This window comes from Culex pipiens, chromosome 1, assembly GCF_016801865.2.
Source record: "Culex pipiens pallens isolate TS chromosome 1, TS_CPP_V2, whole genome shotgun sequence".
Taxonomy (NCBI): domain Eukaryota; kingdom Metazoa; phylum Arthropoda; class Insecta; order Diptera; family Culicidae; genus Culex; species Culex pipiens.
Window position 1 is genome coordinate 20911940 of NC_068937.1, and position 144179 is coordinate 21056118.

A 144179-nucleotide genomic window follows, 5' to 3' on the forward strand; every position below is an offset into this window, starting at 1 on the left:
AAATGCGGTCGAATAAAAAATTTGCAATTTGTTGGTTAAATGCACCGGTTTGGTGTTATAGTCACATTCAGGTTATAATTTTTGGATTTATTTTTGGATTTTAACTCTATGAAGAAAAACCATCCCGGCAAAAAAAATATTTTTTGAGAGCTGAGAAAATTTCCTGCAATATTCTCTCTGAGACTTTGAAAATTCGACAGTCAGTTTCTGAGCCCTTAGCCTGTAATTTACAACTGACGATTTCTCGAAAACTATTGGTTCGATTTTAAATGTTTTTTTTTAAATAAAATTTTCTAATCTTTTCTTTCAATAAAAAAAAAACGATTTTAAATGTTTTTTTTTAAATAAAATTTTCTAATCTTTTCTTTCAATAAAAAAAAAAACCAATATTTTGAAATTTGGTCTAAAATATGAAATGAGGAAATTAATTAGTTTGTAGACCTTATCTAAAAATTTTAAATTATTTTTATTCAAAAGATCAGAAAATGTCACAATTTTTTTTATTTTTTACGTTGAAAGATGAACCAATAGTTTCCGAGAATCGTCAGCATAAAAAATGTATTTTTCCGAGGTGCTTTTCTTTCAAGAAGTATTTTTAATATGCATAATAAAACAAAAAAAATCAAAAATAAATACCCAGATGTGGCTATAGTTGCAAATATTTTTCAAAACTCGAAAATTTCAATAGAAATAGAGTTGTAATCAACTCAAAACAATCTAAAATGCCTTTTTCTGCATTGATAATCATATTTAGCCTGGGCTTGTTTAAAAATATTTTGAACTTTTATGTTATTCAAATGTTAAGCACCGCTAAAACTTTTTTTCTCGCACAAAAAAAAATCGTCAATACTGAGAAATGTTTAAACCGTGGCCTGTAATTTATTTTTTTAAACTTTTTTTATTTTTCTGACGAATTCCCGGGATGTTTTATACGTTTTGTCCCGGTTTTCCCGAAATTGAAAAAAAAAAAAACAAAATTTTACGAATGGTCGAATTCCGATTTGGTTTTGAAAAAAGATGAACAGTTGAATGCTTAGTATTCGATAGTTTGATAGGGGCAAGGGGAGCAGAATGGTCCGCCTAAGTAAAATGTACCGAAACCCTTACAAAAACTTACAAATTTATGAATCCAGTGTAGTAGGCTTATGCTTTGGGATGTTCCCTTCAATGTTGTATACTTGGTTGATAAAAATTTTCAGCTTAAAACTATTTTTGATGCAATTTAAAAAAATGTGTTTTTCGACTACTTTTTCCAGGGTGCGGGGCAGAATGGGCCACCTTAGAAAACAAGCCATTTCGTCTAATACAACGTCTAAGGGTGATAAGAAATGACTTAAGTAACCTTTCCAACATAGTTTCCATAAAGTTTGATAACTTTTAAAAAAATAGTCACTTAACAAAACAAACATTTTTGAAAATAGTGTAAATATGTCGAAATAAGACACTATTTTTACAAATAAGCGTCATAACACTTAAAAAATCAACTAATGTTGCATTAAACGTGATTTGTGAAGCTACCAGGAGTGAAATAATCCATTTAGCTCAAATTTCGCAATTTTTGACTGTTTTTATAAGGCAGGAAAAGGGTGGTCCATTCTGCCCCCGAGTGGATTTTAATTTAACACTTCCACCACCAAGTCTCTAAATGATTTTAAGGTTCCGTTGTTGTTTGTATACCTTGGTAGTAACATCTAGTAACGTTATAAACATTGAACAAACTTTTTCAAACAATCTAACTTTCGAGAAAGCTTATTTAAGAACCTCGAAATAAACAACATTTGCGTGGTTTTTCAATAAAATTACATTTTTGCTCACAATTCGAAATATATAATGAATTTAAACGTCGTTTTCGGTATGGTGATGTTATTTGACGTCCTTTATAAGACCCTTGCTATACGGTTGGTCTAAATTCATTCTAAAGCCCAAAACCAAGGGTGGCCCATTCTGCCCCCATAGTCCATTCTGCCCCCACTGCCCCTATAACATTAAATTTGTCACTCGGCATATGTCTGCATTAGAGTAAGACAGAAGTCCTGAGTTTCAAGTTCTAAACTTATAAAAAAAATAACATTGACTAAATGTCATTTTTTAATGCCGTTTCTTTTTTTTTTTTCATCAACACTCAAAAATGAACTTTGGAAATGTTTTCAATAAACATATTAAAAAAAATAAAGTTGGGTTATTATTTTTTATTTTTAAGCAATGGTTATTGACACCCTTTATCAAAATTGTGTTATGTTATGCCTTTAATGTAAGACATAATTAAAAAAAAAATCAAAAAAATTTAGAAGAAAAAAACGCAATACAGTCCACACACAAAAATATATTTCCGAGTGATACATCATTTATGATGTAACATTTTTGCACGTCATGAAATATTTAAATTTAAATGCAATTTGATGTAAATTTGCAACAAATTAAACGTAAAAACACGATTTTACTAGTGATTCAACCTCTTACGTCGAATCTCAAGTTTACATCAACTGAGTTTTCATTCGATTCATTATTTCCGTGTCGAGTAAATTCACATTTTTATCTGTGCAGTCTCGATTATCCGAAGTCTCGGTTATTCGAAATTTCGATTATCCGAAGTTCGATTATCCTATGGTTTGTATGGGACTTCGAATACTCGAATCATGAACAAAAACATTTATTTTTTATTATTTTATTTTCTCACTTTTAAGCTCAAATTTGAGTTCTGCGACCCAATTTGAGTCAATTTTGAATGTCTGATTGCCCATTTTTAAATATGGCATTTTTTCAATATTTCATCGCCGCCATTTTGGCCGCCATCTTTAATTTAAAAATTCTTAATTACTTTAGAGTAGTTTAGGTCATACTTAAGATCGACAATCAAACATGAGACTACAAAAAAAATTGTCGTGATTCGATTATCCGAAGTGAAATTTTGTCAAGGCCTTCAAAAAATCGAGTCTTGACTGTAGTTTCATTTTGGGTTTAAAAAATCTTCAAGAGACTACATCTAAGCATCGAGTTCCCCGATCAACCGAGAATTTTTTTCAGCCTTTCGAAAATATTAACAGTTTTCCGAATTCTTTTTTCTTAATTATTACGCTAGCTAAAAAACAGCCATTACAGTTTGCAAATTTGTTTTTCATCTTAAAAAAGGATTTAAAATCATAGCTCAGCTCAGTATTGTTCCATCTGGTATCAGATTTTGCACCATCCTTAAACTAGCTTTAAATATGATTTTTCGGTCCTGTAGAACGCATATGAAAATTTAGTGTATCCCGCTTACTCCAATGGACATTGACATTAAGTGTGAGGGGGATACACTCAAGGTTTACATTTCTTGAGTTTTTTTTAAGAGGTCCAATAAACCAAATTTTCAGTTTTTGCTTTTTGGGTGTTTATTAATACCCCTGACTCAAGGCGGTTTCAAAAACACCCAAACAGCAAAAATTGGAAATTTGGTTTATTGGACCTTTTCAAAAAAAATAATCCAGATTTGTTTGTGGGTCTTCATCAAAAATAGTCTAGAAATGACCGAAACAAACCTAAACTTGGATATTGGTAAGAATAATTGGGTACTAAAGCACGATTAAAAACTATTTCTGATCACTTTTTTTCATTTTAATGCAAACAATTTTTTTTGACAAGACAAAATTTTTTTCGATGGATCAACTATGGTCCCCTTGGAACGAGCTGTCAAGTAGGAGCTTTTCTGTCAAGAAGGACCGCGAGGTTAATTTTTCAAAATTGATTTAAAAATCCATTTTAAACTCTTTGTGGTCGTACAAAGGGTCATCGTACTCAGAAAAATAAACTTTATCGCTGTAAACAATAATATCAGCAATCTAAGCTTCATTTTAGGACCCAATTACTTGAAAAAGAACTAAGTTGAAACTATTAAGGGATATCGAGGTATGGAACATCGACTATAACATAAACTCTCGAAATAAAATTGGAAAAAACTATTTTAGAGTTTTTTTTTAACAAACATTATGTTTAGCAAATTCGATATCATTCACACCTGATATCCCTCACCTTGTCCCATCCAAAACATTGCCCTGGGCTTTTTGTTATCTATTTATCGTCACAGTTTTAGCTCTGCAGTTTTCCCCAACCCCCCCGAAATTGACTGTTTTTCTGCTTCGCAGTATCACTTTGTCGGTGGTCGGGACAGCAAGCCACACTCTCACCAGTGGAAACTTTTGTACTACGTAGTTTTTGCCTATTATTTTCAACTTACAAAGTAGGACTCTTTGTTTCGGCGCTTCTCTGGAGGAAAATTAGATTGAGAATAGTGGAAAAGTTGTTGAAAATCATATTTAAATAGTGAAATAGGTGTAAATTGGGAAGCGGTTTTGATTAGCCCCTGAAGGTAGGCTTTTTGCTATTTTTCATCATATTTTTTAAGAAACAAAGCAAAACTGTACTGTGTTTATTGTAATTTTAGATATTTTTATTTGTTTTCTGCAGTTTTGTTAGGAAAATTGCTCGTTTTCAAGCAGTTTTAAGGGGATAGTTACATAATTGAGACAACAATTGCTAGATGTGTTGATGACGTTGTCTAATTGCGCCTTAGTTGAAAAACCTTCTTATAAACTTTTTAATTCAAAATGGAATTAATCAGCGTTAATTTGAGATCAAAGATACCATTCTTTTCAAAAAAAAACAAATAAATTTGTCATCAAAATCAGCTGATTTTACCATCAAAATAACCAAATCATAATAAACATCGCTTGCATCGCAGAAGGCGGCTGGAAAAATCAATCTATCGATTTTCCCGACCCCGCCGTCAGCCGACGTTGCCGCCACCGCCGTCTTTGTTATTTTCCTCTCTGTTTTGGTTTTTCTGTTTTGTTGTGCTGTGCTCTTTCTGGCGGGCGGCGTTGACGTCATCGCTGGCGAGCTGCTCTCTCTAAAGTGGGAGAGGAGAGAAAAATGCTGCTCGCTCTCCAAGTTTCGTTATCGTGGGTTGCTTTGTTTTGCTCGCCAAATTCTTTGTTGGTGGGGTCGGCCAGGGTTGACACCTGTTGAATTTGATTGATGATCTTTTTTGTTTGTTTTTTCTTATTTGTTTCTAAATTTGAATTAATTTTGTAAATTCTTTGCGATGTCATGAATCATGAATTGCTGTCGTTTTTTTGTATTTTCTTACGACTTCCATGAATATTATCATTCAAACAAAACAAAAATTTACCAATTCCCAAAATCAAACAGCCACCATGATGGTCACCGGCGCCATCCTGGACGATCCGGACGGTTCCGGTTCGCCCTCGCCAGCACCCTCATCTTGCGGCTCCACCTCGTCCACTCCCAAGCGCGAGCATCCATCGCCAACGGAACAGGAAAGCTCCGTTGGGAAGCCTCCCGCCAAACCAACCCCGAACGAACCCGGCCTGGACCCGCAGAATCCGCGCCTCCTGTCCTCGCTGTACAACTTCCTCGTTATCGTGAGCATCTTCCTCGTGGGATTCGCCGCCTTCCGGAACACGTTGACATGGTAGGTGACTTTAGAAACTTTTGTAGGGTTCCGATAATTGGGATTTGGGATTCGTTTTTAGGCACTTGCAACGCTTCTGGGGCGCTTCCGGCGACTTTTGGCAGGCCCACTGGGATAGGTTCATCGATTTTACCGGTAAGTTTGAGGGTTTCTAAAGTTTCAAGCTACTTAAAGTAAATTTCTCCATTTTAGGAGAAGACCCCGCGACCCTGTGGGTCCTCAGCACCACCATCTTCACCATATTCGTGTACTGGTTCTTCGGCGGAATCTACACCGTGTTCGACCTGACCTGCAAGCCGGCCTGCATCCGGCGCTACAAGATGCAGCCGGGAACGAACGAACCCGTCGATCGGACCCGGCTCGCCAAGGTGATCGCGCAGGTCCTGATGAACCAGACCGTAATCGGCATCCCGATGGCTGTCTTTATGTACCAAGCGATGCGGTTCCGCGGGTTGAACGACCTGCGCGAGCTGCCCACCTTCCACTGGGTGTTGGCCGAGTTGGCGTTCTGCATTTTCATCGAGGAGATTGGGTTTTACTACGCCCACAGGTTGCTCCACAACCGGCACATCTACAAGTACATCCACAAGCAGCACCACGAGTGGACGGCGCCGATCGCCATCACGGCCATTTACTGTCATCCGGTGGAGCACGTGTTTAGCAATCTGGTGCCGCCGTTTTTGGGGATCTTTATGCTGGGAAGTCACGTGGCGGTCGCTTGGTTGTGGTTCACGCTGGTAATACTGTCTACGTTGAATGCCCACTCGGGGTACCATTTGCCGTTTTTCCCGAGTCCGGAGGCGCACGATTTTCATCATTTGAAGTGAGTATTGTTAGCAAACCTAAAATTTACTTAACTGTTTTTACTTAAATATTTAGAAAATCTATTTGCAAAGTTCTTTGTCATAGTCTTCCCGAGCAGCCAGAAATAACTTTGCAATATTTTTTTTTATATTTCAAAATGCTGGGCCAATAACATTTTACGTTATTTATAACAAGTTTTGTTATTCGCCGCTATATTTTTTTTTGTGTTGGATTGTTCTTGTAATAACAGACCAATAACATTTTCAGTTATTCTTCGAACAAATGTTTGTTATTATTTTTTGTTATTTTAACATTTATCCGATCATCATTGGGATGACATTTGGAGACATTCTTCCATAACAAAAAATGTTATTTCCAAGTTGTTTTTGCTTTCAATCAATATCAGACCAATAACACATTCTGTTATGATAACATAAACTGTTATTCAACTCTTATGAGCAATTCTCTACGAAATCGGTCTTTTTTCTTCAATTTTAATATTTGTATTTTTTAATCCGACTGAAACTTTTTTGATGCCTTCGGTATGCCCAAAGAAGCCATTTTGCATCATTAGTTTGTCCATATAATTTTCCATACAAATTTGGCAGCTGTCCATACAAAAATGATGTATGAAAATTCAAAAATCTGTATCTTTTGAAGGAATTTTTTGATCGATTTGGTGTCTTCGGCAAAGTTGTAGGTATGGATACGGACTACACTGAAAAAAATAATACACGGTAAAAAAAATTTGGTGATTTTTTAAATTAACTTTTTAACACTAAAACTTGATTTGCAAAAAAACACTATTTTTAACTTTTTTTATTTTTTTATATGTTTTATAGGACATAAAATGCCAACTTTTCAGAAATTTCCAGGTTGTGCAAAAAATCATTGACCGAGTTATGAATTTTTGAATCAATACTGATTTTTTCAAAAAATCGAAATTTTGGTCGCAAAAATTTTTCAACGGCGGGTTCGATTCCCGCCTTATCCACTGAGCTTCTATCGGATGGTGAAGTAAAACGTCGGTCCCGGTTTCTCCTGTCTCGTCAGAGGCGCTGGAGCAGAAATCCCACGTTAGAGGAAGGCCATGCCCCGGGGGGCGTAGTGCCAATAGTTTCGTTTCGTTTTTTTCATTTTTCAACTTCATTTTTCGATGTAAAATTGAATTTGCAATCAAAAAGTACATTAGTGAAATTTTGATAAAGTGCACCGTTTTCAAGTTATAGCCATTTTTATGTAACTTTTTTCGAAATAGTCGCAGTTTTTCATTTTTTAAAATTAGTGCACATGTTTGTCCACTTTTGAAAAAAATATTTTTGAAAAGCTAAGAAAATTCTCTATATTTTGCTTCATCGGACTTTGTTGATACGACCTTTAGTTGCTGAGATATTGCCATGCAAAGGTTTAAAAACAGGAAAATTGATGTTTTCTAAGTCTCACCCAAACAGCCCACCATTTTTTAATGTCGATATCTCAGCAACTAATGGTCCGATATTCAATGTTAAAATATGAAACATTTGTAAAATTTTCCGATCTTTTCAAAAAAAATATTTTCGAAATTTTCAAATCAAGACTAACATTTTAAAAGAACGTAATATTGAATGTTTGGCCTTTTTGAAATGTTAGTCTTGATTTGAAATTTTTGAATATATTGTTTTTGAAAAGATCGGAAAATTTCACAAATGTTTCATATTTTAACATTGAAAATCGGACCATTAGTTGCTGAGATATCGACATTGAAAAATGGTGGGCTGTTTGGGTGAGACTTAGAAAACATCAATTTTCCTGTTTTTAAACCTTTGCATGGCAATATCTCAGCAACTAAAGGTCGTATCAACAAAGTCCGATGAAGCAAAATATAGAGAATTTTCTCAGCTTTTCAAAAATATTTTTTTCAAAAGTGGGCAAACATGTGCACTAATTTAAAAAAATGAAAAACTGCGACTATTTTGAAAAAAGATACATAAAAATGGCTATAACTTGAAAACGGTGCACTTTATCAAAATTTCACTAATGTACTTTTTGATTGCAAATTCAATTTTACATTTAAAAATGAAGTTGAAAAATTTTTGCGACCAAAATTTCGATTTTTTGAAAAAACCAGTATTGATTAAAAAATTCATAACTCGGTCAATGATTTTTTGCACAACCTGTAAATTTCTGAAAAGTTGGCATTTTATGTCCTCTAAAACATATCAAAAAATAAAAAAAATTAAAAATAGTGTTTTTTTGCAAATCAAGTTTTAGTGTTAAAAAGTTAAATAAAAAAAATCACCAAATTTTTTTACCGTGTATTATTTTTTTCCAGTGTAGTCCGTATCAATACCTACAACTTTGCCGAAGACACCAAATCGATCAAAAAATTCCTTCAAAAGATACAGATTTTTGAATTTTCATACATCATTTTTGTATGGACAGCTGCCAAATTTGTATGGAAAATTATATGGACAAACTAATGATGCAAAATGGCTTCTTTGGGCATACCGAAGGCACCAACAAAGTTTCAGTCGGATTAAAAAATACAAAAAAAATCGAATGACCGAAATCCTAGAGAACTGCTCTTATACAAAAATTGGGTTTTCAAGAAGAATCCATAACACTTTTTGTTATTTTAACAGTATTTGTTATTAAAAGGTATGAATTTTGTTATTGTTTTGCATCCTGTTGATTTACAAATACACGCCCTTTTGAAATATTGATACTTGCAATATGAAGTTAAGTTTTTTGAGCCTATCACTATGCTGTAAATTAAAAATTTATCGAAAATATCATTTTCTTGCATTATTGAATTATTATTGGTTAATTTTACCGATTTTCATTTAAAAACATATTTTTTGGAAAGGTGGAAAATTTCCTTCAAGAATATAATATAAACTCATATACATTAGGATGCCAGAAAACATGAACCCCTGTTCCACTAGCGGAAAAGATTTGTTGGGTTATTTTAAGCATCTGTGCCAATTTTTAGCTAAATTGGTTGAGATTAACCCAGGCTCGGGTATCGGGTGAAAAACATGTTTTTCATGCAAAAATTACTTTTTAAAATCGCTAATGACTTTTTAGGATTTAGGTTTTACTGCTTTGGTATGTTCTACAAAGTTGTAGAGCATTAAATTTTTAAATTTTCCCATGCAAACTTCACCCCCAAGTATCAATGGAAAAATGTTGACCGATTTTGCTCATATTTGGCCCACAGTCCTAAAATATCTCTAGGAACAATAATCAGCTTGTAAAGCAAGGTTTTGGAAAAAGTCCTATATTCTGTGCACCCTAATCCAAATCGACCTTAAAAAAAAAAAAAAAAGAGAATCGATATGTTTTTAGGAATTGGCTTTTTGCATCCCCTGGCCCCTCGTTATTGTTTTGGACGTTTATTTGAATTTAGATTTTTTTTTGCAAAACAGTTTCTTCTTAAAGCTTTCTCAAAGTTGTAACTCTCCACCTTTTTGCAAATCGACTTTTTTTTTGTATATTTTGATTTTATTGAAAATAAGCCATTTTGCATCATCAGGCTGGTCAAACAAAATAGACGTATTGAGAAGATTGAGAAGGGATTTTCTGATCGATTTGGTGTCTTCGTCAAAGTTGTAGGTTATGATTAGGACTTTTCAGAATAAAATAGGTCAAAGGAAAAAAAAAGTTCCAAATTCTCTTGATTTGACTTTTTGTCACTAAAAATTGATTCCCGAAAATACGTATTTTATAACTTTCGATTCTTTTATATGTTTTCAATAATCTAAAATAGGCATTTTTATTTAAAAAAATGTAATTTGTGGGAAAAAAAATCTTTAAAAATATTGTCAAACAAAATATCAAAACATATTTTTGGATGCAAAATTGAAGTTGCAATCGAAAATTACTATTGACATTTTAAAATAATGTGCACCGTTTTGAGTTTATACGTATCCTAAGTTGATTTTTTTTTAAATTCAGTTTATGCAATTTAAAAATACTTTATGAAGAAAAAGCACTCATATCATTTTCGAAACTATTGATAAGATTTTCAATGTTAAAAATTTAACTTAGTGACATTCTCTGCAATTTTCTTTAAAAAATAATTCTCATTTTTAAAGAAATAAGAATAACGTATTGCAAGGGCTTAAAACACATATTTTAGACATTTTCAAATGTTGTGCTAGATTTTTAAGTTTAGACATTATTTTTGATAGAAAAGAGCAGAAAATATCACAAAAGTTTAGTTTATTTACATTGAAAATCGAACCAATAATTTCCGAGGTATCGCGAGTTAAAAAATGAGGGCTAAAAAGATGACACTGAGAAACAACACATTGCCACAAAATTTAAACATTAAGAAAAATAAAAAAAAACTTGTTTTGAAGAAAATTACAAAAAATGCCTATAACTTGGAAACGATGTATGAACAGTAGGCTGACTCGTCGTTATATGGAAAATTAAAAAAAAATCAAATCAATCCACTTTTTTTTTCAAACCAACACTCAATAGTGTTAAAATTGAGAAAATTCTCTAAAACTTTCCCGAAGAAAGTATGGTGCTATCTTGCTCTTGTCTAAAGATACAGCGTCCTCAAAACTGGTCTAAAACGTGCTTTTGCTCGAAAATCACGTTTTAGACCAGGTTTGAGCACTCTGTATTTTTTGACAGGAGCAAAATAGCACAATACATTCTTGCTAAAAGTTTTAGAAAATTTTCTCAATTTTAACGCTATTGTGTTGGTTTGAAAAATTTAGTGGAAAATAAAAATGATGAAAATAAAAATGTAAAAAGACGGGTTTTCCATACTAATTCCCATATAAAATTGAAATGCAATGCACAAAGTGTTGACGCAACCAATCGCTCCCAAATTTCGGGGAGTTGTTTAGGGGCCTTAAAGCAATCGTAAAAAACATGTTCTGATAACTCGACCATCTCGAGCCATTCTGATGTACAGTACTTGCTCGGTAACTGGGTGTTGCTTTTTAACTGGGCGCTCGATAACTGGGCTGTAGCCCAGATAAAAAGCAGTAAAACGTCAACAAACAATAACAAGGCAAAATGATCGAGTGATGCAAAAATTTATGTCAATAAACAGAAAATATTTGTTTTATGTTTCAATGAAAATTCATGTCATATTCAAAAAATATTTGCTCTGTACATATTTTTCAGTCACTTTTGTTTTTATCTTCTGTTAAGGGGTTATATACATGTAAAACATTTCTAAATTTCATGTTACAGAAAAAAATAAATAAATGCACTCAAAAGATGATTTCTAATCCCTCTTGAAAGTTTCATGAAGATATTTCATGGTTAAAGTAAGTAACAGGTGAATTTTGCTATGCGCAGGGCGAATTGCCAAACTTTCTGAGCGAAACACCGAGTTGAAATTTATTTTCCGTGTACCTACAACTTTGCCGAAGGCACCAAATCAATCAGAAAATCCATTCTCTATATAGGTACAGGCTTTGCAAATGGCTTCTTTTTCCTTTGGCATGGACAAAGTTTCATTCAATTCTTATAACAAAAACTGTATTTTTTTCAAATTGTAAACCCTTCGATTAGAATAAATTATTATTTTTTTCTATTTGATGAATTTGAAAAGTGTTTTGGACAAACAGCCTAATGATTTTGAATTTTTTAAATGAGTAATTCTCCGCCAACTCACACAGCAGTTGCCCCGACCCCTCTTCGATTTGCGTGAAACTTTGTCCTAAGGGGTAACTTTTGTCCCTGATCACGAATCCGAGGTCCGTTTTTTGATATCTCGTGACGGAGGGGCAATACGACCCCTTCCATTTTTGAACATGCGAAAAAAGAGGTGTTTTTCAATAATTTGCAGCCGGAAACGGTGATGAGATAGAAATTTGGTGTCAAAGGGACTTTAATGTAAAATTAGACGCCCGATTTGATGGCGTACTCAGAATTCCGAAAAAAACGTATTTTTCATCGAAAAAAACACTAAAAAAGTTTTAAAAATTCTCCCATTTTTCGTTACTCGACTGTAAAAAATTTTGGAACATGTCATTTTATGGGAAATTTAATGTACTTTTCGAATCTACATTGACCCAGAAGGGTCATTTTTTCATTTAGAACAAAATATTTCATTTTAAAATTTCGTGTTTTTTTCTAACTTTTGCAGGGTTATTTTTTAGAGTGTAACAATGTTCTACAAAGTTGTAGAGCAGACAATTACAAAAAAAATCATATAAAGACATAAGGGGTTTGCTCATAAACATTACGAGTTATCGCGATTTTACGAAAAAAAGTTTTGAAAAAGTTACTTTTTGCGTTTCTCTTTGTTTCGTCGTCCGTGTCTGTCGCGGGTGACCATGAACGGCCATGATCGATGACGACCAACTTTTTCAAAACTTTTTTTTCGTAAAATCGCGATAACTCGTGATGTTTATGAGCAAACCCCTTATGTCTATATATCAAAAATTTTGTAATTGTCTGCTCTATAACTTTGTAGAACATTATTACACTTCAAAAAATAACCCTGCAAAGTTAGAAAAAACACGAAATTTTAAAATGAAAAAAATTGTTCTAAATGAAAAAATAACCCTTCTGGGTCAATGTAGATTCGAAAAGTACATTAAATTTCCCATAAAATGACATGTTCCAAAAAATTTTACAGTCAAGTAATTGACTCAAAGCACTGACTCAGAGCAAGGGTGAGATGTAGGTGTAAGGGCAGTGCGTGTTCGGCGGGAACCTGGTGCATAAGATCGGTCAAGGCCCGTTCTTACACTGAAAATTGCGAATTGCGAATTGCGAATCACCGTTTCAGGCTGCAAATTATTGAAAAACACCTCTTTTTTCGCATGTTCAAAAATGGAAGGGGTCGTACCGCCCCACCGTCACGAGATATCAAAAAACGGACCTCGGATTCGTGATCAGGGACAAAAGTTACCCTTTTGGACAAAGTTTCACACAAATCGAAGAGGGGTCGGGGCAACTTTTCCCGATTTCGTGTGAGTTGGTAGAGAATTACCCAAATATAAATTTTAAGCTTGCAAGAAATACTTACGCTGTTTTATAGTTTCAAGACATGGAATTAAAAATCATGTCTAGTATATTTATTTTAATTTTGACCAACTATTTACAAAATGTTTGCCCACTGTGCTATAATATCCAGCTTTTGAAGCGAAAATGGCGTTCGAATGGTGAACGCCCGAAATGTCAAAATCACGCAATGGTACCAACATTACGAAAAAAGTGTGCCATGGTTTGACAGCCGCATTTTTTTTTTCTAATGTTGGTGCTACTGCGCGATTTTGACATTTCGGACGTTCAACATTCGAACGCCATCTTCGCTTAAAACCTGGATACATTCGAGCGGCCATTGTCGCGCTTTAATCCGCGATGACTTCGCCGCCATCACTAATTAGAGTGAATTTGTCTTCCCGCCTACTTTTTTTTGTTGTACGCCAAACCTGCCTACTGTCTGCACTGTTATCTCTATCGCAGTAAAACGACGCACAAATACAGACTCATGCAGATTTACATATGTTTCAGTTGATATGAAAAGTGGGTTTTGATAATGAAAAGTTTTTTTTTTAATTTCCGAAATTTCTTATTGAATTTGCGTCTCCATGAAATAATTGCCACAAAACAAATCCCATGGAGACGCCTGGTCATTGTTATCAATACCTCCCCCTTCCAGATTCAACCAGTGCTTCGGCGTGCTGGGCGTCCTCGATCGGGTCCACGGAACGGACACGCTGTTCCGCAACACCAAGGCGTACGCCCGCCACATCATGATGCTGAGCTTCATGCCGGCGCGGGAGGCCTTCCCGGAGCCGGCCAAGAAGGCGTTCTAAAATGCTCTTATTGAAAGAGGTTGAATTGAAAGAAAAATCGAAGAGTGGCTCGTGATTACGGTTTTCATGGAAAACTTTAAAAGTGAAATGTTTAAAATTAAAAAAAAAACTTAAATGTACTGTGAAAGGAAGAAGAAGAAGAACTAGTTTTAGTGAAATCATTCAGCAAACCGCTACTGCAATATGTGTTTTGCACCGAAAATAGAAGTCAACCAGCAGACATTGATTGTACCTTTGGAACACTCACACAAACTGAGAGAGCATCTCCTCTAGCTATCAAACTATCTTCAAAAAAGTACAGAAAAATAGAAAGAAAAAAAAACCTATTAGAAAAAAAAACTGAATGTAGTTATGAGATTATACACCAACAAAAAAACGAAGCATGAACTAAAACTTAACTCGATTTTAGCACTGTCATCAACATTCTTAGAAGACTGGATTCTGATCGTAAAAGAAGAAAAAGAAAAGAAAGCGCCTAACTCTTATGAGACAGAGAAAAGAGCACAGAGTTTGAACTGGTTTTCATGTAATCTTAAACTACTCCTTAAGAAGACAACTATTATGGCATCACGTGGATTATGAAATCTAGTCATACCAAACACATACACACACACACAGATACAGACATACTACTATGCATATATTTATATATTTCCACGCAAGTTAGAGTGTAGCATTATGTAACTAAACTACAGAAAAAAGGTGAAATAAAGTGAACATCATTCTAAGTGTAAAAATCGGCTTTTATTTTTCGGTTAATGTACCAATCAGTTTGATCAAATTAAACGGTAAATTTGAAGGATTCGATACATTGTACGTTTTCATAACTTGGGAACTGAAATTTTTCGTCGTAAGGAGATTCGTCGAATGAACAATTTGCTTTGTTTACTGCCATTTTGTCACGTACCACGTCATTGACTTTTCAAGAGACACAGTATTGCTTTAAAAGTTAAAGCCAATTGTTTCATTATTCTCGTGCTAAAAATACTAAAGATACTAAAAATACTAAAAATACTTGAAAAAACTTAAAATGCATAAAATTCATAAAGTACTTAAAGTACATTTCAAACTTGTAATACTTTAAGTATTCACATAAAATACTTAAAATACTGCAAAAAGAGGAATCGTTTTCGCCACTTCTGAAACATTACTAGCAGGTATTCTGCCCATAATTGAAGATTCGGCTATTATGCCAAATCAAGTATTCCGAGAAAAACGCGTTTTTGTGTTTGTCATCAAATCTTCGCCACGGCAATTTCAAAGGGGATTGGGATATTAGCCGTTTGGTTTTTCGTATCGGCAGCAAAAACTAAACACTATTTTAGTGAAATTCAAGCTTCAGAAGATGTGTTAGAACATCCTCTACAACAGGGGTGCTCAAAGTTTTTGGAGGCCGGGCTAAATTTAAAGCTCAAATGAGCTTGCGGGCCAAATTTACAAAAAAAGGTTGTTAAAAAAATAAATTACGTTGTTTTAATGTAAAAGATTACATTTCTGTTATTTAAAACAAATGTCTATTCTAAATAATTGAAACCACAAAATAACGGGTTTCTATCGGTATTGTTGATTTTGTTGTTTCTGGTATTTGAAAAAAAAGTTTTTAGCTGAATGTACCTGTACTTTAAAAAAAAAATATTTGTTTTTATATTTCGAAAATTTCAATGAATAAAAAACTTTTTAAAGTGATATAAGCTCCCGTATAGTGAACCTGCAATTAATATTTTCAAAAAAAAAATCGAATCAACATTTATTTATTTCATCGAAAATTCACTAAAATTCTAATAATTTTTAATAAACCCAAACATGCTCAAATGATTTTAAATGCAAAGGAATGCATATTAAATTAATTTCAGCTAAATGCACTTAAATTTAATTTTTTTTTATGTTTTTTAAAAATATATTTTTGCTCCTGGTTTTTCAAGCCAATTTTTTAATAATGGTGGAGGGGTGGATTGATCGACGAAAGCTTTGCTGCACAGAAAAAAAAAATCATGGTAATATTACATCTGGGAAGGGGTACATCTTTTATGTCAGAAAAAAGGTGTAATTTTACCTCTGGAAATGTGTAATTTTACCACTTTTCTGGTGTAATGTCACTTTTTCAGTCTAAATTGAGGTAAAATTACATCATAAAAGAGGTAATATTCAACCTTCCAAAATTACACCTTCCAAATTTACATTATTTTTTTCTGTGTGCAAACTTGATTCTCCGATTTCCACATTTTGTCTGCCTGAATCAGTTGATAGTCAATCAGATTCGTTATCTAACTGTAATGAGTTCGAATCCCTAAGGAAGTGCAATGTAAGTTTCAAGGTCAGTTCATAAAAGGGTCAATATGATTTGCAAATTAATAAAGAAAACTTTTATTTTTGCAACTATTACAGAATTCTACCAAGGGACCATCCATAAACCACGTGGTCACTTTAGGGGGGGGGGGGGTATGGCGATTGTCCACGCTCCATACAAAAAAGATTTTTTTTTGTATGGACAATTGTCCACGAAGGGGGGGGGGTTGAGATTCCCAAAAAAGTGTCCACGTGGTTTATGGATGGTCCCCAACTTGAACGTTGATATTTGAGCAATTCTCTACCAAAACCGGAAATTGATTTTATTTGTATTTTTTGATTTGGCTCAAACTTTGTGGGGGCCTTTCCTATGACCAAATAAGCTATTTTGTGTGATTGGTTCATCCATACAAGTCTCCATACAATTTTGGCAGCTGTCCATACAAAAATGATATGTAAATATTCAAACAGCTGTAACATTTGAGTGAATTTTCTGATCAATTTGGTGTCTTCGGCAAAGTTGTAGGTATTGTTGAGGACTTTTGAGAAAAAAATAGGTACACGGAAAAAAAATTGCAGATTTTTTAGTCAACTTTTTTTTAACTAAAACTTAATTTCCCAAAATACGTATTTTTTGATATGTTTTAGGGGACAAAAATCCGCAACTTTTGAGCCATAGAGAAACATGGTCAAAAAATCTATGGATATTTGAAAAAAAAGGGTTCCGTTTTCAAGATATAGCCACCGAAAGTTTGATTTTAGCGAAATATTTGCAGTTTTTCAATTTTTAAAAATAGTGACCATGAGTGACCATTTCTAAAAATATTTTTTTTGAAAAGTTCAGAAAATTTGCTATAAAATTATCTAAGAGACATTGAAGATTGGACCTCGGGTTGCTGAGATAGAGCCGCTTTAAGAAAAAGAAACACGAAAATTGAAGTTTTCTTAATCTCACCAAAACAACCCACCATTTTCCAATGACCATATCTCAGCCAACTAATGGTCCAATTTTCAATGTTAATACATGAAAAATTCGTGAAATTTTCCGATCCTTTCGAAAAAAATATTTTGTAATTTTTTAAATCAAGACCAGCATTTTAAATGGGCGTAATATTCAATGTTTGTTTTTTGGTGGTTTTTTTGCAATTTCTATATGCCAGACTTGATTTTTCAGTCTCGTAAATATTTTTACCGAAAAGCTCGTCTAATTTCCCATAAGTTTGCCTTTGACAGCTTTTTAATTGGATGTATGGGCTTACAGATATAAGTTTAATTACAATGCTCATAACTGAAAATACAATATTTTTTCAGTGTGGTAGACACCTGAATACTAAATAAGCTTACACAAATATTGAAACGAGTCAAATTAAAAAACTGTTAAAGGCAAACTTATGGGAAATTAGACGAGCTTTTCGGTAAAAATATTTACGAGACTGAAAAATCAAGTCTGTCATATAGAAATTGCAAAAAACCACCAAAAACCCATTTTTTCGAAATTTTTATTTTTTAAACCGCTGTATCTTCCCAAGTATTGGACATAGGACAATGGTCAATATGGAGACTTTTATATAGAATTGTCTGAGAAATCGATTCCCACTATCGGTTTTTGAAAATTTTGACGTTTAGAGCACTTTTCAAAAAAACAGTTTTAGTAAGTGATTTTTGTATTTTGTTAAGAAGAGACATACCATCCTGCATTTTGCGTGAGTTTTTTTGTAACATTTTAGGCTATTTCCTCAAAAATTTTGAATGAAAAAAAATCGACTTCACCTTAAAATTTAACTTTTAAACATAAAAATTGAAAAATCCCATAGAAGTAGCTTGTATTTTTCTTTCAGTGTATTTTTTTTTCAGAAAGCCCGTCCAATTTCCTACAAGTTTGTCTTTGACCACTTTTTGGAACGATGCAACGCCTTCTAGATACAGTAATTTTTAAATTATAAAATACAAAAATATCTAATTAACTTACGCCCTTCTCAAGCGTCATTTTTCAGTACAATAATGGCTTATATCCAGCTTTTTAAGCTAAAATGGCGTTCGAATGGTGAACGCCCGAAATGTCAAAATCACGCAGTGGTACCAACATTACGAAAAAAGTGTGCCATGGCATGACAGCCGCATTTTTTTTCTTATGTTGGTGCTCTTGTGCGATTTTGACATTTCGGACGTTCAACATTCGAACGTCATCTTCGCTTAAAAACCTGGATAGGCCTAGGATAACATGTCTAAAAAGTTTCATTGAAATCGGAGAGGGTCGGGTACAAAAGTTCCAGAAAAAATCCTGATTTGAGGTGGAATTGCTCTATAAAATTGTATAGTTAGGATGATTTTTTATAAAAACATAGCCCATGTCTCCCATATAGCCAAAATCCCATAAGCCCTGTACCTCGCATATGCGTGCTTCGCATAAGAAACCCCCATATGAGTTGCATATGCGAGGTTTAACTGTATATAAAAAAAATATTAATCTAAATAGCTCAAAGTTAAGCCATATCACTCGAAGCCGACCCCAATATCTGATGGAGCCAATTTTTGAAATAAACAAAAAAAAACTAATGCACACATTTTTTGGATAACCTTAATTCAGATAAGACCACCACAAAAAAAAAACAGTTTATTTCCAGCAAAATTTATCACTCAAAGAGATTTTTAAAATCCGCCAAACTATCCGCGTAATAATCCGGAACACACGCCCCGTCCGCCTCCTTCATCATATCCTCCCGGGACGCCCCACCAGACAGGACCAACAGCCGCTGAAATCCACACCTGCTCCCAAAGGCCACATCCTGCTCCATCATGTCCCCGACCATCAAAACCCTCCCCGGATCACGAATCCCGTACTCCTTCACGACCTGCCTGGCCAGCACTTCTCCGGGCTTTCCCAGCACGATCGCCTTCCTCCCGGTGCTCCGCTCCAGAATGTCCAAAAAGCGCCCCGGTCCAATCAAGTTGAAGCCCCGTCCGGTGTTCAAAACCCGATCGGTGGCCCCGGCCACCAGCAAACACGTTGGATCCGTCTTCAAATAAAACTCCGCCCGCAGCAGCTTCGGATAGTTGACGTTAAAGTCCACGTCCACGACGACCGCCCGAACCGGGGCCCGATCGTCCACCGTCCCAATAATCTCCCGGAAGTTCTCCTGCAGTGGCTCGTTTGGACCGTCCACCACTTCGAAGCCAGCCTCGCGCAGTACGTCCTTGAACGAGTCCGTCCCCAGGCAGTAGATCAACCCCCGGAAGTTGATCGACCTCAAATGTCCGACGATGGACTTGGCCGGATGGATGAGGTCGGCTGGATCGAGCGTGACGCCGAGGGTTCGCAGCTGAGCGGAGTAGCTGGCCAGCGAGCGGACGCTGTTGTTGGTGATGTAACGGATCGTTTTGCCGGCGGCGAGGAGTCCGGTGAGGCCGGCGCCCACTCCGGGGATGGGTTCGAAGACGGTCCAGAGGACGCCTGGAGGAAAATGAATAAATGCGTTTACAAAGATTTGTAGAATTTTATTTAATGAAAAGAAAAGTACTACTTAAATTTCGATAATTTGGTGTAGATGCATGGTTACTAACAATTTCTACAGAATCCATTGAAATCACCAAGTAGGTACCAGGCGTCTACATCAAACTTTTAACATTCCGTCGTTGTCGTGCTATCTTGTCGCACGTGCATTTTGGGTCAAAATGAGTTTTAGTACAACAAAATCTTTTTTTTTTTCAAGATTTTGATGAATGTTGCTTTTAATGTAAAAATATGTCTCACATTAATAGATCTGCTTATTTTTATAGGGGAGAGTGGGAGATTTGATACTCTTATCAATCATACGCATTTGACGTTAAATTTATCATCATACTATTTTTACAATCAATTGTTTAAAAACGTGCTTTTAGGGAGTCTTGATCCCTACATTTTCACAGTCACTGGAATCAGCCTCAAGCTTGTTTTATTGGGCTTGGTTTCGTGCATAATTTTGTAAACATGCTCAACTTTGGTCTAAAAAGAATATTTTAAGTTTTTAGATATTTTACATACTAAACTTGTTATATTTTAAACACAAACGTACAGGTTTTATGTGAATTGCTGTAACTTATAGTTTATCACAAGTTTGGATGAATAAGAAACATTTTGCTTAAGATTTCTTCAAAATGTTGAACGGGGGATCAAGTTACCCCTAACATTTTGAAAAGGCCGATTTAAAACATTTTTTTCAAAACATTTGGCATGCTTCGAAGAATTCCTCTGATTAAATGACCGATTCTTAGCACTTGTTTACCAAGCAGTCATTTTTTCAAGTTGAACTTTGGATGATTCTGATAATTTTCCACATTTCCACACCAAAGTTCTTATTCTAAACATATCTGTGAACAGAAGTTGTAAAATGTATAAACGCTGGAAATTTTTAATTTTCCCAACTTTTTTAAATAATTGCCCAAATTAATGGATGGGATGCAGATACTTAACCCTCTACTGCCCAAATTTTTTTTCGAAATTTTTTATTTTTCCCGTGTTCAGAAGGTCATTTTGAGCAACTTTTGTTCTACGAAAAACTTTACTTCTCTTGTTTTATGTTTTTCTTGTTTCATTTTTAGTATTTTAATTTGCATTTATATTGATAAGTTTATGTTTGTTTTTGGTAGTATTTGGCCTACTCTACCACCTCCTATCATTACATTTTGCCTTTCTAAGTTTTTCATGTTTTTACAGTAACTTTTTCAATTTTGTGCATGTTTTCACATTTTCTGCTATAAAATGGAACCATTATCATTTAAATTGTAAATAAATGCGTAGAGGCATAGTCTGTGGCACTAGAAAAATTACTGCATACTTCTTTTTACTTAAAATATAGGAAATGTTAGTAAAAAACACAGCCAAAGTTGACCCCTAAAAAAATTACATTTTTTAAAACATTGGCAAAGTCACATAAAACAAGTCAAACTTCCAACCCTAAAATTTTCCAAAATTTTAAAAGTTCTTCTTTCCAATGCTTCTTGAAAATCAAAAATTGGTTCAAAAATGGATTTTTGGCGATTTTTTAAATCGAAGCCCGTCTAGAGGCGGGGTTGGGTTGTAGAGGGTTAATAATTCTAAACGGAACTTTTTAGTAAAATGACTCTTTTATCAGCCCTCTTATTGACAAAAGCAGATTCTGTAGGTATAACATTATAGAGGACATTTATAAAGGGGGTATATGGAAGCGTTGTCCCACCATGAAAAATTACAATTGTTTAGTTTGCAATGGTTCGTGAAATCGAATTTGCATCATATTTTGGATTCTCTTCATACTTGAAAACCACTTTAAAATGCTTACTAGAAATCAAAAATTATTCAAAAGGAACCAGAGTTACGACTGACGCAAGTTTGCGTTGTCCCGTCACTCCAATTTTTTGGTCAAGGCACGAATTCAAAAAAAGGTGCTCATTTCTCGTGTCTAAATGCAAAAGGCCAGTTTTTGATCGATCTAGACTAATTCGACCGTCTTGAATCCAAATTTGCCTATTGATTTTCCCTGAGTCTCAAAGGAAAGCGTGATATTCAAGATGGCGTCTAATATGGCGGCTGAATGGAAAAATCACCATAAAAGGATTTTTAAGTTCAATCAACTAGTCTAATTTATCTAATTTGGGATAGCCGAACTCGGATACGACCTTTTGAATACTTCAAAGTATTCGGGAAATGTGAAGTTCAAGATGGCGGCCAAAATGGCGAACCTAGAATATTGGAAATTTTTATACAGAAATGTAACAGGCAGTAAACAGGTCAAATTTAATTAATTTGGGGATGCTGAACTCGAATATAATCCTTAGAGTATTCTAAAGTCCTTAGAACAGTCTGTGCGGCATAATGCCAAATACGGTGACAAATAAATAAATAAGTACTCAGGAAATGCAATTCAATTCTCTAGCTTCGCCATATTGGCCGCCATCTTGAATTGCACATTCGCTGAATACTTTGGAGTATTTTAGGAGTCATATTCGAGCTCAGTTGACTAGTCAGTTGAGATTTTCGCAATTGCTTCATTTGGTGACGGGATAACGCGAGCAAAACCCTCTTTTGCAACATATCTGCGTTGTCCCGTAACGAAAAGAAGTACCTGTCAAATCAACAAAATTTGACGAAATTGGGTGATCCAGGAAGCAAAATCTTCGTTTTTCATTGTAGAAACAACTGTAGAAAAAGGTTTTCTCAAAAACTTACTTCATTTCGTTCTTCATTTTTGTGTATAAAAATCAAAATGATCCAATTGTACGATGTTGTCCCGTCACGCTACATTTGTATCTAACTTGACTCAAACTTTGTGTTTTTAAATGTTTGCTAGAGTGAATCTTATCGGAAATTTAATGTACTTTCCAAGTTTGTATAAATATTGGTACCTTTTACCACAGATTTCAAAGTTATCAGTAAAAAACTATGCGTACAATCGTTGTCCCGTCACGAAAGAATCGGACAAATACCCTTATCAGTCAAACATAGTTGAATGTTTAAGCTTTCAATTCATGCAAAAAGTTCATAGTTTTGTGAGAAATTGACAGAGTTATGTGCGATCCAAAAAAAAGGGGATCAAGTCTCCCCACTCTTTCCTAAATAAAAAAGCAATTTCATCAAAATCTCGCAAAAAAAAAGATTTTGTTGTACTAAAAGCGGTTTTTTTTAAAATGCATTTCTTCGTAATGGCGCTTACGTGACATTGTCAAATAAAAACTATGGTTTTCGCCTGTAAATTGCTGTTATAAAACAATGCAAAAGGTTTGGAAACATATAAAATGCTGGCAGTAGCGGAAACAGTAGTGTAATTGGCAAAATTGAGTTTTCATATAGAATTTTGAAAAATCACCATTTTTATTACACTAATATGGCTGTATCATGGCACTGAATAAACATAAACTAAATGTTAAAAAAGTTTTTTTATGGATTTGAGAGAAACTCGTTAAAAAATCATACAAAAAAAAATCCTTTTTTCAACTTAAGCATGCGCAATGAAAAATGACGACTTTCTGGATCAATATGAATACAGAACGTTATTGGTTCGACTCCCAACTATGATTTTTTAAATGTAAAATACGAGGTAGAGGAAATCTACCCTTTCCAATCAAACACCTATCTTCGTCATATGGAGAGTTTGATGCTCGATTAAAGCTCCAAAAATACTATTTGGGCTATAAACTTACCAGCAACAGCACCGCCTCGAGTAAGCACGCAAATGTATGCCACTTACTGGCCAAAAAGATCACATTTAATGCACTTTTGATCATATTTTGTATTTTGCGAGACCACTTCTCATCATTTTGTTGGCACACACAGTGACACACACGAGAATCCCTCAAACGCTTAATGAATATCGCCAAAATTAACTTTTCACTTTCGCTTACTTTTTCACGGCGCTTAAGATATGAAATTGCTTCCAACTACCGGCAACATGTTCTTTTGATCATTAGTAAGGCACTCACTTGAAGAATAATCCCCAAAAATGTAATAAATTAGCAAGCGCCATCAAAAAAACAAACGCGCCAAGTCGTTTGACGTTTCAATTTTCACTTTGCATTCAAATCGAAGGCTGAAGAAAACCGAGCGAGAGACGAAGGCAAAAAAGAACAAAGGCTGGCCGTCAACACCACCAGCAGCACAGCCAGCGATGCCAGGAAACTTTCCCTATAAATGCCACTTTTCGTGAGTGTTCGTTTGAACTGTCAGCGCAAATGGCAACACTCGACAGAGTGTTGGAAGAAAAAAGAACTAAGCCGATATTAGAACAATAGGCGTGGCCCAATGCATTCGCCTCGATTAGAATACCCTTGGGATTTTTTTTGTTAAATGCTTGGTAAAGAAATAGAATAACTTTTAGTGAAAGTGAAAATAAACAGAAATGTTCACAAAAACTTGCTCTACTCGTTGGTGTACTTGGTTTTAGTAAATTTTAAGATACACTCCAGATTATCCAGCATCATTCAAACACGATCGCTTATTAGGCTTAAAATGGGTAGATTTCCCCTAAAACACGCATTTTTCAAGGTTTTTGAAAAAAAGGAAAACAGACCATCTTTCAATAAATCGCAAATCGCGTGTTCCTGAGGTAAAAACCTATCGAAATCCGGGTGAGCCCCGCATCGCCATTTTTTTGGGACACACTAGTGCACAGTGGTCCAGATCGCACAATTATGTGGAAAATAGATTTTCCGGAAAAATGGTAAAGTTTTGGAGCTGCAAATGGAAAGGGTTTGGTTGAAAATTAGGTTGGTGCACGATTAGGGTGATTTGGAACATCTAACTTATTCAGGAATATTTTTGGGATTTTTTTTTCGTCTTGTAGAAAATTGTTTGGCTTGCCAATCTAAGCCACTTTTTCGAAGACACCAAAATTTTATCTCGCAATCTACGCCTTCGACGACCAAATGTAGAGAGTAGAGCTTTTAAAAATCAGTTTTTGAACGTAACAATTCAGGGTTAAGTTTTAGAGAAAAGTGATGTTCGATTCACTTTAAAGCTCTTAAAAACACACATTTTTATTATTTGAAAAGTTGAAAAGCTAAAAAAAAAATTCACTTAAAATTTGTTGCTTATTCATTGAAAATTGCTTATAAGGATGGTACAAATCTATTTGAAGTATTTGTCCCTCGGCTCTGGTGGTGTGTGAGGGGGGCAAACAATAAAATAAAAAACTAAATGTCAAATTTAATAATGGTTAAAAAAGTCAAAAGCATTTTGTAACATTTTTATTTGGAGAATAACATTGTTAATGGTCTTATCGTGGAAACAGTAGAAAGAATTCAATTTGTAAGCACTTTTAAATATTGGTTTTTTATTCGTACAACACAAATCAAAAGCAACTTGACTCGAAATTTTATTCTCATGAAAAAGAGCGATTATGTCCGGAATAAAAAAATTGTATAAATGAGAGATTCCCCACAAATGTTTATTGAAGATGTTCTAACTAAAAAAAAAATATTAGAGTCATGAAAATAAAAGTGATTGAACCTTCAATTTTTTTTTTTAAATTTAAGTGCTTAAAGTTTAGAAAATTTAAAGATTTGTAAATTTAAAGAATTTTACATTGGATTAAAAAGAAGGGAGAGTCACAACCCTGCAAAAAATATTCTGTAAATTGGGAAAATTTCCTACAGATTATAAAACATTCCTTTTTTTATTAAAATTCTTCAAAATTGAATAGAGACTTGTACGGAAAACTAATGATGCAAAATGGCTTCTTTTGACAAAGGGTCAATGCAAAAAGTTCAACAAAAAAAAAACAAAATTTAAAATCTCGATAAAAATGCAAAATTTCAGAAAAATCTAGATTTTAATGTAAAGATTTTATGGAGATTAAGAAAATCAACACAAAAGAGAACTGATAAGAAATCTTGAACTATTAAGCTAATTACAGTCCAGACTCGACTATCCGAAGGGCTTTGCCAAATTTCACTTCGGATAATCGAATCAAGTAGAAAAATTGATTTTTCATTCTCATATTTTTGATTGTTGAGCTCTAGTATGACCCTTTAACTACTCTAAAATGATTTAGAATTTTTAAATCCGAGGTGGTGAACAAAATGGTGGGGATGAAATATCTAAAAAAATAATATGCAATCAACAATTATTCAAATTTGACTAAAATGGGGTCGCAAAACTCGAAATTGATGTTAAATGCTAAAAAATAATAAAATAAGAACTTCGGATAATCGGGACTTCGGATAATCGAATAATACAAAAAAAATGTTTTTACTTTTAACATCAAATTCAAGTTCTGCGACCCCATTTCAGTCAAATTTGAATGGTTGATTGCCCATTAAATAAAAAAAGCATTTTCAATAATTCATCACTGCCATTTTGGCCGCCATCTTGGATTTAAAAATTCTAAATTACTTTAGCGTAGTTTGGGAGTCATCCTTAAGCTTAACAATCAAAAATAAGACAACGAAAAAAAATCCCAGTACCAAAAAGGAAACAATAAAAATAATTTTATGAAAAAAATGTTTTTTTTTTCGACATTTGATTATCCGAAGTGATTTTTTTCCAAACCCTTCAGATAATTGAGTCTGGTCAGGGTAACCACTCAAATCCAATTTTCAAATTCCGGACTTTTTCCCGACGATTCCAGAAACTCAAATAATAGACTTTTTTATTTTAAAGAATGATTCAAACTAAAAACAAAAAAATAATATCAACCATCGAAAAAAAAAAATCGAAATGAACTTAAAAAAATCAAACTAATGTCATTTTTTGTAAAAACAGAAAAAAAAACAAATTCTGAGTAGAAACATAAACACTGATTGTATCTATCAAAAATAACCAAAGCATAAAATTACTTATAATTTCAATGTTTATTTTTGCACATTGAAATAGTAAAATGAACCCTTAAATTTAAAGGAAATGACCAAAGAAGAATTGAGTGAATTTAATTTAAAAAATTGTACAAAATATTACAAAATTATTCAAGAGTTAAAACATAATTTTCAAGCAAGTATGCGTGAGATTCCCGACTTTTTGACAAAAAATCAAAAATTCCCGACGGTCTGGGTAATAGAGTTTGAGTCTGGACTGTACCTAACATTTTGTGTAGATTGTTTTTTGGTAAATCGTTTCACAAAAAATTGTCTTTTGTAATTGCTTGAGTCATTGCCATGATTTTTGATCGAAGACTTTTCATCAAATACAATATTTTTACAAAAATATAGAATCTGTATCGTGAGAAAGAAATTTCAGATCAATACAATGATTTCTTCGGCAAAGTTGATACAACTCGTATAAAATATGACTCATTTTGACATAAACAAAAATTTTGAAGATTTTGGAGACAGAAAAAAAAAGATTTTTTTCAGAAACTTAAAAAAATGAGACAGAAATAAATAGGTTTGTATATTGATGATCAACTTAATCGCACTCAAAAATGAAACGCTTAATGCTTCAGCAAAAGATCAATTTGTTTTTAAACTGAAGACTAACATTTGAAAAAGGCAAAAATTTGCATTTTAAGCCCTTTTCATTTATTTTGAAATATTTTAAATTAGGTTTAAATTTGATTTTATTTTTTAACCATCTTCAACATAGATGAGAGTAAAGCAACAAATAAATTAAACATTTTATAATGTTTTTTTTTTAATGTGTTTCCAAAACAGATTTTTGGTTTTTTTTCAATTTTCTGTCCCCACCATCACTCACCATCACAATCCGTCAGCACGCAGTCGAACGAGCCGAGAAACTCCTTCCGCTCCTGCTGGGACAGCTCCAGAATGTGCCGAATGCGCCGGGAGGACATCGCCAAAGAACACGTCAAACCACACCAACCGCTCTCGAGCAACTGATCAGCCGGATCAGCTTTTGATCAGCGCGTTTGCGATTCTCGATTGATCGAATTACGCCGATATTGGGTTTCCAATTTCGAAGGCCACCCCGGCACGTGACTGTTTCTTCTCTTTCTAGATTGAAACACGGAAAAGTTTGATTTGTAGGTTTGTAAAGTTTTATTTTTTTTAAATTTATTTGTTCAATTTTTTTTGTTTGTTTTGTCTTGATTTAGTTTGTTCCATTCTTTGATCTATCATATATTAGCAATAAATAGGTGTATTTGTTTTCGGTGTGAATGAAATTTCTGCTTCTCTTTTGTGTGTGCTTGTTTTTTTTTGTGTAAAGTGTGTAACAATGCTTGATGGTTTTTGTCTAGTTGTTCTTCATGCTTAAAAAAGAGTCGTTTGTTGGCATTTTTCTTGTTCTTAACCTCCACGTTAAACGTTAATAAATATGATTTCTTTTCGGTTGTTGCGTTGATTCTTTTTCGAGTGAGAGTGAACATCTTTTAAACCTAACACTGAAAGTAGAAAGTAACTCTAACACCTCTTAACAACAGAGTGAAAAAAACATAAAAATGTAGAAAGAAGGCATATCAGTACGGTTTTGGTTTCGTTCTTTTTGTCGAGCTCCTCCTCAAACCCTCGACGTGACAATTTCGCACTCTTTAAAGCGCTCGTTAATGTCCGCCGTCGTCTGTCCTCCCCCGGCATTCCTCCTCCTCGGTGGCGCCCCAAACTTTTCCTCCTCCACCCGAATCGTCGCCTCCTCCTCCTCCAGCAAGCTCGCCGTCCCGTAATCGTCCAAACTGCTCTGCTGCCGCGTCAGCGTCCCGTTTCGCCCCACCCCGCCTCCACCCCCCTTCCGCCGATCCGTCAGCCGCTTCTCCTGCTTGATGATGTACTCGTTCATCAAGTACTGCTCGCGCTTGATCTGGTCCTGCAGCCGGCCCGGCACGTCCGGAATGGCCCACGCCACCACAATCTGCACGAAGCTGACCACGTTCTGGTAAATCACCACGAAGGCCAACCGAAGCGCCAACATGTGCCAGTAGAAGAGGGGACGTTTGTAGGGGCGGTCCGGATGGTCCGGAGGATTACGGTACTCCTGGTAGCGGCACTGGGTGACGTTCGTAAACTTGGAGAAGCGCGGTGCGGCGCCCTCTTCAAAGTCGCTCACGTTGAAGATGGCCAGCGTGTGCTGCACGAAGCCGGCCTCGGTGCGGTCCTCGTTGAGCAGGTACTTGTAGTACAGCCGCGGGATAAAGTCCGACGAGAAGGCGATGATGAAGGCCTGCGGGAAAAGGAGACAAGAATGTTATTAATCACAGAAATCAGCTGCAACAACACAGTCCAACAAGATTTTGTCTCTGAGACGAGTTTATGTGTTCCTAGTAGAATTTTGCCTGCTGAATCCGAATCCGGGTCCCGAATTGCTCCAAATGGTCCCAATTTTGAGATACACCCGTTTGAAATGTTAGTTCAGGTCAAAATTAGCTACTTTGTCGACTATTTTACAAAAGAACTATTGAATAAACAAATAAACCAATACATGTATCTTAAAGTTCACGTTTTCCCCTTTCTGAAACATCCCTGGTTTTTAAAATTTGATTATTTCTACGCATATTTATAGCCATTTTTAAATTATATTTTCAGTTGGTTATCATTCAAGTTTTCCAACTTGCATGCAAGTCAAATTCTAATTTTAAAATGGCTATAAATATGCGAAGAAACAATCAAATTTTAAAAACCAAGGGTGTTACAGAAAGGGGAGAACGTGAACTTTAAGATACATGTATTGGTTTATTTGTTTTTTCAATAGTTCTTTTGTAAAATAGTCGACAAAGTAGCTAATTTTGACCTGAACTAACATTTCAAACGGGTGTATCTCAAAATTGGGATCATTTGGAGCAATTCTGGACCCGGATTCGGATTCAGCAGGCAAAAATCTACTAGGAACACATATTCTCGTCTCAGAGACAAGAAAAATTTGATTTTTTGTTGAACTGTGCAATCTTTCAAAAAAATCTTAAACCCAAACCTAACTCTAAAATCGAGCCAGTTTCCAATACCCGCCTACCTGAGCATGAGCATGGTTGACTGCCAATGAGCTGCTACTCCGTTATTGACAGATCAGCTGAAGTTAAACAATGAATCAAAAATGATCAGTGGGAGCCAACCATCCGTTCACTGTTTAACCTCTGAAGATCCCTACTTTATTAGTCAATACCGGCGCCCTCCCAAGAAGCCTGCAGTTCAACGAAAGGGAGGAATGTTATTCCGATAGTTGAAGTTGCAGACTCATCAAGCACACCGTTTTTCGCTATATACTTATTGATACCGCTTGAGACCGTTGAATCCACAGCATCTCCTTCAAGCATCACGTGATTAATATTTTTTTGGGTTAGTAGGATAAGGTATTGGCTTTTCGATGCCTCCCGAGCTACGATGCTATGGGGAGGACTTTCATAACAGACCCGTCGGCGAGCCTTCCGAGCAACGATGCTATGGGAGGGTCTTTCTGGTTAGCACACAAAATCACTCACACACAGTTATTTTGCTCCACTATTAACTAGACGATCCAAATTGTCAGTGCGTCTTTTGATCATTATGTAGAAATGGCTTTTTCACCGCAAAAAATAAAACCTTATTCGAAAAATTTAAACACAATCCACCCGACGCCGTGCCTTCCGATCAACGATGATATAGGAAGGGCTTTGAAAATCACAAAAAATCACTTTTCACTCCGAATATTTTTTTTACGAACACGCGCTCCCTTGGCCAATTATGCACTGATCCGAGAATTTCTCCTAAATTATGTACTCAAAACTGTTCACAAAATACCGTATGTTTTCGAAAGTTTTTCATTTATTAGAGTTTTTTTTTGAGAAATACAAAAAAATTCACAGAATACCGTATTTTTTCGAAAATACTAAAAACAAATATATATTTGCAATATGGGTATCAAACGACGCCAAATTATGTATGAAGGATAAACAAATTTGCTTCGTTTGATACCCATATTATATATTTTGAAAATTTTAGTATTTTCGAAAAAATACGGTAATTTGTGAAAATGTTAGTATTTCAAAAAAAACTCTAATTAATTGAAGAGGCTTACAAAATTTCAATTCGTTTAATATCCATATTGCAAATTATAAAAATTGGAGTATTTTCGAAAAAATACGGTAATTTTTAAAAATGTGTGTATTTAGCAAAATACTTTAAAGAAGTGAAAAAAAAAACACAATTTCGCTTCGTTTGATACCCATTTTGCAAGTTATGAAAATTTGAGTATTTTCGAAAAATACAGTATTTTGTGAGCGATTTCGAGTACATATTCATACTTTGAAACTTACTACATTTTCGAAAAATATATTCTTAGTTGAAAGCATTGAAAATATAACATGATATGGTTGAATTAATCAATTTTAGAAAGATTAAAAAAATGAATAATCGTCCATTATCGGCGATAAGATTAATCAAATCAATTCAAAATGCACTCCCCTGCGTTTTGCATAAATTTTAGCATGTTTGGGCTAGTTCAAAAATCTTTTGAATTTCATTTTTTTCATTGAAATGTTGAAGTTCTGGCCGGTAACTTCAATTACCTATATATTTTTTTTTTATTTTCAGCAAGCATTCTGAACGGCCCGAGCGGTTTAGGCTTTCAGGATTTTTGTGATATTTACTTGTAGAGTCAAAACAGATCAGTAAACTTCACTTATTTGTATATTACACTTTTTAAAGATAACATTTTTGCGGTAACACTCTCAACTTCTACGCGCACGATCACATCACTCAACTATTTGTTGCTAATTTCATTAAGACCTTCGTCGAGCCAATTCTCTACGTTGAAGCCAGACTTGTCCTCCAGACCTCTTCGCCGAACCATGCCAGACCCGAACTCCTAAGTCCCGGGTGGACTCTTCACGGCGGCTAAGTCCCGGGTGGACTCTTCACGGCGGCTAAGTCCCGGCGGACTCTTCACAGCGGCTAAGTCCCGGCGGACTGCGGCCTCCACCGCTAAGTCCGGCTGGACTGGGGCCTCTGCTACTGGTGGCTGCTGGCGGGTCCGGCTGGTCTGGGGCTTCTTCAGGATCTGGAACTGGACTGGGCTTGAACTGGCTGGAACTGACTGGAACTAACTGGAACTAATTGGAACTAACTGGAACTAACTGCCCTCCTCAAGAATTTTGGGGTTTTTATAGTCAGTCCCCGAAAACTCTACTAAATTTTGTTCTACTAAAAGTGGTCCGTTTCGATGAGAAGCATCGATGAACCTCATGAATTAAATTATGCAGACCTCTGCAATTCTTCATGACTTTCCGTATGGTGTAGTGAGTACACCTCAAAATCGGAAGTCATGGGTTCGAACCATTGTCGTGAAACTTTAAATTATGTTATTGGAATATCAAAATTATGTTCCTAAAACATTCTCAAAATGTTGTTCAATAATGAGAAGGTCGAATTCTCCATTGAACAAACATGCCAATGAATTTGGTTAAGCCACACCCTCAATTTCCCCTGTGGAAAAACATCGCACATTCATAATTGAAAGCTTAACCATTTTTTTGATTGCCTAACAATTGGCGAAATTTAATAAAGGGCTTTTCAGGTGAGGATGACTCATGATCCACACCTGTACATAAGCTTAATTATTTGTCGCGCAACGCGAGTCGACGGGTAAAATTATTTATGCTTGCGTAAGCGCGCATGGTCAGAACTGTGGTGAGGTTCGAAAAATGGACAAATTTAATGATTTAAATTTGAGGTCGCTGCAATTCTTTTGCGATTTTTTTAGAGTGCTAATAATGTCAAAAAATGCAAAATATCAATGAATCCTTAACTTTTAAGTGTTTAACCGATTTACGGTCCAAAATTTAAAATTTTTAAATCCTAATAAGCCTTTATTTGATTATACATGAAAATCGTTAAAAAGCGTATTTTTAATAGTTTACAATGGAAGTTTTTTCATAGAAAATTTCAATTGCAGTAATTTTGCTGCACCCCTTGAAATACAAACTTGAAATAAAAATAGCAATGGCCACACATTCGGCAATTTTTAAGTTGATGTCAGAAAACGCTTTAGTTTCGTCGAAGGATGATAGGAGAAATATACCCATTTTGAGCCTAATAAGCGGTTGTGTTTGAATGATGCTGGATAATCTGGAGTGTTTCTTGAAATTTACTAAATTGTGATGAAATTTTAAGCGAACACTCACGAAAAGTAGCATTTATAGAGACAGTTTCCTGGCATCACTTCACCCTTTGTTCTTTATTTGCCTTTGCTTCTCGCTCGGTTTTCCTCAGCCTTCGATTGGAATGGGTCGTCAAAAGTCAAACGTCAAATGACTTGGCGCGTTTGTTTTTTGTTATGGCGCTTGCTAATTATTTACATTTTTCGGGGTTATTTTTCAAGTGAGTGACTAACTAATGTGCAAAAGAACATGTTGCCGGTAGTTGGAAGCAATAGGTTTATAGCCTATATTTCACCTACAGACTTTAAAGGTTTGAATTTTTTAATAAAAACGTAACTTAATCCACCTTTAGGTGGCTGGTGCCTTCCTCTCATTTATAGAGTGATTACAATCCCCTAAAGTGTCCACATGGTTTGTGGATCTCCCCTAACGTGATCGCAGCACCTAAGAGGTCCTAATAAAAATAAGTGACGAGTAAAAAAAAACAGACTTCCTACAGACTTTTTGTCAAGATTATACAGACACCGCCTTTCAGGAAAATGGCATCCCTCTACAAGACTTTTTTCGTGGCGACCAGACGGGACCATTTGAGGTTATGTAAATTCAGACCATTTTTTAAACTGCTTGTAATTTTAGATAGGTAAGTCAGATCTTGAAAATTTTTAATCCACAAGAAAGGTCTTCTCATATGCTTTCCAAAAATATATAACATGTGAGGGTTTCATGAAAAAAACACCCTTTTTACCATAATTTTTTATTTAATATGAAACGGTTTTTTTAACATAACTTTTTAAATACATGATAAAACTGCATGAATTTAAATAGCAACTTAGAGAACGTTAAGACGGATCGATTAAAACCATTCCAGCCAAAATCAGTTGAGCCTGTGACGAGATATTCCAGTGACATTGATTTGGTACACATGTCTACATACAGCCAACACACACAGACATTTGCTCAGCTGGTGATTCTGAGTCGATATGTACAAATGAAGGTAGGTCTAGGAGGTCTAACTCAAAAGTTCGTTTTTCGAGTGATTTTATAGCCTTTCCTCAGTAAAGTGAGGAAGGCAAAAATAGTTTTTTCAGTGTTAGCCCTTATTTTTTATATCGCGTTATTTCGAAAAATATTAAATTAGTATCGAATCAATGTAAACAAAAAAAAAAATATGTGAAAATTCCAGCTCTTTTTTTTTCATAATTTTTTTTTATGGAATGTAACAATTTCAAAATCTGTATCTCGAGAACGATTCCTGACCGTATTGATGTAGGTATGGTTACACTTAAAAAAAAGTTTTTTTTTTATTTTACTATTTGTATGTATGTATGTATGTATGATACCCATACCCGCAGGCAACTTGGTCCCGAAACACATGTGAGCGCTAGGTGAACAATTCGATCATCTTTTACTCCGTAATCTGTACACCCACGTGCATAAGTTTTTTTGCACGAATTTTAATGCTACAAATACCGGCGCATAAAATAAAATGGTTTCCCTCTTCCCACCCCAAGCGCCGGAAATTTGTAGCGGGTGTAGGGACACTTCGCATAGACGCCCTTGCTCCCATCACGTTTATTTTACTATTTAACATTAAATTCATTTTGCAAAATAAATTACAACCAAATTTTTTTTCAACATGCTAGTAATTCATTTTTTTTTCATTTTCATTTTAAATTGAAATAAGTAGCAATTTTTTCCAGAGGGTTGTCTTCTACAAAACCTGCTCAAAATTGTATGGAGACTTTTATGGTCAAATCAATTATGCAAAATGCCCTTTTTGGTTAAGGAATCCCTTCCACAAAGTAAAAAAAAACTGAACCACGCCACCCCCTACCCCCTCCTCAAGTTTGACCCAATTTTTTTTTCAAAATTTTAATGAAAATTGAAGTTTAATCAACTGAAATTCTAACCAACATTTAGCATGTTTGTGCTCCTTGAAAAATATTTTGATTTTTTATAATAGATAAATTTGGGCTCCGTGAATACGCTCGTATCGACAGAAATGAATTAAAGTGATTTTTTAGCAAAAAAAATAAATTGTTTGCTTCATGTATGAATGTTATGTAACCATGCGTACCTCCTTGTTGAAGCAAAATTTACAATTTTATTTTTTAGCTGGATATTCATTTAAATTCAATTTAGTCGATTGGAACGAAAATGAAAAGTTTACTGACGTCTACTTCAAAAATGTCGAGTTACTTCTGCGAGAAAGGACAACTATAATTAAAATAAAATTTAACTACAGTCGACTCTCTGGTTGTCAATATCCAAGGGACCGCCGAGGAAGAGAATTATCAGTTTACAGAACGATGCAAAATGAAGACTCGATTGAAAATATTTTTTTCTTGATACCCAGCTATGGGAGAGAATCATGGCAACGTCCATCAAACAAAAACACCCTTTAAAGCTTCGTTTCGCCAAGAAAAATGTCTATGCAAGCCTTGAGAAAGTGAAATTATTGACAACCGGAAGAGATTTTTAAAGCAAACAGAATTCAAGGGACCGTCGAGGAAGAGATCCTTCAAGCAAGGGAAATATCGAGGAATGAAGATAGATGAATTATGCAGATTGAAGGGACTGAAGAATTCATCGATAGATGGAGAATTATTGATATCGAGAAGATCGACAGCCAGAGAGTCGACTGTAATATTATTATTATTTTTGGTAAATTAAGTTGGAAGCCTTAGCAGAATGGCGCATTTTATATAAAAATATTCAAAAAACTTTCCCATAATTTCGTTGCCAGCTAGCGAGTATTGAGTTTGAAACACGCCGTAAAATCCTCAAAAAAGAACCCTCATCCTCTGTTTTTTTCTTTCCCCCGCATACTCACACTCGAGATGACCGCAATCTTGCCGAGCACGTGCATCACGTTGTACCAGATGCCGATGTCGCGCACCCGCCGCGGCACCGACCGCTTATAGTACAGCAGGAACTTTTTCGCGTCCAGCCGCGTCTCAAACACGTTGTTCAGCAGCGCAAACAACGGCCCCAGCGGAAACGCCACCACAAAGATCGTGATGAAGCCGTACTGGATGACTGCAAAATAGGATTAACTTGATTAGAATTTGAAGATTTTTAAGAGGGAGGTTTGTCGAAACGTACTCATCTTAAGATACTCCTCGAACAGACTCCGATCGTGCCAGCTGAGCAGATTAAAGTCCTTGGTCCACTGGTTGCAGCAAATCAGCTGCTCCCCGCCGGGTCCCTTGTTGTCCGCGTCCTCCGTCGCCAGCCCAAGCACGCTGCGAAATTCCTTCAACTTTTGCCAGCAAAACGGCAACATAATCTCCAAAATCAGCGCAATGACCTGCTTGCCCACCATAATGATGGCCAGCTGGATGCACAACTCGACCAAACATCCGCCCTGGCTGCACTCCTCCTGCCGGAACGACAAAATCCGGTTATATTTCGCCGGATAGCCCGGGAACTTGCCCTTAATAAACGCAATGTAAAAGATCGAGCTGTAGTAGTTGATGAACTGAAACAGGTAGATCTTCAGGTTCAAGCTCTCGTTGTACTCGGACTGGGTCCGCCGGTACTCGATGTCGGTCATGTAAACGGCGACGTAATCGTACGCGTAGTTGAGAACAGTTGACACCATCAGATTGATGACGGCGGTCGTGCCGGAGAAGAGGAGCAGCTTGGTGGTGGCGTCGTCCGGATTGCCGTAGATGTTGCGCGTCGTCATCAGGGACATGCGGTAGATGACGATGCCGAAGACGGCGGACAGGGCGAGGACGATCTGGGGGAGGGGAATTGAGAATAAGATTGTTAGAAAATTCGAAACATATTTTTTATGCATTGTTCAGAAAAAAAGACTTTCTAAAAGTGCTTAGATCGTTTAGTTTTAGACTTCTAGTAAATCCTTCTGAAAATAGGAGAATTCGAATGTTTTTGACAGTTTTAAGAATTTGATTCTATAATCATTTAGATGCACTGAATGTATTCACTATTCAATTTATACCATGTTGGCAGTTTTTTTTAAGGTGTAAGGAATGTAGTAAATTTCCATAGTTTTTAAGTTTTCAGCAAAGAGTAAAAAAAGTTCAGCGAAGCTGTGATAAATGTAGTCAATTATCAACATTTTCACAATTTCAGTTAAGTAGTTTAGTCAATTTAAACGATTAAAACAGTATTTGTTAAAAGCAAACTATTGTAGTTCATTTAAATAACCTTGGCAGTTTCAGTAGATGGGGTAACGAATGTTAATCCTAGCAATCAAAATTTGATTTGAGAATCTGATGCACTCTCTGAAAAACCAAAAAAAAAACTTTTTTGTATGGAGCGTGGACAATCGCTATAATAGGAAAGAATCATAGTTTTAAAATTATGGGATTTTGTAATTTAAAAAAAAATCTACAATTTAACAGCTTTGAGTTTTTTTTTATTCTCAATTTTTTTATTAAAAAAATCTACAATTTATATTTTTAAAACGATAAGAGGTAACAATTCTAGTCATTTTGCATAATTTGACAGTTTAACCCTCTACAACCCAACCCCGCCTCTAGACGGGCTTCGATTTAAAAAATCGCCAAAAATCCATTTTTCAACCAATTTTTGATCTTTAAAAAGCATTGGAAAGAAGAACTTTAAAAATTTTAGAAAATTTTAGGGTTGGAAGTTTGACTTGTTTTATGTGACTTTGCCAATGTTTTTAAAAATGTAATTTTTTCAGGGGTCAACTTTGGCTGTGTTTTTACTAACATTTCCTATATTTTAGGTAAAAAGAAGTATGCAGTAATTTTTCAAGTGCCCCAGACTATGCCTCTACGCATTTATTTGCAATTTAAATGATAATAGTTTCATTTTATAGCAGAAAATGTGAAAAACATGCAAAAAATTGAAAAAGTTACTGTAAAAACATAAAAAATTAGATATGCGAAATGTAATGATAGGAGGTGGTAGAGTAGGCCAAATACTACCAAAAACAAACATAGACTAAACAAGATAAATGCAAATCAAAATACTAAAAATGAAACAAGAAAAACATTAAACAAGACAAGTAAATTTTTTGTAGAACAAAAGTTGCTCAAAATGACCTCCTGAACACGGGAAAAATAAAAATTTTCGAAAAAAAATTTGGGCAGTAGAGGGTTAAGTGAAGGAGTGTAGTAAATTTTGGGTGGCTAAATTATCAAATTTTAAGATCAACATTCTGAACAAACTTGAAAAAAGAAAATTATCGTGTCCTTTAAAAATTACTAATTTTAGAGACTTAAAATCTAGTGTAAATTATTATTGAAATCAAATTAAAAAAACTTTGTTTTAGATAAATAAAAGTATCAAAATCAACTAAAACTATTCCAGTTACATAGAAACAAATATGGTAACATTTATCAGGGAATAATGACAGATTTTGTGCCACAATAATGTGTAATATTACATCAGGAACTGGTGAATTTTTTTATCATTTTCTGATGAATTTTCATCATTTTCTGATAAATTTTTCATCAGGTTCACATTTTTACAAACTTTTTAAGGTAGCATTACTCAAAAAAGAGGTAATTTTTAACCTATTAAATTCATATTTTCAATTAAAATTTTATTTATTTGTAGTACATTATTTTATTAAACTAATGTTTTAAATTCTGATATTACAACATCACATTTAAGGAAAAATATTTCAATGAGTGAATGAAAATTTACATTGGCGGTGTAAGCTGTTTTGGCTTAAACTGTCTAGGATTTTTCTACCGCAACCAAGATTTGATAAATCGGGAAAGTTTAGATCGGTCAAAGTTTCAAAAATGTTACTGAAAATCTGTTGAAAAAAGATCATGAGTGAAATTAACTACCAAATTTCGAATAAACTGTGTGCATTTTGTATATGGTAAATTAGCTGGTTGTTATGTCCTGTTGAAAAGTTGTCATTGAATTTATTTCCGATTCCGCTACTCACATCTGAAAATGGGAACACTTAAAAAATTAAATTAATTGAAAATATTGCTCTGTAACTGTTTTTTTTAACTCATTGTTTTTGAACGCTTCATTGATTCCTCAACTCTCAGTTTCAATAAAATATATACAAATTCTGTATCGTTTGACGTAGTTGCCAGCAAGAGTGGACTTTAACGTTCCTCTTTTGAGTAGCAAAGTTTTTCTATATAGCTTCTGTTTATATTTCCTCACAGTTGTTCAAATAAGCTGAAGCCATCAGATAAGTCGTGTCAATCTTCAAAACAAACCAAAAACAAACAGGTTAAATAAAAAAGTGATGATTTTTTTTTTAATTGCTTTACAAATAGATCGGAAAAGATCTCATAGCTCATTAACACATCAACTGTCGAATCATCATATTCAAAATGCGGATCCTGTTCGTGTTGGCTGTCGTTCTGGTGACTACCCTGGCCACGCCGATTGTGCATCCGAAGGGCACACCCGCCGCTTCCCATGCCAACGGAGTAGCAAACCGCGACCAAATTAAAAGTACCATTTTGTCGTATTTCCAGTCGACCAGCGCAACAGCACCACCGGAAACGGCGGCAGGATTTTTTGACAATGTTTACAAAATGATTCCAAAAGAAGTCTTTCAAAACGTGCGAAAAATCAAATTTGTTTACCCACGGGCTTAACATTTTTTGGAGGAAGAAGGTCGTAAAATTGTGTGTTTTTTAAATTTAATACATAATTAAAAAAAGCAATCACTCGGAGACGACGAAAAACAATATTATCGACGAATTATAACTATGAATGGCACCTGCGAAATAACATTGAATAATCTTACTCCGATATTATCCCTGCGCTTCAAAGATACATAATCTAGAAATTTCCATTCTGTTGCTCTTCTGATTCACAAAATTCCACATACTTCTGACGCAATTTTTCGTCACGTGGAAAACAAAAAAAAGACCTCTTTTGGACGCCCATCGTTTAGTTAACGAACAAAAAAGCACGAAGCACTAAATTTTTCAGCAAAAACCTTTACAACATCAGATCCAAAATGTTTCAAAACAAGTCACTTCAGCAGCAAAACATATAGGTATATGTCACGCTTGAGCTTGAACATAGCCTTCTACTTGGTTGATGTTTACAGCTGTAGTGCAGTTGTAGTAGTGAGCATTCAAAAATCACGTTACGCATTCTGTCTTTTTAGCACCCACCCCACGAAAACAGCATGATTCGAAAAAAAAGTTCTCCGATCGGGCTCAAAACTTTTCTGGGGGTTCCTTGGCCGAAATAATTAGACCCGTATTTTTTGTTTGGCCATTAGGGTGACCAACGCCGTGTTAGGGTGGTCCGAAAAATGGCAATTTTCGTCGATTTTCGCAAAAACCACTTTTTCAAAAAATCATATCTCCGATTTTAGCTGTCTTAGACGCAAAGACGTTTGGCTATTTGGGAAAAATAGTAAGAAGTTTCAAAAATCTAGCATAACATTTGAAAAGGTCGTTTGAAAAAATAAAATGCAGTTTTGAAGGTCTCGGGACCAAAGAGCCTATGTATGAAAATATTTTTACCTGATTCCTCGGAAAATTTTACATAACGTATCAAAAAATGGTGAGGTTATGTTTTAAATTTTCTGAGATACGATTTAAAAAAATAAAAACTGGGTTTTTCGACGCACCACGCGCAAAAATGGGAAAATGACGAAAACGGCAAAAAATCGACTATTTTCACTAAAACTGCGATAACTTGAAAATTTCAGCGATGACCTATTGAGGTTTTGCAGCGCAACTGTGTTTCAAATGTAGGTGACGCAAAAATGAGGTTACTTGTAGGGCGTCCAAATTTCCCGGGTTTTGAATTTTCCGGGAAACGGGAAAAATATTTTTAGCATCCCGGGAATTCCCGGAATCCCGGGAAACTTTGAAACAGTCGAAAAATCTATGTTTCCTATATATTGGTTATGTTTTCAAGCTTAAAATTATAGAATTAGCTCAATACTGTTAATTGTTGATAATCTACATTTCAATCTAAACAAGAACAGATTTTTTTAGATAGCTTAACATATGTTTAAAATGCTTTTTTGTTCTTTTGTTTTGCTTCGGATTTTAAATGAACCACAATTTTTAATTCAATATAATTCATATTAAATAAGTTTCTTATTAATATATTTCTTTATTTTTTTTATTTGACATGACTACAAAAGCTTGAAAAATTTCTTTGAACTGTATTTAAAAAAAAACTAGAAAATTAGAAACGAAAAAAATCAAATGATACCAGCCAATGTGAAATTTTAAATAAATTTTTGGATTTCATGTTTTATATAAAACATATTTTACAAATCATCTTTAAGTCACTACCGCCAACTGGAGAAAATCGGGACAACAGTCTGAATACATACAGGAGATTCAGAGCAAACAATTTTGTTCTGTTTTGTTCTTCAACCGAAATCAATTTTTAAATGAAACTAAATGGAAAAATTAAAAGCGCTAGGCATTTTGCATATTTTTCTGTAAACTAAAATTTTGACAATTTTCCTTAATAAGCCAAATTAATGCAGATATATGCCGAAATTCATATTTAAATGCTTTAAAATTCTTATCGAATACTCAGTATTCAATTGTTCATCTTTTTCACAGTCAAATCCGAATTTCAAGACCAAAATTTGATTTTTTTTAATTTTGGGAATTCCCGGGACTAAATATAAAAAAATCCCGGGATACGGAAATTCCCAGTTTTGAAAAAATCCCGGAAATTAAAAAAGCATGTTTTGGAACACGAGTTTCCCCGAATATATCAATGAAATAAATAGTTATATAGTTGATAACAGATGTGTTAACGAATATTCAATTTTTTTTTAATGATTTTTGACAGACTTTCTTGCCAAATAGTCCAACTATTATCTTTTTCTAAATTTACAGTTTTCTCATAGAAAAATCAAACAAATATTGGAAAGTTGCACACCAAATTGTTGGAAATATTTTTTCTCATCCGAATCCGGCATAAGTTTTATAGAAATGTTGATTATGAAGGAAAAAACTATATTTTTCAAAAAATAAAAAAAAAGCTTTGCTGCAAATCCTCTAAAAAATTGAAAAAGAAAATCACATTTCTGAAAAAAATACGGGTCTGATTATTTTGGCAAAAGAAACCTTGAGCCAAATCGAAAAACTTTAAAACATGCTGGGTTGACATGGAATCGCTGAGGATTAAAATCGAGTTTTACCGATTTATAAATGCCAAGAGGAGAGAAATTGAAAGCTGCACAAAATGGCGTCCTTGACTCATAGTTACATATTATATTTTCCCATAATTTCGTAGCTGGCCAACGGATATTGAATTGTTTGGTCTGATTAGTATTCTCTCAGTTTTGAAGTTTCTCAAAAATATACGGTTTAGATATTTTTTAAATTTTGAAATGGACAGATTGTTTATCTCCATTTTTTGTACCATGATTCAGAGCATTTTGTACCTTTTTGCATGCAAAATTTGACTCGTTTTTTTTGTAATTGAATCAAAAATACGTAAAATTTCTGCTAAAAACTAAAATCATCAAAAACCAATACTCACAAACAGCGAAATGATGGAGTAGCTGTACAGCATGCTGGGCAGTTTTTTGGTCCAAAACGGCGGCGACGGCTCCTGCGCCCCGGTCACAATGTTGAAAAACGTCTTCTTGGTGTCCTTGAGCCGGGCCAGATACTGCGGCCGGGGCGGCTCCGCCAGCAAACAATAGTCCGTGACGCCCCACCGGTGCTGAATGTCGGACGAGTAGCGCTTCCACAGCTCCAGGTACATGGTGGCTGCCCGGAATGGATTTATTTTAATATTTTGAAGTTTTTTTTAAACCTGACTTTCAACTCACCCCAAATCGACATGAAAACGGCAAACACGATCGTGAAGTTGTTGTCGAAAATGTGCGAAATGTGCGAGTACGTGCAGGCGTCGTTCAGCATCCAGTAGTCGCACTTGGCGTCGCACGTCGGACACATCACCGTCGTGTTGTCCTGGCAAATCTCCTGGCTGATGCGGTTCTCCCGGAAGGTGAGAAGTCCGTAGAAGAAGCAAAGGAGGCCCACGATCGAGGCGGAAATCAGCATGTGGGTGTAGAAGCCGAGCCAGGCAAAGTACATGGCGATTTTAACGCCGAAATACTCCTTGATGTGGTCCAGCGGCTGGTGTTTGATCCACCGGATGACGGAGGCCCACTCTTCGAGGAGGAGGGTGCGCTGGCACTCGAGCTCGGGGAGGTCGGGGCTGCCGTCGTGCAGGGGATAGGCGTCGAGGTAGACCTGGAAGGGGAGTAGAGATGAGTTAGGATTTTTAACGACTGATTTGAAATTAAATTTAGTTCTCGGATTAACCACCAGAAATGAGGTGGCGCTGCAGTCAAGGCTTTTCGGGCAATCACTCCAAAGTTCATTCAATATTTCGCCCTATTGAAATGTAACTCTTGATTTTAAAATTACGAAAATATTGTTTTCGAAGAGATCGGAAAATTTTACGAATGTTTCATATTTTAACATCGTAAATCGAACCATTAGTTGCTGAGATATCGTCATAAGAAAATTGTGGATTGTTTGGGTGAGACTTGAAAACAAAAAAAAATCCTGTTTTTTAATCTTTGCATGGCAATATCTCAGCAACTATGGTTCGTAGTTCAAAAGAGCAAAATATAGAGAAGCTTTTCAACATGAACACTAATTTAAAAAAATAAATAACTGCGACTACTTTTAAAAAAGCTCCTAAAATGGCTTTAACTTGAAAACGGTGCCTTTTATCAAAATTTCACTAAAGTACTTTTTGATTGCCAATTTGATTTTACATCGAAACATGAAGGTAAAAAATTTTTGCGACCGATATTTCGATGTTTTGAAAAAATCAGTATTGAATATTGATTAAAAAAATCATAACTTGGTCAAAGATTTTTTGCACAACCTGGAAATTTCTGAAAAGTTGGCATTTTATGTCCCCTAAAACATTTCAAAAATAAAAAAATGTAATGATCCGACACATTTAAGGTCATCTTTTGGAGGAATTTTCAAAGTTTTGCATTTCCCCATATATTTTTTCAAAGTTTCCCATACAAACTTCAACGATCATTAGGTCCCTTCAAACCATAACCGATTTGACTAAAAATTGGCACAGTTATTTATTTTTATTTAAACAGACGGGTACAGTCATCCCACATATTCGGAACACCCACAAATTCGGAACACTTTTGTGATAATTTGTCAATAGCATGCCAAATGCAGCTTTTCTCTCGACCCTACTATTTTTAGGACCTTTATTTGGACATTTTCTTGCTATTTCACTAGTAAAAGTAGTACTTTTTGAACAAAAAACTTCATTTCAAGACTATTTTATCCTGAGCAGCAAAACACTGCCTGTTCCATGATTGTGGGATGTTATTGTGCCTCCCACAATTGTGGAACACCTGAATTTAACTGATATTTTCACAAAAAAAGTTATCAGACCATGGATAAAACATCACTAAGCTTGAGTTTCACTGGTTGCAGTGTGTGAAGTCATTATTTTGTTACAAATATGTACTCCTGGAGAGATCCAAAGTTTGTTTACATCCGTAAGAAAAAAGTGTTCCGAATTTGTGGATTTCAAGGGTCAAAGTTTTTCTTCAAAAACTTGATATAAAAGTTAAAATTTGCAGTTGTTCGATACAGCATTCGAAAGATCGCATGAAAAGCTTTCAAATGAAGGTAAAAGCGAATCATTAAGTTCAATTATCGATTTGCTATGATTTTTTGAACATTGGCCGATCTGTAAACTGTTCCGAATAAGTGGGATGACTGTATCTTTTAAGAATTTCAAAAAAAAAATTCTTTTCACCCTAGGGAATAGTCAGAATGGAATTAGTAGTCCTCAGATTAATATAAAAATAAAATAATCGATTGAAACTCAACAACATAAAAAACATAAGTAAAATAATATCAGCCGTCGAACAAAATGCTTCGATAAACCTGAAAAAAATAACTTTTGACTGATTTATTAAAAAATACATTTTCTACAAAACTTCAAACTTCAAAAATTTGCCTCTTCAAAATAATTTAAAAAAAATAATTGGCCTCAGTTGACCTGGAATGGCCTTTAATAAAGGCCCTTTATATTTATTTATTTTTATGAATTGTATCGCCATATTCACCTAAAAATAACTAGAATGATTGGAAATGTCAGGGTGGTCACTCAAATCCCATTTTCTTGTTCCTTACTTTTTGACGATTTTTTCCCAGAACCTCGAATAAAGGACATTTAAAAACTGTCTAAAAAAAAGTGCAAATTTCTAAGTTAATTTAAAAAAGATCAGGCTATCCACGAATTCAAAAAAAAAACCTTTACATCAAAATTATAAAAAAAAACTTTGTAATAAATTAAAGACCCCATAATTTTCTTTAATGACAATCATTTTAAAAATGATAAAAGCTACATACAAATTCTGGTCTAATATTTAAAAAAAACACACAAAATTCAAACATAAATATCCATCCAACATAATTTTTAGAAAAGTTTGAAAAAAAATGAAATATCAAAAAATCCTTGCAAAAACAGTTTTTACCAAGCTTTTTTCTCGACTGTCCCGAATTGAGTGGCCACCCTGGAAATTACTTAAAATTTTGTAAAATGACTAAGTAATTGCGGAATTACTCGATTGATTTTATTTTTATTTTTTTAAGTTATACTGGCCAAATACTTTTTTTTTTTGTAAATTTCGTAGTTTATGGACCGGCCAGATTTTCAAAAAATCAGCCAAATCTCATAAATTTAAACTGAAAATTCTCAAGCATGTTAACAAAAGCCAAGTATTCTTAGATTTTTTATATCAATAATAAGGAATCCTAAAAAAATGTGGCATGTTGCACGCTGGTGGTCGAAAAAAGGTCGAACGTTGACAAAAAATCGAAAGGACAAAATGTCGGACGTGAACAAAAGGTTGAAATAGTAAAAGGTCGAAAGGACAAAAGGTCGAAAATACAAAAGTTGGAACATTAAAAGGTCGAAAATAAAAAGGTTGAACGTGGTCAAAAAGTCGAATGGTAAGAGGTCGAAATGACAAAAAGTGGAACGGTAAAAAGTGGAAAGGATAAACAGGTAATACGTGGCAAAATGGTCGAAAAGCCAAAGGTCGAACGTGGACAAAAGGTTGAAAGAACAAAAAGTCGAAAGGAAAAAAGAACGAATGTTAAAAGATCGAACGTTAAAAGGTCGAAAGGACAAAGGTCGAATGTAAAAAGGTTGAACGTGGGCAAAAGGTCGAAAGGACAAAAAATCAAAAGATAAGAGGTCAAACGTAAACAAAAAGTGGAAAGGACAAAAGGTGGAATGGTAAAAGATTGAAAGGACAAAAAGTCGAATGGTAAAAGTTCGAAAGAACAAAAGCTCGGATATTAAAAGGTCGAAAGGACAAAAAGTGAAATGGTAAAAGGTCGTACGTGGCAAAAGATCGATTGTGACAGGGTCGGAAGGACAAAAAGTCGCATGTGGACAAAAGGTCGAAAGGAAAAAAGGTATATTGTTTTTTTTGTTGAAAACTAAATTTTTCACAAAATACCATATTGTTTTCGAAAATACCCAATTTTTTTTTCAATTCAATTGTGTTTTTATTAGAATTTAACAGTTCTGCTCCAGGATGTTACATTTGCAATTCAGAGATTTGGAGAACCTTTCAACTGAGATCAATTCAGGGAGGGTACATGTTTCTAAGTTTAGATTTTGCTAGCTGCTTGGTCTTTTAGAGAAAATAAATTTTGAGAAAAAACCCTAGATCTATGAAATACCCAAATTTTCGAAAATTGAAACAAAGCGAATTTTCGCATATGTTTTCACTATATTAGAGTTTTTATTGTTAAAAACTGAAATTTTCACAAAATTCAGTATTTTTTCGAAAATATTAATTTTTTTTATATTTGCAATATTGGTATTAAACGATGAAAAATTTGTTAGGCATTTTAAAATTATAATTTAAAATTTTCATAATTTGAAATATGGGTACCAAACGAAGTAAAATTTTGAATGATTAGTTTTTGTTTTGGAAAATAATAAAATTATCACAAAATACCGTATTTGTTAATAATTATCAAAATTTCAAAATTTTGTAAAAATTTAAGCTCGGATATTAAAAGGTCGAAAGGATAAAAGGTCGTACGTGGCAAAAGATCGATTGTTAAAAGGTCAAAATGACAAAAAGTCGCATGTGGACAAATGGTCGAAAGGAAAAAAGGTAGAACGAGTGTAAAAGATCGAAAATAAGATCGAAATTATACAAAAGGTCGAAAGTGACATAAAAATCTATTTTTGTAATAGAGTCCAGACACGATAATCCGAAGGCCTCGGAAAATTTCACTTCGAATAATCGAAACTTCGGATAATCTACGGATAATACTACGCTTAAATGATTCATAATTTTAAAATCAAAGATGGCGGTGATATTAAATTGAAAAAAAAAATCATTTTATTTTGTAATGGGCAATCAACAACTCAATTTTGACTAAAACGGGGTCGCAGAACTGGAATTTTATGTTAAAAACAAGAAAATGAAAAAAATACGAAAAACAAATTTGGTCGTGATTCGATTTTCCAAAGTCCTATACAAGCCTTCGGATAATCGAAACTTCGGATAATCGAGTCTGGACTGTATTGTGAGTTTCACCGATTATTTTTTCAAACAAGAGCAGTTCTTTTAAAAAAAAAACGATTTTTTTTTCAAACAAGAGCTGTTCTTTTAAAAAAAATCTAATTCAGAGATATTTAAATACTGTATCAAAATAATTAGGTGTTGTTGTTAGTTCTTTTTTTAATTTTTTTCCTTTACATTCTTTAAGGGCTTATATACATGTAGAAAATCACAAAATTTCATATTACAGAAAATTTATTAAATCCACTTAAAATATGAATTTCAATCACTCCTGAAAGTTTCATGAAGATATTTCATGATTTAACTCAGTTAGGGACGATTTAAGCTCAGAATTTTGCCATGCGCAAAGCAAACTGTCTAACTTTGTGAGCGTTTTTCTCTAAACACCGAGTTGAAAAACGGGTGCCACGATATCTCGAGATGGGATGGACCAAATTGGCTGAAATTTTGGGTGAAGACTCCCAAGACATGTCCCGTGTGCATGACGAAGCCGATTTTGAAATTTTGAATTTTCAAAAAATACAAAAATCAAAAACTGGCGATTTTTTATATGAAAAACAGAAAAATATATTTTTTCTTCTTTTTAAATAAACTTTTTGAAAATCGGCCTTCGTCATGCACACGGGACCAGTTTAACGAGTCTTCGCCAAAACTTTGAGCCGATTTGGTCAAAGCAATGTTGAGATATCGTGGCACCCGTTTTTTGAAACTGCTAACTTCAAATAGCTATATCTCGGCAATGATACAACCAAATGTCTTCAAATTTGTTTTGTTAATAGATGAAAATGTATATTTAATGCCCTGAAAACAGATTTTGAAAAAAAGTTAAAGTGTGTGCTCAAACCAACCTCTCACATTTTTGCCGATTTAAATGTATGTAACCCCTTAAGATTATTTATTCCTGTACCATTCTTTTTTTAATATGAAAAATGGCTGATTGATTTTCAATTCTATAAAATTTCTGAGTTTCTGAGTTCTTTCAAACCTGAGCTTTTTCTTAAGATTTGTGCGCTGGAAGTGGAGACGCGAAGTCGTGATTATGCAGGTTAATTTTTTTGTGTGCTTTTGTGTCGCTGTTCGTATGGGGTGAGTGATTGTGGTAATCGAATAATAGCATCATTGGTGCGCTGGAAGTGGGGACGCGAAGTCGTGATTATGCAGGTTAATTTTTTGTGTGGCTATTCGTATGGGGTGAGTGATTGTGGTAATCGAATAATAGCATCATTGGTGCGCTGGAAGTGGGGACGCGAAGTCGTGATTATGCAGGTTAATTTTTTTTTTGTGTGCTTTTGTGTCGCTATTCGTTTGGGGTGAGTGATTGTGGTAATCGAATAATAGCATGCCTTACTGAATTATTTTTGTCTTGAGCGTAATTTTCGTTGAGTAATTGGTGTTTTTTTGTGATATTTTAATTGTTTTGTGATTTTCAAAGCCCTTCCTATATCATCGTTGATCGGAAGGCACGACGTCGGGTAAATTGTGTATAATTTTTTCGAATAAGGTTTTATTTTTTATGGTGAAAAAGCCATTTCTATATAATGATCGAAAGACGCACTGACATTTTGGATTAATTAATAGTGGAGTGAAATAATTGTGAGTGAGTGATTTTGTGTGTTAACCAGAAAGACCTTCCCATAGCATCGTTGCTCGGAAGGCTCGCCGACGGGTCTGTTATGAAAGTCCTCCCCATAGCATCGTAGCTCGGGAGGCATCGAAAAGCCAATACCTTATCCTACTAACCCAAAAAAATAATAATCACGTGATGCTTGAAGGAGATGCTGTGGATTCAACGGTCTCAAGCGGTATCAACAAGTATATAGCGAAAAACTGTGTGCTTGATGAGTCTGCAACTTCAACTATCGGACTAACATTCCTCCCTTTCGTTGAACTGCAGGCTTCTTGGGAGGGCGCCGGTATTGACTAATAAAGTAGGGATCTTCAGAGATTAAACAGTGAACGGATGGTTGGCTCCCACTGATCATTTTTGATTCATTGTTTAACTTCAGCTGATCTGTCAATAACGGAGTAGCAGCTCATTGGCAGTCAACCATGCTCATGCTGCTCATGCTCATGCTCTTTCAAACCTGAGCTTTTTCTTAATGGTTTTATGAGTTATTATAACCCAATTCCATAACAAGGATCAGCTGTGGCAGTAATTTCAAGTCAGATTACATTTTCCAATAATTTCGTAGCCGGCCTACTAAAATCTTCACCCCACTCACCTGATCATTCAACAGCTTCCTCAGCCCGATATCGTACTTCTCGTCCTCCAACCCGAACCGCGCCCTCTCCAGAATAAAATGCGCCACCGCAATCCGAATGCTCGGCGTAAAAAAGTCCGGCGCATCCGCATCAAACAAATAGCACTTCTCCCTCGAGTACTCGTGCAACAGCCGGTACTCCCGCTTCCGGAACTTGTCCCGATCGATAATCACAAAGCGGAACATTGGCCGCCGGAAGAACCGCACCAACGACCCCCCAATCGAAAACTCCTCCGTGATGATGTTCTCCTGGTCCTTCAGCTTCACGATCGGCATCATAATCTTCATGTGCTCGCAGTACCGCGAGACCACCTCGGGCGGGACGTGGATTTTGATAAAGTGAATCCGCTGGGTCGTTTCCGGTTCGATTTCCAGCCCCTCGCGGATCAGATTTTCCTGGAAGATTTTTCGCTTTCGGTCGGCTTCTTCGTCGTTCTGGAGGTGCCCGTTGAAGGCGAGCACAAAGTCGACGACGCGCTTGCCGTCCTGGAAGCGGTTCCATGTCTGTTTATTTTATTTTTTGGAATGGAAAGAAGAAAACAATCATTAGATTAATTCGATTTAGTGTGAAGAAGAAAGTGATGAAAAGGTTAGTTGGGTGAGTTGGTGAACCGAAATGGAGAATAGTTACATATTTGCTGTACATTTTTTAGGATTGAGGTTAGTAAATAAGATTTTTTAAATTTAATAATGTTTTTATTAGCACATTTAGAACTATTTTTTGGCTTTAAATTTTTTTAAGTGAAAAATAAATAGTTGAGTTAATTTTATTTAGTAATTTTTATACCCTAATACACCATATTTTCACAATTTCGCGGAACGCTTAGTATCTATTGCAGGGTGACCACTCAAATGCCATTTTCAAATTCCATTTTTTCCCGACTTTTCCATTAACTCAAAAATTAGGCATTTCTTATCTAAACAATGATTTTGAACTCTTTATAAAAAAGTTAATATCATCAAATCTTCGGATAATCGAATCACGAAATTTTTTTTTTTTATGTCTTATTTTTAATTTTAGAGCTTGAACCCATAAGCTGCTCTAAAATAAATTATAATTCTTAAATGGCGGTCAAAATAGCGGTGATTAAATAATGAAAAAATGTTTTTTTTTTTATTTTAAAAGGCTATCAAACATTCAAATTTGACTGAAATTGGGTTACAGAACTCGTAACCGATTTTTTTTGTTAGTGATTCGATTATTCGAAGTCTCATACAAACCTTCGGATAATCGAGGTTTCGGATAATCGTGTCTGGACTGTATTTACAAATTTTCGTAAAATAAGAAACTCAACAACAAACTCCTAAAAAATAATGTAAAAATGGAAGCACTCATTATTTTGATTCAGAGTAGAAACATAAACAAAGACCAATTAGTCTTTGAAAAACAACCGAAAACTTAAAAATACTTATAATTTCAATGTTTATCTTTAAAACTGCCAAACGTATATTTTTTGATAATTTATTTCAACTGGAAATGGCAAAAAGTTGAAGATAACTGAACATAACATTTTTTTTTCTTAATTTTATTTTATTTAAAATCAAAGAGCACTTATAACATGATTTCAAAGAATTTAGAAAAAATATCTAGGAAAATGCTTAAAAAAATTGAGTTCCCTTCAAATTTTTTTTTTTATCAATGCTTATGTATCCAGTTGTCAGTATTTTGCTATTTTGATTCGTTTGAATGAAAAATTCAGTTTGTTAGGATTCCATGTTTTACAACATACTTTATGCGAAATGTTGGAAGAGAAAAATTCTTTTAAAATATTTGCAATAACTTAAATCAAAATTTCTTTTATTTACTTTTTTGATTTATCAATATTTTTTTTTTCGTTTTGTAAACACGTAAAAAAGTGTGTCAATATATTCGTTAAGAACGAACAACGATTGGATTTTATACGATTTTTCAGTTTTTCTATAGTAAAAAACCACAATCACAAATAAATATAAACATTATATAGAAAAAAAAAAATTGAAATAACTTAATAAATATTTTCCACCAAAAAAAAACCATTGCTAAACTCTAGTTGGAATATTTTTTTAATTATTCAATCAATATTAAAACAGAATCATATCTTTACGCTAGCTGGCTTAACTTTGTTGCTGTTTTTAGTTAAGTTTTGTTTATAAATAGATTTTGTTTGATATACCAAAAAATGGTAAAAATCTGTCGATTCATAAAAAAAATATTATGAAAATCTGTGACAAATACATTCAATATTAATCAGGATTTTCAATGTCTTAAATGGCGTTTTCATTCTGAAATAGATTGAAATTTTGAAAGGAACCTTGAACTTTAAGTAAGTTACTAAAGAAAAATTGAGTGCATTTAATTTGAAAATTGTACAAAATATGACAAAATTATTCAAGGGTTAGAAAATAATTTTTAATCGAGTATGCTTGGAATTTCCGACTTATTGACAAAAAATAACAAATTGCAGACTTCTTCCCGACTTGAGTGGCCACCCTGGATTAACACCTTTTACCTGTCATAAGTTTTGAAATTAGTTTATCTGAAAAACGTAAACTTAAGGAAAACAAAATATTTTCATGAATTCATTGGTATTTTGCTGTGACAGCTGGCGCCAAAGAAATTGTCTACTTATTCCAAAATTGCCAAACTAACGGACCCAATTCTGCAACAACCAGATTGTAAAAATAGTCAAACTTTGTAATAATAATTTCGTATACAGTACTTTAGGGGATGAATCCAAAGTTATATCGATAGTTCCCGTAGTTTTCAAAATACTAAAATATGTGTAGAAAAATAAAAAGGCCCGGTCGATGTATACCGTTTAGCAACAATTTATGATTGAAGTTGGACATTATTTAAAAATAAAATTACGCACTTTTACAAAGTTTGTTGTCAACTCTTCTAAAATATATTTAAAAAACATTAAATTTCACGATAATATTCATAAAAAAATATATTGTATTGATTGCAATGATTGTTGAGGCACGAAATTTGGAGTAAAAGAGACTTTCTGATTTTCAATAAAAAAAAAAATACAAATTAATTAGAAGCTTTTTACACAAAACATCATTTTTTTTTCTCATTTTGGCCTCATGTGAGCTTCAAATTTGGCCCGTCATCGAAAAACATTGAGCACACCCCCTGGTTAATGTCAAGACCAAGCTATTTGAAAATCTTTAAAAAAAAAGATCAGAAAATTACCTAATAATCGGCTAAAAAAACATTTAAAACTAGGTTAATGGTTGCTGAAAAAACGAAAAATTTTATGAAATTTTGTATTTTTGACATTGAAAATCGGACGCATATTTGCTAAGTTATCGTCAATTGAAAAAAACGACGTTATTTTGATGATGCATAAAAAACTGCATCTTAGCAATCATTTGTCCAACCTTCGATGTTTTTAAAGCAAATTTAACGTGAAGACTTCCATCATTGCCATGATTTTTCATTCATAGATATAAATTCTATCGTTATCGAAGCGAAATTTTGTAGGTATTCATGAAATAAATTAATAAATCTTCAAATTTCTTTAGAAAATCCTTCAAGTTGCCACCCTGTCGCTCAGCGCTAGAAAATTCTGTCTGGTCATTTTGGCTTTCCCCGTCGACGACGCGGCCGGTTCAACCTGACACATGTTGTGAGTGTATTTTTCGTCGACCATTCACAACAGAACAGTGCGCGGGCCGATCTCTGTTTATATTTAGAATATTTTTAAACATTTCGCTTCGTTGTCTGTTGTATGTGTGTGTATGGTGTGATCAACACTTTATCCTCACGCCACTTGCGAAAAAGTTCTTTCACACTTTCGATTCAATTGTTCGAAACATCCAAGTAGGCCCAACTTGTTATTTGGATAGTGAGCATCCCTAGCTAGTTAGTAGTTAATTTTGAATTATTTATTTAAGTTTTCCTCCTCCTCTTGCCACAATTATTTTGCTCGCGCTTGACAGCCATCAAATGCGAGAGCCAGACCGACAGCTGGTTCGAAAAGATACATAAATTTAGCAAATTATAGCGTTTTCTTGAGTAACTTTTGAAAATAGGGTTATATTTTTCATTATTTTTATATGTTAAGGCCCTTTTGAAAAGTTTAACCTGTTTTCATGTTTTTCAATGCTGGTTGGCGTTTTAATTGTTGTTATTATTTTTACCAGTGTAAAAGTCAAGGCACACTTGATCACAAAGTTGTTTATTGTTGCTATGAAACTAAAATTGTTTCTTTTACTCAAACTTACAGCAAAACCAATCACTTTTTGTACAGTAAAAGCAGCGACATATTTGAAGTTTCACTTGGCGCGATAACGAAAATTGCCAACTTCAACAGATTTCTTTCTCTCTCACTCATGTGAGATTGTATACCAGCATGTCTGCCGATGCTGGCAAGAGTGTTCAAATTTCTGCGATGTGATAACTTGGCCTGGCAAACATTCCTATTTTCTGGTGTAACGAGCGTAGTCATTTGGGAAAAAATGTGCTGATTATAAAATTATGGTCTTTTGTGAATAATTAGAAATGAGTCGTGGGGGTATGAGTTGTTGCTCTAGTTGATTTATGAGAGTTTTTATAATCGTTTGAAAGGTTGAAACTGGTGATTTTCTACTCTATTATTGAATAAAAAAGGGTCAAACATTCAACATAACGCCTTTTTGAAATGTTAGTCTTGATCAAAAAAATTGAAATATTATTTTCGAAAAGATCGGGAAATTTCACAATTGTTTCATATTTTAACATTGAAAGTCTGACTATTAGTCCCTGAGATATCGAAATATCGAGATATGAGATCAACAAAGTTCAAAAGAAAAAAATATAGACAATTTTCTCAGCTCTTTTATTTTTTTCAAAAGTGGGCAAACATGGGCACTTAAGTACTTTAGATTGAAAATTTGATTTTTCATAGAAAAATGAAGTTCAAAAATTTTTGCGACCAATATTTCGATTTTTCCAAAAAAATTAGTACTGATTAAAAAAATCATAACTCGGTGAAGGATTTTTTGCACAACCTGGAAATTTCTGAAAGTTGGCATTTGATGTCCGCTAAAACATATCAAAAAATAAAAAAAAATAAAAATTGTGTTTTTTTTGCAAATCAAGTTTTAGTGACAAAAAAATAAATTAAAAATTACCAATTTTTTTTTAGTGTGGTCCTTACAACTTTGCCGAAGACACCAAATCGAACAAAAGATTTTTTCAAAATATACGGATTTTTTTTTTCATACATCATTTTTGTATGGACAGCTGCCAAATTTGTAAGGAAAATTATATTGGCAAACCAATGATGCAAAATGGCTTCTTTGGGCATAACAAAGGCACCAAAAAAGTTCTAGACGGATTAAAAAATACAAAAATTAAAATTGAAAAAAAACGATTTCGTGCTCAGCATTAGTTCGTCCATACAAGTCTCCATCCAATTTTGTCAGCTGTCGGAAAGGCAATCAAAATATTCAAAAATCTGTATCTTTAAAACGAATTTTGTGATCTAGTGTCATCGGCAAAGTTATAGTTATTGTTTGTCCAAAGTTGTTAATCGATAACATTATCGTCTAACGATAACGAAATTTGGGTATCAAACGAAACGAAATTTGGTATACTTTTTCACCTTTTTATGGTTCTTTTTTTTATAAATACTAAAATTTTCACAAAAAAAAAACGTATTTTACAAAATGAGTTTCAAAAAAAGTGAATTTTTGTATGCGTTATTACTTTATAAGAGTTTTTTTTTTGTTGAATACTAATATTTTCCCAAAATACCGTATTTTTTTCGAAAATTATCAAATTTTAAAAATTTACAATACGGGTATCAAACGAAGCGAAATTTTGTATGCGTTTTTACATTATTAGAGTTTTTTTGGTTGGAAACTTAAATTTTCACCAAATTTTGAATATTTGAGTATTTTCGAAAAAATATGGTATTTTGTGAAAAAAATAGTTTAAACAAAAAAAATTAGCGAAAACCATACAAAATTTCGCTTCGTTAGAATTTTGAAAATTTGAGTATTTTCGAAAAAAATATGTTATTTTGTATAAAAATTATTATTTAGAAAAAACTATAAAAATGTGAAAAAGCATACAAAATTTTGCTTCGTTTGAAACCTGCATTGTACATTTTTAAAATTTGAGTACAGTACTTGTTCGGTAACTGGACTGAGAACAGCTCTGACCAAAGGGGCAAAAAAATATAAAAATTCAAATTACAAGTCTAGGTTTCAACATTTGGATGCCAAATTTGTATGGAAGATGATACAGACAAACTGATGATGCAAAACGGTATTTAAAAAAAATCAGCTAATTAAAAAATTAAAAGATTAAAAAATGCAAAAAAATGGCCCAAATTTCAGAAAATTGCTATTTGGTAAAGGGCAGCCCACAAGAATTGTTTTAGCTAAAATAATCAAATACAAAAAATAAGAAAAAAATCTTATGAAGTAAAAAAACAAGTTTGCTGTATTTTAATGAAAAACTTTTTTTTTATTACCAGAAACAAAAATAAATAAATGGCAATAATATTTTTTTAAATCCTTAAATTACTTATTTGTTTTGCACAGCAAAAAAAGTAGTAATCCAGCTGCGTGTAAAAGGCCTGGGTGTAAAATAAATATTGCATTATTTTATGCAATTCTATGTGATTTTACACCCTAAAATATGTAGCCCATCAGTATGGGAAACCTACTTGACCGAAATGTCAAGCTCATATATGCGTTTATCCTTTCAACTTTACATCGGTCTGATGGCCGAGTGGGCTAAGGCGCCAGTCCTTACTGTTGGTGCTGGGTTTGAATCCCGTCGGTTGCAACTTTTTTTTGTGTTTACAAAAATTGTACATGCAGTGTGTAATATTAAGTGTTTATTTTGACGAAGGTGATGTGCATGCTTTTGCATGCGATTTTACCATCGGATTTTTTGCTGTGTGTTTATTTTAGTTTACTTTTCAGTATTTTATAAAATTATTCAAAAACTTAGCAGTCACCCTGTCAAACTTTTTTCTCCTGACATTTGAGAAGGGTTCGACCGGCTAATTAGAACGCTAGATATTAAGTGACGGGAATCCCCCGTATGATAATGACTTAAAATTTAAATATCCATGAAAATCAGATGATCCCAATATTAATATTAGATTTGCCTTGATGATTTCGAACCGATTTACCCATTTGATGAAGTTAGTCCCGAATGATGATGCTAATGTTTACATTAAAGCTAAGTTATGTTGTAATCCACGAGTGGAAAGAAATAAAACGCACCCCGCCACAGTTTTTGTGCAACTGTTCGCAAAGTTTACACATGGCCGTTGTCTGGTGAGGGCGTCCCCGAATATCCCCGACTCCAAATCGATTCCCACTGTATTTGTCGTAAACTTGTTGATCTTTTTTATCCCCCTTCTTTCAACGCAGAATCACCGTCACCAAGAGACTTGAGAAGTGCACACAAAACCGCTGTGATTCACACATTTTCCTTCTCTCCCGTCATCTCACAGCAGGCCACGCTGCTTTTTTCCTCGTCGTCGAGAGCTGTCAAACGGTCGTCGTTGTCATAACAACCGTCTCGCAGGACTCTCGCCAGGCCAGCTGAAGGTAGGGATGAAGGTGGCGCCACCAGGACGACGGTCACCTCCTCCTTGGGAAACTGGGACAACCAAGTTGGCCACGAGCTTTGGTCCCCGGATGCAGCTGTTTTTTCTTCTTCTGAGGTGAGTAACACTTGACGAACTACCGCAAAAAAAAAGTGACTTAATCAAGGCTTGCTTCGTTTCACAGCACACTTGGATGACTTTTTTGCGACTTCTTTGTTGATTTTTTGAGGTATTGAAGAATTACTTTTAACAATTGACGGTGTTAATTCGAATCTACTTATCACAGCCTCTTTTGAACACACACACGTCAAGGTCATCGCCGGAAGACCCTCGTCGCGGAGATCATCGTCGAACCGAACCCGGAGCGCTACTACTGACAGTTGTTCCCGCTGCAGGTCTTTGAAAACCCCGAGATGTGCGAAACTCTCGAAACTGAGAGCGGGAGACTAAACTCAGATTGCTCAGAGAGAAGAAAACTGCCGGCGCGCGAAGCACGAAAAGGAGGATGAATCTGGTTAGTTAGTGGTTCTGCTACTACTAACACAGATTGACAGTTTGAGTTAAGCCGGTGAACGCTTTGCCGGCTTTGTTGGATGGTTATGATGATGGTACTAATACACACCTTCCACCCTACTGGCAACGGGGGTCATCCGTGGTTTGATGGAGCATAGTTTGGAATTGAGAGAAGAGTAGCCAATTTAATTTAGTAGATTAAGAGCCATGTGGTAACCACCTTTTGGGTTGAGGAACAGATTTTGGTGACCTTGACAGGTGGATCTCGTTGAGGAAGTAGCATTTGAGTCGAGTTGACTGTAATTTAGAGCCAATCTGTTTTTATTGAAATTGACCTATTGAAAGCCATACCCAACCAATGAATATTTCTAAAATTCTAAAATTCTAAAATTCTAGAATTCTAGAATTCTAAAATTCTAAAATTCTAAAATTCTAAAATTCTAGAATTCTAGAATTCTAAAATTCTAAAATTTAAAATTCTAAAATTCCTAAAATTCTAAAATTATAAAATTCTAAATTCTAAAATTCTAAAACTCTAAAATTCTAAAATTCTAAAATTCTAAAATTCTAAAATTCTAAAATTCTAAAATTCTAAAATTCTAAAATTCTAAAATTCTAAAATTCTAAAATTCTAAAATTCTAAAATTCTAAAATTCTAAAATTCTAAAATTCTAAAATTCTAAAATTCTAAAATTCGAAAATTCTAAAATTCTAAAATTCTAAAATTCTAAAATTCTATAATTCTAAAATTCTAAAATTTAAAATTCTAAAACTCCTAAAATTCTAAAATTATAAAATTCTAAATTCTAAAATTCTAAAATTCTAAAATTCTAAAGTTCTAAAATTCTAAAATTCTAAAATTCTAAAATTCTAAAATTCTAAAATTCTGAAATTCTAAAATTCTAAAATTCTAAAATTCTAAAATTCTAAAATTCTAAAATTCTAAAATTTTAAAATTATAAAATTCCAAAAATTCTAAAATTCTAAAATTCTAAAATTCTAAAATTCTAAAATTCTAAAATTCTAAAATTCTAAAATTCTAAAATTCTAAAATTTCAAAATTCTATAATTCTAAAATTCTAAAATTCTAAAATTCTAAAATTCTAAAATTCTAAAATTCTAAAATTCTAAAATTCTAAAATTCTAAAATTCTAAAATTCTAAAATTCTAAAATTCTAAAATTCTAAAATTCTAAAATTCTAAAATTCTAAAATTCTAAAATTCTAAAATTCTAAAATTCTAAAATTCTAAAATTCTAAAATTCTAAAATTCTAAAATTCTAAAATTCTAAAATTCTAAAATTCTAAAATTCTAAAATTCTAAAATTCTAAAATTCTAAAATTCTAAAATTCTAAAATTCTAAAATTCTAAAATTCTAAAATTCTAAAATTCTAAAATTCTAAAATTCTAAAATTCTAAAATTCTAAAATTTTAAAATTTTAAAGTTCTAAAATTCTAAAATTCTAAAATTCTAAAATTCTAGAATTCTAAAATTCTAAAATTCTAAAATTCTAAAATTCTAAAATTCTAAAATTCTAAAATTCTAAAATTCTATAATTCTATAATTCTAAAATTCTAAAATTCTGAAATTTTAAATATTTTTTTTGCGTTATATTTCCGAATTAAAAAAAATGGTTTGGAATTTAACAACTTAAATATATTTAAGAATTTTAGCAATTTTAGAAATTTCTGCAATTTCAGCAATTTTAGCAATTTTTGCAATATTAGCAAATTCAGCAATTTTAGCAATTTCAGCAATTTTATCAATTTTAGCAACTTTAGCAATTTTAGTAATTTTAGAAATTTTAGCAATTTTTGGCAATTTAGCAATTTTAGCAATTTTAGCAATTTTAGCTATTTTGACAATGTTAGCAATTTTAACAATTTTTGGCAATTTTAGCCATTTTAGCAATTTTACCCATTTTAGCAATTTTACCCATTTTAGCCATTTTTGTCAATTTTATCAATTTGTAAATTTTATCAATTTTAAATTAGTTATCTAAATTTTAGCAATTTTAGCAATTTCAGCAATTTTAGAAATTATCTAAATTTTAGCAATTTTAGCTATTTTAGCAATTTTAGCTATTTTGACAATGTTAGCAATTTTAACAATTTTTGGCAATTTTAGCCAAACAATTTGACCCATTTTAGCAATTTTACCCATTTTAGCCATTTTTGTCAATTTTATCAATTTGTAAATTTTATTAATTTTAGTAATTTCAGCAATTTTAGTAATTTTAGCAATTTTAGCAACTTGAGCAATTTTAACAATTTTAATAATTTTGAGCAATTTTATGAATTTTTGGCAATTTAAGAAATTTAAGCAATTTAAGCAATTCTAGCAATTTAAACAATTTAAGCAATTTTGAAAATTTTAGAAATTTTAGAAATTTTAGAAATCTTAGCAATTTTAGCAATTTTTAGAAATTTAAGCAGTTTTATCAATTTTATTAATTTTATCAATTTTATCAATTTTAACAATTTTATCAATTTGATCAATTTTATCAATTTTATCAATTTTATCAATTTTATCAATTTTATCAATTTTATCAATTTTAACAATTTTAACAATTTTATCAATTTTATCAATTTTAACAATTTTATCAATTTTATCAATTTTATCAATTTTATCAATTTTATCAATTTTATCAATTTTATCAATTTTAACAATTTTAACAATTTTATCAATTTTATAAAATTTATCAATTTTATCAATTTTAACAATTTTAACAATTTTAACAATTTTAGCAATTTCTGAAATTTTAGCAATTTTAGAAATTTTAGCAAATTTTGGCAATTTTAGAAATTTTAGCAATTTTAGCAATATTAGCCATTTTAGCAATTTTAGTAATTTTAGAACTTTAGAACTATATAATGAAATAAAATGATGAATATTTTATTTAAGTGATAGTTAGAATTATTGATTGCAATCATCAAAAAAAATGATTTTTAGATAAATTCCTTTCCAATGCTTTATTCTGTACTGTAATATTTAGTTGTTACATAAAGTAGAATCAAATTTATTTTCAAATGTTTTATAATTTCTGATAAAATTGTTAAATTGTAAATTTTAAAACAGGATGGTTTTTTAACCAAAGATTTACCCAAAAATTTCCAGGCTGCAAAAATTAAATTTTGAAAATAAATTTCAAAAATACAAAATGAAATAATTTTTGTGGTCTCATCAGATAAAGCTAAACCAAAAAAAAAACCCTTCTCCATCAGCAGATTAGTTTCTCTTATCATGACTCAACAACAATTAGCACCAAGGTGCCGATGAGAAATGATGAATCATTGCTGTTCAACCCGACTGTAGTCAGTTTCAGTAAAACCGTTTCAGTATAGTGGTGAATGATGAGAAGTAGGAAAAAATCACGTCGCGTCATCAATAATCATCAGTTAGAGCAGCTGGAAGCATTTGTTTCATCAATTCGAATTTAAAATCAAATCACATTTCGGAGCGTAAGTACACTCAAGTACATATAGGCATCGGCAATCAAAGCAAGCCGCCGCCGGCACTTGTATACAGGAGAATAAGTGTCACTGTTATCAGTAAAATGATAAGAAAAAGAAGAAAAAAAACTTGATTTATAGGTGGCGCTTACAGAATCTTGGCGAGTTGAGTGGACACTTTGACACGCTTTCGTATTATTGAGTAAACACTTCAAACTTGTTTGCTTTTGATAACTATTAAGAATCTTACAAATGTCAATTAATAAATCAACAAGCTTGCTTGCAACCTAACTTAACGTGAAGACTTCCATCATTGCCATGGTTTTTCGTTCAGAGATATAAATTTTGCGTTTCCGTCAATGTTTTGACAAAATTCCTTCTACAAGTTGTTTAGAATAGTCCCCTACACATGCTGATATATTCCTTGCGAAGTTATGGAAATCGTCATATGTCTCACATATGTGAAAAGCTTTTGTCTAGTTTCGCTTTGTTGAAGCTTTTTTTTTTATTTTTCGTTAAAATTGTAATTAAACAATCGTTTGAAAATTATTGAATCTCTGTTACCAAGATTCAGTGTAATTGATTTCCCCCACCAGTTTATTTTTTTCAATCTTTACCCAAAATTGATCCAAATAGGCGGGTAAACATAAACGGCTCTTCACTATAACAACAGCAACACTAACAATCAAGGCACTAAAACAGCTCAGTTACACCGAACAAGGAGAAGTGGAAACGGAAACAACCGTAAAATTGGTATCCTTTTTTTCTGCCCTCTCCGCAAATAACAGTCGCCACAAATAGACGCCTACTTAGGGACAGATCACTGAGAAAAAAATGGTGCTCAATTTGATGATTTTTGTGCCATGAAAACAATAGAATATTTCCTCTTTTTTTTTCAAAGTTTGTTTATACATAAAATATCTTTTGAATTTGTTACGTAAAGCATGCAGAAATATTTTCAAAAACTTTCAATTTTCCCCGCTAATGTTTGAAAGAATAAAAGAATATCCAAATCACCAAAATATAAGGCCAATTCAAATTGTATTTTATGTTTTTGTACCTTCTCCCCTCCTCCAAAATTCCCCCAAAAATTAGAGGGCAAAATTGTCTTTGCTAATACACAAATTCTCTAAAATAGTTGTGCAATCGATTGTTAATTAGGAAGAATAACTTGTCGAAAATATCTCGACATTTTTTTGATTAGGTCCTATAAACATATGAAAGACAATAGTTTATAGGACCTTTTCAAAAAAAACTCTGGATATAAAAATTGAAATAGCAAGCCATAGTCTCCATATTTGAATGCAAAAAGTGTTTCAAAATGCATTTTACACTAGTTCAGCTGTTTTGCAATCGATACTTAACATCGAAAATTTTCAAAAATCTTTTAAAAAAATAACTCAAACTTGCTAATAATGATTCTAAATGCAAGGGAATGCATTTTAATTTGATTTCAGCTGATTGCAGCAAAAATATTTTTTTGCCCTCTGATTTTTCGGCTTACTTTGAAGGAAGGGTGACAAAAACATTAAATACAATTTGTATCAGCCTAATGTTTACTTTAAAAAAAATAGTAAAAACATTGTTAAAATTTGAAATTGAAAGAATATAATCTTTTTTTTTCAATTTAAACCGCTTTTATCGCGGTTATGAGCTTATGAGATTATACATCAAATCATCGTGACTTCAGTTTATCTTTAACTATTAAACCAGTTTGCTGTAAATTTGCGTTAAAATTTTGAAATTTAGCATAACATAGTTGCAAAATAACGCCAATTTAAGCCATGTGCCGGAATAGAGGAGAAAAGCAACTCGCGACAAAATTTTGAGGCTAGGAATTTTGACAGGTATGATTTTCATAAAGTATCCGCCTCCTTTTCTCTCCCACAGAAAACTGGGGACAATGTAGCTGTCAAACTAGGCCAAAATGTTAAAGTCACTCACAAAATGAACTTTGAGTGATTTGAGTTCATTTCTGACGTCACGATTTTCTCCTTTATTTCCACATAACCCGTGATGGAAACCGATTATGGAGTAATTCATGCGTTCCAGATTGTCAAAATTCCAAAACGTAATTGCCAATCTGCAGTTCGTTCCACTCAAGCAAACGAGACAACGTGCTCTTCCTCTTTCTCTCGTTTTTCGTCTCTCTCACTCTTTTGATTGCTGCGTGGTGACAGAAGTTATATGAATGCGATCATAGGAGAGATGATCGGAATCTCGGTAGAATAATTCAAAGTGCTGATAGGCCGATAATAGAAATAGGCTGAGAAAGGGGATAGTTCTCCTAGTGACCATGAGTGACCATTACTAATTTTTTTTTGAAAAGTTCAGAAAATTTGCTATAAAATTGTCTAAGAGACATTGAAGATTGGACCTCTGGTTAATGAGATACAGCGGCTTTACAGAAAAAGAACCATGAAAATTTAAGTTTCCTAAGTCTCACCCAAACAAACCACCATTTTCTAATGTTGATATCTGTTGATATCTCAGCAACTAATAGTCTGATTTTCAATGTTAAACATTAAACATTCGTGAAATTTTCCGATCTCTTCGAAAAAAATATTTTGAAAAAAATTAAATCAAGACTAGCATTTTAAATGGGCGTAATAGTCAATGTTTGGCCATTTTGAAATGCTAGTGTTTTAAAAATTTCAAAATATTTTTAGAAATGGTCAGCAACTAATGGTCGGACAATGTTAAAATATGAAGCATTCGTGAAATTTTCCTAACTTTCCGAAAACAATAATTGCAATTTTTTTTAATCAAGACTGACATTTTAAAATGGCCAAACATTGACTATTACGCCCATTTAAAATGCTAGTCTTGATTCAAAATATTTCAAAATATTTTTTTTCGAAAAGATCGGATTCACGAATTAAAATTAAAAAAAGGTCGATTTTGTAGATAATTGCTCTACTCAATTTTGCCCAAATGTTCAAAAATATTTTTTGCCATTTTTTCTAGTCACCCTGGTGTGAGCACAATTTTTTTTAGTCGCCCTAATAAAGCGATTTTTAACGCCTTTTTTTTTTTTTTTTTTTATAAAATTATTTTTATTAGGTCCTTTTCGGTACTGGGACCTGGTTAGGACCGAGTCGGCTTTTGTAATTACAAAAAACTTAATAATTACAGAGGATCTTGTGTGTAAATGTTAGTGGGAGGGGAGCCGATTACCCGCGGCCTACTCGGGGTTAGTAGGGAAGGGATTGATGTTAAAGACAAGGCGTGGGAAGGGAAGGGGGATTGTGTAGGGGTCTTGGTTGGCTCTTCTGGCCTTTGCGTTTTGTCCTCAGCCGCAACTCGGTGTCCAGCTGCTGGGGCGATCTTGCTTTGCTTCCGGTGCAAACCAGAAACGACGGCTTTGTGTGAAGGCGAGTTATACTAAATAGAGGAAAACTAACTGAAGAGAAACTAACTGGAAGAAAACTAAATAGATATTTTGGAATCTGAGAGGAACTGATAGATAGGATAGAGAACATCAGGGTCTAGCTGAGATAGCGCGTCTCGCATCGGGATTTCTGGTGGATTTTTAACGACTTGTAACAACAAAAAAAAAGAGTTTCAAGGTGGATATGTTATTGACATGACCACTATGACTAAGAAAATTGTTAGTTGATAAAAATACAAACAATCTGTAAAAATAGAATTGCGACCGGTTTTTAAGCTGTTTTCTCCCAAAATGAACCAGCAATTTTTTTCAGTGTTTCAACAAAACGCCACCCACAAAGATAAACCTACACTTAAAGCTAGCCAAAAGAGTATCACCGTGGAGCTGTACCTTCATCGATAGTGGGATACGGGAAACACCCCAACCCAAAGTGTAGAAGAGACAGAGAGAAAAGAGGACAATTTGGGGGAGGCGGGCTACCCAGGTTGAAGGTTAATCGTCGGTGGCACTACTTCCTACTTCCCCACACATATTCTAACCTTACCTTCTACGTGAAATTGAATAGTTTTTTTCTAGGTTAGGATTTTCGAGGTGTTTTGACCTCGATATTTTTTGTGTGTTGTTGTTCGAGGAAGTTGAGGGTTAATCGTCCCTTAACCGGGGTAAGTGTGCGTAAGGTTAGTAACGTGCGTCTTTTTGGAGAGTGTTGATATTTGTTGGTTCTGATTTACCCTCGATTTCCACAGCGAATATGTAACTATCTGTCTGGGCTCATGCTTACGATGATGGTCATGATTAGTGTTTGTGGAGGTGGTGCTATTGGTCAAAAGTGATTCGTCTTCCTCTTCATTCCCGTATTCTACCTCTGGCCGGTACTGGGTGGTCAGCCCGGGTCGCTTCAGGATCCCACCGCCACCATTCGTGGGCCGTCCCTCGTACGGCAGATTCGCCAATCCCCCGTTCGCCCTCGAATCGTTCAGCATCGATTCCGTGATGGCACGCGTCCGCCCCAACGTCCCATCCGTGGGAAGTTCCTCCGCCGAGTGGTACACCGTCTGGCGGGACAGATACAGCGACTTGCGGCCGCCGTTGGCCCCGTCCGACCCGATCGAGACCGCGTCCAGGTAGATGCTGTCCCGTTCGTCCATGTCGCCGCCCAGGTCAAAGTACTCGCAGCTGCCGGTCGAGGTCAGGAGGGGACGGGCCGTGGACAGCCGAGCGGGTCGATTCGGATCGGGGTCCGGTTCCGCCGGGGTGGGAACCACGTCCTGGAAGTCGCTCAGATCGAACACGCGCGATTCCGGCGTGGCATCGTCGTCGCGTTGGCTCACTGGAAAGAAATAAATCGAAATTGAGTGTCATGTCGGGAGTTGGTTTTTGTTTTTGGTGATAACGGAATAACGATAAAAAAAAGAGAAGCGCGATTCACGTTCCAAATTTAGTCTCTCGCGTGGGATCTATTTATATTTAAAGGCTTTGTTGGGCGTTCCGCCGAAAAGGGACACTTTTTGTTGGGTGGAATTGATTGTTGGGGTGGTTGATAAAACGTTTTCTTTTCAGATATCAGAAATTTTTATTTTCTCCAATCGACAATATTTTAGTTCATTTTCAACCAAAAAAAAACCACTTAATAAAAAAAACTAAATAACAAATTTGTGATGTTGTTATCATGTTCAATTTTTAAAAGCGAGTCCACGAACAGGGCATACCCCTTTGTATGGGACGTCGTTTGGACCTCACCAATCTGCCTGAAATTTTCAGGGGTTGTTTGTACATATAAAACTAGCATCTGGCCAAAATATGAGCACTCTAGGTCAACGGGAAGTGGGGCAAATCGGGACACAAAGTTTGAAGGTTCAAAAACGTAAAAAATCTTAAAATGGCTGTAACTTAGGCAAAATTCAATTAATTTCTAAAATTCAAAATGCATCTGAAAGGGCTTAAAAAATGCAACAAAATGCAGGGAGAAGCATCCCAATTGGTTGAATCTGAAGGGAGTTATTGGCATTTTAGTGAAAAAATAGCATAATTTTTAAACTCAAATAAAAAAGTGTTCCATCCAGATATCAACTCGGTTCGACCTGCAGCTTGTAGGGGACATCTGGGACTACCATCTGAGACTAAGAACGCTTTGGGTAAGGCAGTTTAACATATTAAATAGACACTTTTACTTTTAGTGAATTTTTTGGTTATACATTTTTGCTCGGGGGACCCCTTAGATCAAATTTTCCGGTGATAATTTTATCATATTCGTGTTCCTGAGACAATTTCACAATAGAAACATGCATAAAAATGTTTATTTTCATCTATTTTAACCCTCTAAAAAATTCTACTCAAAAATGACATTTGAGAAGGGCGTAAGTTATTTAAATATTTTGTTGTATTATGAAATTAAAAAAATACTGTAACTCAATGCCATTGCATGGTATCAAAAAGTGGTCAAAGAAATTAGAGGGCTTTCTGAAAAAAAAAAAAAAAAAAAAAAAAAAAAAAAAAAAAAAAAAAAAAAAAAAAAAAAAAACAAAAAAAAAAACTGGAATGAAAACACACGCCACTTCTATGAGATTTTTCAATTTTTAAGTTTAAAAGCTAAATTTTAAGGTGATGTCACGATTTTTTTTTCGTTCTAAATCTTGTAGGAAATAGCCTAAGATGTGTAACATCTCGCTCACGAAAATTGCAAGATGGTATGTCTCTCCTAAAAAAAAAAATACAAAAATCATTCACTGTTTTTTAGAAAGGTGGTCTAAACGTCAAAATTTTCAAAAACCGAACCCCATGCAATTTAATAATAGCGTCAGGACAGCAGATTAAAACAGCGACTAGATCGTTATCAAGTGTCACAAGATTTTTTTACAGATCCCAGTAAACTGATTTCCAATTAGAACAATTCTCTACCAAAACCGGATTTTTTTTTATTTTGGCTCAAACTTTGTGGGGGCCTTAACTATGACCAAAGAAGTCTCACCTAAACAACCCACCATTTTCAAATGTCGATATCTCAGCAACTAATGGTCCGATTAAAGTTAAAACATAAATCATCATTTCATATTTTCAATTATTTTTTAATCAAGACTAATATTTTAAAAGAGCCTTACATTCAATATTATTACAATTATTCAAGTTTTAGCCAAATAAAAAAAAACAAAAAAATGGTCGAAATCGGCCGATTTTGTAGAGGATTGCTCTATATTGAGCCAATTGTACTCAAAAATGACATTTGAGAAGGGCGTAAGTTATTTAAATATTTTTTTGTATTATGAATTTAAAAAAATACTGTAACTCAATGCCATTGCATGGTATCAAAAAGTGGTCAAAGAAATAGGAGGGCTTTCTGAAAAAAAAAACACTGGAATGAAAACACACGCCACTTCTATGAGATTTTTCAATTTTTAAGTTTAAAAGCTAAATTTTAAGGTGATGTCACGATTTTTTTTCGTTCTAAATCTTGTAGGAAATAGCCTAAGATGTGTAACATCTCGCTCACGAAAATTGCAAGATGGTATGTCTCTCCTAAAAAAAAAATACAAAAATCATTCACTGTTTTTTAGAAAGGTGGTCTAAACGTTAAAATTTTCAAAAACCGAACCCCATGCAATTTTACATAACAGTACCCATATTGACAGAACTTGATCCCTGTGAAGATACAGCGGATTTAAAAATAAAAATGTTGATAAAATAAGTTTTTTTTGTGGTTTTAGGCAATTTTTATATGACAGCCTTGATTTTTTAAGCCTCAAAAATATTTTTACCTGAAAGTTCGTCCAATTTCCCCCTAAGAATAGTAAATAAGCTTACGTAAATATTAAAACGAGTCAAATTAAACTAAACTAAACTAAACTACTCTAAAGTAATTTAGAATTTGTACATCCATGATGGCGGCCAAAATGGCGGTGATGAAATATTGAAAAATGCATTTTATAAATTAATAGGTAATCAACCATTCAAATTTGACAAAAATGGGGTCGCAGAACTCGAATTTATGTTAAGGGGTTACATACATGTATATCGGCAAATAAGTCAGAGGTTAGTATGAGCACATACTTCAACTTTTTTATTATCATTTTTTCAGGGCACTTAAATATACATTTTCACCTACTAACAAAACAAATTTGAAGACATTTGGTTGTATCTTTGCCGAGATATAGCAATTTCAAGTTAGCAGTTTCAAAAAACGGGTGCCACGATAACTCAACACTGTCTTGACCAAATCGGCTCAAAATTTTGGTGAAGACTCGTTAAACCGATTCCGTGTGCATGACGAAGTCAGATTTTCAAAAAATTTATTTAAAAAAAAAGATAAAAATATTTGTGTGTTTTTCATGATAAAAAAAACCGTTAGTTTTTGATTTTTGTATTTTTTAAAAAAGCAAATTTTAATAATTGGGCTTCGCCATGCACACGGGATACATCTTGAAAGTCTTCTCCTCAAGTTTCAGCCAATTTGGTCCATTCCATCTCGAGATATCGTGGCACCCGTAAATCAACTCGGGGTTTAGAGGAAAACGCCAACAAAGTTTGACAGCCCGCTTTGCGCATGGCAAAATTTTGAGCTTAAATCGTCTCTTACTTAGTTTAATCATGAAATATCTTCATGAAACTTTCAGGAGTGATTAATAATCATGTTTTGAGTGGATTTAACACATATTCTGTAATATAAAATTTTGTGATTTTCTACATGTATGTAACCCCTTAAAAGTAAGAAAATAAATAAAAAACGCAAAAAAAATTGTTCGTGATTCGATTATCCGAAGTCCCATACCTGCCAATGCAAATTTTTAATAAAAATAAAATAAAACATAATTTTTATCAACAACAAAAAAAAAGCACTTTCAAAAAGTTTTCAAAAGATCAGAAACCAACAAAAAAGTTTCACAAGCTTGACTTCTCAAATGAAAAAAATGGAAATGGTTGAAAAACTAAATTTCAAACGCAAAGCAAAATTCCAGATAGTTTACAATCAATCTTTTTATTTTTTGCCAGAAAAATATTTCTTCATCCCCTGATTTTGGAGGAAATTTGGAATTTTTATAATAATAATTTTTAACAGTACAGTGCAAACCAAAGTTTTGTGCATCCAAATATTTGTTTACAAACATTTTAGTATTTTTAATGCTACGGGAAATATCGAAGTAGGTATTATTTTTATTTATCCTTTAAACTTTTGTCTACTTTTGACTATTTTTACAAATAGATTGTTTCAGAACTGGTCTGCTAGTTTTGGAAGAAGAAAAAACGACTTTCAGGTTGAGCTGTACTGTTAAGAATAAAACGCTACCAAAATTAAAGTTTGTTCTTGATATTTTGTAAATAACTCTTCGGCGTTAAGGGGAACCGGAACTAGTTGGCGCATCGGGGGCAAAGTGATGAAATTCCTCTTAAGTGGACGGAGTTGTATATTTATAAACGCCTTTTACAAATAAAAAAACATCAATTCAAATTTTCGGTAAATTTAAACTTATTTTACAATTGATCTAATAATATTGAAAAATGTAAAACGAAAAAAAGGACATTGAAAATTCAACAAAATTCATTTTTTTTTAATAAACCCAAACATGCTAAAATGATTCTAAACACTGGGGAATGTATTTTAAATTGATTTCAGTTGATTGCACTTTAATTTCCACTGAAAATTGGGACAATATTGTAATGTGTAATATTTTATTTTACTTTTTATTAGTTAAAAATATTCAAAATACGTATCTTAATTTTATTTAATTTTGGTGTTTTATGCAACTAAAAAGGCATTTTTGCCATAGAGTTTAGGATAGTGCAAAATCTGGTACCGAAGATATAAATTTTTGAATATATGTGATTTTTGAGAAAATCGAAAACGGTGTCAAATAAAATTTCAAAATAATTTTTGGAAGCAAAATTAAATGGGCAATCAAAAAAGTCGTAAAACATTTTTTATTCAGGTAAACCACTTCCAAGTTATAGGCTTTTTCAGGCGAAAATTTTCGAAATGTGTCCAGCTTTATTGCAATTTAAATTTTTTTTTGAAAGCAAAACCTTAACTGAGAATTTCCTTTTTTAACATTGTTAATCGGACTGCTGAATATTAAGATACAAGTTTTTAAATTTTGTGAAAAATATATTTTTCTCAGTGTCATCTAATAAGCTCTCATTTTTAAATTGAAAATATCTCAGAAACTATTGGTTCGGTTTTAAATTTTCAAAAATAAAACTTTTGTGAAATTTTCTGTTGTTAACCCTCTACAACCCAACCCTAAAATTGGGCAGTAGAGAGTTAACTATGAAAATAATTTCAAATTTTTAGAACTAAGAGTTACTTCATCAAATGACTTAAAAACAAAATTTTGGACATTTCCTAAAGTTGGGCAAGCTTTTCGTTTCTTTCTCCAAATATTGGCGTGGCCACTATTCTTGAAAATTGAAACTGCTATTTTTCTCAAAAAAAAAAAAAAAAAGTTACATAACCGTGGCTATAACCTGAAAACGGTGCACATTATCAAAATTTCATTAAAGCACTTTTTGATTGCAACATTAAACATTAACGGTGCACATCAACCAGTGCTTTTGCACCCAGATATATCGATATAATTTTTTATTCATCCCCTAAATTACAGTCTTCATAGTTATTTACAACACAATTTGATTAAAATTACATTCCCGTTATTGCAGGATTGGGTCCGTAAGTTTGACCATTTTGGAATAAGAAGACAACAACTTCCTTCTTTGCTGTGCACCCTTAAAGAATTAAATCGTTTACTTAACATACATTCACATTTACTTAAGTTGTAATTCAAAAAACATAGCTTAACATTTTTTTCGCTTCTACTGGAATTTCCTGAAAAGATGGCATGTTAAAAAAAATATAATTATAATCATAAAAAAATATTAGTATATTTTTTTCAAGGTGTAGTCCTTCTCCATACCTACAACTTTGCCGAAGATAAAAAAAAATAAACTTAAAAAATCCTTTTCTTCTGCAATTCCGTTGATATACTTTTTTACTATTCCTGTCATTTCGAATGATGACCTACATTTGTTCACTATAAATAAGAGTACTGAGCAATTCTCTACAAAACCGGCCGATTTCGACCATTTTTATTTTTTGTATTTTTTGATTTGGCTCAAACTTTGTGGGGGCCTTCCCTATGACCAAAGAAGCCATTTTGCATCATTAGTTTGTCCATATAAATTTCCATACAAATTTGGCAGCTGTTCATACAAAAATGGTACGTAAATATTCGAAAATCTGTAACTTTTGAAGGAATTTTTTGATCAATTTGGTGTCTTCGGCAAAGTTGTAGGTATTGTTAAGGACTATTTAGAAAAAATTAGGTACACGGAAAAAAAAATTTCCCGATTTTTTTATTAACTTTTTTTTCACAAAAACTCAAATTCCCAAAATACGTATTTTTTGATTTTCGAGATTTTTTGATATGTTTTAGGGGACAAAAATCCGCAACTTTTGAGCTATAGAGAAACATGGTCAAAAAATCTGCCGCCGAGTTATGATTTTTTGAAAAACTGGTGATTTTTGGGAAAAATCGAAATTTTATACATAAAATTTTTTTGACCTCATTTTTTTATGCAAAATTGAATTTGCAATCAAAAATTACTTTACAGATTTTTCGATAAAGGGCTCCGTTTTCAAGATATAGCCACCGAAAGTTTGATTTCAGCGAAATATTTGCAGTTTTTCGATTTTTAAAAATAGTGACCATGAGTGACCATTTCTAAAAATATTTTTTTTGAAAAGTTCAGAAAATTTACTATAAAATTGTCTAAGAGACATTGAAGATTGGACCTCTGGTTGTTGAGATACAGCGGCTTAAAGAAAAAGAAACACGAAAATTGAAGTTTTCTAAGTCTCACCCAAACAACCCACCATTTTCTAATGACGATATCTCAGCAATTAATGGTCCGATTTTCAATGTTAAAACATGAAACATTCGTGAAATTTTCCGATCTTTTCGAAAAAAATATTTTGAAAAAAATTAAATCAAGACTAACATTTTAAAAGGGCCAAACATTGAATATTATCCCCATTAAAAATGCTAGTATTGATTTAATTTTTTTCAAAATATTTTTTTCGAAAAGATCGGAAAATTTCACGAATGTTTCATGTATTAACATTGGAAATCGGACCATTAATTGCTGAGATATCGTCATTAGAAAATTGTGGGCTGTTTGGGTGAGGCTTAGAAAACTTCAATTTTCGTGTTTCTCTTTCTTTAAGCCGCTGTATCTCAGCAACCAGAGGTCCAATCTTCAATGTCTCTTAGACAATTTTATAGCAAATTTTCTGAACTTTTCAAAAAAAATATTTTTAGAAATGGTCACTCATGGTCACTATTTTTAAAAATTGAAAAACTGCAAATATTTCGCTGAAATCAAACTTTCGGTGGCTATATCTTGAAAACGGGGCCCTTTATCGAAAAATCTGTAAAGTAATTTTCGATTGCAAATTCAATTTTGCATTAAAAAATAATGTCAAAAAAATTTTATGTATGAAATTTCGATTTTTTCCAAAAATCACCAGTTTTTCAAAAAATCATAACTCGGCGGCAGATTTTTTGACCATGTTTCTCTATAGCTCAAAAGTTGCGGATTTTTGTCCCCTAAAACATATCAAAAAATCTCGAAAATCAAAAAATACGTATTTTGGGAATTTGAGTTTTTGTGAAAAAAAAGTTAATAAAAAAATCGGGAAATTTTTTTTTCCGTGTACCTATTTTTTTTCTAAATAGTCCTTAACAATACCTACAACTTTGCCGAAGACACCAAATTGATCAAAAAATTCCTTCAAAAGTTACAGATTTTCGAATATATACGTACCATTTTTGTATGAACAGCTGCCAAATTTGTATGGAAATTTATATGGACAAACTAATGATGCAAAATGGCTTCTTTGGTCATAGGGAAGGCCCCCACAAAGTTTGAGCCAAATCAAAAAATACAAATAAAATCCATTTCCGGTTTTGGTAGAGAATTGCTCTACTGAAAACTACTTTTCTGCATTAATTTCAGAACCAAAAAAAAAATATTTTGAAATTTGTAAAGTTATCTTGACAGCAGAAAACATTTCACTGGAAAAAAAATCAAATCCAAAAGATGTGTTCCAGAGTAGTAGCTTATGCTTCAATTGGTAAAACATGATTTTTTCAGCACCTGTTGTATTTCTCCTGCTCGGTGAACCTCGTTGGATTAATGTACGACCCGTTCTGAAACAAACTTCATTTTGCAACTTGATGCATAAACTATTGTGAAACACGTTTACGTGAAGTTATGTGGCTCTGTCGAGTCGGAAAAATACGACAAGTGCCGAAAAAATCGAGCTTTACAACGACGAGTTCCATACAACTTTTTTTGCAAAAAACACTAAAAACACTTTTGAACAGTTCAGTAAATTAAAAAAGATTAAAAAGGATTACTAAATACTAGAAGTGCTGAAAAGTTGAACTTTGTAGCACTCAAATGATTGCCGTAATACACTTTTCCGCACTGTTATTTTTTGTGTTGATAAGTAGGCCAAACCTACCGATTTTTTTCATAAGCTGTTATTTGTCGCTGACAAAATACCAGCTGGCAACTGATCGGTTTTCCGGTAAACGAATATCGTAATCGTAAGGTTAAGCCGGGTTCGTACCGAAAATAAAAACCACCCAAAATAATCGAACACCATAAAATTCTTATCTTATCACAACATCGAGTAATGTGATAAACACTTTTTTTTCGGAAAGGCTTCCAAGCTGTTGGCAGCTGTCGATTTCAATTTCTAGATTTTTTTGGGTGATTTTTTTCGAATATTCCACTAATTTTTAAGAATTTTACTGTGAAACTTTTTATTAAGCATTAAATTCATAACCACCCCATGTGCACAATTTTTTCATCATTATTCTCTCTTGCCATCTCATTCCCTCCCTCCCCCACCATAAAAGCTCAATCTGTCTCTATTGTTATTGTGCGGCGTTGCGAACATTGAAAAAAAAAAAAATCAGTGGCACGTCGCCGCCATCCAAGTCGGCGCATCGCCACCCACACGTACTTGCTACTGTCATTTTTGTAACTCTTTTTTTTCTAATGTTTCATCTTTTCTTCTCCAACTTCAACTCCTTTACCTTGCCGATACACGCTCCGCATGGCTTGCTTTGGTTTATTCAGCTGTTTTTTTTTTGTTTTACACTTTTCAATCTTTCACTCTCTTCCTTTTAACTTGTTTCACTTTGCTTCTCTTACTTTTTCGTTACTTTTCTAATTGTTGCTTCCTCACTCTACTTAATCGTGGCTATCATATTTCACCCATCATCATCCTTGCACTATCACAAAACTAAACTTTTTTCCGTCTCTTTTTTCTGCGTCTGCTCATCGCCGCACATTAAACAATTTACACACTTTCAACTAGCTGCTTAAACTGCCCCCCCACTAGTCACAGCTACTAAGCGCGAACTATTTCGCAAATATTTGCACATCCACGGGGTTGGTTGGCACAAATTTGCACACAAACTTCCCTGACCTCTGTCACTTTGATATTCCTGCTTAAGGGGAAGCTCACTTTGCTACACTGCGGCAACTAGTCCCGGTTCCCCTTAAACGCACTGACAGATCGCAGCTTTGCAGCTGGAGTTAATGCCGCGCGCACACACACAGCTTCCCTCGCGCAGCAGAGTAGGCGGTTAATCGATAAAGCTTCTGTCACTTTGGGCTGTCAAAATTTGGTGCAAAATTCCTGCTTCTTCTTCTTGTTTACAAATTGATAAACATCAAACATTAACGAAAAATTTGCGGCGAAAGGAGAGACAAAAATCAACAAATGAAAAAGGCACACAAACACACGCACACACAGAGATAGCAAAATTCGTACTAGCGTTACGCCCGAAGGTATGTGACGACGGAACCGAACCGAACGCGTTCGCCGCCCGGGCCCGATTGAGCAGAGTTTTAGTTCCAGGGTTGGTGTGTTTTTTTATTTTCCTTCTTGTTGTTGTTGTTATTCATTTTTTCACTTCGATTCATTCAGTTTTATGCGGGGAGAGGGAGGCGCGCGCAGCGCAATCTAGTAGACTGTGGAGTGTTGCGGGAAAGAGTGTGGGGGGAGGGGCGTAAATTACGTAAAAGAGTTTTTTTAAATTGAAGAATTTTTTTTTTGCAAAAAAATGCTTGTATACATTTTATCTTTTACTATAAACAAATATTTGTTATGCCTACAGTGAAGCATTTTAAACTATTTTTGTTTTACTTTAAGGTTAAACTCGAAAGAATATTGAAAAAGTATAACATACGACGAGATGAAAATGTTGATGTTCATGTAATTTTACCTAAATTAATATGTGAAAATTAATTTTCATGTCACAAGTTTCTAACACATTTTTTTCACTCAAAATCTTTCAAGACAGATTTTATATTAAAAAAAATGAAATTGTGAAATTTTACATCAGAAAGTTGTAAACTTTTCTCTTTTTCTATGTGATTTGAATTGTTACACATTTATTGTGGTAAAATTACATACAAACAGAAGAAAATTTACACCCCCAAATTTTCAACTCGCCGCATGATTATCTGTGTATTTTTCCGTGTCAATCTTCAGGAGAAAAAATCAGGGAAATTAATCGAAAATTCAGATGATAAAGTCGCATGCAAAACCATGCAGAGTTGCATGCATGAAAAGTTGCAAGTTAATTAATTTTTCTAGACGCAGTAGCAAAAAGCTGCCGAACGGGATTTTTTGCGTATATTTTTTCATATTTTATGTAAACTTATATAGAATAAATTTGTAAAATAATAAAATATCGCATAGAAAAAAATGAAAATTTCACCAATCTCTGATGCAAATGACACATTTTTTTTAAACACATAATCAGCCTTTAAACTTATTCAATTTCGATGAAAATTTGATTTTTCACGCATTAATTTATATAAAAATTACATTAAAAAGATAACACAATAAAGCAATTCTCACAAGAATTAGCATTTTTTTTTTTGAAAATTCAATTTCTGATTTTTTTTAATTTGGATGATTTTTTTTTGTGTACTTTTTATATTGTCAAAAAAATACTTTTACATCGTCCAAACAAGTTTTCATTCAATTTTCGCCACTGCCCATACAAAAAGGGTTTTTAAATATTTTTCGAATAGGTTTTGCTGTATATAGGTTTTGCTGTTACTATCATAAAACAATAATCCTTTCTTAACTGGACTTTTCACACATAAAAAATCTGCAAAATTTTGAATTTTTTGATGGTTTAAATTTGGCAGTGTCGCCATGGAACAGCCTCTGAAAGTAAACAGAAGAAATAGCGTTCCATGTTCAATGTAAACCAAGAAAAATGGATTTGATAGGGTCGAAAAAAAAATTCGACCTTCAGTATTATTTTGACAATTTTTTTTTTCTAATGCAAAAATAAAGAATATAAATTCACTGAAGTACTTTCAAGTTTAAAGAAAAATCTACCCTGAATAACATCAAAATATATTCAAATATTGAATGCGCTTAAACAAAAGTATATTGAAAAATTGTAAAAATCACGTATATTACATTAAACGTGGTTCAAAATAGTAGTTTATGCAACAAGTTGCAAAAAGAGGATTTTTTCAGCACGAGTCGTACATTTATCCAACGAGGTTCACCGAGTTGGATAAATACGACGAGTGCTGAAAAAATCAAGTTTTGCAACGAGTTCCATACAACATTTTTTGCAATTCCAAAAAACACCCATTGAGTGAAATTTTAAGTCAAATTTTCTTGTATTTTGTCAATAAATCGTTTGAATAAAAAAAATGTTAAAAAGTGTTGCTTTTCGAAATAAGTGCTGAAAAGTTGAACTTTTCAGCACTCATTTCAGTGCTGAAAAGTAGAACTTTTCAGCATTTATTTTGAAAAGTGTTGTTATTCGATTCTGTTATTTTTGGTACAGAAAAGTAGGCTATTTCGTCGTTCAAGAATGACAAGAAAAGTAAGTAGTTTCACGACGGAATTGCAAAAAAATCATTTAATTTTCTAAATAAATATATATAAAAAACTGCTCCTGTTATAAGATTGGTAAAAATACATTATAACAATTCAACAATTCAAGAACTGCTAGTATTTTCAAAATAAAGCAAATTAACAATTGAATTGTTTCAACATTTGGCAAATATTTATTTAAAAAAATAAAATAAGAGAATTGATTTGTAAGAAACATTTGTAACAAAATTTAAAAATGATTTGTTCCGAATCGCTCTAAAAATCTGTTTGAAAGAATAGAAAAACTAATAAAATAAAAAGTTTTATTGTTGATCACAAACAAAATTTTAAAATATGCTCAGGTTCAGACGTTCCTTTAAATAAAAGTTTTAAAATTCAAATTAAAACTATTATTTAAAAAACAATATTACAAAAATATTTCTGTCAAAAATATAGAATTCGACCTTTTGTTTTTCAACCATTTTTTGCACATTCTTTAAACCTGTTTAAAAAAAAGAGTTTTTTAAATACAAATAAAAGTAAACAGTTTTTTATTTATTGAGTGTTTTTTTAGGATTTGGACTAGTTTTTTTTATTGTAAAAAAAACAATTAGGTGATTAAATAATGCGTTGATAGCTTTGAAATTTTTCGGCAGAATGGAGAGAAAAAATTAAATACGTACGGAATGGTTAAGAATCAAAAAGCCCGTGATAGAGAAGTGGAGAAAAAAAACTTCAAGAAGAAGTTTTCATAAAAATTTGAAAAGTTGGTTAAATTTAATTAAAAAAAAAAGATGAATTGAATTATTTTCGCATTCTCAAAGTGTCATGATTTTCTCAATGAAAATGAGTTTCAATCGAAAAATGTAGTGCAGTAAGAGAAGATAAAATGTGCTTGTAAATTTTTGATTTTATGTGTTTTTGAAACGGAGTTAGAAAAAAAAACTTTGAAAATATAGACATTTTCAGTAGAACAAATTTCATATAAAATTTTAAAACTTTCAATTCGTGATTCGAAATCAGTTAAAATGCAATAAAAATCGATTTGTTCATAAATAAAAACTAATTTAAAATAATTTTAGCCAAAACTATGACTATTAAAGTCACCCCGGAATTTGAAATATGGAATGTAAACTATTGAAAAAACTTGTTTCTAAAAATAGTACATTAACCTTGGGTTAACCAGTATATGTTTAAAAAATAATAATCCTGAGACAAGCCTTACTAGTTGGAAAATAATCCAAAAATAAATTGAAATTATATCAATGTTACCCCGGTTAACAGTATTTAAAAAAAAATATGGCCACAAGTGCTCAAAAGTTTCATTTATGGCTCTAATACAGGAAAAAACAATCTGTTGTTGGTTGATTTCATACGAAAAGGGAAAAGCATACAATATACTGTAATAAAACAGATGAACCACACACAAAAAAAAGAAATTTATTGATTTAATCACTTTTTTTTAAATAATAACACTCAATGAAAAATTGTCAACCCAAAAAAAATAAAAAAAATGTTATAAGCTGAAATCAAATTGAATGTACAAAAAATGTTTTTATTATCTACCTGAGTTACACGTTTTTGTGGTTTTGGGCCACAAAAACGTGCTACTTTTAATGTAAAATAATTAAATCAATGATAATTTTTGTACTTTCCCCCCTATTCTAGTGAGAGAAAAAAAGTTAAAAAATTGAAAATAAGTAAACTTATTTTAATGTTTTTTAAAAATACTACCTACTCATAGAAAAGTTAAGTTTGGGAAACAAAACAACAAAAAAAAACAAAAAAAAATCAAAAAAAAACAAAAAAAAAATCTACAATTCTAAAGTTTTTTTTTTTTGTAAAGGTTCTATAAACAACAGAAACACAATAGCTTATAGGACTTTAAAAAAAATCTAGAATTGTTCATAAAAAATATTCTCTTTCTTTGCTTAAGTTGTACGCTCCTTATGAAAAATTGTCATTAAATTTCACATTATCAAGAAATCCAAATTTAAAAAAATATATAATACTAAAAACAAAAAAAGTACGTAATTTGAGAACGACCCCTCCTCGCGTTGCCGACTGCCACCGGCTTTGCCGATTAAAAACTTGCTGCAGCTCGGCTTCGCAAGTACAGGTGTGCGGTGTGTTATCACCCAGTGAGAGTGAGAGAGGCACAGGGAGAGGGAGAGAGCGAGAGAGAATTAATAAAGTTCTGCCCCAGAGAACTTGCGCGGAGAGCGTGGATGTGTGCGATATTATCACAGTAGGCTGGTTGTTGGGGTAAGTTTTGAAAATGGTTTAAAAATAGTTTTTTTTGAAAATTATTGCAAAGCTTTAATTTAAATTTGAAAAGGGGTAAATTTACCAAAAAATAGAACCACCCTAATCAAAAACACCATCCAAATATGAGTCTCATTTTGAAACGGTGAATTACTCGGTTTGGAACCTGCCTCGAAGGGGGTGGGAAGCGAAACGTTTGACGTGTGACGCGGCCACTTCCGCCGCACACCACTTTGGGCAAAGGGCATGACAGCTCGGGGAGGAGGAGAGTGTTTGTGTGTGTGCGCATGTCAGTGGCATTTGTAAACACACACCGTTTGACAGCGGGGCAGGGGAACCGGTAGGTCGCGGATATTTTCTCGATTTTGCATCGATGATTGCTGCGATTACTTCGATTAATTGACGGGACGTGGTGGAAAGAGGGTTGTCACTTTGACAGTTGAGTTTATTTATTTTTTAGAGTTTAATTATTTTTTTTGAAATTGTAAACAGAAAATTCTAAAATACTTTTTTGAGCAATTTTTTTAACATTTTTTTTTAATTTTTAGTTAAGAAGACAACCCTAACGGCAACATTTTAATGCCATTTTTCAGCACCTTTCCAGAGAGACCAACAAAATCGTTCATGGTTCCGTGCGCCCTATTTCTGTGCTGTTCTGTTGCTAGAAATTGAAGCTCAGGTCTTTATCTGAGTTAGGTATGTGTAGTTCGGTGTAACGGCTGACAGCACCCCCAAATCGCAGTTAAGCCCCCCCTCGACTAACTGGCTGACTGATTGTTGTGTTGGTGGTGAAGTGGTTTGTGATCAAAAAAGGTCAATAACTTAGTTGATTTTAATCAACAAAACAAGTATTTCTCCAAGATTTTTCCTTTTGTTTATTTTTAAGACAAATTAAAATGTTTCGCCACACATTACGCAAGGCCTACTGTGATAATAAACACCGAGATTAACTATTTTCGATAAACCCTTCAAACGTCAAACGTAACTTTTTGTTCAAGTGGCGTCAAGAGTGATTAAATAAACTTCAAACTTGAATGCACTTTAGTCGCAATCCTCACACGCTAGAATGATTAAGGTGTGATAACGAATGTGAATAATTTAAACGCAAGCTTAAACGAAGAGGGAAGCCTCAATAACAGCAACAACAACAAAAAATACTTGATTATGGATCACCCTTGAAGGAGACTGCGTTAGGGTGGTCACTGGTCACTGATAATAATTTTCGATTTTTTTTTATCAGAAACTCTATTGAATTTTGTTTCATGAAATGCTTATCATTTTCTGCGTCTAGCAGTAATTAACCTTCGGAACTGCTTTAGACTAACCTCCGATCGCAAGCTTAGCAATTAGGTTGGTGACTGTCAGTCATTGTTGGAATTCGAGCGAGAAGAAGGAAAGCATTTCTCGCTCGCGAACGAGGGAGAGAACTTGTAGGTTCTTTTCTCTTCTCGCTCTCGCCGCAAGCGCTCGCGAGCGCCTCGTGCTAGCCGTTCGTCCCAAGCTAGCAATTTGTTTATCAGGCTTATGAATACGAACCAGGCGATGGTATAGAGGTGTAACTTTAATCGCTGTGTTGTTTTTTGTTCGTTTCTAACACGTTCAACTTCTCGCGAACGGGCAATTCTGGCTCGCGAGAAAGCCCGTTCGCGAGCGGAGGAGAGCACGGGCAATCGGTGAGTTTCTCTCGGCAGCTCGAGACTCGCGGCGAGAACTCGAGAGAGACAAAATTTTCTCGCGAGAGCGCGATAATACCAACACTGCTGTCAGTATTTTTTATGGGATTGATTTACAGGTAATAGGGGTGATTTTTCAAATCTCATTTATTTAGAGTGCTAAAACTTAGAGCAGCTGAAAAAAGTTTGAGGCGATTTATCGGCAAATACTTACAGATAACATTCAAAACAAATCGCTTTCCCATCTCCAAGAAGTGATTAACCTCCCACCCTCGACGGTCCCTTGAATATCGACACAGAAAGATTTCACTGTATAATAATTGGATTACTACACGGAGAAAAATGAGTTCCCAAAATCGTGAACAAGCGTTCATGAAATAGGAAACCGCACGAACAAAGTGTTCAAATTGCATGAACTGTTGTTCACGATTTTGGGAACTCATTTTTCTCTGTGTAGACGTAGGGGAAATTCTCGTATGTTTGGCAGGTTAAGCACTCGCTCCTAACTTCATCCAATTTGCTGATTTTCACTATTTAAACAACTAAGTTTACAAAATTTTTGATAAAAACATGCTAACTCACTTCTTATAGAGCTATTTATCACTCGATTTCAGTTGAAAACGCTTTTAATTAGCTTTCATTGAATGTCAAAGTTCTGACCTGCCAACATTAGAGGCACGCTGGAATTAGATGCTGTTCCCCTAGTACCTAATAAAAAAAAGTGCTGATTTTTAAGATCAATTTTGGTCAATAAAAATAGATTTTCAAAATAAATGTTTTAGTTTTGTTTATTTTGTTATAGGGTACTTGCAAAAAATATCATCTTTTCAAAATTTACCAGGAAAAGTAAAAAAAATTTGACCGAAATAAGATAAAAAAATGAGCTTAAAAAAAATTAAATATTCTCACATTTTTAAACGGAAAATTAAATGAAATTTGCATCAAACCAAATGATTTTTCAAAAAAGCAGACATTTTCACAACATTTTCATTATTTTAACATTGAAATTCAGACTCTTAGTTTGCGAAATATCGGTGATCAAAAAACTAATTTGGCTAAGGCGGGTACAAATATTTTTAAAAGTGCTTGTTTATGAATCACTTAAAGAATCTCAATATTCCCGCTTTTTATATCTTTGCAAGGCCATTTCTCAGCAACCCAACGCCGTATCAACAAAGTTCAGAAAAGCAAAGGGTAAAATTTTTTCACAGATTTTAGAAATTTCTGTTTTCAAAATTAGCAAACATGCGCACTTTAAAAAAAATGTGGCCATTAAAAAAAAAATCTAATAATTTTAAATCGATATGATTTAACAAAATTTCACTAAAATACTTTTTGAGTCATTTTTACCTTTTAAAAGTTTTTTTTTAATAATTTTTTTCAGAAAAAATCTTATTTGGTCAAAGATTTATTTCATAATATTATATTATTCTGAACATATCACAAGCAATAGCATTCATGTCCTCTAAAACATCAAAAAATATTTCAAAAATAAAAAAGCGTTTTTTGGAAACCAAAACGTGGAGTAACAAAACGTGATTTGAAAAATTAACAAAAAAAAATAGGCAAAAAACATAAAAAATATAGAAATTGAAATTCAACATTTGGATGAAAAAAGTGTTTTAAAATGCATTTTACAGGCGTACAGTTGCTTTCCAATCATTAGTTTTGAAAATATCGAGGTATTGACGGAATTTTTTTTTCGCAAAAAAAAAAACTTTTCGTGGGACTGTACATTGGTATTTCATGAAAATTTAAAATGTTTTCAAAGGAGTTCAAACATGCTAAATATGATTATAAACGCAGGAAAATGCATTTTAACTGGTTTTCAGTTGATTAAACTTTAATTTTCATTAAAATTTTGAAGTTTTTCGAAAAAATATTTTTTTTGCCCCCTGATTTTTTCAGGCCAACTTTGAAGGGAGGGGGGGGGGGGCGACATAAACTTTGAAAAATATTTGCAACGGCCTCACTTTTTTTCGGAAAAAAAAATCTCTTCTTAATTTGGTCAAACATTTATTTTTGAAAATTTCGAAAAGAAATAGCATTTATGTCCTCAAAAACATTAGCCAAAAAACTCGTACGGATTAGGGTAGCGTACTACTATTTTCACAAATTACCGTATTACATTAAACATACTTAAAATTAGCATTTTGAGTATGAAAAAACGCGTTATTTTTATACATTTTCATTGAAGTACAACTTTTTGTGTAAAATACTCCAAAAAAAGTATTGTTTTGAAAATACTCGAATTTTACCATTTTGCAATACGGGTATCGAACAACGAGAAATTTCTTACAGATTTTAACTTTAATAAAATGATTAAGGTAAAATACTCTTATGTTCACAAGCACCATAATTCTTTTGAAAATCTCAAATTTAAAAAAATGGGGATTTTTAAATCGAAAAATGCGATAACACAATTTTATTGAAGTGCTACTTTTAGTGTAAAAATCTGAAATTTTCACAAAATATCGTATATTTTAGAAAAAAAAATTAAATTTTGAAAGTGTGCGATGTGGGTATGGGAACAATGGTCATTTTGAACAAATTTTGAGCGTGGTAGAATTTTTAAGTGTAAATTCTCTTGTTTTGACAAAATACCGCATTTCTTGAAAAATACTCGAATTTTGAAAATGTGCAAAGCGTGTATCAAAAAACGTGATATTTTGTACACATTTTCACTGATTTTTTGTCTCACAACAAAGAAATATATTTTTTTTAAATAATGCGATATGGATCGATATTGAACAACGGTAAAATTCGTTCAGATTTCACTGTACTTAAATTTTTGGTGTAAAATACTCAAATTTACAAAAAAAAACGTATTTTTTTGTAAATAATCAAATTTAAAAAAATGCGAAATGGAACGATTTTAAATGACAGGATTTTTTTTACTGTGTTACAATTGTTAATGTAAAATACCATTTATTCAAATAGATACTCAAACATAAATAATTTTATATCAAACAATGTTAAATTTCGTATTTTTTTTTAATTTCAAACACTAAAATTTACACAAAATACCGTTTGTTGAATACTAGTTTATGAAATCTTTTCGATTGACGAGAAATGTTGTACAGATTTTGACTGTGATATATGTATTTAAATTTGTAGTTTAATATACTCAAATTTCCACAAAATACCGTAATTTTGTGTAAATAATGTATATACTATTAAAAAAACAATTTGGAACGCAAGAATTTTTTTTAATTCTCATTTTTTTATTATTTATTTGATTATTTGATATAAGGGTATCAAACGACGAGAAATTTTGTACAAATTGTCACCAAACTACAATTTAAGTGTAAAATACTTTAAGTTTTACAAAATATCGGATTTTTTTTAAATATTAAAATTTTGTAGTATTGTATATTATTTTTATTGGGTATTCAAGGACGTGTAATTTCAAATGGATTTTCACTGTTTAACACTTAAAACTAAAATTTTCGTAATTTGCGATTCAAACGACGCGTAATAGTTTTGTTTACAATTTTCATAAAGTAACAGGAAATTTCTTACGGATTTTTCACTGTAATACAATTTTTACGGGCGCAACATTTCATATAGAATTTTAATATATTATTATTTTCAATTATTAAACCTACCTAAATATCAATACACTCAAAATCAAAAGTACCCCTCAAAATGAGGTTGAGTTTACCCGTCGTTACCCTTTTGCAAAGGGTTACTACCGGTAAACTTGAAAAAAAGGGTGGAAGTAACCATCAAAAAGGGTTTGTTTACCTTGTGTTGACAGATAAAGGGTAGATAGAATCCTTTTTGAGTGTACAGACAAGAAAAGTGTTTTCACAAATTAAAATAAATCCATTCACATTCTGAATAAGTTTTTTCGGACCTTGCATAATTTGAATAAAGTTACTTTTGGAATAACTTTATTTTTGCTTTTCTTTTTTTCAAAAACTCTTCCGAGAAGCTTTGAAGTAAGGTTGGCAACCCTGTCCCGACCAGAGCATGTTAAGGTGAAAACTGTGCACCTTATGTTGACTCATCAGCAATTTAACGTTCGATTTAAGCATACAAATGATGTTTTTAACTAAAATCAAGTACCGTAAACCGGGGTGACATTGATAGGATTTCAATTTGTTTTTAGAAAATATTTTCCAACAGGTAAGGTTTTTCTCAAGATTAATAATTTTAAAACATGTACTGTGGTAGACTACACAAAGTCCATGCACTATTCCGGAAAAAAAGTTTTTTCAATAATGTTTAGAAAAATAGTTACTTCAAAAATTCTTAGTTTTAAATCCGGGGTGAGTTTGATAGTCATAGTTTTTCTTGTTAAAATCATATTTAAGTTGTTCAAACTTTATTTGTACGCTAAATGTACCATCACTTAAGTAGCTGATATAGTTTTTAAGAAAAAAATCAATGTTTATATTTAGTTAACTAAGTGTATAAGCTTTTAAGCAAAATACATGTAAATTTTAGGTAAAACTGTAAAAAAGTCGGAATTTTGCCTGAATTTTGTTAAAACTAGTTTTGTTTATAAAATTATCGATTTATATTGCATTTTATACTGAATTCAATGCACGAATCACAAGTTTTCACATTTTACATGAAATTTGTTCAACTGAAATTGCCTATAAATTTGGAGATTTTTTTTAATTGTGTTTCAAAAACACACATAATTTATTATTTACAAACTTTTTTAACCTTCTTCTAGTGGAAAATTGTCCAAAGAATCCGAAAATGCATTCCGTTTTCCGATTAAAAATCATGTTCATTGAGAAAATCATGACACTTTGAGAAGTTTAAAAAAATGACTTTCATCAACATTTTCTTAACTATAGTTAACTAACTTTTTAAACTTGTCAAAATTTTATGAAAAGTTCTTCTTGAGGTACTTTGGACATTTCTCTACCACGGTCAGTATGTTTCTAAACCATTCCTTACGTTTTTTAACTGTACTCTTCATTTTGCGGAAAAATCGCAAACCTATCAAAGTCACCCCGGCTATCAAAGTCACCCCGTTTTACGGTAATGAATAGCTTAGAAGAAAGTGAAAAAGCAAGTTTTTATATTCTGAAAATCAGCAAATTGAATGGAGATAACGTCATGCTTCGAATTCCCGGACGCTTCGAAACCCGGACACCTCATCTTGTATTATCAATTATTTTGATATAAGGGCGCACAAAAATTGTCAAAATTGTATTTTTTGATGAATTTTAACACAAACTTTCAATTCAAATTTGTTTGGTCGCTGCAATCAATGCCAAACACAATAAAATAAAATAAAAATATGAGTTTACCAAAAAAGTGAAACATTTCACTGAAATATTTCATAGTCGTCCGAAGCACCGGGAAGGCAAGGCAGAAAACTATGGTTCTGATTTCTCTAAAATTTTAGCAAAATTTTATGCAAAATATCGAATGTTTTGATGCACTAAAATTTCAGTCCAAATTTGCGCGAATTATAAGCAAAATCGAGTGTCCGGAATTCGAACACAGCACAGTCATTTTTATTTTAAAATTATGATGAAAAATGGTTAGAAAAGACATATTTTGCATGCATTATCTTGTAACTGACTGTTTATACTATGTACTGATGATAATGCTACATTTCCAACTTATTACATGATTTTTTGCCAGCTAAAACAAAATTGATAAGTGTCCGGAATTCGAATCATGACGTTAGGATCACATTCTTCACCTAATTTGAATGTTTTAATTTCAGGGTTCATTTGAATCAATCACCAACAATTCAATTTAATCAACAGCGACACTTTCCTTTTCTGAAGACATTCACTGCCCATGTTCGCATAAATGTCCCATATGCATTTTTGTCTGTTTTGACTTAGAAATTGGAATGGCTTCATTTTTTGTGTTCCTTTAAGCTAAACTAATAATATTTACCACTTTGTTCCAGAAATTCAGTAATCAACGACAAATTTGTTTGTCCCATCTGAAAAATATTCAAATATGAGTCCCATCGTGATAATGTTCACAAACCAGTCCCTCTACGAAATATTATGTCCTGAACATACCTTTCGGATACTCCAATCTTTTAAATATAGTCAGCAATTATACAGACCGGCCATCTTGAAGGGTTTCCATCAATTTCACGGTCACACAAATCTCCCAAATGGCTGATTGAATCATTTTAAAAGAATGCAAATTTTCCCCATTTTCTGCTGAAAAATTTGTTTACTACTGGGGTTACCTAGGCAGCATGCTGCGATCGGGCTGGTTTGCGAACATATTGATGCACTATGTAGAAAATGTTCACATACCAGGTCCCATCTTGCGTACTTTTTTGAATTGAAAGAGAAAAATCAAGACTAATTTCAATACAAACTTATCAAAAGCATAAACAAGAGCAGGTATGAGAACTATGTTGAATGATTTTTGAGTATACTGGTTGTATATTTAAAATTAATGAGAAAACGTTTTTCAAACTCCCAAGCTCGTTTTCTCAACTTGTTGAAAATGCATATGGGACATTTATGCGATCATGGGCAGTTCATTGGAATGAGTTGCATCAACATCATCATGCCGATTTGCTCCGGATGGTGACCTCAATTGTCCAATTAGTTTAATTACAGTTAACCGTCAGACAATTGTAACGCTGGTCAAGCAAATTGATTAAACGTTCGGCTTCAGACTAGTAATTTTGTTTAGTTCACTTTTCCGCTAGAAACTAGCTTCCAAACTGTTTAATTCGTTATCACTAAACAAACAAAACTTGGCATATTTACAATGTTTTACTATGCAATATCATTCCAAGCTAAATACCTTGCTTAAGATAAAACTAAGTCCGAACTGAACGCGATAAGAGGCAAACGTGACTCTTTCGAAGTCGCCACATGCCGTTGTGTTTTTTTTTTCAACCATGTATGCAAACAACAGAAGCTGCACTAATCAATCGATTAACTGGAATTCCACATCGCTCAGCAATGAGTAACACACGACTCATGTTTGAGGAATTACCTTAGTTTGAGTCAAACTCTTGAGTTTGACACTCAAAACATTACTGAGTCACAACTCAACGAAGAGGGAGCCGGGACCTGCCCGACCAGTTTCCAGCAGCAAACGTCCATGAATGAACTCTCTGCCATTACGTGTGTAGTACACACAAGGTCTTTTGGGTTCGACTTCTGCGCGAGATTCCACCCTCCGAGTGCGAAGCGACAAAAGAGAAAAACCTCGAAAAAATGACATCATCGTCCTTCTCCAGCAGCAGTGAAAGCTGATCAATACCAAATGCTTTTGAAACTGTGTTGTTTTTTTGGAACTGATTCAATTCTTGCTCGAGACTAGTTGCACTAATTGACTCTGTGCGCTATTTTTAGAACTGGTTTAAGTTTGGAACGAGCGGTCTCAGTCCCAATCCCAAAAAGAGAAAGAGAGAACTAAAGTCAAGCCACATCGACATCAACACTTACCTCAAAAGTTTGCTGTGTCAATTGCGTCGCTCCAAAACAAGCTTGAAAACTCAGTTCTTCAAATCTTCGACCAAATCCGGAACCACTGAATCGCCACGAATCCGCGACGAAATCCGAAACACTATTTTTCCCGTACAACTTCCGCAAATCGAGCAAAAGAAAAAAAAACTCCACTTCTCCAGCCAGCAGCAGGCTCACTGACGGGGATTTGGAATGAATAACTCATGAACTCGTTCTTCTCCCTCATCACATCACACCGCAAAAGAGACGACGACGACTTGTGGAATCTCCTTCTCCCGTCGTGACCTCCGAGGCCGGTCGGTTAGTTGCCGTTTTTGGTAGTTGTGAAAGAGAAGTGGCACGAGTCTCTGGAAGAAAAAGAGAGGAGATTTGAAATATTTGTTTTAGTTTTTGAATCTTTCAAAGCATTAATAAATATTTTACAAAAAAAAAAAACATTAAACATTTAGGTAAAGAAAAACATCTTCGTTATTGAACCTCACAGAAATAAATAAATATTCCAGATAAACTTTGCCAGCCGAAAACTAGTTATTCAACTGACTAACGTCAAGGCCGGCTACGAAATTATGGAAAAGTATATTCTTTATCAGACTTTGTTCCAACTACGAAAAATAAAAATGCTCGATTAATTTAGTGTAGACAACTTTTCATTGATCTTGTGAAGATTGCTGACGAAAATTCCAGCGTACAATTTTCTTTAAGGGCTAAGGGCATCAGGTGAGAGTATGTTGATTAAAATTGAGGTTTTTCGAAAACGACACATTTTTTCCAAAAACCAAACTGACATGTTGTAGTAAACATTCTTACGCACCTACTGTGCCAGTACGAGCTTGATTGGCTTAGTCTAGACTGAGTTATTGTCTTTTTTTATGCTAAAACCATTAACACTACGCAAAATTTACAATTTTTTTTCCTATTTTTTTTCTCGAAGTGAATGTCTTTTATGAAATTCTATTTAAGACAGGTGAGCAACTCTCTACGAAATCGGCCGATTTCGACCATTTTTATTTTAGGTATTTTTTTATTTGACTCAAACTTTGTGGGGGCCTTCCCTATGACCAAATAAGCAATTTTGTGTCATTGGTTTACCCATACAAGTTTCCATACAATTTTGGCTGCTGTCCATACAAAAATGGTATGTAAATATTCAAACAGCTGTAACTTTTGAGTGTTCTGATCAATTTGGTGTCTTGGGCAAAATTGTAGGTATTGTTGAGAAAAAAATAGGTACACGGAAAAAAAATTGCAGATTTTTTTATTAACTTTTTTTTACTAAAACTCAATTTCCCAATATATATAGAGAAACATGGTCAAAAAATCTGCCGGCAAGTTATGATTTTTTGAAAAAATAGTGATTTTTGGGAAAAAAAATCGAAGTTTCATGCAAAAACAAATTTGACATTATTTTTTAATGCAAAATTGAATTTTCAATCGAAAAGTACTTTACAGATTTTTTGATAAAGGGCTCCGTTTTCAAGATGTAGCCACCGAAATTTTGATTTTAGCGAAATATTTGCAGTTTTTCGATTTTTAGAAATAGTGACCATGAGTGACCATTTCTAAAAATATATTTTTTTTAAATTCAGAAAATTTGATATAAAATTGTCTAAGAGACATTGAAGATTGGACCTGTGGTTGCTGAGATAGAGCCGCTTAAAGAAAAAGAAACACGAAAATTTAAGTTTTCTAAATCTCACCAAAATAACCCACCATTTTCTAATGACCATATCTCAGCAACTAATGGTCCGATTTTCAAATGTCAATACATGAAACATTCGTGAAATTTTCCGATCTCTTCGAAAAAAATATTTTGAAAATGTTTAACTCAAGACTAGCATTTTAAATGGGCGTAATATTTAAATTTTGGCCCATTTAAAATGCTAGTCTTGAGTAAAAAATTTTCAAAACATTGTTTTCGAAAAGATCGGAAAATTTCACGAATGTTTCATGTATTAACATTGAAAATCGGACCATTAGTTGCTGAGATATCGTCATTGTTTTTTTTAAATATTGTGCTGTGCATTCAAATAAATAGCATAACACTGAAAAAAAAATTGAGAGTATTTTTATTCCATTTTTTTTTAGAAATATTGTGAGTTATCCTCATAGACTAATTACTAACTAGTCTATGGTAATCCCCTTTTTTCAAATATGGGCAGTTCTTTAAAAAAGAAAAGTCAGAATTTAAAAAATATTCTGAGACATTTTTCATTCTGCAAAAACAAACTATTTTTGCTGGTTGAAATATTTTTGTGAGTTGTTTCATTTTTTTCGAACTGTTTCGAACTGTTTTTAATGATTTTCTTCTTTCAACCATAAGCAGTTCCGAAACAAGAAAAAAGTCTGACTTCTTAAATATTTTTGCAAGTTTGTATAGCCCTTTTGAAAAATTCTTACCGTCAACTGAGGCGAATCGGGACTACAGTCTGAATAGAGACAGCAGTTTTTAAGCACTTTAAACCTTGATGCACTATTTTTGTTGTTCTGTGTCTGTTTTATCCAAAACTTATCAAAAATATCCAAATGTTGTGCAGTAACAAGGCTAAAACAGCTGTCCCGTTTCGCCCCAGATGACGGTACTGAAAATCTGATCTATTGTAAAATTTAAGTTCAAGAAATTTTTTCATAAAAGATTTTTTGACTCTTTTTTTTTTTGATAAGCTTTCAACTTTTTGTCCATTTAACCTTATATAATTGGACCATTTGGTATTCGACCTTTTGATATTCAACCTTTTGTCCATTCCCGGGCAGATGGTAATAACAAAATCAATAATATTTCAACAACAAATCCTGTTAAAATAACAAAAAGTGTTATTATTTTATCCTGAAGTTCAACTTCAAGAAGAAATAATAATAACAAAATTTGGTATTAAAGTGGTATTATATTGAAAATGTTTAATAACACGCTAATAAGAAGAAATGTTATACATTTCAAAAACTCTCCTAATAACAAAATTTGTTATTCGTTCGGTATACTGACTTAGAAATAAAATCACCATAAATCCCCCAAATGGAAATGTTTCTAAGTGTCCATAACACAATCTGTTATTATTTTTTCTTTTGTTAAATATGTTTAGATCTTTGGGATAATTTTGTCCAATTTCGTCGGGGTCATTATTTTGGCTATGAAATGGGGTCCTTAAGCCAAAATTATTCTAAAAAGTTGAAATTTTAGAAATTGATTTTTTTTAATTATTTGATATACCCCCTAAGGGACTTTGAATAAATATGTTTAGAACTATGGGATAATTTTGACCAATTTCGTCAGGGTCATTATTTTGGCCATGAAATGGGGTCCTTAAGCTTAAATTATTCTAAAAAGTTGAAAATTTGAAAGTTTATTTTTTTTAATTATTTGTTATACCCCCTAAGGGACTTTGCTGAAATTGGCTAGAACTATGAAATTATTTTGACCAATTTCATCGGGGTCATTTATTTCACCATGAAATGGGGTTTCAAGTTAAAATTAATCCGATAAAATTAACTTTTGAGAGTTCTTTTTTTTTAATTTTGTTATATTCCCTAACGGAATTGATTTATTTAGTGAGAATTTTTGAAGTGTGAATAACAAAAACTGTTATTATTTTCACAGAGCCAGGAAGTCGGAGCTGACGTTGAAGTTCGAGCTGGACTGAGACCTCGGAGACTGCATCGGATTCAGCAAATTTTCAGCAACTTTTACTTGGAGTCGGAATCTGTGAAGTCGGGTATTTTTGGAGAGCTGAAGTCGTCGTTGACGTCATATCCTGCACCCAGAGTCGGAGTTGTCTTCAAAGTATGGATTCAAAGTCGCTTGGAGGTACCCGACTCTGCAGCCCTGACTAGTACAGAGGAGTTATGGCAACTGCAGGTTTTTTTTGCAAATTACAAATAAACCAAAACAATAACTTTTTTTGTTATGGAGACATACCAGTTCAATAACATTTTTTTTATTATGCTGCTCCACCTCTCCGCATAAAATAACAAATCTTGTTATTCCTTCATGATTCCTTCTGTGTTATTGGTTTTGCAATAACAACATAATAATAGTTTAAGTTATTCTACGAACAAATCTTTGTTATTGATTTTTGTTATTTTAACAACTAATCCGATCATCCCAATAACATATTTCGATCTTCTCACAATATCAAAAACTGACCTTCCCAAGTTATTTCCGTCTGCTCGGGTTCGACCTTATGTCTTTCGACCTTTTGTTTAGCATTCGTTTGAAAGAATAGAACACAAAAAAAATAATACAATTGGAAGGGTTAGAATTACCTTCTATTTTTTTAAGAATGGAACATTTAAGAAAGTATAATAACGATTTCCCGAGCAGACGGAAATAACTTGGGAATAACATTTTTGATATTTAAAAATACTAGGCCAATAACATTTTATGTTATTTATAACAAGATTTTTTTATCGTTGTTATATATTTTTTTTGTTATTTTATTGTTATTGTAATAACAGACTAATAACATTTTAAGTTATTTTTCGAACAAATCTTTGTAATTGATTTTTGTTATTTTAGCAATAAATCCTATCATCTTAATAACAGTTGGAGGTATTCTTCCATAACAAAAAATGTTATTGCAAAGTTGTTTTGGATTTCAACCAATATCAGACCAATAACATTTTTTTATGATAACATAAACTGTTATTAAACTATTATGCAAAAATTGATTTTTCATGAAGATTCCATAACATTTTCTGTTATGTTAACAGTATTTGATATTGAAATGGCATGCATTTTGTTATTACGGTCTGCCCGGGTTACATACGTTTGTTTGTGATATAAGTATTTAGAACCAAAAACAAATCCAATGAGCGATTTGAATTTGAAGAACTTAAGGTCGAAAAGGCAGACGGTCCAATGGACGAAAGTTTGTATTTTTTGCGAGTTTTTTCTCGTGCTGTATTTTTTACCTCAAAAATGTTGAATCAAATTAGGAAGGAAAACACATTTACAACCTTTCGTCTTTCGACCTTTTTGGAATTCGACTTATTCTTCTTTCGACCTTTTTCCACTGCAGAAATTTTTAATATATATTTCACAAAAAAAAAATCATGCCTTGGAAAATATTCTAGTTCTGCAAATTTGCTAAATAGGAGTATATTTTCACAGCTTTTAATTTTTAAATAAATGACAAAAGTCGATTTTTTCATTATTCATTTTTGCGTAAAAAAACAATCTTCAGCTAGAAGGTAACCTGATTTAGAAATTCGTTTTTGATGTGTCAAACTAATCGCATATTTCATGTTTGAAAATTTGACAAAAAAAACTCGAAAAAAATGCAAAATAGAAATTAAACATTCATCCATTTTCGACTTTTGGGCTTTCGACCTTATGACTTTTCGATCATTTTTGTTCTCATTTTTTGGCACTGGTTTATTTTTATTTCTATAAATCCAAATATTTTGAAGATTTCAATCAAAATGCATAATTTTGGTAAAAAGTCATTTAAGTCACCAACATTTCGCTCCAAAAAGCATTTTTGGGTGTAAAAATCAAGTTTGCATGAAAAGCTCCGATAAAATGCCGATTTTTTGTAGATCAATCACAGAAAAACAGTGAATCTATTTTTTTCAAAATCCATCTTTCAATACAGTCGACTCTCTGGCTGTCGATCTTCTCGATATCAATATTGATCCATGTACCGATAAATTCTTCAATCCCTTCAAACTGCATACTTCGATTGTCTTTATTCCTCGATTTTTTCTCTTGCTTGAAGGATCTCTTCCTCGACGGTCCCTTGGATTCTTTTTGCTTCAAATATCTATTCCGGTTGTCAATAATTTCAGTTTCTCATGGCTTGCATAGACATTTTTCTTTGAGAAACGAAGCTTTGAAGGGTGTTTGACATTTCTTTGTTTTTGTTTGCTGGGCGTTGCCATGATTCTCTCCCATAGCTGGTTATAAAGAAAAAAATAATTTCAATCGAGTCTTCATTTGCATCGTTCTGTAAACTGATGCTTCTCTTCCTCGACGGTCCCTTGGATATTGACAACCAGAGAGTCGACTGTAATTCAGCGATCAATTTGTAAATTCACCACGGCAATTTTGAATTCACCACAGATCGTTTACTCGCGCTTGACAGTTGCTCAAAACTTGCGAAAATTTCGTTTTGTTCTTGCAATCGTTCACAACACTAGATGGCTCTGGTTGATAGAATTTTGATTTCAAAAAAAGTTTAACGATTGTTAATTTTATTTGTCTGTGATCACAACCAATTTGAGATTTTTTTTTCTCATTTGCAAAAAATGAATTATTTTATTGCGGTTTTTCGAGCTATCTATTTTTCGAAAAATTATATATGAAAAATGTTTAATCATAATTCAAATTGTACTGTTGATTCAACTTGATTTTTTTTCCTAATTTTCCAGAGAATTGTGAATATTGTACAAAATTGCACCCATACTTACAACCATCATCCGGCAAAGTTCTGCAGCTCGGCTAGGATAAGTTCCAGATTTGCGGAACCACCAACGGATTCTGAGTTGAGAAAGTCTTCCAGAAACTGCGCCGGTTGATGCTTCTGGTAGATCAGGTGACACAGCAGAATCGTGCTCGAGTCGTAGAGGAGGTCCTGGTTTTTAAGGATTCTTTGGTGACTCTTTAGAAGCTCCAGGTTGGCCACGTAAAATGGTTGAAATTTTGTCAGATCTTGGTACTTTTTAAGGAGTTTGTCGTCCTTGGACATTTCTCTAACAGCTTGAAGCTGTTTTTGAAGAAATGTTTCGTTTCCGGTTCTCAAAATGACCGTTATTCCGGTTACAATCTTTGTAAACCTTTCTGAATCAACGGAATTCATTCCATGCATGCTGACCAACGCTGGTAGGTTCCACCTGGTCGCCCCTTTGATCAGCTTCTCCGGTTCCTCCCCCCGAAAGTCCTCCAACTTCTCCAACCCTCCCAACACTCGCCCCACTTCCGGTTCCACCCGCGCTCTCAACCCCAAATAACCTTCCGCGCTTTCCCGCCAAACCAACTCCCCCGTCACCTCCCCAATCACCTTCCGGAACTCGCGCTTCTCACTGTACTTCCTGTAGAACGCCCTCACAATCCCCACACAAACCTCCCCCCCGTCCGCCGCCAAAATCCTCCGCGCCACCCGGTTCAACAACCCCCTCCCACACTCCTCCCTCACCCAGGACCACCGCCGTTCCGCGCCCCTTCCACCATCCGCCCAATTCACCCGCAGCAGCTCCTCCAGCTCCTCAAAGTTGCGCACCACCCGTCGGCTCGCCTCCAGCGCCCTGGCCAGGACGTGGCCCAAAAACAGCAACTGCTCGCAGTGCGCCACACAGTCCGCGTCCGAAAGTTCCGCCAGGACGGTGGCAATCGCGGCGACGTCATCCGCCAGCAGCACCACGTTGCCAAAGTCGTACCCGGCCAGGTTGGCCACCAGGTAGATCGAGTCGAGCGGCTTCATCGCGCGGAACCGAAAATCCGGAACACACGTACGGGGGTTTGTTTACGAAATTTGAGCGCGCGCGTTTCGCGTGCGGATGACGACGGAGTTGGAACACAACAACAAACAGAGAGACAAGCGAACACACGCACACTAGTGCAGCGAAATCGATAGCTGTCAAAATCAGCTGGTTTGTTTTGGTTGTTCATTCATTATTCATGCGGTGGAGGGGAAAGATTCATTCATCAACGTAGCGGTTGTGGTGGTGCGAGCTAACGGGATGTTTGTTTGTGTGGGTGTGGGAACAGTGTTGTGGAAAGGAACGGGGTTTTGCGTGAAGCGTGAGAAGTGAGTCATGAGATTATTTTTTTTACCCAGTCAAATCAATCCGAATTCTGAAACGGAATCTAATTAGAACCGTATACAAATTCCGTTTCAAACGCAACAACCGGTTCCGTGTTCGAGCCGGTTGTTGCGATTGAAACGGAATTTGTATACGATTCTAATTAGATTCCGTTTCAGAATTCGGATTGATTTGACTGGGTAAGATCGAGTCTACGAACAGGGCATACCCCTTTGTATAGAGTTATCTAAGCCCGAGCTCACGCACACTAGCACCCCATTTGTTTTGCTGGCGGGTACAAAATTTAACCTCAATCTTTTTCGTGTACGTACACGTAATACATGCGCACGTTGATAACTCTATGGGACGTCGTTTGGACTTCACCAATCCAGGGCTGTGGAGTCGGAGTCGGAGTCGGAGCCGGAGTCGGTGGAGTCGGGTCTTTTTAAGGACCTGGAGTCGGAGTCGGAGTCGGAGTCGTCAAAACTCGAACAGCTGGAGTCGGAGCCGGAGTCGGAGCCGGAGTCGGCTAAAATTTATGAGCTGGAGTCGGAGTCGGAGTCGGAGCCGAAGATTTCTGATACCCGGAGTCGGAGTCGGAGTCGGAGCCAGAGTTATCTTTAATTCAATAAAAAATATGTTTTTTATTGTTCAGTATTTCCTATATGTATCACAGCTTAATTTACAAAACAACTTATAGTTTTAATTGATTTATCAGATGCCATTATGTATTTGATGCTTTTTATTGTGATTGAAAAGCTCTAATTAAGTTATTACACTATAATCACTAAATTATAACCTAAGTATGTAGTATCATAATTCAAAAAATAATAAAAAAATATTGGTCATGTAGTCTGACTATATTTAATAAATAATATTATTCATATTATTTATGTTCCCTTTCAATTCAAATTTGACCAAATCATCCAATTATTTCTGAAAAAAGTACACACAAAGTCATCTTTTACCCCGATAGCGAATGTCTTAGAGGTTTTAAGCTAAATCATTTTTTAGGAAAAAATTACAAGGTACATAAAAAGATTATAAATAGTATTCACTGGTTTTGCAGATCGAAAAAGAGTCACTGACAGTTTAACTTTCGTAACAAATAATCAACGATAATAACAATCTCTAACATGGAACTCATCATGCGCATTTTGTTTATAACTGAGTACAAGAAAATCAAAGTGTTAACAAAAAATGTCAAAAGAAGTTGCAACAAATTTGAAACAATCATTGATTGTTGATGTTGATGTTGATTTTAGGTAAACTATTTTGATATCGTTGAACAAATCTCAAGATATCGTTGAACAAATCTCAAGAATTCAAAACAAAAATGAACTTATAAAAAAATGTATAGAACAAAATATAGGATTTTAATTTATTTGTCAAATATTATAAATAAAAAACACAGAGTCAAATATTATCAACTGGTACGAATTTTCTCATACTGTATGTGTAGCAGGCCTTGACCTGCACAGCTGATGCAAGTCAGTTCAATCCCGACTAGCAAACCAGTCGGATGCAAATAAACAGTTTTTCCGCTACAACTAAACTGTCTTTCTGTTGCATAGCAACGTATCTAACAATTGGCGACGAGGAGAAAAAAATTTTCTCGGAAAAGTTCTCGAAGCTACCAACCCTCAAGAAGTCATCAAGATGACCGATCCGGACTTGAAGAACGCGATTTTGCGGCTGACTGACATTTTGGCCAAGCAGCAGGAGACCCTCGAACGGTTGCAGAACCCAGGTCATCCAGCTGGCGGCGCAGAACGGATCGTCGAGTCGCTGGCAAGCGGAATTCAAGAGTTCCAGTACGATCCGGATGCCGGAGTCTTCTTTGATGGCTGGTACGGGAGGTACGAGGACGTTTTCACCAAGGACGGCAAGGACCTCGACGACCCCGCTCGAGTGAGGTTGCTTCTACGGAAGCTCAGCACGCCCGTCCACGAAAAGTACACCAACACGGTTCTTCCCAATCATCCCCGGGATTTCACGCTGGCGCAGACCGTCGCGAAGCTCAAGAAGCTCTTCGGCCGGCAGAAATCCGTTTTCCACGCCCGTTACCAGTGCTTGCAGTACGCCAAGAACGACGCGGATGACTTCACGACCTATGCTGCCACGGTGAATAAACACTGTGAAGCGTTCCAGCTCTCCAAGCTTTCCTCGGACCAGTTCAAAGCGCTCCGGTTCGTCTGTGGACTCCAATCGCCACGGGACGCGGACATACGAGCCCGACTGATCTCCAAGCTTGAAGCCGACGAAACCGCAGCTGTCGAAGCAGCCGCAGCAGGCGCTGCCGCCGGCGACGCTGGCGACGCTGGCGCAGCAGGCGTTGCTGTCCAAAGCAGGGTGACCCTGGAGAACCTCGTGGAAGAGTGCCACCGTGTGGCCAACTTGAAGCAGGACACGCTGATGGTGGAGAACAAGGATGCACGCAACGTCAACATTGTGTCTCGCAACCAGAAGAAGCCTGCCTCGCAGGGGAAACCAAAAACCCCGAAAACGCCCTGTTGGAAGTGCGGGGACAACCACTACGTTCGAGAGTGTCCGTTCGCTTCGCACACCTGTTCCAGATGCAAGCAACAAGGACACAAAGAGGGCTATTGCTCCAGCAACAAGCCCACCACCTCGAAGCAGACGAAGCCCAAGGAGAACGTGAGGTCAAAGGGTATCTTCACGGTCTGCAACATCGGAAGCAAGCGTAAGTTCGTTCCGGTCGAGCTCAACGGCACAGCAGTCAAGCTCCAGCACGACTCGGCGTCCGACATCACCATCATTTCGCAAGAAATATGGACCAGCATCGGACAGCCAGCCGCTCGACCCACCGACGAATCTGCTGTCACGGCTTCCGGAAGCAGCCTCAACCTTCTCGCCGAGTTCCAGACCGAGATCACCATCGGAGGCGTCACCAAGCGTGGACGCATCTTCATCTCGGACAGCGCCGAACTCAACGTCCTTGGCATCGAGACGATGGATCTTTTTGATCTGTGGTCTATTCCGATCAACAACTTGGTCAACGCCGTGCACCAACGCCCCGACCAAGTCATCGAGCAACTCAAGCAGCAGTTTCCGGAGGTGTTCCGAAGCACGCTGGGTAGATGCACCAAAGCGCAGGTGAAGCTGTACCTCAAGCCCGACGCACGTCCAACCTACTGCCCGAAGCGACCAGTGGCGTACGCCGCTCTTCCGAAGGTGGACGCAGAACTGCAGCGGCTCCAGGACAACGGTATCATCTCGCCAGTTCAATTTTCGGACTGGGCAGCTCCGATAGTCGTCGTGCGCAAGGCGGACAACGTCTCTGTCAGGATTTGCGGTGACTATTCGACGGGGCTGAACAACGCGCTGGAATCTGACCGTCACCCGCTGCCTCACCCCGACGACCTCTTCGCGGAACTGGCTGGCGCACACTTCTTCACACATCTCGATTTGTCTGACGCCTACCTGCAGGTCGAGGTCGAAGAGGAATCGCGCAAGCTGCTCACCGTGAACACGCATCGTGGCCTCTTCCAGTACAACCGACTGCCGCCTGGAGTCAAGCCGGCGCCTGGAGCCTTCCAGCATGGTTGCCGGCATTCCTGGAGTCAAAACGTATCTGGACGACATCCTCATCGCTGGCCGCACCAGAGAGGATCACGATCGCAGTCTTCGCGCTGTTCTCGAGCGCGTGCGTGAGTATGGCTTTCACTTACGCATCGAAAAGTGCCGTTTCACCCTGCCACAGATCAAGTTCCTCGGACACATCGTGGACAAAGATGGCATTAGGCCCGATCCATCCAAGACGGAGGCCATCGCCCAGATGCAGCCGCCGAAGGATGTCCAGCAGCTGAGGTCCTACCTCGGCGCAATCAACTACTACGGACGGTTCGTGAAGCAGATGAAGCAGCTCCGGGCTCCCCTGGACAACCTGCTCAAGAAGGACGCACCCTGGCGCTGGTCCGCAGAATGCCAGAAATCGTTCGAGCAGTTCAAGGCCATCCTGCTTTCCGATCTACTGCTCACCCACTATGACCCGTCCAAGGAGATCGTTGTCGCAGCAGATGCATCGAAGTACGGCCTCGGCGCCGTCATCATGCACCGATTCCCGTCCGGTGAGGTGAAGGCCATCGCACACGCCTCTCGCTCACTGACGCCGGCGGAGATGAATTACGGACAAGTGGAGAAGGAAGCCCTGGCCCTGGTTTTCGCTGTCACGCGATTCCACAAGATGCTGTACGGACGCCACTTCCTCCTGCAAACCGACCATCAACCGCTGCTCAAGGTATTCGGCTCGAAGAAAGGCATTCCTGTCTACACGGCGAATCGTCTTCAACGCTGGGCCTTGACGTTCCTGCTGTACGACTTCGACATCCAGCACGTTTCGACGACGGCTTTCGGCTACGCTGATTTCCTCTCCCGGCTGATGTCATCCCAAAGCCGGCCAGACGAGGATTACGTGATTGCCGCCGTCTACGTCGAATCCGAAGCCAGAGCCATCCTCGACGACTCAATCAGCAACCTTCCAGTCACTCACAAGATGATCGTGGCTGAGACGCGAAAGGATCCAGTTCTCCAGCAAGTGGTGAGTTTCCTCAACGAAGGTTGGCCAGCGAGCGCCAAGCTGATTGCTGACCCTGACGTCAGAAAGTTCTTCGCTCGGCGCGATGGACTCCAAGTCGTCGACGACTGTGTGATTTTCGGCGATCGGATCGTCGTGCCCCTCAAGTTCCGCAAACGGATCATTCGCCAACTGCATCGTGGACACCCAGGGATGGACCGCATGAAGTCTCTGGCCCGCAGCTACGTTTACTGGCCGAACGTAGACGACGATGTGGTGCAGTTTGTTCGCCAGTGCAAACCGTGCGCTGCTGCAGCGAAATCCCCGACGAAGGCGACCCTCGAGTCGTGGCCTCTCCCGGACAGGCCGTGGCAACGTGTCCACATCGACTACGCTGGACCAGTCGATGGTTACTACTACTTCGTCATCGTGGATGCCTACTCCAAGTGGCCCGAGATCTTCCGCACTCGTGCCATAACCGCAACTGCAACCCTGGACATGCTTCGTGAGACCTGTTCCCGTTACGGCAACCCGGACGTCCTGGTCTCAGACAACGGAACGCAGTTCACCAGCGGGCAGTTCGAGGAGTTTTGCCGTGCGAATGGTGTTACCCATCTCCGCACTGCGCCCTACCACCCGCAGTCAAACGGCCAAGCGGAGCGATTCGTTGACTCACTCAAACGTGGCCTCAAGAAGTTGAGTGAGGGGGAAGGCTCGCCCACACTGGAGCACCTGCAAACGTTCTTGTCGGTGTACCGTTCCACGCCCAACCGGAACACACCAAACATGACGTCTCCAGCTGAAGCATTCCTTGGACGACCGGTGCGCACCACACTGGACCTGCTGAAGAAGCCTGTTCCTGCCACACCGGTCGCCGTCAACCACAAGCAAAACGAGCAGTTCAACCGTCGGCATGGAGCCGTCAAACGCGAGTTCAAGGACGATGACCTGGTCTACGCCGAGTACCACCAGCGCAACACCAAGTCCTGGATTCCCGGCCGTGTCGTCGAACGGAAAGGTTCCGTTAACTACATCGTGCAGCTGGACCTGGAAGGAAGACAGAGGATCGTGAGTTCGCACGTCAACCAATTACGCCCTCGCTACGATGCTGAAGTTCCTGACCAAGTCCAACAACGTCTACCGTGGGAGATCCTGATCGAAGAAGCTCGACCGATGCTGTTAGACGACCAGGAAGAACCTGAAGCTCCCATCGAGATCGACATCCCTGTTCCGGACAGTCCCGCACCTCCAGCCCTGCCTGGAACTGAAGATCCATTGGAAGGTGGATCTGGCACAAACCCATTTGTGCTGCCTGAAGAAGATGCCGTACCCGCCGACAAGCCCGTAACGCCGCCGAAGCCGCCGACACCGATACTTCCTGTTGGTCCACGACGTCCCGTTCGACCGTCCAGGATTCCACAGTGGCTGAATTTGTACGACATCTCTTAAGGGGGAGATGTAGCAGGCCTTGACCTGCACAGCTGATGCAAGTCAGTTCAATCCCGACTAGCAAACCAGTCGGATGCAAATAAACAGTTTTTCCGCTACAACTAAACTGTCTTTCTGTTGCATAGCAACGTATCTAACAGTATGTCTTACACCAATATGACGGAAGGTGATAATCATTGCAAATCAATGTACATTAAAAAATTAAATATTTGTGTCCTAGAAAATATTTTACTTGTGGATATTTGATTTTATTATAATTTAATTTTTTTCATATATTTTGATGGAGGCGCAATATTATATTATGAAGATTGACGAAGTATCGTGCGCCTCCTTTTTAAAGTATATAAAATTTTAAAATTAAAATAAATTGAAAATTTCCAGGGTAAAATACTTTCCATGTCACCGATATTTGAAAAGGACATCTTAAGCGTCCTTTCCACGAAGAAATTGTTTAGATACATTGATTTGCAATAATAATCTCCTTCAGCCATGGCGTGATGTCCATGTACGTCTTAACAAAAAAACAAAAAAAAAGTTTCGTTTAAAATTGTCATTTAAAAAACAAGGTGCCTGTCACTGTGCTTCTTACAAATGTCAGCCTGAAAGTGAGCAAATTGAATTTTAATGTTCAATAGATCATTAAAGCCAGATTTCTTTTAGTTATTCATTCAAAAATAACAATTTAATATTCAAATTTATTAGATTTGAAAAAAATATTTTCAAATTTGAGGTTAAGCAAGTGAATCCAAATTTACTTACATAACTGTTCTTCTCAAAATGCCTCTAAAACTGAAGATATTTTTTGATTTCTGTTTCCATTACGTATAAAACTTGTAACCTAAAAACTTTTTTCCGTTTACTTACTTTATTTTACTTTTACTTAACTTATTTTTCTTGAGAAAAACCAGACGCTTAGAGAGTATTTAAATAATCCTATTTATCAATGCTTTAAAAATAATTAACTAATAATAGTTAACTAACTTTTGAAACATTTAAAAACATGTGGATTCGGAGTCGGAGTCGGAGCCAACCATTTGTTGAAAGCTGAAGTCGGAGTCGGAGTCGGAGTCGGCTAGAGTTGGTAGGCCAGAGTCGGAGTCGGAGCCAACCATTTGTTCAAAGCCGGAGCCGGAGTCGGAGTCGGAGTCAGCTAATCTGAGAAAGCCGGAGTCGGAGTCGGAGTCGTTTGAAATATGACCCGACTCCGCAGCCCTGCACCAATCTGCCTGAAATTTTCAGGAGTTGTTTGTACATATAAAACTACCAGCCAAAATATGAGCACTCTAGGACAACGGGAAGTGGGGGATCCGGACACAAAGTTTGATGGTTCAAAAACGTCAAACATATTAAAAAGGCTATAACTTAGGCAAAATTCAATTTAATTTCAAAATCCAAAATGCATCTAAAAGGGCTTAAAAATGCAACATAACGCAGGGAGAAGTAGTGCAATTGGTTAAATCTAAAAAGAGTTATTGGCATTTTAGTGAAAAAATAGCATATTTTTTAAACTCAAATTAAAAAGAGTTCCATCCAGATATCAACTTGGTTCGACCTGCAGCTTGTAGGAGACATCTAGGACTACCATCTGAGACTGAGAACGCTTTGGGTAAGGCAGTTTAACACTTTTACTTTAAGTGAATTTTTTCGTTGTAATTTTTTGCTCGGGGGACCCCTTCGATCACATTTTCCGGTGATAATTTTAACATATTCGTGTTGCTGAGAAAATTTTACAATAGAAACATGCACAAAAATGTTTATTTTCATCCATTTTAAATAACCCTTTAAAAAATGAAAGTTATAAAAAATCTTCGATTCACATTTATTGAAAATCAAGTTCGTTTTCAAGGATACTAAATGTCACCAGAAAAAAAAAAGTTTCTTAATTTTTTTTTAACTTTCATTTAATGAGATTTTCAAAAACTCTAGCAGTAAAAGTTTTCATTTTCAAAACAAGAAAATTTTTTTAATGTGGCAAATTTTGCCCACCTTTTATTTCAAGAGAAAGTTACTTTTGTTATTACAGTAATATTTGTGGACCTGTTATTGCAAAAAAAATGTTTTGTATGGAAATTTTTAACGTGGTTTCTGAATAGAAAGCCTTTTTTTAAATTCTAAAAATATTAAATTCTAAAATTATTCAATTTCAAAATAATTAAAATCTTAAATTCATAAATTCATAACTTATTTTTCTAATCTTCTTATTATTTTCTAGATTCTTAAATGCTACAATCTTTGCCGGCCTTTTAAAATTACAAAAAATACATGTTTGAAGTCATATTTTAGGTTAGAATAACAAATTTTGAGAATTCAGGGATTAGAAATTTAGTCGAGGATTCCGGGCAATATAGAACGAACTGTGTTACAATTTTTCAAATTATAAATCTTTGAGTTTTAAATTATTGATTAACATTTTTTATGGATTTGGATTGCTTTTAAATAACATTTATTTTTTGTTTTATTGTAGCATTGTTAAATATTTAAATTTTTGATGCTCTGAATTTTAAGAATTTTGAAACTTTTGATTATTTTTTTTTTATTTTTGATGCTTTGATTTTGGGATTTAGTGTCTTTTTTAAATGTTTACATGCATACACACAAAGAAAAAATACTCTGAATTTAAAAAGATCGTTCGTTGGATTAAAAGTTCGCGTTGGTAAATATTCGTAGAAAGTTCAAACTTTTCAATTTGAAAGTTGGAAAGTTTTTGATACTACCATGCATTTATGGAACAAAATCGTTGTATCGGTAAATGTGTTTTACTTTTAATTGGAAAAGAAACCTTTTATAGCAAGAATAAACAAAATTGAATACTACAGTGTTAATTTCAGAAAAAAATTGCTTGATTCTAGGCTTGATTTTATATTTATTTTTAAAAGTTTTAAACAGTATGTTAAATAAGACATTTTGTTATTGTATTTAACGCTTCTGGCCAAAATCCGAGTCCAAGCTGTAACGATTCTTAGGGTACGCCACCGGTCACTTCCGAAGACCCCAAGCTGGACGGTTCCAGACGGACGTTTCGACGCGCGACAGCAAAGTAGAGAACAGGATGGTCACGTTGCCGGCCTTCATCAGGACAGGTTTGGAGAAGTTAGCTGTAGATTCGGCAAGGGTGATCGACGTTTCCTGGCTGGAAAGTGAAGTGCCTGAACAGGGAGTTCCCGATTCTGGAAGCGCATCCGGAAGATTGGGTTGATGGAGCCCTCGGAACGGAATTCGATTTCGAGCACTTCATCCTCCTTCGAGAATGACACAGATTTTTTCTGCACGCTGTCCAGGGTTAATTCGGCTGGAGCTGCGCCGTCGCGAGATGAGCATTTGTGGGCGGTTATTTGCTAAAAGAGATGGAAGTAAGTGAAGTTGGCAAGCCACTGTACACATTCTCATTACTCACAGGTGCTGTAAACTGCCGGCACCGAGTGCAACATCCGCTATGGATACCTCCGATTATCCCGCTTCTCGTCGTCCTCCTCTTCGTCGGCTCCTTCTCCTCACCGTGAAAATCACCTGTCTCGTACTTGTCCAAAAACCGGATGTTTATCTTCTTCAACGCAATCTCGTTGTTCACGCAACTCTTTGGCAGCGCCGTCTCCTCGACGATCTCGTTCCAGTCCTCGCGAGAATTGACCTTCAATCACCGATCCCGGGCCACCACCACCGAATACAACCGGTGCGAATCCACATTTCTACCTCTCATCCTAAAAAACAAACAAAATCAATCACAAGCCCCACAAAACACTCAAGCTTTCTTCTTACCCATTCCGGTCGTGGAACAGCTGCCGTTCCTGCAGGAAGCTCGCCTTGTCCTTTTTGAGCACTTCACCTCGTCCCGCAACCGCACCACCCACCTTCGAAGGCGTTCCGCTGCTGCTGTTTGACTCACGAAGGTTTCCGCGTCCGATTCCTGGCTGCTGCCACCGTCGTACACTATTTAGGGTCTCTAATGAAAGCTTGATGCACACCGCGACGCCATATGTCAGACAGCTACCACGTGGGTGAAAAAACGGCTGGAATATTCAATTGCAAACCTTCTTTTAACTATAAAAATTTAATTTAAAGGTCATTTTGAGCAATCCTGATATTATTTAGTCGAATTCAGAATCTTTGCATTGCTAATTTGTGTTTTGTTGATATTCTAATTTCTAATTTAGCCCTGTATGCCATCAAAACGGCAATTTTGGGGCGCTAAACTTTGTCATTTTTCGAATCCTCGGAAAATTCCACGTAAATTGTTGAAGTTGCAAATATGATTCAAAAAATAATCAAAAAGTTGTTTTTCGAAATCTCAGAGAATCTCTAACACTTTAAACCTTCTCTCTCTTTGCAGGTGAGCTCATCTCACCGCCGTGAGCCGTGAGCAAAGTGGGTGGTAAACAACCCCCCTCCCACCGTATCAGCTGTCAAAAATCGAACCCGATCGAAGTGGGTGGTTTCTGTGTGTGTTGTTTTCCAAAGAAGCTCGGTTCCGTTTCTGGAGTTTTGTTGTCCTTTGCGTGTCTCCAAGGACGTAACTTTTTTTTAGTCTGTTGACCTAGTTTTAGTCGGTCGAAGCGATGGATCCGTGCGTGGACGACGAGTCGAAGATCGTGAAGCGAACGCTGCACGCCGGAACGCGGGCCGTTCCGTTCCGGGACGGCACCCGGATCAGGTTCCACTACCAGACGCGCAAGCTGGACGGCACGGTGCTGGACGACAGCCGCGAGCAGGGCAAACCGATGGAGCTGGTGCTGGGGAAAAAGTTCAAGCTGGAGGTGTGGGAAGTTTGCGTGCAGAAGATGGCCCTGAATGAGGTGGCCAGCTTCCGGTGCGACAAGTCGCTCGTCCAGCAGTACCCGTTCGTGGCGAAGACCATCCGGGACGCGTTGAAGCCGTCCGATCAGCGCAAGCACTGCTGCGGGATGACCATCCAGAACGAGGGCATCGGGTACGGCGACCTGGACGAGATCTTCAACTGTCCGCAGGATTTGGAGTTTGTGCTGGAGGTGGTCGGGGTGGAGGACCCGGACGAGTACCAGAAGGAGTCGTGGCAGCTGAGCGACGAGGAGAAGCTGGGCCAGGTCGGGCAGCTGCGGGAGAAGGGAAACGGGTGCTACGCGGCGAAGGATTTGACGGGGGCGATGGAGGCGTACTCGTACGCGGCCGGGTTGATTGAACAGCTGATGCTCAAGTGAGTCTTGTCACTGACTAGCTTGCTAGCGACTCTGAGCTGTCGTTTCTTTTAGGGAAAAACCGCACGACACCGAGTGGAACGAGCTGGCCGCCCTGAAGGTCCCCCTCCTGCTCAACTACTCCCAGTGCAAGCTGCTGGAGCGCGACTTTTACGCCGTCATCGAGCACTGCTCGGAGGTGCTGGACAAGTACGAACGGGACTCGGTGAAGGCGCTCTTTCGGCGCGCCAAGGCCCACGTGGGCGCGTGGAACCCGGACCGGGCCCGGGAGGACTTTGAGCGGGCGGCGGCGCTCGATCCGACGCTGGGACCGGCCGTCGCGAAGGAACTGCGCCAGCTGCAGGAACTGGTCCGGCTGAAGGACGTCGAGGACAAGCTCAAGTATCAGAAGATGTTTTAGATCTCTAGTTTTTAGCTTAAAATTGACTTACAAACTGTTGCTTACTGTTAAGTGTGTCTTTCCGGAATGTATAATCTTATTGTGTCGAGTATTAAAACTTTGTGGCCATATCGTAAAGCGCATCTAATTTATTGAAAAAGAACCGATCCGTACCGAAATATTAATATTATGAAATATCTCTATAAAAAGCTGACAATCGAAGGCCGCTACATTTGAATCGTCTTAACTTCGGATTCAGGGTTGAATCGGATCGTTTTGCCGTCTTCGACAAAGTTTGTTGTCATGAAATTTTACTCAAAAATCCTCACACTTGAAAATGATCTGACACATTCAACGCCACCTTTTGGTGTAATTTTGTAATTTTCGCTTTTGAGCAATTCCAGCCTAAAACAGGAATTTTTTAGGTACTTTTCTCTCGATCCTCACCTATTTCACTGAAACTACGCTTATGTAAGCCATTTTTGTGCGTATATGGAGCCAGTTTCACTCGATAATGACATTTGGAAAGGGCGTAAGTGTTTTAATTATTTTTGTAATTCGTAATTTAAATATTTCTGTATCTCGAAGCCGTTGCATCGTATCAAAAAGTGGTCAAAGACAAACTTGTAGGAAATTGGACGGGCTTTCCGAAAAAAATACACTGAAAGAAAAAAACACATTTTTAAGTTTGAAAGTCAAGGTGAACTAAGGTTTTTTTTCGTTCCAAATTTTTGTGAAAATAGCTTAAGATGTTACAAAAAGACTCATGAAAAATGCAGGATGGAGCAACTCACTAAAAAATACAAAAATCATTTACTGAAACTGGTTTTTCGAAAAGTGCTCTAAACGACAAACTTTTCAAAAACCTGAATACGGGAATCGATTCTCCAGACAGTTTTACATAAATGTCTCCATATTGACCACTGTCCAAAGTCCAATTCTTGTGAAGTTACAGCGGTTTTGAAAATAAAAATGTTGAAAAACTAGATTTTTTGATGGTTTTTGACCATTTTTATATGACAGACTTGATTTTTCAGTCTCGTGGATATTTTTATAAGCTAATTGCATAACTCATAACTGAAAACTGAATATTTTTTTCAGTGTAGTTCAGTGGATGGTAGTAACCTGGATAGTAAATTAGCTTAAATCATAAAAAAACGAGTTATTTCGAAAAGTGGTCAAAGACAATCTTATGGGAAATTGGACGAGCTTTCCGGTAAAAATATTTACGAGACTGAAAAATCAAGTCTGTCATGTAGAAATTGTCAAAACCCATAAAAAACAGTTGTTTCAACATTTTTATTTTTAAAACCGCTGTAACTTAACAAGGATTGGACTTAGGACAGTGGTCAATATGGAGACTTTTTTGTAAAATTGTTTAGAGAATCGATTCTCCTATTCGGTTTTTGAAATTTTTTACGTTTAGAGCACATTTCAAAAGGAGTTTCAGTAAATGAATTTTGTTTTTGTTTTTTGGTGAGTTGCTCCATTCTGCATTTTTCATGAGTTTTTTTGAAACATCTTAAGGCTGTTGCAAATATTTTTCAAAGTTTATGTCACGCACGCATTCAAAATCGGCCCGAAAAATCAAGGGGCATAAAAAATATTTTTTCAAAAACCTTCAAAAATTTTAATGAAAATATAGGTGTAAGCTCGGGTGTAAGCGACTGAAAACAATTTAAAATGCATTTTCCTGGGTTTAAAATCCTATTAAGCACGTTTGGGATCAAATGAAAATATTTAGAATTTTTGTGAAATTCCGATGTACAGTACCGCGAAAAGTTTTTTTTTTTTCGGACAAAAAAAAATTCTCGTTAATACTTAAATATTTTGGAAACTAATAATTGCAAAACATTTGGGCAGTTGTATTATGCATTTTGAATAACCTTTTCCCGAGGGGTAGCTCACTTCGCGTTAGAACAATAAAAAGCACAAAAAGTAGCTCGAAATTCACAAAAGCGACGATTTTTTTCACAACGCCACGAGAAGGCAACAAAAGGAAAGCTAACGCGCGTTAAGGCTCTTAAGGCGTGTTGCTTCTGCTCGAATGTGAGCAGAGATAAATCGATCTTGCAACTTTGCCTTGCCAGTTCGAGCAGTTTTTGCTCGGTTTTGGCAACACGGTGATTGTTGTGATTTTGTCAAGCAGTTTGGCTGTCAAAATTCTGAAAATAACAATCTCGCTAGAAAAACATTGAAATGTTCGATTATTTTTACTTGGACTTGACTTGTTCCAGTAGCAGCAGAAGAAGGATCAAAACGATCGTGTTTCTACTCGATGCCTATCCAGTGCGACCAAGTCGTGGATGCTGTGAAATGCGGAAGAAGAGTGGGTTCCAGAGGTTCCGCGCTGCAAATTTTTAAACGCGGCGCCAACAAGCTGCTGTTCGGGCTGAATCCACGCTCCGGCAAGGCCGACCACATGCTCAACAAAACGCGCTGTGTCACCTATAGCTCGTGGCTGCCGGAGAACGCGATTCGGAAACCTACCCGCGATCATGCGCCAGCCAAACTTAAACCAGCAGGTCTTAGGACTGTTTACTCAGAACAAGCGGATTACGAACGAGATCCGGCAGGGATTCGTGGAGTGTTTGGAGAGTGAGCGGGTTAGCGAGTTCCAGCAGCAGGAGGACGAGCTGAACGAGCTGAGCTGGACAAGGAACTCCAGTTGACGTACCTGCAAACAGGCAAGTCGCCCACGAACGCCTTATCGAGAACGCGTACGGCCTGTTCTACTCCCTGTGCTACAATAGTCGAATAGCAGCTGCAACGACATCATGTGCCGTTATATCCAAGGTCTACCCTTTGAGGACGTCGCCAGCCCACACGTGCAGGACCAGATGACGGGCTTGCTGAAGTCGTGATCGAGTTGAAGCTAACCTCCGACAAGAGTTTCGCAGTTTGGGAATCGGTGTAAAATTTTGCTGGGGGTGGTGCGAGCCCGACAGTCAGCAGCAGGAACATGAGCAAACGATCGACGAGATGTCCAATCACCACTACAGTACGACCCTCTCTGGCTGGGAGGCAACACTTATACACAATCATAAACTGTTAACTCGGGATTCCAATCATCTTGCAGAAAATGGAATAAAAATTTAACGGGTTGGGGTTATTGGGTAGTGTTTTATTAGATTTACATTTTTAAAAAGAAGAGACGAGTCCATCAACACCTTAGCGAAAAAGTCTACCTGTTGTGGAAGGGGCTGGTTCATTTAATTAATCACCTACTAACGGTCACTGGCGTTAAAGAAATAATCCCTTTTCCAAGAATCCTTCCAGCTGCAGATTATCTCCGTTGGACATCACCCGCTGTTGCAGTTTAAGCTGCAGTTCTTGGGTTCGAATTGTTGACCATGAATATACCGGTGTTGGCTAAGAATTTAAGGAGCGGCACTGGTCGTCATTGATGCAATCAGTTCCGTAATTAACCTCGGAAAGTTGTTTTGCTGCAGTGGACACGAACCCGGACAATCCGCCACCGGACCAGTATATTTCTGGTGCTGTTTTTTTTCTGATTTCTTAGTTTTTTTTTTTTCCTTTTGCGCGATCATTCATTTTTGCCATTCATTGTGTTAAAAATCAGATTCAAAACCGGTATCATTATTTATTTTTTCAAATTGTTTGTAAAAAAAATAGGTTACGATCTCCAGGGCGTTTCACCTGGAACCCATCCGTTTCCTGGGTGGATGAGTGCCACTAGACCAGATGATTGTCTGGCCCGTACTAACAAATCCTAGAAAATGTGCGATTGATCTTGTTCGAATCTGACTTGTTGTCCTCCAGCAGACGTCCCTCGACCTGGAGTTCCCACGAAGCAACGGAACTCTCACCACCAAGGTCGGCTAAACCGGCCACTTCCGTTTCATTGCTTGGAATAAAGGTGTTTTAAATGAAGATTTGCAACTTGCGCTTTTGCTTCATTGAACGCTTCAAGGCTTCCTGGATGTCCACTGGACATTGTCCAGTCGCTTGCACATATTGGTTGCGTCGAGCTTACGCTCCAACGCCAGCAAGTCCCTGTAGGCTTGCGATTCCGGAACAGATCGTGCACCTTTTTCTTCATCTTGATTGGATATTCACTCTTCGACGGATGATGACAACTTCGATTGTCTGCCGGACGCTTGTCCCCCCGGAGGCGTTGCTCGGCATCGGCATATTAACGGGCGGTCCACCCTGGATCTCGACCGGCTGCATCGGCCGCTAGTGCATCGGTACACCGGGACCGCCCTGAGGCGGTGGTGAAAGTCCACCCGGTTCAGGCCGTTCAGCATTTGCGCAATCTGGGTGCTGTTCTGGAGCACGGCTCGAGCAGCTTGCGCCAGGTGATTCGACGACGTGTACCGTCGGAGGGTCTGTCCGAAGGCGGAAACCGCCGATAGCTTAATCTTGACGATCTCTTAGGAGCAACCGCTAATTGCCGACGAGAGCCCTTTCTCGAGATTTTTGGCAAAGTTGCGAATGGCTTGCGACAATTCGGTCGGGATTTGACGTAGCACGCTTCATGCTTCAGGCTGATTTTCTCTCCTGCCACTGGATTTGAATATTAACAGGTACTTCTCCGGTTTGGCCACCGGTAGCCGCGTAAAACCGTTTTCTCTGCGGCACAGGTTCCTTTGATCAACAAAGGTGAACGCGGTGAAAAAATCAAAACAAACTGCTCGAATGATTTGACAACGAGATCTGTCATTTGCTGTTGACAGTTCTCGTTGTCAAAAATTCGAGCAGACTGAGCTGCGAATGCAAGAAAAGGCAACAGAAAAGGCGAGCTAACGCGCGTTAAAGCAAGAAAAGGTCAGATAGGGTTGGATAAGGTGAAATAAAGAGGAGCGAACGCCGATTTTTAAAAAAAAAGGATTATCAACGCTCGACCAAGGCGGAAGTGAACCACCCCTCGCCTTTTCCATTGAAATGTTGAAATTAAGGTTTGTTATTTCTATTTTTATTTTTTTTTTTGCTCCCCCCCCCTCGACTTTGGCCAGAGCCGAGGGACATAAACATCGAAAAATATTTGCAACGGCCTAAGTTGTTTTCACAAAAATTTTGAACGAAAAAACATTGTGGTTTCACCTTCAAATTTGACTTTTAAAATAAAAAATCAAAAACCTCATATTTGTGGCGTGTTTATTTCTATCTGTGTATTTTTTTCTGAAAGCCCGTCAAATTTCCTACAAGTTTGTCTTTGACCACTTTTTGATACGATGCAACGGCTTCGAGATACAGAAATATTTAAATTACGAATTACAAAAATAATTAAAACACTTACGCCCTTCCCAAATGTCATTATCGAGTGAAACTGGCTCCATTTACACAAAAATGGCTTACATAAGCGTAGGATAACATGTCTACAAAGTTTCATTGAAATCGGGGAGGGTCCGGTACAACCAAGTCCCTATTTGCCATGAAATTGCTCTTTTCTCCGCAGTGCGTGGCAGAATGGTTACGCTGTCCGCTTTGTAAGCGGATGATTCTGGGTTCGATTCCCATCTGCTCCAACCTTCCATCGGATCAGGAAGTAAAGTGTCGGTCCCGGCCTTGGTTGTTAGGCCGTTAAGTCATTCCAGGTGTAGGAGTCGTCTCCATGCCATAAGTACAAACAACACACCAACTCCGGTGGAATCGCTGGCGGCGGTTGGACTCGCAATCCAAAGGTCGTCAGTTCAAACACTGGGGTGGAAGGTTCCTTGGAGTACAAAGAGGTTTGGGTGCTCTCCCCATTCAAGCCTTCGTACTCCGTTTTTTCGTTTTTTTCGCGTGCGTGTGTGTGTGGTGCGGCTGGCTTTGGCTGTCCCGATGACAGCTAGCCAGTTCGATTTGACCCTATCAAAACCTTATCATACCATTTCAGCTCGATACACATCGAATCTCGTCGTTCGCACCGTTAATCAGTACCTCACTAAGCATCAATCATTTAAAATTCGTAAAATCATCTCAAGTTAAAAGTTACATCCTTCATTCTTTAATTACAAATGATTTTGGTTCTATCTTTCCACAGCCGGCTGTCTAAGATGAAACCATTTCATTAAAAATTTAACAACCGATAAACGGGAAATTTCTCATCCGCAGCATCCGATTGCTTGCCTTGAGAATAATATATAATACCTTTCAACAAACACTATGATTTTGGGTCGCATCATCATCTTCTATGATGAATCCTGACCAAATACCCTTCCCTACTAACAAATTTTTAGGTTCCTGGCGCTCGTGGGGTGTAAGCACAGAGTAAATCAGCTGCCCTAGTAGCAACCTGCGCTAACTAACATTCCCGTCCCTTAAAATCGAGATCTACAAACTGACATGGCGGGCGCCGTTGGTGGCCAATGCAACAGATCTAGCTTTAGCAATCATGGTGTTTTATCTTTTCAGCGCATTCATACATGCTGTTGATAAGGGAAACACCACTAGATCGTCGAAGCCTATAATCAGTAGTGCTGAAAGGATATTACGGTTCTGTTCAGCAACGGAGGGGCAACGGGGCAACCATGGGTGATCTCTCATGCTCATGCTCTCATGCTCTCCCCATTCAAGCCTTTGTACTCCTAGGTTCGAGCAGAAACTTGCAATAGAGACCACAAAAGACCCGGGGGTCGTTAATATGGATGGTTTGATTTTTTTGCTCTTTTCTCCATACATTTTTGCGGTTTTTCCCATACAAACTTCAACAATAAACCCTTATACAATAGTCTTTGCTCAGAGTAAGACAGAGTCACCACTGCCTCTTGATTTTTGGTTCAACTTTGTGGTACATCGCACGCCTGCTACCAGCGGTTTGTATGGAGCCAAAAAATTAAATGACGTTTCTTCGGACTGGTCACTCGTGGTTACTCTGTGGTCTATGCTTTTACCTTAACCGATTTGGCTCCAAATTTGCACAGTTACTTATTTTTACATAAGATTTTCCAAAATTTTAATTTTTCTAGTCATCCTACTGTACAGGGTTGCCAGGTTGCCAGATAAATCTGGGAATGCCAGATTTTTCAAGTGACAGCCAGAATAAAGATTCATCCTTCTCTGTGCCAGATAATAACAGATTTTGCCAGATTTTTTACATTATGCCCGTTTTGAACAACTTTTTGATTAAAATGATATGAATCCAAAAATATAGAATGTGTTTTTCTTGAACGAAATGTAAGTTCAACATTTTTGAGGCCATAAAATCAGTTTAATCATCTGAATTCTACAAACTTTTGAATTAAGATTTTTATTCGATACTTTGCCAGATTTTTCAAATTTTTACCTTGTAACCCTGCTACTGGACATTCATCCTCATCCACGATCGACCTCCAGCTGCGGCAAATTAGACGAAATTCCAGCAACTGAAACACGCTGACATGCCCGAAGATCTGCTCCCAGACCTTTGAGGGCACGCGGGAGACGATGTCCAAATCGGGTTTGGTGGACGCCATTGTTTACGTTTCCGAAGTTGTCACCGCCGCAAAAAAAGAAAACCTCGATTGCTGCGATCAGATGAAGTGTCAACCCTAGGGTAGAAAGTGTCACATTTTAGTCCACCTAAAAAACTTATACCTATATTTTGGACCAGCCCGGGGTAGCCCAAAATGACTCAAATGATTCCGAACCAACTTCTAAAACAAAACAAATAGGAACGTGCTGACTCTCCACATTCAGCACTCGCTCGTTGAGTCGATCTTATCGCAGCAATCGGTGTTTTAGCATAAACGTCCAGTTCAGTTCGGTTCCATTCTTCGTGGCGGTGACAACTTCGGAAACATAAACAATGGCCAACCATACAATCAAACCAGACATGGACATCGTGTCCCGTGTGCCCTCGAAGGTCTGGGAGCAGATCTTCGGGCACGTCAGCGTGCATCAGCTGCTGGAATTTCGTCTAATTTGCCGCAGCTGGAGGTCGATCGTGGACGGATGTCCGGCGCTGATGGAACGGATTCTGCTCAAGTTTCCCGAGGGATTCGTGCTGGACAGAGAGTACAAGCCGGAGTATCTGGTGCCAGCGCGGAACCTGTTACTTAGGAAACTTCGAATTTCGACGGTTGATTCTTGGTGGACAACGTTTGGGAAGGCAATAGTGGATCTGAAAATAATCGATTGTGAATTTTCCCTTTCAAAGCTGCTTGAACTGTGTGTGGAGTGATAAACCCTGTTGCGGTGTTAGTGAACGCACTCCATTGAATCTAGTCCAATAGGCCCCTCGTACGCAGGGCTTGACGCAGCCATGCGCTGACAACGCATGGACGCAGCCACACACACGGGTCAGTGACAGCTGGCAAAGCAGGTCCAGCTGTCAGCCTCTTTCCTCGTGTGACGCTCGGCCGGTTCGGATGCATGTCCGCACTGGCCATCCTAGGCAGACGATTTCCTAGACGGAATCTGATTCCACACATTGGCGACCGTGACGGAGTTGCAATTTTCTTTGCAATTTACAGAATCTGCGGGGAAATCGTCTGCCAAGGAAAATCATAGTAAGGATAGAGTTGTCTTAGCCGAAAAAAGGTTACGGCCGAGTTTGTTTTCAACGTAAGTAGAGTGTGGCATGTTAAAAAGAATCTGTGGCAAGAAGATTTGTGGTAGTGTTCAGTTGTTTGCTCAATATTTGGAGCAAGTTTGTTCTTTTGTCGGAATTGAATTTGACAGAACGTCAAATCATTTTCAAACATAAAAATCGCGTTGGGCACGGAGGTCAGATGGGCCTGCCGTGGGAAATAGCCTGGAAGGCCGCGATTGGTGGAACTTTTTGTCGCGTTGGGCACGGTGGGTCAGATTGGCCCGCCGTGGTAAATAGCCTGGAAGGCCGCGATTGTTCCAAAGAAAAAAATAGTCGCGTTGGGCACGGAGGTCAGATGGGCCTGCCGTGGGAAATAGCCTGGAAGGCCGCGATTGGAGGAACATTTTGTCGCGTTGGGCACGGTGGGTCAGATTGGCCCGCCGTGGTAAATAGCCTGGAAGGCCGCGATTGTTCCAAAGAAAAAATAGTCGCGTTGGGCACGGAGGTCAGATGGGCCTGCCGTGGGAAATAGCCTGGAAGGCCGCGATTGGAGGAACATTTTGTCGCGTTGGGCACGGTGGGTCAGATTGGCCTGCCGTGGTAAATAGCCTGGAAGGTCGCGATTGTTCCAAAGAAAAAAGAGTCGCGTTGGGCACGGAGGTCAGTTGGGCCTGCCGTGGTAAATAGCCTGGAAGGCCGCGATTGGTGGAACTTTTTGTTTTGTTGATTGTTCCAAAGAAAAAATAGTCGCGTTGGGCACGGAGGTCAGATGGGCCTGCCGTGGGAAATAGCCTGGAAGGCCGCGATTGGTGGAACTTTTTGTCGCGTTGGGCACGGTGGGTCAGATTGGCCCGCCGTGGTAAATAGCCTGGAAGGCCGCGATTGTTCCAAAGAAAAAAATAGTCGCGTTGGGCACGGAGGTCAGATGGGCCTGCCGTGGGAAATAGCCTGGAAGGCCGCGATTGGAGGAACATTTTGTCGCGTTGGGCACGGTGGGTCAGATTGGCCCGCCGTGGTAAATAGCCTGGAAGGCCGCGATTGTTCCAAAGAAAAAATAGTCGCGTTGGGCACGGAGGTCAGATGGGCCTGCCGTGGGAAATAGCCTGGAAGGCCGCGATTGGAGGAACATTTTGTCGCGTTGGGCACGGTGGGTCAGATTGGCCTGCCGTGGTAAATAGCCTGGAAGGTCGCGATTGTTCCAAAGAAAAAAGAGTCGCGTTGGGCACGGAGGTCAGTTGGGCCTGCCGTGGTAAATAGCCTGGAAGGCCGCGATTGGTGGAACTTTTTGTCGCGTTGGGCACGGTGGGTCAGATTGGCCCGCCGTGGTAAATAGCCTGGAAGGCCGCGATTGTTCCAAGGAAAAAAAAGAGTCGCGTTGGGCACGGAGGTCAGATGGGCCTGCCGTGGTAAATAGCCTGGAAGGCCGCGATTGTTCCAAGGAAAAAAAAAAGAGTCGCGTTGGGCACGGAGGTCAGATGGGCCTGCCGTGGTAAATAGCCTGGAAGGCCGCGATTGGTGGAACATTTTGTCGCGTTGGGCACGGTGGGTCAGATTGGCCCGCCGTGGTAAATAGCCTGGAATGCCGCGATTGTTCCAAAGAAAAAAGAGTCGCGTTGGGCACGGAGGTCAGATGGGCCTGCCGTGGGAAATAGCCTGGAAGGCCGCGATTGGAGGAACATTTTGTCGCGTTGGGCACGGTGGGTCAGATTGGCCCGCCGTGGTAAATAGCCTGGAAGGCCGCGATTGTTCCAAGGAAAAAAGAGTCGCGTTGGGCACGGAGGTCAGTTGGGCCTGCCGTGGTAAATAGCCTGGAAGGCCGCGATTGGTGGAACTTTTTGTCGCGTTGGGCACGGTGGGTCAGATTGGCCCGCCGTGGTAAATAGCCTGGAAGGCCGCGATTGTTCCAAGGAAAAAAAAGAGTCGCGTTGGGCACGTAGGTCAGATGGGCCTGCCGTGGTAAATAGCCTGGAAGGCCGCGATTGTTCCAAAGAAAAAATAGTCGCGTTGGGCACGGAGGTCAGATGGGCCTGCCGTGGGAAATAGCCTGGAAGGCCGCGATTGTTCCAAGTAAAAATGATCGTGTTGTACGGTGGTTCGGTTTGTCGCGGTAAAAGTCTGAAAAGCCGCTATTGCTGTTACTCAATCAGAAAATGGTGATCCAGACTGACTCACTGTGGTTGAAAGGCTAAGGCAGCATTGTTGATAATTGAGACGGGTTTGTGAATAAGGCTTTATTGTCACGAATGTTTTTTTGACGAATTGTGAGCAAAACTATAAACGGATGTACGTGAAATAATGATCTTTCTTTTGAACGTAAGTGTCGACTAGAAGATAGTGAGAAATTGTGTATCAAATTTAAGTGCAAGAAATGACAAATTTAAAAAACCAAAAACAATGTTTGAGGGCCGATGTTCTATTGAGGAAAGTGTTGTGTGAGTGATGAGAACAAATATCATAAAAGAAAAAAGGAAAAATATTTCTGGACTTAGTTGTATAAAGAAGTTACTTTTTTTAGAAAGAGAGAGAGAGAGAGAAAAAAAAGAAGAGAAGAGACAAGAAGAGTGCTAGGCGTCATCTAACCTAAGGCACTCTCCAGGATCCCTTCGAAAGATTGGCTGCGCTAGGGTCTGATTAGATTAGATTAGATTAGAGAGAGAGAGAGAGAGAGAAAAAAGAGAGAGAAAGAGATAGATAGAAAGAGATAGAGAGAGAAACAGATAGAGAGCGAAAGATATAGAGAGAGATAGAGAGAGATAGAGATAGAGAAAGAAAGAGATAGAGGGAGAAAGAGATAGAGAGACAAAGAGATAGAGAAAGGAAGAGATAGAGAGAGAAAGAGATAGAAAGAGTTGTCTGATGATAATCATGGATGTATAACTCTTTAGAAATTTTTGGAGAAAATCGGATAGGTTTGAAAATTGCGACAACGAAATCTTTCATGATCTATCTGATTAGGTTAGCTCTAGAATTGTTCAAAGAACTTTAAAGCTGAGTCGGGTAAACAGGTGACAGAGCGATGGACAAGCAGCTTAAGAGCAAGGCGATGGTGGACCTAAAGAAGTATGTGGATCGAAAAATAACTTAACTGGGTATTATGAAGCAGCTTCTATGCTCAATAAATTCTACCGTAACCTGCATTTATTCGATCGATTATGGCAATGGATACAAAGCATGAGGGGAAGTTGATAGTAGTCCATAGGGATGGACTGCAGGCGTAGTGTTCAGTCGTAGTTCAATGGTTTATTGATCGCAGTCTTCAAGGAAGATTTTTTTTTTGTTTTTTCATGGAGAAGAGGAGAGATGTGTGGAGTGATAAACCCTGTTGCGGTGTTAGTGAACGCACTCCATTGAATCTAGTCCAATAGGCCCCTCGTACGCAGGGCTTGACGCAGCCATGCGCTGACAACGCATGGACGCAGCCACACACACGGGTCAGTGACAGCTGGCAAAGCAGGTCCAGCTGTCAGCCTCTTTCCTCGTGTGACGCTCGGCCGGTTCGGATGCAAGTCCGCACTGGCCATCCTAGGCAGACGATTTCCTAGACGGAATCTGATTCCACACAAACTGTTGAAACCTATGGAGAGTCTGAAGAGCCTTCAATTGGCCAATTTGAATCAGTCAAAAAGTTCTAGATTAGCCGTTAATTTAGCTATGACTGATGTGGAATGCTTGATTTTATCCAGCATAAGTGGAGACATTCTGACCTTTCTTGTATCGTTGTTTCCGCAATTAAAGAGGATCGATTTGCCAGCAGCTTTAGATGCAAATAAGTTCACTAATATAGTCCACTTCTTAAAAGAGTCCCTGGAAGGCCTCACCTTAGACTACGAACCAACCATGTTGAAGGAGATCATCCAATTGAAGCAGTTGACGCATTTTACGGCACGAGAAGGAGACTTTTCCAATAAGGTTGAATGATTGTTTTTACAATTTTTAATCACAAAAACTCTAAAAATACTTTTTTTCATTTTTAGGATCTGATCGAAATCGGCAAGGCGCTTCCAAAACTAAAAAGTATCTCATTCTGTTTGTCAATGGAAACAACGTCGTTAGCATGTTTATCTACTATGAATGAATTGGAGTGTCTATCTTTAAAAGCCTCTACCTATTATTGTTATAAACGATCTAATGAAAAAATAGTACGTGACTTTACCGTGGCAAAAAACCTAAAATTAATTAATTTCAAATTGAGCGGTATCATTCCAACAAGCGATAGTTTGTACAAATATTTCGATAATTCACCAAACATTGTCGATATTGGCTTATTCTATTGTACATTCAATAGTTGGTTAGACATTTTTGAAGCGCTTGAACTGTTTTGCGCCACGCTTCAACGATTAGAATTACATTCATTGCATGTTGAAAACACACATGATCGACTTACGGAGTACTTTGATGGCCTAAAATGTTTGAAAATTTATGGTTGCGATATGCCTAAGAAGCTGTTGATAAAATTTATCCGTCTTTGCCCGCAACTGGAAGAAATTCAACTGTCAGCAATGGACAAAACCCTGAATGATGAAGTAGTTCTGGTGCTATGTCAGAATTTGAAGCAACTGGAAAGAATGTCACTAAATAATAGTTTTATTCTCACCGATCAATCAGTGGATTACATCGTGGAGCATTGTCACGCGTTGAAGCAACTTAACGTTCAAAAATGCTACAATTTGAGCGCTGAGGCTAAAAATAAGCTGAAGAGTTTGAAAAATGTTAGGTGTGTAGTTTAATGAGCCCATGATACAATAAACTTTAATAAAAAAAGTGTTGACTGATTTTTTTTTCTTTCGAAAATTTCCCAATAAAAATTCTAAAATTCTGAAATTCTAAACTTCTAAAATTCTGTAATTCTAAAAATCTAAAAATCAAAAATTCTAAAATTCTAAAAATTTATTATTCTAATATTCTAAAATTCTAAAACTCTAAAATTCTAAAATTCTTAAATTTTAAAATTTTAAAATTCTAAAATTCTAAAATTCTGAAATTCTAAAATTCTAAAATTCTAAAATTCTAAAATTCTAAAATTCTGAAATTCTAAAATTCTAAAATTCTAAAATTCTTAAATTTTAAAAATTTTAAAATTCTCAAATTCTAAAATTCTAAAATTCTTAAATTCTTAAATTCTTAAATTCTTAAATTCTTAAATTCTTAAATTCTTAAATTCTTAAATTCTTAAATTCTTAAATTCTTAAATTCTTAAATTCTTAAATTCTTAAATTCTTAAATTCTTAAATTCTTAAATTCTTAAATTCTTAAATTCTTAAATTCTTAAATTCTTAAATTCTTAAATTCTTAAATTCTTAAATTCTTAAATTCTTAAATTCTTAAATTCTTAAATTCTTAAATTCTTAAATTCTTAAATTCTTAAATTCTTAAATTCTTAAATTCTTAAATTCTTAAATTCTTAAATTCTAAAATTCTAAAATTCTAAAACTCTAAAATTGTCAAAATTGTCAAAATTGTCAAAATTGTCAAAATTGTCAAAATTGTCAAAATTGTCAAAATTGTCAAAATTGTCAAAATTGTCAAAATTGTCAAAATGGTCAAAATTGTCAAAATTGTCAAAATTGTCAAAATTGTCAAAATTGTCAAAATTGTCAAAATTGTCAACATTGTTAAAATTGTCAAAATTGTCCAAATTGTCAAAATTGTCAAAATTGTCAAAATTGTCAAAATTGTCAAAATTTACAAAATTGTCGAAATTGTCAAAATTGTCAAAATTGTCAAAATTGTTAAAATTGTTAAAATTATCAAAATTGTCAAAATTGTCAAAATTGTCAAAATTGTCAAAATTGTCAAAATTGTCAAAATTGTCAAAATTGTCAAAATTGTCAAAATTGTCAAAATTGTCAAAATTGTCAACATTGTCAAAATTGTCAAAATTGTCAAAATTGTCAAAATTGTCAAAATTGTCAAAATTGTCAAAATTGTCAAAATTGTCAAAATTGTCAAAATTGTCAAAATTGTCAAAATTGTCAAAATTGTCAAAATTGTCAAAATTGTCAAAATTGTCAAAATTGTCAAAATTGTTAAAATTGTTAAAATTATCAAAATTGTCAAAATTGTCAAAATTGTCAAAATTGTCAAAATTGTTAAAATTGTCCAAATTGTCAAAATTGTCAAAATTGTCAAAATTTACAAAATTTACAAAATTTTCAAAATTGTCAAAATTGTCAAAATTTACAAAATTGTCGAAATTGTCAAAATTGTCAAAATTGTCAAAATTGTTAAAATTGTTAAAATTATCAAAATTGTCAAAATTGTCAAAATTGTCAAAATTGTCAAAATTGTCAAAATTGTCAAAATTGTCAAAATTGTCAAAATTGTCAAAATTGTCAAAATTGTCAAAATTGTCAAAATTGTCAAAATTGTCAAAATTGTCAAAATTGTCAAAATTGTCAACATTGTCAAAATTGTCAAAATTGTCAAAATTGTCAAAATTGTCAAAATTGTCAAAATTGTCAAAATTGTCAAAATTGTCAAAATTGTCAAAATTGTCAAAATTGTTAAAATTGTTAAAATTATCAAAATTGTCAAAATTGTCAAAATTGTCAAAATTGTCAAAATTGTCAAAATTGTCAAAATTGTCAAAATTGTTAAAATTGTCCAAATTGTCCAAATTGTCAAAATTGTCAAAATTGTCAAAATTTACAAAATTTTCAAAATTGTCAAAATTGTCAAAATTGTTAAAATTGTCCAAATTGTCAAAATTGTCAAAATTGTCAAAATTGTCAAAATTGTCAAAATTGTCAAAATTGTCAAAATTGTCAAAATTGTCAAAATTGTCAAAATTGTCAAAATTGTCAAAATTGTCAAAATTGTCAAAATTGTCAAAATTGTCAAAATTGTCAAAATTGTCAAAATTGTCAAAATTGCCAAAATTGCCAAAATTGTCAAAATTGTCAAAATTGTCAAAATTGTCAAAATTGTCAAAATTGTCAAAATTGTCAAAATTGTCAAAATTGTCAAAATTGTCAAAATTGTCAAAATTGTCAAAATTGTCAAAATTGTCAAAATTGTCAAAATTGTCAAAATTGTCAAAATTGTCAAAATTGTCAAAATTGTCAAAATTGTCAAAATTGTCAAAATTGTCAAAATTGTCAAAATTGTCAAAATTGTCAAAATTGTCAAAATTGTCAAAATTTTCAAAATTTTCAAAATTTTCAAAATTGTCAAAATTGTCAAAATTGTCAAAATTGTAAAAATTGTAAAAATTGTAAAAATTGTCAAAATTGTCAAAATTGTCAAAATTGTCAAAATTGTCAAAATTGTTAAAATTATCAAAATTGTCAAAATTGTCAAAATTGTCAAAATTGTCAAAATTGTCAAAATTGTCAAAATTGTCAAAATTGTCAAAATTGTCAAAATTGTCAAAATTGTCAAAATTGTCAAAATTGTCAAAATTGTCAAAATTGTCAAAATTGTCAAAATTGTCAAAATTGTCAAAATTGTCAAAATTGTCAAAATTGTCAAAATTGTCAAAATTGTCAAAATTGTCAAAATTGTCAAAATTGTCAAAATTGTCAAAATTGTCAAAATTGTCAAAATTGTCAAAATTGTCAAAATTGTCAAAATTGTCAAAATTGTCAAAATTGTCAAAATTGTCAAAATTGTCAAAATTGTCAAAATTGTCAAAATTGTCAAAATTGTCAAAATTGTCAAAATTGTCAAAATTGTCAAAATTGTCAAAATTGTCAAAATTGTTAAAATTGTCAAAATTGTCCAAATTGTCAAAATTGTCAAAATTGTCAAAATTGTCAAAATTGTCAAAATTGTCAAAATTGTCGAAATTGTCAAAATTGTCAAAATTGTCAAAATTGTCAAAATTGTCAAAATTGTCAAAATTGTCAAAATTGTCAAAATTGTCAAAATTGTCAAAATTGTCAAAATTGTTAAAATTGTTAAAATAATCAAAATTGTCAAAATTGTCAAAATTGTCAAAATTGTCAAAATTTACAAAATTGTCGAAATTGTCAAAATTGTCAAAATTGTCAAAATTGTTAAAATTGTTAAAATTATCAAAATTGTCAAAATTGTCAAAATTGTCAAAATTGTCAAAATTGTCAAAATTGTCAAAATTGTCAAAATTGTTAAAATTGTCAAAATTGTCCAAATTGTCAAAATTGTCAAAATTGTCAAAATTGTCAAAATTGTCAAAATTGTCAAAATTGTCAAAATTGTCAAAATTGTCAACATTGTCAAAATTGTCAAAATTGTCAAAATTGTCAAAATTGTCAAAATTGTCAAAATTGTCAAAATTGTCAAAATTGTCAAAATTGTCAAAATTGTCAAAATTTTCAAAATTTTCAAAATTTTCAAAATTGTCAAAATTGTCAAAATTGTCAAAATTGTAAAAATTGTAAAAATTGTAAAAATTGTCAAAATTGTCAAAATTGTCAAAATTGTCAAAATTGTCAAAATTGTTAAAATTATCAAAATTGTCAAAATTGTCAAAATTGTCAAAATTGTCAAAATTGTCAAAATTGTCAAAATTGTCAAAATTGTCAAAATTGTCAAAATTGTCAAAATTGTCAAAATTGTCAAAATTGTCAAAATTGTCAAAATTGTCAAAATTGTCAAAATTGTCAAAATTGTCAAAATTGTCAAAATTGTCAAAATTGTCAAAATTGTCAAAATTGTCAAAATTGTCAAAATTGTCAAAATTGTCAAAATTGTCAAAATTGTCAAAATTGTCAAAATTGTCAAAATTGTCAAAATTGTCAAAATTGTCAAAATTGTCAAAATTGTCAAAATTGTCAAAATTGTCAAAATTGTCAAAATTGTCAAAATTGTCAAAATTGTCAAAATTGTCAAAATTGTCAAAATTGTCAAAATTGTCAAAATTGTCAAAATTGTCAAAATTGTCAAAATTGTCAAAATTGTCAAAATTGTCAAAATTGTTAAAATTGTCAAAATTGTCCAAATTGTCAAAATTGTCAAAATTGTCAAAATTGTCAAAATTGTCAAAATTGTCAAAATTGTCGAAATTGTCAAAATTGTCAAAATTGTCAAAATTGTCAAAATTGTCAAAATTGTCAAAATTGTCAAAATTGTCAAAATTGTCAAAATTGTCAAAATTGTTAAAATTGTTAAAATAATCAAAATTGTCAAAATTGTCAAAATTGTCAAAATTGTCAAAATTTACAAAATTGTCGAAATTGTCAAAATTGTCAAAATTGTCAAAATTGTTAAAATTGTTAAAATTATCAAAATTGTCAAAATTGTCAAAATTGTCAAAATTGTCAAAATTGTCAAAATTGTCAAAATTGTCAAAATTGTCAAAATTGTTAAAATTGTCAAAATTGTCCAAATTGTCAAAATTGTCAAAATTGTCAAAATTGTCAAAATTGTCAAAATTGTCAAAATTGTCAAAATTGTCAAAATTGTCAACATTGTCAAAATTGTCAAAATTGTCAAAATTGTCAAAATTGTCAAAATTGTCAAAATTGTCAAAATTGTCAAAATTGTCAAAATTGTCAAAATTGTCAAAATTGTCAAAATTGTCAAAATTGTCAAAATTGTCAAAATTGTTAAAATTGTTAAAATTATCAAAATTGTCAAAATTGTCAAAATTGTCAAAATTGTCAAAATTGTCAAAATTGTCAAAATTGTCAAAATTGTCAAAATTGTCAAAATTGTCAAAATTGTCAAAATTGTTAAAATTGTCCAAATTGTCAAAATTGTCAAAATTGTCAAAATTGTCAAAATTTACAAAATTTTCAAAATTGTCAAAATTGTCAAAATTGTCAAAATTGTCAAAATTGTCAAAATTGTCAAAATTGTCAAAATTGTCAAAATTGTCAAAATTGTCAAAATTGTCAAAATTGTCAAAATTGTCAAAATTGTCAAAATTGTCAAAATTGTCAAAATTGTCAAAATTGTCAAAATTGTCAAAATTGTCAAAATTGTCAAAATTGTCAAAATTGTCAAAATTGTCAAAATTGCCAAAATTGTCAAAATTGTCAAAATTGTCAAAATTGTCAAAATTGTCAAAATTGTCAAAATTGTCAAAATTGTCAAAATTGTCAAAATTGTCAAAATTGTCAAAATTGTCAAAATTGTCAAAATTGTCAAAATTGTCAAAATTGTCAAAATTGTCAAAATTGTCAAAATTGTCAAAATTGTCAAAATTGTCAAAATTGTCAAAATTGTCAAAATTGTCAAAATTGTCAAAATTGTCAAAATTGTCAAAATTGTCAAAATTGTCAAAATTGTCAAAATTGTCAAAATTGTCAAAATTGTCAAAATTGTCAAAATTGTCAAAATTGTCAAAATTGTCAAAATTGTCAAAATTGTCAAAATTGTCAAAATTGTCAAAATTGTCAAAATTGTCAAAATTGTCAAAATTGTCAAAATTGTCAAAATTGTCAAAATTGTCAAAATTGTCAAAATTGTCAAAATTGTTAAAATTGTTAAAATTATCAAAATTGTCAAAATTGTCAAAATTGTCAAAATTGTCAAAATTGTCAAAATTGTCAAAATTGTCAAAATTGTTAAAATTGTCCAAATTGTCAAAATTGTCAAAATTGTCAAAATTTACAAAATTGTCAAAACAGTCCAGATTGTCAAAATTGTCGAAAATTTTCAAAAATGTAGAAAATTGTCGAAAATTGAAAAAATTGAAAAAAATATCGAAATTGTCAAAATTGTCAAAATCGACTAAATTATCAAAATTGACAAAATAGTCAAAATTGTTAAACTTTGATTGAAGTACAGCTGTCGACCCACCCTAAAGCTCAAGCGAACTCTCAAAAATCTTATTCTCAGAGGGATTCATCAAAGCAATCTCGAGCAAAATTCTCTCCCTCTCTCTCTCTCTTGTTTTGTTTATGGCACTTGAAGCAATAACTGGCGGTGATAAACATTGATAACACGCGCGCTGCTTTTGAGAGTGTACAGTAGAGGCCGCCATTTGAAATTGTCAAATTTGTCAAAATTGTAAAAATTGTAAAAATTGTAAAAATTGTAAAAATTGTCAAAATTGTCAAAAATGTCAAAATTGTCAAAATTGTCAAAATTGTCAAATTGTCAAAATTGTCAAAATTGTCAAAATTGTCAAAATTGTCAAAATTGTCAAAATTGTCAAAATTGTCAAAATTGTCAAAATTGTCAAAATTGTCAAAATTGTCAAAATTGTCAAAATTGTCAAAATTGTCAAAATTGTCAAAATTGTCAAAATTGTCAAAATTGTCAAAATTGTCAAAATTGTCAAAATTGTCAAAATTGTCAAAATATTCAAAATTGTCAAAATTGTCAAAATTGTCAAAATTGTCAAAATTGTCAAAATTGTCAAAATTGTAAAAATTTTAAAAATTGACAAAATTGTCAAAATTGTCAAAACAGTCCAGATTGTTGTTTTGTGTTGAACTAAAAAAAATTGTTCCCGTGAACTGTCGGGAAGTTATGTGTTAGTGTGTGTGTTTGTGTTGAAACGTCAGCGTTGCTGAGTGCACAGTGAGAAAAAGTGTCGTAGAAAATTTATCACCGAAACATGCCGAGGGAGAGCAAGAAATGCGGAACCTGCTGTCGAAAGACACCCCCGAGGGTGAACGGCAAGACGTTGCCTGAAATCATCCACTGGATCAGCTGTGACACCTGTTCGAGATGGTTTCACGCCATCTGCATGAATATCTCCGACGCGCAGATGGAAAAGGTTGACGATTTCTGCTACGCCTGTGACAGCTGCACAGTGCGAGGTAGACTTGTCCCAAAATCAACACTCCCAGCGTCTGCTTCACCTGGCGAAGTCGACGAGCTGAAGAAGATCATCCGGGCACTATCTGAACAGCTGTCGAAGCTTCAAGTAGAGCTGGATTTGGTCAGAACCAGCAGTAAGAAGTAAATCGATCGTATCCAGTCTAAGCTACACGATAACCGACCAGACGCTGCTGTGGATCGCCTGAATGCTGACTTGAATGTGAACCTGGAGGAGATTCAAACCGGGGCGCACCTCGCTCGTACCTGCTCTCGGTCAGTGAACTCGAGCAGAATCGCTGTGAACAAGATACCTTTTCGAGAGGGGGAGAATGTCAGCACTATCGTCGAAAACATGTTGACACTTCTAGAATGTTCAACCGAAATGGAAAATGTGACCAGCTGCTTCCGTCTGCCAGTAAAGCCGTCGAAATGGTCTGACCGCTCGCTCACTCCAACGATCCTTGTCATCTTCAACAACGCCGATGCGAGACAGCATGTGCTAAAGCGATACTTCGAGCGACTTAAAGAGGCGAAGCTGTGTAACCTAAAGGATGGTCCCGCTCTCGACTACCGTTTCACGCTAAACGAAGTGCTGTCGGTTAACACGTTCAGAATACGGAACCTCGCCCTTCGCCTTAAACAGCAAAGTCTGGTCAAATCCGTGTTCTTGAGAAACGACCGAGTTTCCGTGCTTCTTCCGGGACAGCGGCGATATGTCCCCGTTGAGACCACGGCGCAGCTTCAAGAGATGACAGGAACCGAACATGGCGGTGAGGATTCTTCGTCAATTTTCTTCGATGCCAGATCGGCCGACGTGTCGGCCTCTTCTCGCTGTTGACTCCCAGCTTCGCTGACGTTTCCCGCCCACCAATCAACATGCCAATCATTACCAACCTCCGTATCGGACACTTGAACGTCAGAAGCCTTGAGCGCCACATTGATGGCGTCAAACTTCTTCTGGATGCCAACCGTTACCATCTTTTTGCGGTGACGGAAACTAAACTTAAGAAGTCATCCCCAGTGGGACCTGTCAGGATTCCTGGCTACAATTTCACTCGACACTCTTTACCAGCTGGCCGCGGCCGAGGATCAAAAGCCTGTGGAGGGGTCGGGCTCTACGTCCGAAAGGATCTGAAGGCATCCTTAATCATCACGTCTTCCCACGACATCTCTCTCCCGATCGCATCAAGAGTAGAGTACATGGTGGTCCAAATCAAGATCGGTGAGCTGAACCTCGGAGTAGCCGTTTTCTACAACCCCGTGTGTTCAAATCAAACGTTTAGTCAGCACTACGAAAAGGTTTTGCTCGAAATGCTCGACTATGGTTTCGACCGGACGTTCATCGTCGGGGATTTTAACATCAACGTTGACGCTAACCCGCCCTCCACGAACCTGACCGCACTGAAGAGGATCAACTCGACGTTCAACTTGGTGGTCCTACCTACTGGTCCCACCCGAATCACAGACACGTCCTCGACTACCATTGATCTGTTGATCACCGATTGTCCCCAACACATCAAGAAGGCAAAAGCGACCTCTGCAAGCAACATCTCGGACCACGAAGTCGTCTTTTTGATTGCGGACATCAAAGTACCAAGGCCCGCAAGGAGAACAGTCCGTGCACGGAGCTTCAGGAACATCGACCAAGTCCAGCTGCAAGCAGACTTCGAAGCCAAAGACTTCCGACGGTTCTTCATTGAAGAAAACGTCGAGGCGAAAACAACGATGCTGACCGCCGAGCTGACCAACCTATTGAACGTACACGCTCCCGAACGCAACATCACTGTTCGCGACGAGCGCACCCCCTGGATCACGAGGCCGATCAAGCAAGCTGTAGAGTTGAGAGATCTTGCTTTCAAGCTTTACTCTCGCAACCCGAACCGGCGCCGCGGGGATAACCACCCAAGTAACCATCCAGCACTTAAACATAGCCACAATTCAGCATTTAATGCGCTTTTACAGCTATGAGTAAAAGCTGAACAGTTTTTACGTCAGCACTAACAGCTACTATAGTGCTGAATAATGACCGCATTTGGACTTTACTCGGCTGGTTTAGTGCTGGCCTCGACTGTTTCTGTCCACCCCTGCGGAAAATGTCAAAACAAAAAACAGAGAGCAAAACAAAAGTTGCTCTCGCTCTCCCTCTCCCCTTGCCTTCACGATTTCTATTCTATTTTTAGTTTGCTTATAACTGCATTATCGACTGAGCTGATTGTGATGTTGTTTTGTTGATGATGTTCTGCAGAGGGGTATGGAAGTTGACATCGCTGTTGTGGTGATGGTCCTGAGCCCGTGTCCGCACGGCTAAGTGAGAAGTAATTTCCCAGTGCAACTTCAATGCATCTTGTGTTTACTGTTTCAGACTATAGACTAAAATACATTTATTTTGTTCTTGATCACATTTGAAAAGTTTTTTTTTGGAGATTCATCAAAATCAATTGACTGCCTTTATTAATTAAACATATTTATATTTATGCACAACATACAAAATAAACCACTCAAAACAAATCCTTCCTACAAACATGTCTTGAATGCGAACAACAAAAATCTCTGCCTCCCGGCAAATCAAATAAAATTAACCGCTTTGCTCTCCATGTCGTCATTGCCGTGCATCCGACGTTGTGGGTAGCTTCGAGCACTTCCTTGCAGGCTCCGGACATCCTACGGGACTACGGGCCATCGTACTCTGTAGATCATCCGGACGGAGCTTGCCCAGAACAGTTGACAAGTTGATCTTCCACATGGTGACGGTGCAGAGTTTGGAAAGTACTGGAAAAATTAATTAAGCAACTCTGTAAAAATTTTAATCCATCAAATTATTACACATACTTACATGAAAAACCGAGTTCAAACTTAGCTGAAAAGAAAAACTATTAGCTAATTTCTGCTAATTTCCAAATTTCGGACAAGACGACGAGTGAGAGAGAAGTTTGTTTTCCTTTGTTCACTCTCTCTTTCACTCTTCACTCAAAATCTGAATCGTGTTGCCAGTTTGATGAATAATCTTGGAAGTGTTGCTAGGCGTAGCTCTAAATCAGCATTATAACAGCTATTGACTGTGCAGTTGAACTAGTGCTGATTTGCATTAACAAATGCTGTTGTGTGACTAATTAGCAATTGAAGTGCCAGTATCCTGCTGATTAATGACTTTAATTAGTGCTGGATGGTTACTTGGGCAGTGGCTGGATTACACGCTAAAACGTGACCGCGCCAGTGCTCTAATTTCGGAAGCAAAAAAGCGGTATGGAGAATTGCACTTTGGTCAAGATCTACCGGCGAAAAAGCTTTGGTCCAATCTTCGTCGAGAGGGAGTCCACAACTCTTCGAAGCAGAACGCATCCACCAACGAGATTGACGCAGATGAGCTCAACCGTTTTTTTGCTGAGGGTCACCGACAACTGGGAGCCGGGGTTCAACGGAACGCTCTGGGCGAACCAAACCACAGGACAGCTACTGACCACGGGGCAGCCGAGTTCGGCTTCCGTCACACGAACGTTGATGAAGTCTGCCGCAAACTTTTCGAGATTCAAACGAACGCCACTGGTTCGGACGGTATACCAATATCGTTTGTGAAGCTGCTGTGCCCCTTCGTCCTCCCGGTCCTAGCGCATCTGTTCAACGCCATAATCGACTCCCAAGCATTTCCGGTGCAGTGGAAAACGGCCATCATAACACCCATCCCAAAAACGTCCAACCCTATCCAACCCAAGGACTTTCGCCCCATTAGTGTCCTTCCGGCAGTTTCCAAGGTTTTGGAGAAGATTTTGCTGAACCAAATAACCGAACATCTTGATAACCCCGACGCTCCCCTGCTGGCGCGAAACCAATCGGGGTATAGGAAGGGTTTTGGAACCACAACGGCGTTGGCAAAAGTGACCCACGACATCTACAGTAACCTGGATTCCAATCGCTGCACTGTGATGGTGCTGGTCGATTTCTCGTTGGCATTTAATTGTGTCGATCACCGATTACTCGCAGCGAAGCTTAACGAAGAGTTCCGGTTCTCTGAAACAGCATGTCGGCTAGTTTCGTCATTTCTGGGACAACGGCAACAAGCAGTACGAAGCGGAAACGGAACTTCGGCTATGAGAGAGGTAGTTGATGGCACTCCACAAGGCTCGTGTTTGAGTGCGCTGCTGTTCAGTCTCTACATTAACAGTTTGCCGGCGACTCTCAAATGCAAGTATCAACTGTATGCCGACGACCTACAGATATATCTGTCTGGTCCAATCTCGAAGGTCGACGAATTGATAAGAACCGTTAACGAAGACCTCGATGCGATAACGCGGTGGGCCGCCGGGAACAGCCTGCATCCTAACCCGAAGAAGACTCAGGCCATCATCTTCAACAAGACGGGAAGAGTTGAGCCGCAGACGGACATCGTCTTCGACGGAGTGGTAGTGCCGCTGTTGGACACGGTTACAAACCTGGGACTGCAGTTCGACCACAACATGACGTGGAAACACCAGGTCAACACCGTGGTCCAAAAGGCGTTCAATACACTCCGAACGTTGCGTCGCTTCACACCAGTACTATCAACAGCCACGCGCCGGAAGTTGGTTCAAGCCGTGGTGGTACCTATTTTTACGTACTGTGATGTAGTGTACTATCATGGGCTCTCGGCGTCACTCAAAGACCAACTTCATCGCTGCTTTAAGTCGGCGGTGCGTTTTGTTTATCGCCTCCGAAGGCGGGATACAACTGCGGCCGTCAGAAGTACCATCCTGGGACACGACCTGCCGTCGAACTACCACCTCCGGACATGTTGCTTCATCAAGCGGGGGTATGATGGCAATCTGCCTGAGTACATCCTGGAACATCTGACACACGGACAACAGCAGCGAACGCGGTCACTCATCATCCCGAGGCATACGACAACCAGTGGAAAAAGTGTCCTGGTGGCGGGAGCGTCTTGCTGGAATAACCTGCCTCTGGAAGTGAAGCAGAAACCCACCATGCCTACTTTTAAGAGTGCTGTCAAACGTTTAGTTTTAAATCAGAATTAACTTAAGTTCAGTTTTGATTTGTTGAATTTTATTTTGGATCCTACAGTAATCAATCGATATGATACAATCCTTGACCTGATGCACAGTTTATACTAACAGGCTATCGTAACCAATAAAACAACAAATTACAAATTACAAATTGTCGAAAATTTTCAAAAATGTAGAAAATTGTCGAAAATTGAAAAAATTGAAAAAAATATCGAAATTGTCAAAATTGTCAAAATCGACTAAATTATCAAAATTGACAAAATAGTCAAAATTGTTAAACTTTGATTGAAGTACAGCTGTCGACCCACCCTAAAGCTCAAGCGAACTCTCAAAAATCTTATTCTCAGAGGGATTCATCAAAGCAATCTCGAGCAAAATTCTCTCCCTCTCTCTCTCTCTTGTTTCGTTTATGGCACTTGAAGCAATAACTGGCGGTGATAAACATTGATAACACGCGCGCTGCTTTTGAGAGTGTACAGTAGAGGCCGCCATTTGTCGGAATCAAAGAGTCCTTTGACAGTTTTTGGGTTATCAAGGGCTACCGAACGGAAGGGGAAATGTCACTTTCATGGTCTACTCTGATTTCAGTACTTTTCTTTTGAGGAAATTTAATAAGTTATTTCCACCAATTAGGCCATTTATTTAGATGTCAAGCTAAGAAATAAGTAAACAAACACGCTCTCTCTCGCCAAACATTAGCGCACACACAGTTGGTGATGTAATTCAACGGCTGACTGCCGTTCGCCGCCGACTACAGTCGGGGAGCCATTCGTTTGCCGTTGCCACCATCAACAACCCTTGCGTGGTCCACGGAGCGCATGCGCGCCCTGGCCACTCTCCCTCTCTTTCGGGCAGGTGGTCGGTCAATCGGTCGACAGCGGAACCAGAGACCAGAGTCGCGGTCGTTCCGTCGCGGGAACCAGCAGCTGACAGTTCTCTCCGGGTTCTGAGGGAAGAGTGGAAGAAGAAGAAAAAAAGTGTGTGCAAAAATCGGACCAAGGGTTACTACGGTGAACGTCGGAAAAAGTTTGATCCCGCCGGAAGTGGGCTCGGTTCCGGGTGATTATCGCTGTCAGCGTCGAGTTTGGGTGCTAGAGTAGGCCATGGAGTGCACCTAGAGCTGTCAAAAGGAGGAGGAGAATCGCTGCAAATTGGTCGTCCGAAAAGGAGAAGAACCTGGAAAGGGGGTGGAGGAGGGTTGAAAATTGATCGACAAGTCGACACTGGGCACCCGATTAACAAGAAAAAACAGTAACAATGTCGTCACTGGAGCACGACAGCAACGCTCCGGTGGATCCACGGGTGCAGGTAAGTTGACACTTTGGGAGTTGACATTTTGGCACTGAGATTTTCCAAAGGGGGTGCGTGGTGTGGGGTTTGAGCGCTGTCAACAATTTTAGGGCCTGCTTGGATTGCGCGATGTACGCACACTAGCCTGTCCCATTTTGAGGTCATGTCGAGTAATTTCAGGTGCTCACTTCTTAAATGATAGATTATGATGTTAGGAACAATGTTTTCTTAGACAAGAAAAAATAATAAAATACTTTCTCGCACCCCCTAGTCGATTTACTGAAAAAAGTCACTTTTTTGAACAAATTTTCTAAAATCGCTTGGAATCAATACAAAAACTGTTTCGATCAGGTGTGTATTACCTGCAAACGATAGGTTTTTGTCCATAGATTAAGATGCACTATCAATATTGGACCAAAATTTAAGTTTTTGGACTCTCCCAGGCGGATTTGAGTCGAAAAAATCGCATTTTTTCGAAACTTTTTTCAGAAATGTTAATTTAATTCAGGGTAGCCTATTTTTCCCAGTGAAACCAATACATGCAGCTTATAGGAAATTTCATGGCAAACATTTTTCCCTCTGAGAAAATTCAATTTCGACACTCCAGAGCCGAGATATTTGAGTTTTAGTGAGGAAAAAAGTGCCAATTTTCAAAATTTCTTAGAATTCAGAAGCAAGGCCTACTAATTACACGATGTAGCAAGCATATGTCTCAAAGGTCAGGGTATGCTTTTTTATAGTAATTTTGGCCGCTGAATCCGAATCTGAAATCAAATTTCGTGTAAACAGTGATGTTTTGGAGCTACACCCTTTTGGAATGTTATTTGCGTGTTTAAGAGGCAGTTTTTGTAAATATTGCTCGGTTTGTTCTAGAGGTCGTATCGAGGTGTTCCGATTTGGATGAAACTTTCAGCGTTTGTTTGTCTATACATGAGATGAACTCATGCCAAATATGAGCCCTCTACGACAAAGGGAAGTGGGGTAAAACGGGCATTGAAGTTTGAGGTCCAAAAAATATAAAACATCTTAAAATTGCTCGCATTTTAGTAAAACTTCATCAATTCCAACTCTCTTAGATGCATTCGAAAGGTCTCTTCAAAATGAGCCATTGACATCGAGGATTGGTTTAACATTTTCTCATAGCTTTTGCAAATTACTGTTAAAAATGTTTTTTTTAAACCTCAATATCTTTTTGCAACAGCCAGCAACACCCAAACTCTTTTAGTTCAAAAGTTAGGGAATTTCATGGACTATAAGCCTACGGTAATAACTTTTTGGCCAATCGCAGTTTTTCTCATAGTTTTTCGATTTTTCTATAACAAACATTTTACAACGTTAGTTATTGTCCTGTAGGCATCCATAGCGGCACTTTTTAGTCTCACTTTTGTCATATTCGAAATCCTCGGAAAATTCAAACTTCAATGCCCGTTTTACCCCCCTCCCCTTTGTCGTAGAGGGCTCATATTTGGCATGAGTTCATCTCATGTATAGACAAACAAACGCTGAAAGTTTCATCCAAATCGGAACACCTCGATACGACCTCTAGAACAAACCGAGCAATATTTACAAAAACTGCCTCTTAAACACGCAAATAACATTCCAAAAGGGTGTAGCTCCAAAACATCACTGTTTACACGAAATTTGATTTCAGATTCGGATTCAGCGGCCAAAATTACTATAAAAAAGCATACCCTGACCTTTGAGACATATGCTTGCTACATCGTGTAATTAGTAGGCCTTGCTTCTGAATTCTAAGAAATTTTGAAAATTGGCACTTTTTTCCTCACTAAAACTCAAATATCTCGGCTCTGGAGTGTCGAAATTGAATTTTCTCAGAGGGAAAAATGTTTGCCATGAAATTTCCTATAAGCTGCATGTATTGGTTTCACTGGGAAAAATAGGCTACCCTGAATTAAATTAACATTTCTGAAAAAAGTTTCGAAAAAATGCGATTTTTTCGACACAAATCCGCCTGGGAGAGTACAAAAACTTAAATTTTGGTCCAATATTGATAGTGCATCTTAATCTATGGACAAAAACCTATCGTTTGGAGATAATACACACCTGATCGAAACAGTTTTTGTATTGATTCCAAGCGATTTTAGAAAATTTGTTCAAAAAAGTGACTTTTTTCAGTAAATCGACTAGGGGGTGCGAGAAAGTATTTTATTATTTTTTCTTGTCTAAGAAAACATTGTTCCTAACATCATAATCTATCATTTAAGAAGTGAGCACCTGAAATTACTCGACATGACCTCAAAATGGGACAGGCTAACGCACACACACACAGCTAGACATGGCGAAGAGATGGAGCAATTTTGATTGCTTTTTAGCTCAGAGAGAGAGAGAGAGGTTGAAAAAAAAAACAAAATTGCAATGTTATTTTCGCCACCGTCCCGAGGGGCTTTGCGGGGGTGGAAAAACCAGTAAATAGAGCTATCTAAGCCCGATCTCACACACACTAGCGCACCATTTGTTTTGCTGGCCGGTACAAAATTTAACCTCACTTTTTTTCGTGTACGTACACGCAATACATGCACACGTAGATAACTCTATTGAACTCGCTGACAGCGGTGGCGACGACACGGTTTTTGTGGACATTGCATACATTCGGGGGAGGGGTGGGAATTCGGCATGATGATTGGAAAATCGGTTGGAAATGTGGGTAGAGCTGGAAAATTACTTTTTTTTTGCAGCTTTGGGAGGTTCTCGATACGAATGAGTGGGGGTAGAGTGGTGTTGAAGTTTGGAGGTGTTTGCGTAATGTGATACTGGCGTTTATCGCCGGGAGGTGATCTAATTAGGCTTGTTATCGCGGTGGTATATGGAGAATTCAGGAGTTTATTGGTTTGGATTTCATTCGAGCAAGTTATAAAAAAAAACAGAAAATATTGAAGAATGAAACAGTTCAATGTTTGAAAAATTAACCATGTTACCAATTCGATTGAATTTTTGCTTGATTAAATATTTAGAAAGTCCTTTTTTGCTAAGAACAACACATTTTTCGTTTGAGATGGTTTCAATTCAAAAACGTTCGATAATTCACATCACGCTTATGCGAACATTAGAATTAACGAATTTGCTATGCAATAAAAAAGAATTAGTTCGGAACGAGGTTTAAAATCATTAATTATTTTCTATAATACGTTTAAATCAAATTATGTTTGAATAAACTGTTAAAAGAAAGGGGGCATAAAAAAATCGACCGGTTTTTGTAAATTTTATTGTAAAATAATATATATTCAAATATTGTTTTTCAAAATGTTATATTCTTTCTAACATAAATTCATCCATTCTTTTAAACAAGGGCAGTTCTTTAAATAAATTTAGACAATATTTGTTCAACTTTTAAAGTAATGAATCTTCGAACATATATTTAAGAATTAAGTTTTCTTCAATGCGATGTTATTTTTGTTGGGTTTTGTGTGTGTGTTTTTTATTATTTGAAATCTGATAGTTAACAGTTGAATAGTTTCATAAAAAATAGTCTGCTTTAAACGAGGTTTTAAAGTTATTTATCATTCCAAACAAACTTATTATTCTTCCAGTCCGATAAAAACATTATTTAAATTTTAAAGTCTTAGGTATGAGTGGATCATATCTTACTGCATCTAAAGGGGGAGGAAAGAATACGTGGACATACCTATAGGTGAATGAGTGTGGCAGAGAAGAGAGTGTTGCGTAAGGCGAAGGCAGGCCAGCCGAGAGAGAAGTTGAGAATGTGTGCGTGAGTAAACGAGAAATAAATCAGTCGTGTGTTTTGCTTGGGCATGAAAGGACGCGTCTTTTTACTTGAATCCGAAATATTGATAAATCGGGTGAAAGTCACAAAAATACCGTACCAAAAGCTCCGAATTTTTGCTGTGTTGATGGTGTTTCCACGTTTTCAAAAATAATATCTTCGAAACAGTTGAACCAATTTAAGCTTAAGAAACGGTATAAGTTGGGCTTTTAAGTAAAACTACTATGAAATTTAAAAAAAACTGGAAATAATAACATAATAATATACGTATAGCAACAAGCTTAATGTTCAGTCATTTTATTGAAATAAATTTGGTTTGCTTCAAATGTTTTTGTGAGCTTTTTTCACTCTTTAAAACTAGATCCGATCTTTAAATAGTATCCAATCCATGATAAATAGTCTGACTTATATGATAAGGCCATTGCTAATTTTATTTCAAGTTTTTTCCCCAAAAAATACGAGGGCAAAAAATGCTGATTGAAATAAAAATTTGCATTACTGTAATTATGTACAAGGCAATGGTTTGAAAATTAAAATTTATTTTTTGCCATTCCGTCGTGAAACTACTTACTTTTCCTGTAATTCTTGAACGACGAAATAGCCTACTTTTCTGTACCAAAAATAATAGAATCGAATAGCAACACTTTTCAAAATAAATGCTGAAAAGTTCTACTTTTCAGCACTCAAATGGGTGCTGAAAAGTTGGACTTTTCAGCACATGTTTCGAAAAGTAACACTTTTCAACATTTTTTTGATTTAAACGACAAAATATATGAAAATTTGACATAAAAATTCACTCAGTGTGTGTTTTTTGGAATTGCAAAAAATGTTGTATGGAACTCGTTGCGAAACTTGATTTTTTCAGCACTCTTCGTATTTATCCAACTCGGTGAACCTCGTTGGATAAATGTACGACTCGTGCTGAAAAAATCCTCTTTTTGCAACTTGTTGCATAAACTACTATTTTTGCCTTTCTCCCCATACTGAGGAAAGCCTATAAAATCACTTGAAAATGAACTTCTTAACTCGACATTCTAGACCTTCACGTATACTTATCGACTCGGAATCAAATGCTAATCAAATTACTGTGCGTTTTGATTGGGATCGTGAAAATCGCTAGTAGCTTTTCAGAACTAAATCCGATCGCTTTGCACTCTTCGACAAAATTGCAGAGCGTTAAATTACACATTAAAATCACGAAATTTCGACAAAATTAACACCATCTGCTGGGAAAAAAATCGATTATTTTGTATTTTTCCAAATAATAATACAAACTTCAACATTTAACAGCGACCTCTAAACCTTAACTGATTTGGCAGAAATTTAAATTTTTTTATTTGTCAAACTAATATATACTAACCATATTTGTAAGAACAGCTACCATAATTGGGTTCTAAAATGAAGCTTAGATTGCTGATATTATTGTTTACAGCGATAAAGCTTATTTTTCTGAGTACAATGACACTTTGTACGACCACAAAGAGTTTAAAATGGATTTTTAAATCAATTTTGAAAAGTTAACCTCGCGGTCCTTCTTGACAGAAAAGCTCCTACTTGACAGCTCGTTCCAAGGGGACCATAGTTGATCCATCGCAAAAATGTTGTCTTGTCAAAAAAAAAAAATTTGTATCAAAATGAAAAAAAGTGATCAGAAATGGTTTTTAATCGTGTTTTTTTACCGTTGTACATAAAAATTGACTTAGGGCTTTAGTACCCAAATTGGGTCCTAAAATTAAACTTAAATTTGTGATATTATTGTTCACAACGATAAAGCTTATTTTTCTGAGTACAATTAGCCTTTTTAGGACTGCAAAGAATTTTAAATGGATATTTAAATCAATTTAAAAAATAACTTCGTACCCCTTTTTGACAGAAAAGATCCTACTTGACAGCTCGTTCCAAGGGGACCATAGTTGATCCATCAATAGAATGTTGTCTTGCCAATTTATTTTTTTGCAATAAAATTTAATAAAAAGTGATCAGAAATGGGTTTTATTCGTATTTTTTACCATTGAACATTAAAATTTACATAGGGCTTTAGGACCCTATTGTATGGAGTCTTGTATGAAAGAACCAATGATGCAAAATTACTCTTTTGGTCATAATTTTGTTATTTGTTAGTTAGTCTTTGATATTTTTTATCAGAAAATTTCACTTATGGTTAGACTGGATCGAAGATATCGGCTTTTAGAATTTGGTGCTATTTGAGTAAGCAAAACAATATTTTTTTTTGCTTTTTTTTTGTAGTTAGAGGTCCAATCTTCAAAGCTACAAACTTAAAAAACAAACAAAATTCTTAAAAATTTAATTTTAGGTTGGATTACCTCAAAAACGATGAACTTAATCAAACTTTCTTTAAGGTACTTCTTGTATGTATTCAAATCTAAGCATACATTTAAAACCAATTTAAAAAAATTTGGACAGTTTTTAAAGGGGTGTGGGACATTTCGCCGAATATAAAAAAAAGAAAAAAAGAAAAAGAATAAAAAATGTACTAAAAAAGGGTTTGAGAATACTTCTGTGAGTATTTTCATTCTTTCAAACATGAATCGTTCTTTTTTAAATTCGGCGAAATGTCCATTCGGCGAAACGTACCAGACCCTTTTTAAAGTGTATTTCTAAATTATATATATTTTTTCACAATTTTGAAAACACTGCAAATATTTTTTGCCCTTGCCCTCTTAAAATATTATCAAAATATTATTATTTAAAAAATATTATTGCTCAAATAGTTTTTTTTTGTTAGAATGTGATTTTTTTTGTTTGGAATATTTTTTTCCAATTTTCTCTCATCCATACTTACAACTTTGCCGAAGACGCCAAATACATCAGAATTCCCCGTCACAAGATACAGATTCTAAAATATTTAGATACCACAAAGTAAAAAACAATCATGGTAAAATTAAATCTAAAAAGGGGTACATCTTTTATGTCAGAAAAAAACGTTAATTTAACCTCTAATAAATTTACATCTGGCGAACGCTGGAAAAAAAATCTGTAATCCCAAAAAAATATCAAACCAGCGAATTTGTATGGAACCTGGTAAGGACGAAACAATGAGCAAAATGGCTTCTTTGATCAAAGTTAAGAGTAAATAAAAAAAAGTACAAAGGAATACATTGAGTTTTCTCGGAATTCGCAAAATAAATCAAGAAGTCAAGAAAAAAATTCATTGAAAGCAGACAAATATTAAAGACATTTTAAAACAAATGTTTTATTTGATTAAAAATTGTAAAATTAACATTGCAGAGCAAAAAACCTAACCATTTTTAATAGGTTTTCCATGTTTTCAGTTGAAATAAACAAAAAATTCAAACAAACAAAGAGATTTGAGCAAGATTTTGGGACTCAGTCGGATTTTGACAAAATTTACTCAGTCAACAACAAATAAAAACAAAGTTAAGCTGGTCTGTATGGAAACTACTTTACATTTCTTTTTAAATATCACCAATTGGGTCCTAAAATTAAGCCTAAATTTGGGATATTATTGTTCACCACGATAAAGCATATTTTTCTGAGTACCATCATCTGGGGCGAATTAGGACAGCAGTTTTAGCAATGTTGCAGCCTGATAGTTTGCTTTTTTGAAGTGGTTTCAGTTCGACCAGATTCACAGCAACAAAATGTGTTCATTCATTCCCAAATTTGAAGCTTTTAAGTGCTCTAAAACGTGCTGTCCCTAGTCAGACCGATTCGCCCCAGTTGACGGTACAATGACCCTTTGTGTGGATTTTTAAATCAATTTTGAAAAATTAACTCCGCGGCTCTTCTTGACAGAAAAGGTCCTACTTGACAGCTCGTTCCACAAGGGGACCATAGTTGATCCATCGAAAAAATGTTGTCTTGTCAATCATTATTCTTGCATAAAAATGAAAAAAAGTGATCAGAAATGGTTTTTAATCGTGTTTTTTACCGTTGTACATAAAAATTTATATAGGGCTTTTGGACCCTATTTCAGGTCTCTCGATTGTACCAGCTCAGCAAATAATGCACACAACAAACCACTTGAGCTAATTGATTTCCCCTTTTTTATTAAAATTTCTGCGGCCTTCACCGCGCGTTGCGGTGTCATAAAACCGCGCACACTTCATTCTTCTACGTTCCAATGAACCATAAATTGACGCGTCCCCGTTCCCACATTTGCATACAGAATTTCACTGCCGCTCACACTCACGCACGGCTTCTGCTCCCTTTTAAATATAGAACCAGTGTTGTCATCAGCTGACTCTTCTTTTCTCTTTTTTTATTTTCAAGATCGAACTCGAAAAGCTCAACGAGGCCACAGACAACATCAACAAGTATGAACTTGATTTGGAGGTTAGTAGACCCTGCCACAAATGTTGCTGAAATTAGCTAAATTATTTGTTGTTGTTTTTTCGCGATCGCAGGAAGCCAAGACCGACTTTCGCGAGCTGCTCAAGGAGAGCATCGAGAAGATCAAGGCGGTCGCAAAGAAGCTGGGCAACTCGATCGATTCTGCCAAACCGTACTACGAAGCAAGGCTGTACGCTTCGCAGGTGAGCAACTGTCACCACAGAAGCCGGCGACGAAACGTCAACAAACATTTGTTTTTTTGACAGCTCACCAAAGAGACCCAGCAGTCGGCGCTCAACTACGACAAGGCCAAGTCGGTGCACGCGGCGGCCAAGGAGATGGTGTACCTGGCGGAGCAGGGCCTCGGCGAAAAGTCCACGCTGGACACGGCCTGCCAGGAGATGCTGACGCACGCGACGACCCGCGTCAACGAGAGCCAGAACGAGTGCACCGAGATGCGGAACGTGCTGCGGATCAGCGAGCTGAAGCTGGAGGTGGCCAACAACCGGGTGGCGAAGCTGCACTCGCAGCTGCGCGGCGCGATTCGCGCCTCCAGGTGAGTTTGGGACGTTTGACAGCGGCGCAAGGTGGGTGGGGTGAGAGAGGTGTGGTAGCTGTCAGGCGCAGAGTTGGCATTTGTTTTTTATCTTTATTATTGTTGTTTATTTTTGTTCGTTTGTAGTTTGGAAATTCGCAGAAACCTGCTAATCATGAGTTTTCTAGCTTATCAGAATCAGTTATTGTTTGCGTAAGTATTGTTTTGGTAGTTTTGTTCTTTTGTATTGAGTCACGTGGGCTTTGACAGCAGTGTTGCCAACCGATTTTCTCTTTGTAGACCGTACTACGAGCTACGCGCCAACTACAACGCCGTTCTGCTTGAGCAAAAACAAAAAGTGTTGGACCTGGAGTCCAAGGTAGCGGAAGCCAAGATGAGCTACAACGAGGCGTTGACCAATCTGGAGAAGATTTCCGAGGAGATCCACCAACAGCGGAAAGCTCGCGCCAGCAGTATCGACGAGGACGCTTCCTCGTCGTCGTCCTCCACGAACCGGAACAATCCGGCCGGCCAGCTGGGACCGGCCACCCTCGCCGGAATGCACCTCCCGTTCAGCAAGTCCCCGTCGGCGGCGCGGATCGAGTGCAACGACGAGTACCTGGAGTTTCCGGCCAAGCTGGGCCTCAAGTCGAGCCCGATCAAGCAGAAGTACCTGGACAAGCTGGACTGTCCGCACCTGCTGAAGGACTTTGCGCGGAAAACGAGTCCGGGCGGCGAAAGCGACTCGGACAACAACTATCTGTTTTCGCCGAACCGGACCATCGACGACATTACGAACATGTCGTCGGAGGACATCGAGCAGTGGACGGAGATCCGGCTGTCGAACTCGAACAGCAGCAGTTCCGGGTACTCGCAGCACAACTCGCTGGCGCTGGAGGAGGACGACGGGCGGAGCATGCCGGCGGGGATTTCGGACACGACGGACACCGATACGGACGATAGCCATTCGGGGCCGAAGTGAGTATCGATGCTACCAAATTGATTTTGTTCCGTTACCAACTAATTTTCTACAAATGAATTTGAGTTGTGTTGTTGATTACCAATCAATCCAAGAGGTCTTCTTGCTCTTTTTAATGTTTTTAATTCG

General features: G+C 35.9%; 8 protein-coding genes and 1 long non-coding RNA gene across 15 annotated transcripts in view; 6 read left to right on the plus strand and 3 right to left on the minus strand.

Annotated features, from left to right (window-relative positions):
- The first annotated feature begins 4105 nt into the window (after positions 1–4105).
- On the plus strand, positions 4106–14789 carry LOC120429662 (fatty acid hydroxylase domain-containing protein 2). The gene is made up of 5 exons (XM_039594692.2): positions 4106–4345; positions 5188–5470; positions 5532–5605; positions 5663–6293; positions 13896–14789. The coding sequence occupies exons 2-5, from the start codon at positions 5193–5195 to the stop codon at positions 14050–14052; spliced, it is 1140 nt and encodes a 379-aa protein (XP_039450626.1). The 5' UTR covers positions 4106–4345; positions 5188–5192; the 3' UTR covers positions 14053–14789.
- Positions 14790–18910: 4121 nt separating this feature from the next.
- Positions 18911–27638, minus strand: LOC120429663 (glycerol-3-phosphate phosphatase-like). Its single transcript, XM_039594693.2, has 2 exons — positions 27479–27638; positions 18911–19789 (listed from the first exon to the last, which is right to left on the minus strand). The coding sequence occupies exons 1-2, from the start codon at positions 27573–27575 to the stop codon at positions 18972–18974; spliced, it is 915 nt and encodes a 304-aa protein (XP_039450627.1). The 5' UTR covers positions 27576–27638; the 3' UTR covers positions 18911–18971.
- Positions 27639–27870: 232 nt separating this feature from the next.
- Positions 27871–89089, minus strand: LOC120429655 (anoctamin-4). Of its 6 annotated transcripts, none has more exons than XM_039594683.2 (8): positions 88754–89089; positions 65228–65826; positions 49560–50102; positions 42556–42982; positions 42261–42493; positions 35910–36549; positions 35638–35843; positions 27871–28897 (listed from the first exon to the last, which is right to left on the minus strand). In XM_039594683.2, exons 2-8 carry the CDS (start codon positions 65642–65644, stop codon positions 28241–28243), a joined length of 3123 nt encoding a protein of 1040 aa, XP_039450617.1. In that variant the 5' UTR covers positions 65645–65826; positions 88754–89089; the 3' UTR covers positions 27871–28240. The 6 variants fall into 6 exon arrangements, with proteins under 6 accessions (XP_039450617.1, XP_039450615.1, XP_039450616.1 ...); XM_039594681.2 differs by lacking the exon at positions 88754–89089 and adding an exon at positions 74588–75088; XM_039594682.2 differs by lacking the exon at positions 88754–89089 and adding an exon at positions 74588–75084 and having other exon boundaries at positions 65360–65826.
- Positions 89090–98167: 9078 nt separating this feature from the next.
- LOC120429656 (uncharacterized protein K02A2.6-like) lies at positions 98168–99998 on the plus strand. The gene is made up of 2 exons (XM_052707516.1): positions 98168–99876; positions 99959–99998. The coding sequence occupies exons 1-2, from the start codon at positions 98168–98170 to the stop codon at positions 99996–99998; spliced, it is 1749 nt and encodes a 582-aa protein (XP_052563476.1).
- Position 99999: 1 nt separating this feature from the next.
- Positions 100000–102597, plus strand: LOC128093426 (uncharacterized protein K02A2.6-like). Its single transcript, XM_052710133.1, has one exon. It carries the CDS (start codon positions 100071–100073, stop codon positions 102492–102494), a length of 2424 nt encoding a protein of 807 aa, XP_052566093.1. The 5' UTR covers positions 100000–100070; the 3' UTR covers positions 102495–102597.
- A 2584-nt stretch (positions 102598–105181) lies between these two features.
- Positions 105182–106774, minus strand: LOC120429661 (uncharacterized). The gene is made up of 3 exons (XR_005607460.2): positions 106251–106774; positions 105889–106192; positions 105182–105829 (listed from the first exon to the last, which is right to left on the minus strand). It is a non-coding gene; the product is annotated as an uncharacterized LOC120429661 (long non-coding RNA).
- Positions 106775–106910: 136 nt separating this feature from the next.
- On the plus strand, positions 106911–108179 carry LOC120429660 (AH receptor-interacting protein). Its single transcript, XM_039594691.2, has 2 exons — positions 106911–107661; positions 107717–108179. Exons 1-2 carry the CDS (start codon positions 107048–107050, stop codon positions 108060–108062), a joined length of 960 nt encoding a protein of 319 aa, XP_039450625.1. The 5' UTR covers positions 106911–107047; the 3' UTR covers positions 108063–108179.
- An 11063-nt stretch (positions 108180–119242) lies between these two features.
- Positions 119243–121264, plus strand: LOC120429659 (F-box/LRR-repeat protein 2-like). Its single transcript, XM_039594689.2, has 2 exons — positions 119243–120411; positions 120477–121264. The coding sequence occupies exons 1-2, from the start codon at positions 120079–120081 to the stop codon at positions 121227–121229; spliced, it is 1086 nt and encodes a 361-aa protein (XP_039450623.2). The 5' UTR covers positions 119243–120078; the 3' UTR covers positions 121230–121264.
- A 12639-nt stretch (positions 121265–133903) lies between these two features.
- Positions 133904–144179, plus strand: part of LOC120429658 (uncharacterized) — a 15891-nt gene continuing 5615 nt past the window's right edge. Inside the window, exons 1-6 of one of the 2 annotated variants that reach the window (XM_039594687.2) lie at positions 133904–134498; positions 142477–142539; positions 142611–142739; positions 142803–143092; positions 143219–143284; positions 143372–144049. In XM_039594687.2, the coding sequence (XP_039450621.1) occupies positions 134448–134498; positions 142477–142539; positions 142611–142739; positions 142803–143092; positions 143219–143284; positions 143372–144049 (1277 nt within the window). In that variant the 5' untranslated portion in view covers positions 133904–134447. The remainder of the gene's footprint in view (positions 134499–142476; positions 142540–142610; positions 142740–142802; positions 143093–143218; positions 143285–143371; positions 144050–144179) is intronic. The other variant, XM_039594688.2, reaches the window with a different exon arrangement.

What these genes read in the sequence shown, in the direction of transcription:
- LOC120429662 (XM_039594692.2), top strand. Translation starts at nt 5,193, where the DNA reads ATGATGGTCACCGGCGCCATCCTGGACGATCCGGACGGTTCCGGTTCG. An exon ending in TTCCGGAACACGTTGACATG is followed by an intron (nt 5,471 to 5,531) that starts GTAGGTGACTTT and finishes ATTCGTTTTTAG; the next exon opens with GCACTTGCAACGCTTCTGGG. An exon ending in CACGATTTTCATCATTTGAA is followed by an intron (nt 6,294 to 13,895) that starts GTGAGTATTGTT and finishes TCCCCCTTCCAG; the next exon opens with ATTCAACCAGTGCTTCGGCG.
- LOC120429663 (XM_039594693.2), bottom strand. Translation starts at nt 27,575, where the DNA reads ATGTCCTCCCGGCGCATTCGGCACATTCTGGAGCTGTCCCAGCAGGAG. An exon ending in CGTGCTGACGGATTGTGATG is followed by an intron (nt 19,790 to 27,478) that starts GTGAGTGATGGT and finishes ATTTTCCTCCAG; the next exon opens with GCGTCCTCTGGACCGTCTTC.
- LOC120429655 (XM_039594681.2), bottom strand. Translation starts at nt 74,609, where the DNA reads ATGCGGAGCGTGTATCGGCAAG. An exon ending in CGTTTTCATGTCGATTTGGG is followed by an intron (nt 42,494 to 42,555) that starts GTGAGTTGAAAG and finishes CATTCCGGGCAG; the next exon opens with CCACCATGTACCTGGAGCTG. An exon ending in AGATTGCGGTCATCTCGAGT is followed by an intron (nt 28,898 to 35,637) that starts GTGAGTATGCGG and finishes CTTTTCCCGCAG; the next exon opens with GCCTTCATCATCGCCTTCTC.
- LOC120429656 (XM_052707516.1), top strand. Translation starts at nt 98,168, where the DNA reads ATGACCGATCCGGACTTGAAGAACGCGATTTTGCGGCTGACTGACATT. An exon ending in GAATCTGACCGTCACCCGCT is followed by an intron (nt 99,877 to 99,958) that starts GCCTCACCCCGA and finishes GCCTACCTGCAG; the next exon opens with GTCGAGGTCGAAGAGGAATC.
- LOC128093426 (XM_052710133.1), top strand. Translation starts at nt 100,071, where the DNA reads ATGGTTGCCGGCATTCCTGGAGTCAAAACGTATCTGGACGACATCCTC.
- LOC120429660 (XM_039594691.2), top strand. Translation starts at nt 107,048, where the DNA reads ATGGATCCGTGCGTGGACGACGAGTCGAAGATCGTGAAGCGAACGCTG. An exon ending in ATTGAACAGCTGATGCTCAA is followed by an intron (nt 107,662 to 107,716) that starts GTGAGTCTTGTC and finishes CGTTTCTTTTAG; the next exon opens with GGAAAAACCGCACGACACCG.
- LOC120429659 (XM_039594689.2), top strand. Translation starts at nt 120,079, where the DNA reads ATGGAGAGTCTGAAGAGCCTTCAATTGGCCAATTTGAATCAGTCAAAA. An exon ending in AAGGAGACTTTTCCAATAAG is followed by an intron (nt 120,412 to 120,476) that starts GTTGAATGATTG and finishes TTTCATTTTTAG; the next exon opens with GATCTGATCGAAATCGGCAA.